At 36.4% G+C, this 112922-nt stretch overlaps 3 protein-coding genes across 21 annotated transcripts; 2 read left to right on the top strand and 1 right to left on the bottom strand.

Annotated features, from left to right (window-relative positions):
* Nucleotides 1-1197: 1197 nt before the first annotated feature.
* Nucleotides 1198-46783, bottom strand: PHF20L1 (PHD finger protein 20 like 1). 8 transcript variants are annotated; one of them, XM_085221712.1, is made up of 23 exons: nucleotides 46555-46783; nucleotides 45329-45432; nucleotides 40190-40361; nucleotides 39956-40040; nucleotides 39026-39114; nucleotides 36525-36587; nucleotides 33200-33407; nucleotides 32131-32259; nucleotides 28446-28528; nucleotides 24650-24902; nucleotides 22457-22642; nucleotides 22044-22250; nucleotides 16456-16674; nucleotides 16203-16259; nucleotides 14545-14649; nucleotides 13951-14115; nucleotides 12708-12889; nucleotides 10703-10802; nucleotides 9689-9775; nucleotides 8615-8810; nucleotides 7833-8202; nucleotides 4350-4515; nucleotides 1198-3328 (listed from the first exon to the last, which is right to left on the bottom strand). In XM_085221712.1, the coding sequence occupies exons 2-23, from the start codon at nucleotides 45409-45411 to the stop codon at nucleotides 3186-3188; spliced, it is 3348 nt and encodes a 1115-aa protein (XP_085077838.1). In that variant the 5' UTR covers nucleotides 45412-45432; nucleotides 46555-46783; the 3' UTR covers nucleotides 1198-3185. The 8 variants fall into 8 exon arrangements, with proteins under 8 accessions (XP_085077838.1, XP_085077839.1, XP_085077840.1 ...); XM_085221713.1 differs by having other exon boundaries at nucleotides 32131-32256; XM_085221714.1 differs by lacking the exon at nucleotides 36525-36587.
* Nucleotides 46784-53546: 6763 nt separating this feature from the next.
* On the top strand, nucleotides 53547-67647 carry TMEM71 (transmembrane protein 71). 10 transcript variants are annotated; one of them, XM_085221710.1, is made up of 11 exons: nucleotides 53547-54059; nucleotides 55578-55748; nucleotides 57085-57142; nucleotides 57881-57919; nucleotides 58009-58093; nucleotides 59375-59544; nucleotides 60048-60227; nucleotides 60760-60835; nucleotides 61299-61348; nucleotides 61529-61600; nucleotides 64277-67647. In XM_085221710.1, the coding sequence occupies exons 2-11, from the start codon at nucleotides 55608-55610 to the stop codon at nucleotides 64342-64344; spliced, it is 939 nt and encodes a 312-aa protein (XP_085077836.1). In that variant the 5' UTR covers nucleotides 53547-54059; nucleotides 55578-55607; the 3' UTR covers nucleotides 64345-67647. The 10 variants fall into 10 exon arrangements, with proteins under 10 accessions (XP_085077836.1, XP_085077834.1, XP_085077835.1 ...); XM_085221709.1 differs by adding an exon at nucleotides 62803-62828 and having other exon boundaries at nucleotides 53574-54059; nucleotides 55578-55667; nucleotides 57881-58093; nucleotides 60198-60227; nucleotides 63615-67647; XM_085221703.1 differs by adding an exon at nucleotides 62803-62828 and having other exon boundaries at nucleotides 53583-54059; nucleotides 55578-55667; nucleotides 57881-58093; nucleotides 64103-67647.
* A 3378-nt stretch (nucleotides 67648-71025) lies between these two features.
* Nucleotides 71026-101373, top strand: DNAAF11 (dynein axonemal assembly factor 11). Of its 3 annotated transcripts, XM_085221700.1 has the most exons (13): nucleotides 71026-71153; nucleotides 73045-73212; nucleotides 77384-77461; nucleotides 79669-79841; nucleotides 80768-80967; nucleotides 83326-83505; nucleotides 84079-84156; nucleotides 86689-86754; nucleotides 88294-88363; nucleotides 89206-89301; nucleotides 92971-93056; nucleotides 99814-99907; nucleotides 101052-101204. In XM_085221700.1, exons 1-13 carry the CDS (start codon nucleotides 71144-71146, stop codon nucleotides 101064-101066), a joined length of 1314 nt encoding a protein of 437 aa, XP_085077826.1. In that variant the 5' UTR covers nucleotides 71026-71143; the 3' UTR covers nucleotides 101067-101204. The 3 variants fall into 3 exon arrangements, with proteins under 3 accessions (XP_085077826.1, XP_010707705.2, XP_085077827.1); XM_010709403.4 differs by lacking the exon at nucleotides 99814-99907 and having other exon boundaries at nucleotides 101052-101373; XM_085221701.1 differs by lacking the exons at nucleotides 71026-71153; nucleotides 99814-99907 and adding an exon at nucleotides 71543-71660 and having other exon boundaries at nucleotides 73043-73212; nucleotides 101052-101373.
* Nucleotides 101374-112922: the final 11549 nt, after the last annotated feature.

Below are 112922 nucleotides of genomic sequence, written 5' to 3'. Positions count from 1 at the left end.
TTTGCCATTTAATATCGTACCTCACAAGAGGTAATGGGGCGTTTTTCTTTTTTTAATTACTTATGAAGGATGAAAATTTAAAAATTGTATTTTGCTTATCTGCACAGATGTATCACAGTCAGCACAACACTACAAGCTATTACTTTCTTCTCAGAGCAGTCTGCCTCCTTCATCAAGCATCATAAGAAACTGAAATTCATGTCCAGGTAACTGATACTGCAAATAGATTGTGTGTAGGTACTTGGATTAATTAGCGAGGCAGCAGGAAGACAGAGGGAAAATAATGCATAGAGAAAAATTATTCTCTTGGTAAGGCCTATTAGAAGACATGTTTATATGAACCAGACCGCATCAGGTTCGACTGGCAAATGAGTAAAGCAATCAGCTGTAGGTTACATACTGTGCATAACATTTTATGGCACCTGACTTGTGTTTAAAACAACATGGGATGTTTCAAAAGCATCCCACTTACTTCAGTAATGGAGAAACCTGAGCCAGAACTAATGTTCAGGTATCACGGACTAACAATGCAATTTGAAAGAGAAGTGAGACAAGCTTGTGAAGCACTCGAGCAATACACAATATATCATAGCACTGCTCATAAGCCATTATATGTTCTTACAAGATGTGAATGCTTGCAAGGAATGTATCTATTAATAATGACTGACTACACAAGAAATGAAGACAAACATAAACGTTAATCAGATTCGTTGTTTTGGTAAGCACAGTCCATCCTGAATCAGGCAGGATCTTCAGAGATAAAGTTGAGTATTCATGTAAATTGAGGCTGCTGCATACACAAACAGAAGACAAGTGAAAGCTGCACAAGCAACTTCAGCTCTGACCTTACGACTTCCTTTTCAGATACCATTTCTCCACCTCTGCACTAAGAAGGTAATCTCATTCCTCTCACCTGGAATTTCTTAGTTCACATCCACCTTCCATAGCATCTATAGTTTATTATATCACAGGCACTGCATAACATCACTACAGTGTATGCTGTATAAAAGTTTGTAAATACCCTCCATTTTCCTTCAAAGTAAGTCAACTGGATTTCCATTTCTCTTATACAGTTCGCACAGCAACACATTCAAGGATATGCAGCAAGTGAATAATATATTAAAGTCCCACATACCAAGAAGCAAGTAGGTCACTCAACTAATCATATTGTTTTAAGCCATTAAGCATCCAACTATATAACACATCAGAATACTTTATTAACAGTCATTATAAAAAACAACTCCTCCTGACGTATTGTGAAATTGCTAATTTTGATTCTACAGTCACCTTCCATGTTACCATGTAGCTCTTCAATACATCTTACAAGCTTGATGTGGCAAGTTTTGAATAGCAACCACTCTGTACACGGGCTTACGCTTTTTTTTTTGCATATTAAAAGTGGTAAATTCAAACGAGAGACAGACAAGAAATATCAGGGAAGGTTTTTTTTTTTTTTTTAAGCAGCCACGCTACTCAATAATGTTTTTATCATAAAAGTTCAGTGCACAGGTTGCAGTGTCTTTCCCAGTTAAACCATCTTTGGCACATTTTTCAATTTTATGAATCCTCAAAAGGCATTCCAAGAATTTCTGATGTCTGTACATTATTATAATAACAGTTGCATGTAGATCAGGAAGAAAAATTGAAAATGTAGAGTACGCAGAATAGTTTTAATAAACAGTTTTACATACAGTACCTTACATATAGAACAGTGTGTTTGCAAATTTAAATAATTTTTGAATGTACAGTGGCTTGTACTCTTATCAAAAGGTAAATTCAAGTGTACTGTCTATCGGTTCTAAAACGCATTTATACAGATAACTAGAACTGATAAACAGATGTGAGGCATAAAATGTTCAAGTATCTTTGTCATCAGTTAAATAGCCTCCTTTTAACAGTCATATTTTACAAATTTCAAAACCTGTACATACATTATTTTCAATTTTAGAAACTGTTTGTTAAAAGGTAACGTTTTATGTTAACCACCAGTTCTTATAATCTATGGAAAAAAATAGATGTGTAGATATAAATGTATATAGCATGTATAAATGTATTTGTGTATGTATACACATGTACATACACATAAAAGTATGTATGTAGCACTGGGTACAGCGGCAACTTATAAGCACAGGGAAAGTCCTGGGCTCAAAAAAATCAGCAAAAGCTAACAGAACAACTAGGTTGCCTTTGGTTTCATGATGTTGCATTTACTGAAGCTGGAAGTTTTCCTGTTTTTGTTTTTTTTTTTTTCTTTTTTTTTTTTTCCCAAAAATAAATCTTGTATCATGTATATTGCAATATTTATTCTAGTGGTTGAGTATATTGACAGCCACAGACAGTTTCACTGCTCTTGTCATTCCTCATCCCAGCTGAGGATGGCGAAGTAACACCAGAACAGAGCTATCCAGGACAAAAATTGTATTGTGAATCCTGAATACTCCCCACAGAACATAAATATAAACTAGATATAATTTTGGATGGATTGCTGGCACCAAGTAGGAATACGGAAAAAACCTTCATGTAAGCCATAATGAAAATCTCATTCCAGTGGTTGTAACGTTATTTGGCACATGTGACCACTGCTTGCCACTTACGTTTTAAAGGAGCCTAAGGGTGCTGTAATAAAATTTTCTATTTAAAAAAATACTTTGAAAAGGAGACTGTGACAAGTAGCTTCTTTCAAAATCAAAGCTAATATGCTCACTTTCCTGAACATTCATGAAAAAAGAAAATCTATAAATTTTTCTTGTAGAGAGGATGCAGATCTCTCTGTGTCTTTTACTGATGAGAAGAATTTTGTAAAAATGCAGTTCAAAAATTTTTAGTCAGCTGAATTCCACAAATTTAGAATTTTCCACTAGATGGTTCAAAATAGCAGAACCATTCTTTGCAGAGATTTTGTTCAGCTTTCCTGTATGCAGAAGTTTCCTTGTTTATCATACTGAGATACAAACACTTCTCAGTATGTAATACACCATATTTTGAAGTTTGGATGTGAATATTTAGATTTTCAATATAACAGATTGCTTACTCTAGGTTTCCTCTCCACTTCCTAAAACTTCAGGCTATTAATGTATTAAGAAGGATATAAATGCTCAGCTTTTTGCTGTCTTCCTATCAGTCTTGTGGCTAGTAAGAAAATTCACCGTAGAGAACCTATTTTTATTTCTTTATTCTTCCTTTTGTCATACAGAGCAAAGCGTTGCTATTTGCTGTACTTTCCCCATGTCAAGTAAAAGCTGTTTAATACGTCGCTTCAGCTGAGGCAATCTTGCTAAAGGATCTGGTGGCTCCAGTTCTCCAGTGAAATCAAGCCAGCTTTCTAAAACTACAAAGGAAAATGAAAAAGAAATTAATCAGAATGAGTCTCTGAGAAACAATTTTCAGAACAATTAAACCTTTCTTTAATATTTTATCTTTAATGAGGAGGGAAAAAATATTGAGGCTGTGATTTTTCCAACAATTCAAACATATCTTCTGATTTGATTGTTACTATAGATACCTAAAAGCAAAGTACATCCTTGGCTAACTATCTACTGTCTACACATAAAGAAGAAACGATGTGCAACAGAAAAAGCAGTCTGGGAATGTCATAATCAGTGAAATTCTAGGCTTGCTCCTGTCACTTAATCAAGCTCCTAGTTATAAGGATCAGACTATGGAACAGTTTTCCAATCTTCAATGTTTTTAAATCAACTTTTAAGCTTGCAGAGACAAAAAAAAGGAAATAGACAAACCTTGTATTTCTAGAAATAATGCCTCATATGAGGCAGTAATAAGACTGCAAATAAGAGTCAAATGACCACTTGTCAAAAAAATTATGAAGGATTCTCATGAATACTCTGCACTCAAGTTCCTCTCATTCTTAACTTTCTACAACTAGTGAGTAAATAAATTTATGTGCTGCAGTGTTTACTTCTACAATACAATCTCATGCATGTTTTCCCAGGAAACCTGGTTTATTTTCCTGAATCCATTTACACGCTAATGTAGCAAATCGAAGATGACAGCAGAATCAAACTTTTCCTAAATACTGTCAAGTAATAGAACAATCAAGCCAGCTGCAGAAAAAAGGCTGTCAACTTTATAATCCACAAATCATCTAAGGTTTCTAAAAATCTGACACTACAGACTTGAGCTCAAGTGTCCTGAGCAATTAAGCTACTTTAACAAACAGTAAAATCTTGTGGAAGAGTGTGAAACCTAAAGTGCAAGCTCAGAATATAATTTTGAGTACCCAATTTTGAATACAGTACTTTAAAAAAATCTTCAGTCTGATATTGCCTTTAACAAGTGGCTATGAAATAAGCTGTTTAGGTATATTAACAAGCATCTGTAAATGCAGTTACCATCAACTTCCTTTTCAATCAGGTCCATTCTGCTGGTGACTTCATTCTGTACATTCTCTATATGAGTAAGGAGATTTAGCTGCCATTGAAGATGTGTATCCATTTGTTCCTCTGAGCCTTTTCTTTCATTACAAACAAACACAGTGTTTCCTTCAGCAGAATTCTTCTTCATAGGGGCAACAGAAAGAAAAAATTGCCATTTAAGAGCATCTATTCAATTTCTAGTGTTCATTCTGACCCTTGAATATCATGATACAGTACACTGTTTTAGAACTGTACTTCTGCCTCCTTGACAAAAAGCATACTCAGCCACCATGTATCATAACACTTCAGTAGACTAAGACAAGCAAAATGCAAATTCCATAGAAATAAGCATGTTTTTTTTAACTGGGCAAGCAAGGAAGGAGTGAGGGCAGGTCAAGTTTTGTTTAATGCAGTACATAAATTGTATTTCTGTGCTCTGTTTATAAAAATCATGACTCAATTCATGAAGTGCTGAACTGCATCAGTATAACATCAATAAAAATATATAAAACCCAAAGGATTGCTCCAAGTATAGGCAAAGAATAAATGACAAGCGAACAAAATACAATAACATCAAGATGTCAGAAGTCATTATTTTGCAAAGTTGGCCATTCATCTGTTGTTTCCTACCCCTGTGATTCTCTGTAACTTGCCACCACAAGATTTAGCCGGAATTAAACAGGGACAGGTACACAGACAGTAACATTGAGAGCTGTGCAGCCATGTTATGCAAATGTGCTATACGTGGAAGATTAGCTTGCTTTGAAGAAACTAATTATTTCTAAGAAGACAGCAAATAAATTTCTCATCTTATCTATCTGATGTTTCAGCCACTGGCTGTGACCAAAGAAAATATACCAGATTGAAAAAGCACATTAATCAAAGTGTTCAGAATGTCCATTACTTTGGAGGATTTGAAGTTTCAATTTCATGCTCATTATGACTTCATTTCTGATGGAAGTTCTTTCACTATTAACAGTTCTGTTTTAGAGATTTAATTCAAGGAAAATTGAAGATTTGTGCTCACAAAGAATCAGTTCATGGCAAGGAATGACTTGCACGTCAGGGCAAGTAGTGAATTTAATCATTTTAATACACTTGTTCGATAAAGTGCTAAAGTTCTTTCCATGTCACATCAGTACAGACTTCGCATGTCTTCTCCCAGTCATCAACAGTAAGAGTATGAAAATCAGGAAATGGGGAACTGACAGATCTCTAGTCACTTCATAAGGCGAAATTAACTATTTCATGTAAGTCTTACTTAAAATAAATAAATAAATAATTCAACTTGGACCATCCTGTTGGCAGCTTTGTAAGCAAGTCCTAGAGGACAAGCTGTTAATATTCACAGTATTCACAAAATTATTTACCAACGATCATTTTTGAATGTCATAAATGCCTCTAAACTCTCAAACTAGATAAAATCTTCCATCTCTCAGATATCTCAGAATGCTTTCACTATTCATACTACATCCCTCATACTTACACTGGAAATATTATATATTAAAATTAAACGCCCCATTTCTGATAATTTTCAGACTTTTTGGTACACCTACAAGAGAAGTATGCTGTTTTTTCCTTGCTGAATGAGGCTTCGTTTACACAATTCTAACATCTAGATCCTCTGTTATGTGTATTTTTCAGATGCCTGTGGCAAGAGAAAAAATCTTGACACTGAGAGACAATTACAGATTAAGTAATAAAGTTGTTTTTTATTTTTTTCCTATCACATACTTCCTTTTTTATGACCTCTGTTTCACTGAACTGGTCAGTTCATAAAACATAACTTAAAACCAAACAGGCCCTCCTCTAAGCTACGAGACCAGGAAGCCAGACCAACACAGGCCATCAGGGAATGCTGAAAGAGATGGTAGGAAATAGAATACAACAATTTTTGAAGAAGAAATAAGTAGGAGAGTCAGGTGGGGCAAACTCATGCTTTCAGAAGGAAAAAGTAGATGTACGGTCCAAAAAGGGATCTGAATAATCTGGTCATAGCTTGTGAAAGAAAAGAAGATCTGCAACAGATCTGTAGATTCTAATTTAAGCCATTCTATAATATTAAGATTCCATCACAAGGAAAAGGCAGGAAGCTAGAAAGGAGAACGTAAAATCCAAAACAGAAGTTTGACAAGGGGAAGTGAAGAGAGCTCCTTAGTCTGAAGCCACTTCATGACAAAATGGCACTTGAGAACCAGTGTCAGCACACTCCTGAGTACAAAGTAGCTCATGGAGAAATCAAGAATGCTCTTCAACATATCTAAGACTAGACAGTAAGCCTTCTTTTAGTACCAGGGCTAACTGCTGACAGGAAGATGAACTAAGGCATCCCAAAAGGAGTATTCTGATACTGTCCCAAAGGATCTCTTCCCGGTTTGGGAGAGAGAGCACCCAGCTCTTCAGGTATATGACTTAGTCTCTACCAGAAACATTATTTTTTCACTGTTCACGTTTCCCTCTTAATCCTAAGAAAATTGTCACTGTAAATATATAACCTACTGTTGGAAAGAAAGCCTATTTGATACTGCTGCATGCCTATTTACTACACAAACCGAGTATAAACAAGCAATTTAGAATAGTCAATTCTAACTACAATGAGCCAAAATTTTCCCATTCAGATCATACAGCTTACATGCCACATTTAAAACTAGAATTAGACAAAAAAAGATGCATCTTACTCATTTCCTCCACATCAGAAACTGTACTTCGAAAAGTGGATGAGTTGGGCGATTTATTCTCACAGTTCATATTGTAGAAAACAGAAAGGTTTATTTTTTTTTTTGGTTGCTTTTTGTTATTGTTTTGCATTGTTGTTTTTTTTTTTCTTAAAGAGAATTTTTGGCTAAGACCAGACTATAAAGTATCAACTCTTTTCCATAATGTAATGGATTCAAACACCTAATGCAAAGCTGAGAAAGACATACTACATTACCAAATATAATCCTGACTAAAAGTGCGTGAAAATTTTAATTAGAAGAAATACGCAGTATTAAAAACCTCAAGAGAAGTTGCACACAACTTTTAAATTGGCATAATTACTTGTGGACTGCTCGGTAATATCACTATTGAAAGGAGAGTACGGTATGATAATAAACACTAATACAAATCTCAGTGAAACAAAAATACAAAAATAGAAAATAGAATTGAGAGAAAAAAGAAAGCCTGCTCTGTTCCCTCAGCTCCCAGAAAACAATTAAGTTCTGTTTTTTTTCTTTTGTAACATTGGAAAAGAACAAATATAAGCAGTTTTAGCATAAACAATACTTGAAACATTTTGCACTTCACCAATGTCTACTCTGCTGAAAGAATTTCAGCAATCTTCCTTTGATCCTACTGATTGGCGCTGATAGAGTACGCTGAGTTCTAACAAACATTTCTGAGTACTTATGTACTTGACCTTTATCAGATTAAATATATTTGCCTAATTAAGAAACTTCTCAGATGAAAGATGGTACTTACCTGCTCATTCATGCCATCATCTTTAAAAGAATATTGTAAACAGTTTTTGTTCTCTGAACAAAATTCCTGGTCTTCCTCAAAACTACTTGTATCTTCATCATCTGAGCTCATAGGGTCAGCGACTGCTTTGCAATCTTGACCAAAACTCGGTGGCTTTTGGTAACTGTGCTCACTCGTGATATATGTTTCTTCCATTTTCTGGGGTAAACTAGGTGGTTCTTTATGGTTTTGACTGTGATACGTCCTTTCAGTTGGATTAACAGCATGTGGAAAAGTCACTATCTTTTTCTCTACCCCAAGAGTTATTTGTTCTTGTTCTTTTCGCTTTCCGGAATAAGCCCAGAGATGAAGGTCTGGGTGATGTTTATTTCTACAATAAAGATGAGAAAAATGTTATACAGAAGTTTCTCTTACAGTGCTGTACTACTATAAATCCACTTCTGCTAGATAACAGCTAAGATAAGTGCCATTATCAAACATAAGAGAGCACTACTAGGTCACTTATCAATTCAGAATAAATCCACACTGCCCTATTAGCACCAAGTTGGCGATAAAAAAAAAGAATAAAAATCAAGCAACAGCAAAAAAGAAACATACCACAAATTATAAACCAACTCTGCTAAAGAAGATGAAGGTACATGTTGCACTGGAACTACTTAAACTATTTTGTAAGAAACAACTTTAACATGATAAAATAACACGTATGGAAATGGTAGCTTCTGCTACTTAAGTATATTTTAGAAGATGACAATGAATCCTGATAAACCTGGACTGATACTTACTTTAATATCCCAATCTTCAACTGTAGTCCATGCAATATTTCTGTTACACCATATACATCTGCCAGTAGGTGATGTGTTGACACAATCTTTTTGGCATTAAGATGAGAGTAGTTTTCCTTCAAAAATGATAACCCACACATGTGCCCATTGTTTAGCCAGTCTTTATCGTAAAGATATTTGGCACTCCATCTCTGACCTGGAGTAAGCAATTCACAAATTTAGGGACATCTAAAGCCACAGCAGAACTGCATTTAAAACTTAAGTGCTAAAATTATTTGTTTTATCTCCTAAATGTCTCTTAATATCCATGACAGAATGATTCAAGACCTTATTATTTTACTGATTATCTAAAACTTAATTTTCTAGAATTTAAAAGGGAACTCTTGTCACGTTACTTTCAAAGCAACACTGAAAACTCACTCTCTAAACGGCACTTGGAAATGAAAGATCTAATTACCTTTGTGATTAAAGTACAAAGTGTATGTCAATCTAACTGCAAAAAAAATCTTTTTAAATAATTGGCACTTCAAATTTCGTTTTACAAAAGCTGCAGAAGTTAAAAAGTAATTAAATTATTGATGGAAATGTTGGAGTGTGGATTTTATATGGTTATGTCCAAAACATCTAGGTTATTTGGGAAAAACTAACAAATATTTTGCTTCAACAATGTATTTAATATCTACTTATAAGAAGCCAGAAGGTGGCTTCATGAAAAAAGAAAACTCAAAAATGCGACAGCAGAATTCTTACACTCTTCTTTGAGAGGTCTTTAGCCAAACACTGCTAGACAGGATAACAATATAAGCAGCCTCTAGGTATCCCATGCTACAATATCATCTACAATTTTAACCCAACAGGCATTAATGAGTACTTGCTAACGCTTCTAAGGTAACTTAATTATTAAAAAAAAAAAAAAAAAAAAGGCAAGAGCAATATATAACACTAATTATTTTTGTTTACAGTGAGTAACCCAGATAAACAAACTGACTAAGATTGCAATATCTTACACTCAATTTCATATCACACTATCATCATATACATAACAAAGAACGGGTTGATGGAAGCCCTTCATACCTTTCAGGAGAATACCCTGTCTATCTCCTTTCTGCCCATTATCCCAATACACTTTAAAATACTGACATTGTGAATGACCTTTTTCTCCTGACATAGAAAGAAAAGAAGTAATGGTTAGGAAGGGAGAGAAGATAAAATTTAGGGACACAGTCTCCATATAGCAGGGGATAACGAAGTACCTAGTACAGTGCAGGGAAAGAACACAAGACAAATTAGTTGTTATAAATAAGAAAAGGCTTGACTGCTCAGAGTACACCACATAAGGAACTACGAGACATGACTTTATATTATCAACCAACACTCAGTTTTGGGCAAATGGAAAAAGTCACATCCATCCAGCTCTGATTTCTAAATATTCTTCTCAAGAAGAGCTAATGAAAACTGTTATTTAACACTTCTGCAAATGGGCTTCAGATACCCTGTTGGATAAATCACTAGAGGACATTTGTAACAATTGTTAGGAGAAATATTAAAAACTTTAAGATGTGTTTTGTGTGCTAATGTTTAACATGAGTGCCAGATTTCTGCATATATTTTACATATTCAACTTATTTACAGAATTCCAGGCAAACACAAACATTACAAAATCCTAGTATTAAACAACTGCCATAGCATATATAAGTGTACTATGGTAATGAGTCATTTCTCTAAAAATGATATTTAACCAAATAGATCCAATTCCAAGCATATGCAAAGCAAATTTTTAAACAAGAAAGTTTCATACATAAAGTCCTTTCAGAGTACAATGAAATTAAGAAGACCTGAAGGTTTGAAGGAATTCAGTTCAAAAAACAAAGCTACGGTAACTCAAGTCACAAGGAAGATTTAGCAAGTTTAACAAGACATTACTGAAAGAAAAGTAAGTCTCTGCTTACAGTAAGACTTAGAAGACCTAGCCTCAAAGAAGTGAAACAAACATAAAACGGACAAAGTTTTAACAATTCAAGCAATGTATAACACTTCTGCTTAGAAAACCCAAGCAGACAGTTGCAGATAAAGGTGGCTTACTCATACCTGGTGGATCTCTGCAGATATAACAGATGTACTGCTCTGGAATGCTGTCCTCCAACAATCCCATGCATACACTGTGCTGCCAACACAAGCATTCTTCGCACTGACATCAAAAAAACAAAAGCAAAAACTAAAACTAAGCAGATTTACAAATCAGAAACTATTATTGTATCATCAAAATTCAGTGAACAACAATTTAACTTAAATAGCATGTTTGAGAACAATAATTATATTTGGGTCATCTGTGTTTGGGTAGGCAAAGATATAAAGCTAAAAGGTAGCTTTAGTTTTCTCACCCACAAATTCCAAACTGGAGAAAAAAAATGAAGACGCAATATTTAATAGTATTTTATTACAACACTCAATATTTAGCACCTAGATATTAAGTAGTGTAACATAAGACATATATTACAGTAAAGTAGAAAGATAATGTAATACATTACAGCATAACAGTGAAAAGTAGAAAACTCTTCAGTTTAATTATTTATATTTACAAAGCATCTCTGCAGTGCGCTAGAAAGATGTGTTTTTAATATCGCGCCAATGGAAAATCTAAAAGAAAAAGAAAATGAAGAGAAAATGAAAGAGGAGAAATAAGAATAGGAGAGCAAAATAGAAGTGGTAAGACATGAAGGCTTAGAAACAGCAAACTGGTTGCTCTCAATGACACAAAGTATGGAAAGGAGACAAGTGGTCAACATTAGGCTGTCACTGGATATAAGAAAATGGGCAGGAAACTACCACTTTTAGGTCTATTTCCTTTTCTTAGGTCAGTGTTTTGCTTGATTTCTAAATATCTGCTGTTTTACTGTTGAAATTCACTCTTCTGCTGACATGTTTGTTGAGCATCAGCATGTTCAAAACACCTTTCCTCTTGTCATACCACTATGGTTACAAATTCCTCTCCTCTCTCCAAAAATTTCTACATCAGTCCATTTTTTCCTGTGTTACTATCACCATTGCTGAACTGCTGCTCAATTCCTCCATCATACCACTGCATTTCAGTATGCATTTCCAGGGATAGTCTGTGTACTTCTTTTTCAGAACTTCCTTTAATTTCCAAAGACTCACAAGTCCGTTAACAGGACAACTATTCTTGCTTCCTTCAGATCTCAATTAAAGGCTTAGTATTTTTCAATAGAAACAATACCACATTGATAGTGGAATACATACCTTTCCCTTAAGTGCAAAAAATACAAGAAATTCATGAACTTCTTAAAGCTATTGACAACCAAGTTCTTCCTTATTTTTCATTGTATCTGATCTAATCTATCAATTTTCAACAATCTGATCTAATATTACAAATTCCTTGAGACAAAGACTTTGAATTATTCATTACTTGATAGAAAAAGCAAGCCTTCATTACAATACAAACGCATAAAAAGCAGTAGTTGCAACCTGTCAATCTGCATGGCATCCAGCTATCACACACTCTTTAAATGATAGTTGTTCCATTTTTATACTAAGGCTTACAATCTTAGTAGTTTCTAAAATGAGCAAGTAGTTTCTTGTTTGAGAATTACTGTTTTGAAGATTAAGCATAAACTTCGCAACACAAAGATGCTGATATTAACATCTGTATGGCAGAGATCTTATACAGAGATTCATTCATCTTGCATACAGCTGCAGTGAATTTAGTGAGCAGAGTTAAGGTGTCTATAGCAGGTACTGTCAAATGTAAGGACTAAACCAGAAGTGCTGGTATAACTACAGCGGTCTGTAGACAGAAAGAATGATTTGTGTGTGGAAAAGCATTTTTTCCCAACTATAAGGAAAAAAGTTCACTCTTCCTTACAAACCTGTTCTGCATATTAAATGGTTAGAAGAAACCCATCCAAGAGAAAATGTTCTGCATATGCTGGAGAATCACATCAAGCATAAAATATTTTATTATTACTGTTCACTTCTATTTACAGCTCTCAATGTAAATTCAGTCTCCAACACCTTAGAAGGGAATCTTCAAAAGTACAAAATTTATGCGGAAAATAAACCCCCCTAATTCCTTTACCTGAATCATAAAGCCATTTTCTTCATCCAGTTCACAAATGCATCTAACAATTTCATTGAGAGCATCATCTTCATCCTGAGACTCTTCAAAGTTAGTTGAATCAAAATCCTGATTGTATTCATCACCACTAAGTAACAAACTCTCTGTAGAGGAATCATCCAGGAACTCCATATCTGAAAGGTCTAGTAAAAAGTCATAAATGAAAATGTGTGTAAAGAAACAATACTTTAAAAGAAACAATTTTTCTGTCATTTGGAAGTCTTATCTTGCACATGTCAAAAAAAAAATCACACTCAAATGCATTGCTGGTACATTAAGATTTCTTGATGATCCCCTTCAAATGCTTCTAATGTAATGTCATACACAAGTACAACGTAAAACAGCTTGAGGAGTCTGAATACTTATGCTTCATAGAATCATAGAGTGGCCTGGGTTGAAAAAGACCACAATGATCATCTAGTTTCAACCCCTCTGCTATGTACAGGGTGGCAAACCACTAGACTAGGCTGCCCAGAGCCACATCCAGTCTGGCCTTGAATGCCTCCAGGGATGAGGCATCCACAAACTCCTTGGGCAACCTGTTCCAGTGCCTCACCACCCTCTGTGTGAAATCTCTATTAGCTAATCTAATATCTAACCTAACCCCCTCCTGTCTCTGTTTAAAATCATTCCCCCTTGTCCTGTCACTATCCACCCTCGTAAACAACCGTTCCGTCTCCTGTTTATATCTCCCTTCAAGTACTGGAAGGCCACAACAATGTCTCCCCAGAGCCTTCTCTTCTCCAAGCTAAACAAGTCCAGTTCCCACAACTGTTCCTCATAGGAGAGGTGCTCCAGCCCTCTGATCATCTTCGTGGCCCTCCTCTGGACTCCCTCCAAGAGCTCCACGTCCTTCCTATACTGGGGTCCCCAAGCCTGGACGCAGTACTGCAGATGGGGCCTCACAAGAACTGACGAGTTCTTGAGGGGACGATCACCTCTCTCTCCCTGCTGGCCACCCCTTTTTTAAGGCAGTCCAGAACACAGTTGGCCTTCCAGGCTGCAAGTACACCGCTGGCTCATGTCCAGCTTCTTGTCCACCAGGACCGCCAAGGCCTTCTTTACAGGGCTGCTTCAACTACTTAAATCAAAGTCAGTCACAACTTATACCTACATTAAGAATTCATATGAAACATTTTCTTTAAAATTATACTTCCTAAGCAACTAAACCTAGAAATTGAAACTTCTGGCTCAGTCAACTTACTTTCTCCACTAAGGTCAACAGACAAGATAGCTCTCGGATACTGGTATGATGTATTCTTCTCTGAGAACATGCTGCGCAAAGTCAGAGAGCTTCCTGAGGACCGCGTCAGTGGAGAAGAGCACCTGTCCAAGAATTCAACGGAACTATCTTCATAATCTGAATAATCTGAAAAGTTAACAAGATTAAATTAATGTTACAAAAAGTAAGATTTGTGAGAAGTCAAAAAGAAAAACCTCTGAAATTTAGCAACAGATTAAACAATAGAATTATTGTAATGTCCAAACAAGATAAGTGGTAGAAACATTTAAAGAGCATAAAATGACAAGTCTAAGGAGACAAAAAGTAAAACCATTATTACCTGCTTATAATATTTTGACAGAAAAGGTTTATGAAATGCCTGTGTCTATCATGTAGAGACAAGCTTAAGAAATGAGGTCACAGACCTCAGCTTACTTATAAACATTAAGGCCAAAAGCTGTTCTCTGAAATTTCTAATTTTTATATTTACATTGTTGAGAAACAAATTTTAATACCTAATGTCAGAAAAGCACCAAATGGTTTGGCTCACCTTCAAAAATTGCATATTTATCTTACCATGCTGTTTAGATTTCTTCTTCTTTTTCTTCTTCTTTTTCTGTTTTGATTTATGATCTTTTTCTTTTTTATCTTTTTTCTCCTTTTCCTTTTCTTTCTTTTTACCTGAAAGAAAATTTTATCATTTTAAAACAACATCATTCTAAACTGCTTATTTTTTTTAGCTCATCCTTTTAATTTCAAACTATTCTGGTGGCATAAGCAATGTTAATTAAGTAGTTTTAACTACTATTAAACTATTAACTACTATAAAGCTATTTAACTTGTGGTTTACTAGAAAAAAGCCTTCAACAGCGTAAAATCCCAAACAAAAAAGATATGATAATAACGCATTTCACACTTACAGAAAGTTTAAAGGATTTAAGGGAAATTTCTTTATCACAAAACTGCTCATGTTGTCAGCACTTTCAAGCAACATCTTCATAAAAAATGATTCTGACTAAAATTTATGGTGCATCTTTTGCTTCGCAGTTCATTTAAAAGCAGCACTGTTGATATATGCATAAGAACAAGTACTTTAGCTTCAAGAAATTCTATTTATTAGTTCTCCAAGACAAAGTATATCTCACAGCACGGTCACTCCATGGTCATTTTCTAAGTAATCAACAGCAAACTAAGGAAACTGAATTGTTACAGGAAGGAAATCATTAATGCCAATGTTTAATGTTTTAATATTTCTTGTATATACATTGAATCTTAGCATCTTCTTGTGATGTTCAGAAGCATAACTCTTCCCTCATGGAAAAAAAACAAGCCAATTCATATATGAATTCTCACTCCATCTATAACTGTAATATTTACACTGGGGAAAACCACAGGCCTCTTACTTCACAAATTACCAAATGTTTCGTTACTAATAGTCAAACTTATCCTTTTTCTTTCCCTGTTCTCATTGGCCACCACATCAAAATAAATGCAGTACCACTGTAGTATCCTGGAAAGAGTATAGTGGAGGACCACTAAGATGATGAAGGGCCTGGAGAAACTCTCTTACAAGGAAAAGCTGAGTGACTGGGTCTGTTTAGCCTTGAGAAAAGACAACAGAAGGGATCTGACCCACAGGGAGGCAAAGGGACGAGGCCAGACATTTCAGCGGTGCGTGGCAACAGGGAAGGGAAAACGGCCATATACTGGAGCATAGGAAATTCCGCACAAATGCACATAAGAGCTTCTTCGCAGTGAGAGTGCCAGAGCTCCGGAACAGGCTGCCCAGGGAGGTTGTGGATTATCCTTCTCTGGTGATGCTCAAAACCCACCTGGACATCTACCTGTGAAGCCTGGTCTAGGGAGCCTGCTTTGCAGGGGGGTTGGACTCAATCTCTAGAGGTCTCTTCCAGCCCCTACAATTTTGTGATCACTAATTAAACTGGAAAAAACAACCAAAAAACCCACCACAACAATCCAACAATCGAAACCACCCACCTTTGGCTTCGGCCTCTCACAAGCACTACACAAATCCTTCTTCTGAGAACATTACTTTTCCTACACAGTTATTCCTTTACTATCAACTTGTCACATACATTAAAACCATTAAGATCCCAAACTAAGGAAACACAGCTGAACTCTGGAGATATTTTACAGTCATATCTGTACTTTAGAGGCATTAAATAAATGTTAGAGTTTTAACATTTTCCTAAAAATATCATTGCTCTACATACCATATGTTGTGGAGCTCTTCTCTTCCAGTTTTCCTTTTCTTTCCACCCTCACTGCTCCTGAAAATTTAAGAATGTGAGATTTAAGTGCAATGTCTGACTAATGACCCCACTTTCTTGTAAAAACCATTAGAATGCAAAAATGTCTATTGGTATATAACATAATACATACAAGCAATACAATGATGATTTTAATGTCAATTTACAGTTAATTTTATTCTCTAAAACACTGGAAACAAAAAGCATTGTAGTTTACCAACTTCTGAATGCTTGTCCTTCTCAATCACGTTCTTTAATATTTTCTCCTTCAGACTCTCAAAACATTTCTCCTTTATGGGCACAGAGTACTGTACCTCTGTCCCTTCAGAGCTCACTGATGTGGAAGACCTCTTTTTTTTACTACTCCCTTTTGGTAACTTTAGACTATTGGTTAAAGGCAATTCCAGATGTAAGGCATGTACATGAGGCGAGGGTGCTGAAAACAAGAAGACAGATTTACTAGGCATTCAGTAAGGATTGCAGCCAGATCACTGGCTGAGTAAGATCAGTGAAACATCAAATACTGGTAATAACATAATCACACTTCATATATAATTATTGCACATGAATGCCTAGATCTTAGTTTTACATACAAAACAATACATGCCGTAAGTTTCTTGTCTATTTTGGAATTTGCATTCATTTCTGAATTGTTTCTGCTTAAAGCCTATTTTTGCTTCTACTTTAAGTCTTTTTGTTTCCTTTTCATTCCACTGTAATGGAAATCAGTGCCAACAGCAAAAGTGCTGATACTGTTAACATCATTCAAGTTATCTCATTCCACTATGTGAACAGAGAACAGTTCTCATACATAGTTTTCAGTGCTATGTATTTATATTTCAGTTTATTGTATTTTCATTGATTCTATGTATTTGATCCATATTTGAATTACATGCAAGGTACTGTGATAATCTGTCACAGAACTCAAATATTTACCAACAATTATTTTGCACTATTCAGTAAAGCTTGCTACACTTAGAAATTTCTCTACCTTTAATTGATATAAATGAGGAAATAACTTAGCATTATTAATACCTAAAATTACAATTTTATTGCTCATATTTATACTCCAACAGGACAATGTAATTCTCAAATAAAAACAGAAAGTTACTGGTAAAGAAAGTTATTGATATTGTTATAAGCTCTATGTTCCTGTGTTCACTGCTATTGTGGAAGCTGTTCAACCACAATTACGAAAGCCTAATCTTCATCAACTCCCTTCACAATAAAAAATAAAAAGCCTGAAGGAGATTTGCAGAAGTCAAGATATGGAAAAAGCTGAATTGGAATAGGCAATATTAAAATAACTTAGTAAATTCATCAGTCGTAACTCTGGAGGAAAGGCACTAACAGCTTGTTGGTGGCTCTATTGGGCCGCTTTCCAGGCTTGGACAGATCAACCCAATTCTATTATGATGCAATACACATTTTACATGAAACTTACTCCAGCTCCTACGCAGCCTTCTCTGGAAAGCAGTCAAAAAGTTAGTGTGAGAAAGCTGCAGGAGCTGCTTCATTTATCATACCACGCAGCATTCTCAAATGCCAGATGTCCCCAGCTGTAAAATGCAAAACTTCACAATACTATGCAATCAAACAAGCAGTCAAATGCAACTGCTCAATTCTAATTCATGAGTGGTCCATTCTTGAGCCTTTCCAGTAGCTTGAGACAAACATCACACATAAGAACCTAATCCTATTGACTTTGCCTTCCTCTATTTCAAGGAGAATTAGCTTATTGGGATACTTATCAACATGAAACACTGTATCAAGTATGCCTTTCTTTGGTTTCCTTGTTAACATTTGTGTCTGTTATAGAACAAACTGTTTTGCCACCTGCCACCCAGTGAACATATTTTAGCACCTCAGTAAAACAGTGGCTCTTCTCCATATCTTGATGCTATGTCCTGTCTCGTTTCTAAAGAGAACATAAAAGAATCACCCAAATGCACCTAATTTGGTTTGCTATTTTGATGAAAAATTCTCTCTTTAAACAATGACTAGAATAATTCAGTTCTGGTCTGTACATTTCGAAGAATTTTTTCACTTCCATTATTCAAAAGAAATCCTGATCTGAAACAGTCAGATGCATTCCAAGTTTGCTAATCACAGCACAAATTTTAGTATCACAAATTTCAGGACAAGTATGTTTGATAAAAGTAGGCAACTAGTAATTAAATAACTGTTTGAGGGAACACTTATTGTGGGTAGAAAACTGCTATGGGCACACCAACACCTATCTCAACAACAGAGCTCTCTAAACTGCCTTTGTATAGCTACCCGAAAAGAGAAATTACTGTTATGCCAGCACATACTGCTATATTCTTGTCACTATTCATACAAACTAATACTCTTGTTTTTTTACTTATACTAACATAACTCGACCTATACCTACTGTAATACTGCAGAATCAAAACATTATAGATCAAAAATGCATAATTCTCAAATCTTAAATGAAAAGGTTTAGAAATCAGTTTTCAACTGTGTAATTATTATACCTTACAAATAACTATAAAATTAGATAAAAATGACAATCACAATCTGAAAGGCAAGTAACAAAAGCAAAAGGGCAAATATACATTTAAAAAATATGCCCATTATGCAAATGTTACAATATTAATGTTTTTTTTTTTTTAAATTTCCATTTTATTCCTACTCGGGAGTCTACCCAACCACCTCCCACATAGTGAAGTGTGAGAAGTCTACAATTAAAAGCAGAGAAAGATATTTCGATATTGGACTTGCCAAACCGATGATTATGTCATTGTTCCATTACCACAAAATCTATTTTGTGTTTCTAGCACAAAAGACTGACTTCACATTAAAAACAAATGCAAATCATGGCTATTTAGAGTTTCCCTTCCAACATGTCTCTAGTACTACTTTTCCAGAGATAGCATGGTTCAGGTGGCACAAACCTCACTAGCATGAGAACAGGCAGACAACAGAATGCTGTGCTACAAACACATTTATCACTTTGTGGCACTGCTTTTGTCAGTTCAGCAAATTAAATGTTATGATGTTCAAATTATTTATTTTGTTGCGCGATATTCTTTTCCAGAGCTTTTGATGTTTCAACTTTCCTAACAAAAATATAAACATAAGTATAACAACCTGTATAATTCAGGGTTCAATCAGCATAATTCAGAGTTTTTACTTCAACTACTAGTAATATTAGTTCACGTGCAAGCAATATTTTCCTTTGAAATTTAAATTCCAGACTGCTTGCTCAAATGTTATTTACTCAGTGTGTAACGTCATAATCAACATAGTACTCAATTCAACAATTAAGCAGAAGCATGCCAGTGTCTACTGAAGTACTACTGAAGTAGAATTTCCAAGTAGACTACAGAGCAAAGGAACTGATCACAGTGCTTTTGTGTTGCCTTTTTAGAACAAGAGGTTCATTTTCTGCAATGACTTAGTGAGCAAATCTGTGATAATACTAACAGTTTCCATTTATGCTTCAACAGCTCAGCACACCTCATTCCTCGTATTTGAAGGATACCGTTTAGTATTTTTTTTTAAATAGAGAAGTGATTAAAATGCAGGATTTTTAATGAGGTAAATTTATTTTTTTAATTTGCTCAACAGGTGGCCCCATCAGAATTCTAAACTTCTGAAGTCGCAACCTACATCTCTAGGTCTAATATAAAGTACCTCTTGACCTCAGAAGTACCTGAGAAGGGTGAGTGATTATAATAGGTTATTTCAGCCTAAATACTTACCTCCATAATTTCTAAAACTATTGTTAATTGCTTCATTGATTACAAAAGAAAGCATATTCAATTTAAACATACTTAGTTAACTCCACACTATCACTGAAGTCTAAATCACCAACTCAGTCCAGACTACTTCAGTAAAATCTAACAGCAGAAGCACCAATAAAAGGACATGGATACTTCAAATTTTAAGAAGTAAAAAAATCCAGAATAGTCTGAACATATCAAAAGTTTTTGAATCACAAATAAAATGTTATTTTTCTTCCTAGACACAGCTGCAGCCAGGACTAAGACCCAGCTGGATGAATCAAGATGTACAAGGATAGTTATGGATGCAGAACAAAGAGTTTACTCAGATGTCAAGCCAGTCCCATTATAGAAGCAGGCAACAAAGTAAATGCCCATCAGTATTACCAGTTACATTTTAAATGATCCACCAAACATACTAGAAAAAAAAAGTTAAATCTGTTAACCAAAATGAGTTCTAATAAATGAAAATAAATGCCAGCAACTAGACGTTGTTGATTTCTATTATGATACTGTTCTCTGAGTGGCCAATTATACACCTCCCCAAATCAATTCTACTGGCCAAAGACACGAAATAAAAGAGACATTTGCAGAACTAACTTTTCCAGTAATCCATGATTCTATTACTATACAATATATCAAAAGTAAACTGAGATTATCACATGGTTTGACTTGAGAAATTAAGTAGTATTTTTAAAAGCTTAAATATATTATTATAAACCTCCATAACCTTCATTTTGACAAATTATTTTAAGAGATTGATACGTATTTTTTTATTTTTTTTTTTTCTTTTGGGGGGAGAGAGAGAGAGAGAGAATGAAAGAGAGAGAGAAAGAGAAAGGGAAAAAGAGAAAGAGAGGGAGATAAGAGATGTTTAAAGTAATCTCATTTAACCTACACAATATTGATCCAAGAATCCTACTTAGTCTTTTCTGCACCACACTGGAGTAGCAATGCTGGAACTTAGTAAAGCAATCAATCACCTCTTACAGAGTCAATGGGAGCATGTGCGGGCAGACACCCAAGAAGACCACACACACACACTGAACAAATCATTTCACTGACCTAGAATACTGCAGCTACACAGGCAGCTCGGTGCAGACTCAATCATAATTTGTCTTCTGAATAGGTCTAAGTTCTATTTTCAGAATGGCAAAATTACATACTTTATAGTAACAGTACCTGTCCCTTGTTATCAAACACATTTATCAAAGAACTTCCCAGTAAGTGTATAATTAATAATTTTACTTTTCTTCTCCTACTTTATTGAATCATTTTCCTATTAAAGTCAATTAAAAAATTGTATGATATTCATACATTTATTTATGAAAATAAAAGGGCATATGGACATCTAGCATATACTAGATTGAAAAGAATTTTTTTTTTTAGGGTCCGAAAATCATAACGCGACCTGTTCTCTGAATCTAGTTGCTTCTATCCAAGTGATTCACTTAAATTACAGAAGCCAGTGAAGTATTAAGAAGCGAGATAGATATAGCCCCAAGTTCCCGTACTGGGCTCTATGCTTGCGTTATGAGGGTGAACCAAATCCATATAAACTCCAGAGGATTTCAGCAATATTTTCAAATAACATTTCCTAGTAGGAAAATGACAAAATTTGTACTGCAAACAGAAGTAAAAGGTGAAAGAATGCTGATTGCCTCTGAAAACTAAATTTAAAGCTAAAGCTACTAGATAAATGAGTATGTCTAGACTTAGTACATATTAGTATGTTAGTAAACAGCTATGATTTTTTTTTTTAAGCAAGTTTTAACAGTAGAAAATATTTTTGAAAGCAATACTGCATCTTACATTCCATACTCTCTCTTATATGATTAAATCCGTTCTGTCTTAAGGCATGCCAGAAAAAGCGCTAATAGAGCTTGAAGCTAGCGGAAGGCAAAGAATATCCAGATGGATGGACCACTTGAAGAGATGTAGGTTTGCAAGCCTGCAGAAAGCAAAAAGCTTATCTCCTCTTTTCATGTGACTGACTACATGCATGTTTTAATCCTACAACTGTAAGCCTAACTGGTTGTACGCTGGATCTCTTTACCTGCCGCTGTTGTAGCTACTCTTCCATCAGTTACTGCTTTGGAAGAAAGATATGTAACCATCTGAATATCTTCCTTGTCTTTACTGGGATATTCATTACGGAAAGTGGATTCTGTGGACAGTGGTGCTGTGACTTCCGAACTACGGCTTAAATCAAGAGGGAGACAGGGTCCACGCTTCTCAAGTGACATATGAGCAACATCGGGTACTACATAAAAGAAAGAATGTCATATTAAAAAAGATACAGAGGCCCAACAAATAACAGCTTGGGTTGCAGTGTTACACAACAAGGGAACAGCATTCAGCTTTAGCTACAGTAAATCAAAATGTCCCATTAGATGAAAACCACAAACGATCTCATTTTTATGATTCAATTTCTCTTGGGCAGTTCTTTATTAGATTAAGATACATTACCCTCCAATTTTGATGACTGTTGATTTTGAGCACTGATGGAGAACACTTTTCCATCAGTAACTGAAGAGGGAGAAGAAACTTTTTCTACAGAATCATCAGGCAACGAGCAAGTGGCTAAACGCTGTGATCTTCTTCTCCGTTGGCTATGTTTGTAGGATCTAGGGGAATTCAGTGGCTGTGATGGACCTAAAAAGAGATCTTTCAATGTTCATGAAGCAGAGAGATATATGATAATCTTACCGCAGTATTTTAGAGATCTAAAGATGGGAAGTGCTTTAAATAGCTCTTATCTGCAGAGCTGGTAATCACAGCATGACTGGTAAAGTAATTAGAAACTGTGACTACCAGAAAAGTTACGTTCAAGCCATAATTCTGCTTTCTGCTTATTATACATTAATAGGGCATCTAATTCTCCACTGATAAAAGACTATTGCTTTTAGAGCAAACTGTGTATTCATCAGAAGCAACCCTCCCCCCACCCCACAGAAAACATAAGAGTAGGTCATTTATAATGGAACTCAGCAACAGGACTGTATAGTTAACAGAACAAATGACCATAGTTAAAGATCTAAAAAGTCACTGATAGTAGTAACATACATATTAAATAAATAAGAAAAAGCAGTGGTTCATTTTAGATCTCATCTCCTGACCTGATATCAATACCCCAACTACACTTAAAATGTCTTCTACCAATGCATGGCATAGCAAAAAGCTCAAGAACATCTCACTTGAACAAAATCAAAAGTGGGGCGATTGATATAGGATAACACAGGCCTGATTCATTAAAAACAAAGCAAACACTCCCCTAAACCTTTCTAGTTTTGTACAGCTCCACATACATTTGCCTTGGAAAAATTCATTTAAGTCATTATACTGTAAATCACTGTTCTTTCTCTTTATGAACTTTTAGAGTAAAAGGTTCGCAAGTTTAAAAGCAGAGATTTAACAGACAAAGAGTAAAAATTTCCACCAGATGTGGTAAATACTTGGAACCCAACGATTAAAACATAATGTTAGCAAGATCTAAGCTATTAATTAACAAACTGCTACTGCTACAGAAAGTCTAACTAACAGTAAAATGAAAAATTCCTCAAAGAAAACTACTTACCATCTTGGGGTGGGGAGGGAAGACATGCTACGAACACTTTTAGGGGGCAATTAGGGCAACAATTTAAATCAACATTTCCCGATTAAATAAAGATAGCTGAATTTACACACCTCCCTCTCCCATTCCTTTAAAAATACCAGTGAGAAAAGATTAGAATAAACTTATCTTGGAAGGGAAAATATCAAGCGAAGGTTAAGGAGAACGTATGATGCAAGTGTATTCTTCCACCCTTAAATAACTATTCTAAAAGTGAAACAAACTTAGCTTTTGACTTAATGTAGCCAGTACTTGTTTAAACTCTTGGCCTAATCATCTAGTGTTCTCAAGCAACAAACAGCCTTTTTTAAACAAGGTCTGACCTTAAGAAGGAAAAAAAAAAAAAATCTAACGAACTTTCAAAACAAATCACAAAAATATTCTGTATCTACAAAAATAAACAGTATATTCAAGAAGGCATGGTAAAGCTTTCCCTGCTCTTGATGACCAGTATTTTGGTACTTTCCAAATCAGTTACACACATTAAGAGGCTGAACACCTACGGTACACTTTTTGGGACAGTGAAGACTGACTTATGCATTTCCCCACTACAGATCTTGAACGTAACTTCTCTTTCACATGATATTTATGGGAATACCACACTAAGGTGAAAAATGTCACAGCCAACAGGTGTACCATCACTCTGCTGAAGACAGAATTTCCCAGAGAAGGAAAGATCCACAACCCAAGTGTATGTTTTTTTTATTTTTAATGAATCAGGCCCCTTCAGAAGAGAGGTTTGACTTACTTTGTATCACTCCTGACACTAATGTAGAGATTTAAGCTAAAGAGGAAGTCAACCATTAAAAGCCATGACTCAAACAAATGTATTATTTATGGTAGAGTAGTTCATAGGTCTTACTATGTGACTTAACTTTTTAAAAGTACTAAGCTACCCCTAATTCTCCCACTTGGGCTTTATTTTTTGTTGTTACTGTTTTTAAAGCAGATTCATTTTTAAATGCAATATTCATTTACAACCAAAAAGTTATTTTCTGTATATCTCTCATAAGTAATTACGATATGTTCTTTAAAATGTCTGTGCTCACTAGTTTTATTTATCACAGAAGAAGGAAGCTGAGAGACCAGCGTCAAATCCTCGACTTGTATTAATTCTGGGCAAAGTGGTGATTTAGGGGGCTTTATACACCCAGAAGAATCTCCAGATTCTTGTTTGCATTTCTTGCTGCGAGCCTTTCCTGAAGACAAAGTTGAGGATAACAGTGCAGGTTTCTGAATGTTGGCAGAACTGCTAATATCAGCTTCATTTTTTTTCTGAATTTGTGGCTTAGGTGAAATCTCCTGAATAAATAATAAAAAATTGATACTTTTATTTCAGTTTCTTCACTGTAGTTCGCGTATTCTATTTTGAACTTTTTAAAGCAATGTTAGTATTCAAATACATTAAGCAACATTACCTTCAGTACAAATGAAAAAATATTTTAAATGCATCACATTAAATTCATTTTTTTTAAAGGAGCACTATCAATTATTTTCAGTATTCAGAACACTCTTATTTCTACTTGAGATAGCTGCAAAAAGCCTCAAAGCAAAACTATTTCCCTCTATTCCCAATTAAAAATCCAAAATCATTTTAGCTTGTCTTTTCCATTTTCAGTACACCAGGAGCATCAAATGTTGTATCGAAGTGTAACTTGGGGAATGCCTGTTACATGCACATACAGGCACTCATCTACGATGGTAGCAGCAAATTTTTAACAGTTACTTGAGAAAGCTTTGTTTAACTTAAATTTCATTTTTAGAAAAGAATCTGAAAAAGTCAATAATGCTCCTTTGCAGAATGTCTGAAAACAATAAAAAGTTTGCAAATACTGAACACACTCTCACACAACCCCTTCAAGTGCTGGGAGTCTGGATTTCACCACGTTATATGCTTGTGCAAACACATGAAGAAATCACAACTGCTAGCACCAGAGGGTTAAATAGATTGCTTACTGTGGGAGGAAAGAAATGCGCAGATAGAGTTAAAATAGTTTTTGGAGACAAAACAGTATATGATGCAGCTTTCTAATAACATCAATTTTCAACCTTAACACACACACCCAAAGGTATTATTTTTTGGCATTCACACGCGTTAGCAGATTTAGCATCTTAGATTTTTAGCAGGAAGAATGTTCTTTCTGCTTTACTGAATAATGTGCATGTGTTACAACTGGCCCAATACTAACAAATTACAGCATCTGAACATAGTTTCTTATATCTGTCCCATCTTGTTCCAGTTACAACAATCAGCATGGCATTATCTAGTAAAAGCATAATTATAGAAGTAGAAAGATACTTCTAGAACTTTTGCATCACTTTATCCAAGCTAAAAAAGAAATGTCACACCTGAATATTTAAGGACTTGGAGGTTGTTGTTTTTTTTTTTAAATAAGTAACAATTTTATTTTCCACTGGAACATGGAGAATTCCAGTGGAAATAAACATATGTGCACATTCTATGCATGTAAAAGAGCACCCCTGAATGCTACATGAATAACTTGCTGGAATGACCACATAAAGATCCAGTGCAAAGCATCCCACACAGAAGATAACAGATCTATCTTGAATAATACCATAATACACATGTATTAAGTGCAGTTTATTCATTTAAATAAAAAATTGCATGAGCTGAAAAGTATACCTATGCTGGTTATGAGAGGTATTACCAGAAATTAATTAGAGTCATAACTTGTAAATAAACAATTTTATTGTTCATCTTCACAGATGTGAAAGACATTACTACAGCATCCATTATTTTCAAATTACAAAGTTATTTAAACAAGATTAAAAAAATTAAATTAATATTTTGATAAGGTGCTTAACCTCTTAACAGGACAAATTAACATTAAAAACCTTAATGAATTAATGTTATTCATCTAAGCATGTCTTAGTCAAAAGGAAACATGTCACCCTAATACAGTTAAATAAACTACTGTATCTGCAACTAATTTTCTGAGGTTTTGGGCTTAAGACAACTGTAAACTAAAAATATATATATAAATATAAATAAAATATACTTCAACAAAGTAAGATTTTGGCTATCAGCCTGAATACTTCTACCATGTTCTGTGTTACAGTATTAAAAAAACCTACAAGATATTTGATCCATTCAGTTTTATAGCAGTAGCAGACAAAACAGCTCTAATTAAGGAGTGTCAGCTTTGCCATCCAAAAACCTTTTGGGGAGGTTTATAAATTGGCCATTTGAATTTGAATTTGGACAGGATCTTAGCAAAGAAAGCTTTAAGCTCCAATTTCCCTCCCTTCAATCATTTAAAAGCTTGTCAAGTTTCAGTTTTTGGTTAGAAGGGAAAGAATAGTGACAATTTGGGATTTTCGATGCCTATTTAAAAGAGCTTAAACAGTATTTCCCCAAAAAGAATTTTTTCAGACCATCAGCATGTAAACAATGATAGAGACATCTTTTTTCCCTTTTATCTAATCAATAAAACAAAAACAGTCGTGTTACCACGTCAAAGAAGAAATTTTTTTTTTTTTTTGTAAATATGCATTGTAGTTTATACTGTTGCATACAGTCTATGTAAACCACAAAGTCCCACTCATACTGTGGGATTTCTGCATGGTAAGATTTACATTGTAATGCTTCTTCTGAAAACCACATGCTGTAAGCCATTTCACAGTTTTTTGCACATTGAAAATATCACACACAGTAGCAAAAAAAAAAAGTCATAGCATCCTTAATATGCAAAAATTTGAGAAATGGAATGTCAGGTCAATATACTGTAAACCTTTATGCAAAATATCAATCAATGCATTGACACTGTAGTAGCTTATATAGCCATTACAGCGACAGCATTAAAAACAGAAAATCATGTGCCATTGACAAAACTCGCATCCAAAGCAGTATCAATGGAAAAAAAACAAAAACAAAAAACACAAAACATAGCATTGCAATTATGTGTCAGCTCTAAGGAACCAGTACAACCAAAATGTCAAGTCAAGGTTTGGGCAGGGACTATTCAGGATGTGCCAGAGCTTAAAGACAGAAGTGCTCTTTCAGGAAGTGCGGGCAGCAAAGCTGTTTTACTCAAATATTCCTTCTAAAGAATGAAAATGAATACAAAAAAGTTGTATTAAAACTACATTAAGGCTCTGATTTAAACGATTGAGAAGCAAAAATCTCCTGAATCAATACTACCATTCATCCTTAGCTTGTTTTACCATGTTTAGGCATTCAGCCCTTTTAATATGCAAGATAACACACAACTTAGAGTCAAGCAATGCCTGAACAGAATGGAAAAAGCCAAAGATAAAAAAGGCAGCTTTCAGGTCCTGCAACTATGCAGGCTTAAAAAAATCAGACCCTTAATATTATTTAAAAGTTTCTTTTTTGTATTTATTAAAATACACACCCTTGCAAAATGTATGGCTCATTGAGCAGTTCATAAAACACATACAAGCCTACAACATCAAATTCTTACAATACAAAATAAACTTCTCATATAAGAAGTTCAACTTGATGTCAAAAACCCTGCTTCAAACACAAACTAAATTTGTGTAAGGGCCTTCTCCTAAGCCAGTCATGGTTCCAGCTGAAAACTGGACCTTGGGGTGCTAGTCTCCTAGCATTTCCTGCATGGAGACTTCATTTATTTCTTTCATTTTTCTGCAACAAAAATCTCATTACTAGAATTCAAGGTAACGCTGCATTTTGAGTCAACTGAAATCCATACTTCTGGCTCTGCCAGACATGTAAACATAAGGTAAGTTTTCAGTTCCCTATTATATCTGAAGGGGCAAATTTTATGTTGTAGGTACCATATCTCCAGGGCACACTTCAGTGGGAACCTTGCAAAAGAATCAAACTCTACCATTTCATACCTGCTCCAGGACTGGAGCTGTTTCTTTGTTGCCTTCCTTTTTTTCAGCACCATCTGCAACAACAGCTTTGGATGCCAATAAACCTTAGGAGAAAGATTGCAGAGATTTTAGTTAGAACCTTGCAGTAACAGTTTGTGGAAAACAGAGCAAAATTATGAGTCAAGAATTATATTCTGCTTGTATCAACAACATAATTGTCTCTGAAACAGCTCAACACAAAGCTAACCACTTTCAATCAGAAGAAAGCAGCAAAGAGACACTCCCACAGTGTTGACCTTTCTAAGAGGTACTTCTCTGGCACTTCCATTAACAAGCTGAGAAGCAAGCAATCAATTGTAAAACAATGCCTCACCATCCATTTAAAGCCCAAGTGCTCAGACTTCAAAACTAAACCTATGTTACTTAGAGCATAAATTATGAAAACTATAAAAATTGAATAATAAAAATAATTTATGATTCTCCTATATCTCTCTCCTTATCAACACTTAAGAATTTCATAAAAATTTTATTACATCGTCTTAACTCTAATAAATTCATAAGAACCTTTTTTAGATAAAATAGAACAAGAGATTCAGTTTCAAAATGAATTCTCAGCTGCAGAGTTCTCAAATGACCATAATGGAAACAAATAAGTCAGACTATGATACGCCATTCACAGAACAAAAACTGTAAAAGTGAATGTAAATATGTGAGAAAAATTCTTAGAAATATGTCTGATTGTTGATTTAGAATATAGCAGTAGCTGCAGTCTTTCTTCACGAGGTAACTTCAATTATGTAAATATGAGAAGAACCTAGGTATGACATAAGACTGGATTTAAGACTTTGGACTGGATCTTGTGGGTCTTTTCCAACCCTAGTGATTCTGTGATAAAGTAGAAATGATAAAACCTAAAAAAAAAAAAAAAAAACCATAAACAAAAACCAACCCACAAATAGATAGAATTCGTTGTTATAATCCCTAGGATCATCATCAATATTGTGAACATCCTTGAGCTGAAAGATCCAGAGAAAATTCCTATTGCGTTCCATGGAAAAACAACAAATAGATACGCTCAAAAATAATTGACAATATACAATGGCCAAGAAGTGATATATTAGTGAAGCCAGGGCTCTCAGGAAACATCAGGGCACTGAAGCATGAAATGCTCAGTAGTTTCTCTGGTCATATGAGGTTTTTTTTTTTTTTTTTTTTTTTTCTCCTGTGTTCCATAAGAATACTAGGCACTTTTGGCATTTATATTTGATTAAGATATGCTTCTAATACCAGTAAATGAGAATTTTTTAGGAAGTCTAATACAGAATTAAATTTCGTGAACTTCAATAAACCTTATTAAACCAAATTACAGAATTAGAAATGTTCTTTATATTGATAACTATTAACCTAGAATACAAAGCATGAAACAATCTTCAAAAGTAAGTGGAATAGAATTTAAAACAATGAACAATGATCTGAATTTCAATGAAAGTTATTCGTAAAGAACAAAACAACAACAACAACAACAACAAAAAAACAGAAAACCCTAACATCTGAGTTCACTTTTTATTTCTAGCTAGATGCTCAGTACCCAGCAAGTAAAGCCACAGAACTAACTGTCAGACCTGTGCTATGAGTAAATATCCTTTCTTACTTCATTCTTTCCAACACCATTAGGCATCTTTCTAACCAATCCCATGCCTGTACGAAGACAACTCCACCAACTTCAGAGCAAGAAAACTACAGATTCAACACCTCTGATCAGTGACAATGCAGACAACAAAAGAAGTACAGGTTGGCATAGCAAAATTGAAGAGTTTTGCTTTACAGATTTACTATGTTCTTTTATGTATCAATTCAGTAGCAGGATACGTGGAAGCAAGCAATCCAACAGAAGCAAACATCAGAAAAAGAACACTAATACATGCTCAGCAAAAGATATTCTTCATTTCTGGGAAACTTCCCCCAGCAGTAGAAGAGAAAGTGTAGAAGGAACCTTTGTTTTGTTAGATGGTGAACAAAGAATACCAGATGCAGTCCTACTGGCAGACAAGAGAACTTTCTGCAACAAACACTGATTACAGAATTTCAGTTCAGAAGAGCTCCCTTCAAACAGCTGTCTACAACCAAATCACTCGCTCTATTTCGCCAATGCATTCATAAGCCCCTGCATAAATCAAAGTTTTCCTAACAGCTACACTGTTTTATGATTCTTTTGTAGCCATTTTTATGGATACACAAAAGTATAACCCTCAACCTTCCTTCAAATCAGAAACTAAAGGCAGACAAATGACAATATACAGGTAAAACAAATAAGCATGTAGGGAAAAGAACATTTGATCACCAGTTACATTTTCAAAATACTCTGTTGTATGCAGCAATATAAAAAACAATTGTGTGAGCTGCAGAAGTGCTAATTAAAGAACAGTTACAAAGAGTAACTACAAAGCATGATGAATTTCATCCTGTAATTAAATAATTAATTCACATTCACTGAACAGTAACATCCTCAACTAAAAGCGCATGATGTCATGAAGACAAACAGAAACTGGTTTTTAGAACGGTAATAAAGTCACTGTTAGCAACATCATATGTTTTAATTATTTAGTTCAGTCTGTATGAATCCATTCCACTCCCATTTTTCTCATAATGTTCCCTCAAAAAAAAAAAAAATCCACTGACACTGAAAAATATCATTTCTAGAGATACTGGTTTTTCAGCGTGCTCTGCTATCTCCTGCCAATAACATTCCAAAGGCTATCAAGAAGCAATTCATATTAATACATATCTACAAAGCCCTGATAGCCTAGCTTTTACTACTCAGGGCAGAAATTACACTGGGACTTCACTCAGTGTACACACAGTATAGTCAGGAGAGTAGAAATGAGGCTGATCAATCAAGCATCCATTAACTAAATTCAGCAGTAAATAGGAGGCCTTCCAAGAAAGATCACATTCTTCACATGACACATAATACTGAGCCACTTATTCACTGCTTTATACTGAAACAGAACCATACTCATCAGAAAACTGACTGTTCTCAGCAACTGACCTGTGAGAAGTGCATGAACCAAAAGAAATCTGAAAAACAACTCAGTTTAATAAATCAGGATATTTTTGCCTTATTTCTCCAAGTAGGACTCTTTTCATATAAATAATTTGCCATAACTATTAGAAAAAAAATACTACTGTAGCCTAGTACAGTTACCAGATTTCACACTGTTAGCTAGAACAAGGAGTAGACTGCATTTTTATTTTGCTATCTGTCCAAAGAATTCTCTATTAAAGAGAGCTTCACAATTTTTTTCACTTCGTTTGTGAATGTTCTACTTTCCCACAAAGATATTACTTTATCCTAAGTAGTAACAGGTCAAATGCTGAAAACACATTTTGCTCATCAGAAGGTTTAGAGAAAGAGGTACATAAATCGTAGTACTTTCTTCCAAGTTTAAGTTATTTTGAATTTCAGAACAAAATATAATTTTCAGCTTTTAATAAGAACTACTATTAATAATAATAATTTGACTCCAATCCGTGATCAAGGTAGACATATATATTTTTTAATATACATTCCTTTAAAACTCCAAACAAGTAAGAGACTGCAGTGAACACCTGCCAGATGAAAGTAGTTTTGTGCATTTTCTTTAGAACAATGTACATAAGCATAAGAACAATAGAACAACCAACAGCAACAACAAAGAAATTTTACCAGTGATCTTGTTAAGACGAGCTCTCTTTGCCTGAAATGAGTTGCCTAGATTACTTTTCCTCTTGTGTGACAATGTGCTCTCTGCCTGCACAAAGGCCATCTTTGGAACATCCACGATAGGAAATCCTACTTTAAACAGAAAGAAAAATCTCAAACTCACATTTCATAAACACATAACAAAATATTGTAATATTTCAAAACTGATATATGCATATCAGAGTTAAAAAAAATCTTTACAGATATTAAAAATGAAATTGAGACAATCTAAAGATTTAGTATTATATATTAACTTATTAGATGACTCAAAATTTGTAATTTTTACTCATTTTTATCGTAAAATGGTCTGGGCTGAAAGGGACCTTGAAAATCATCTAGTTCCAACCCCCTGCTATAGACAAGAACACCTCCCTCTAGATCAGGTTGCTCAAAGCCCCATCCAGTTTGGCCTTGAACACTTCTAGGTAGGGGACAATCCACAACCTCACTGGGCAACCTGTTCCAATGTCTCACCACTCTCACAATAAAGAATTTCCTCCTGATATCTATTCTGAATCTACCCTCTTCCAGGATAGATATGAGAAATGCAGTTGTCAAAAAATACTAGAACATATTCGTATCAACCCAGAAATTGTTTCAACTACTCCAAAATAAGAATATAGCTTTCACATTGGAAATATTTTTCTCCTTAATACAATACTGTGGATTATCTCACAAGTAACAGAAGATTCAGGACCAAGAACCAGAGTATACAGCAAAGCCATTTAAGAACTCACACTGTGTTCTTGTTATAGGTGCCTAGAACTTCTGCATAAGTACTAAGTTCTTATACAACTAAGTATTGACTGATAGAAGATGTTTCCCAACTGATAGATGTTAGCAAATGAAATCTATTTCACAGAATCACAGAATTGTAGGGGTTGGAAGGGACCTCTAGAAATCATCGAGACCAACCCCCCTGCCAAAGCAGGTTATTTCTCTGGAAACGCTAGTAATTAATTGCAAAATTAACTATGTGAATTCTAACTCAACCATACAAAAATAAATCAACTTTCAAATAATCTGTTTTTACCAAATGTGTCACTAGATGTAGGCTCCTCTTCCTTTTTTTGGACTTCCTGCATGATTGTAGAGGTTGATGTTTCTTCCTTTTTTGAAGGAACTTTCAGCCATTTTCTCTCCTCCTTATCTTTATTGCTGTTTGCGCTGGTTCTAGGTTTAGTTCCTGCTTTGTTCTTGGCTGCTGCTGCAGCAGCAGCTTTGACCAAAGCTATCCAATCCTCCAAAAAGGAAAATATGGTAAGTAAGTATTAAAAACCATGTGCTACTTAGATAGAAAGTACTTATAAACCCAATGAAGCTTCATTTTGAAGGATTCATCAATATATGAATGTATTTTTACGGCTAATATTCCAAGAGTGGTTAAGAGTTTCCCAACTTGCCTAAATAAATCTGAAGTATTTTCAGTACACCACGAATATAAAAAGCAAAACATCTTCAGAAAAACATTTCATATAGAATACTGGCTGTAGGCATTCTCTGCTACCTATTTTGTGTATCAGAGCTTCAGCAATGTAGAACACTGCCTTTCTCTTATCCCTCTGGGTATGAAATACACCAATTCTGCAGTTGCCCAAATGTACCCGTTACTCAAAACCATAATCAAGTCAAAGCACAGTCCAGCCAGCTGCACGACTGGACAGAGTTCCTCCCATGTTAAACTGGTAAAGCAAAAAAATCTTTTCTAATTGTACCTGAGTTTCTAGAGTAATACAGAGCACTGCCTACATAAGTTTCCTTCATAAGTTCATAAGTTTCACTCAATAATTTCAGTGAAGTGCTCTATACTATAGCTGAGCATTAGAACCCACGTTTAAAGGTAATGAAACATACTGTTTTAGATAATGTCATATTTGACCATGCAAAAATATCCAAGTGAGTGAGCAGAATCTACAGTTCAAATTCATATACTTTTCAGCATGCAGATGAAGTATAGTCACCCTGCAGTCCATGGAAAGAACTGTAAGGCAGAGCAAAGCACTTTCCATTAGTTCAAAGTGATTACACTCCTGCCTTATGTCTCCTGAGTGTCTGGGAACCAAATCTACAAAATTTGTGTTTATCCTTCTTAAAGTATTTTTTTTTTTCCAAATATTCCATTATCAAGGTAAAGAATTTTTTGAAGATAAATAGCAGGGGATACAAAACTCAGTAGCAGTGTTACCCCTCCACCATTAAGAATCACATACCTTAATGCATTTTGAACATTAATAATTCACTGTGTGGCTACAAAAGCATTTTCAGATTTACACTAGCTAATATTAAAAAAAAGATTATTTTTTTTCCCCAAGTGTTTTACAAATAGCAAAACTTTTTTTAACTGTAAACAAACTGTATTTTAGCCTAGAGTGTTTCCTTGTTAACATGAGGTACTTAAAATACCTTTAATTTTATAAATCGTAACTCATTCAAACACAACTTTTCTCCCACTCATCACAAATTAAATCCCACAATCTTTTTTTACTGAGATTCTTTTCTACTTTGATGTATGACAGCACAACACAAAAAGTATTAACTTCGTGCTATGTTCTTCCTTCTCCATAGCTAAGTATGTTTAAATCACTGCTTTGCAGTTACATACACTGCATCAAGCTATCCACTTAAACATCAGCAGTTTGATTCCACTAAAATAGTGTTTTACATCCCAACCATCAATACAAGCACTCAGTCTATCTCACAGCAGAAAAGTTTGGAAGTGCTTTGGCAATGCTTGCACAAGAAGCAGCTACCACAGCCATGTTGTGACATGGCAGCCAGAAAAACACACATACCTCTTTTTTTTTTTTTGGCCAATCAAAAAGAGCACACATTAGCTCAAGTCCACTCAGAGCCTTGTCAATCCAACAGAACAAAAAAAAAATTCAAAAATAAACGAGCTATGTGTCCTGGTGAGGAGTTACAAGACCTGAGAAAAGTCCTATATTCTGGCCAAGGGATGAAGAGGATCAGTAAAATGGCTGGAGCTTTGATCTTATGAAGCAAGTGGGAAGCAAAGAAAGCACAGCCTGCACTAAAACAGCTTCTAAACAGCCTTTTCATTTCCAGTCAAGCCGAAGCACCCTGAAATCAGAAACTTCCCAAAGAAGATTCCAAGCTTCGAGGATGACACTGTACTAAATAACATGTTTTAATAGTAGCTGTTCTAGTGCAACACAAAGGATTTTTGTTTATTTCATTTTTTGGTTACTTTCTTTAAAGCATAGAGCTTACAAAGAGTGGCAGACCACATAACTACAAAGCAAACAAAGGTTAAAATTTCAGAAGCCAAAGCAGAGAGATTAATCATGATGGGAGTCTATAGCAGGATGAATTCTGAAATCTGCCTCTGGGCTGCTGTAAAGTATCTACTCTACCAATCACAGAAGTAGAACATTACATATCACAGATATCCGATAAACTAGCCAGTAAATCTTAACAGCAGGATTTTTTACTGGTGCATTCAGTATACACAAATCAAGAATCCAGATATAAACACACTAAAAATGAAGAAAGAAAACACTCCTTTTAAGATAAGTTTCCTTATCCCTAGTGTTCTGACTTTGTCAGTTTAATGGCTAACTGCACCAATTTCAAATGCAGTCAATTTTCCATTTCCCCATAGGGTACCACTCACAGTAGTATTGCTCATTCATTTACTGTTTTAAGAAGCTACATTGCCTTCCATTTTGAGATTAATCTTTCAAATAAGCAGAGAGAAATTGGCAGGAGAGAAGTAATGGGACACTGTATTTAAAAGACAAAACAGTGTTTAATAACTACTGAGAAAAAACTCATGTTCCACCAATTAGATTCACTAAATCAAAGCACAGGAAATTGTACAATCAATATGTTAGTAGAAATTACCCAACAGCCTTGCACACCAATTAGTTAAAGTACATTTCAAAGTGTTCCCTTGCATAATCTTTAAGCCCACAGAAGCAGGAATATAAGAAAAGGATTATTCCTAAAACCCGACCCTTGTGCCAGTAACAATTCACACACAACATTCTTCCTTCACCTACCTACAACCAGAATCTCTATGCTTCTCTACAGCCCTACAGATTCAGCTGTTTTTTCTCTCCTGACACATCACAATTCTAAATTCCCACACATTCATACATACATATACATAAAACACCATCAACCTATTGGCTGGCTGATTCCAAGGCAAGACTGGACTCCTTACCCTCACCTTTCAAATACTAAACAGTCTGTCCCACCTACATCTCTGCTCACATTGTCTCCTGCCATCTTCTTTTTTCCTGTGTGCCAAGTGTAAATCCACGCTTTTTCCTCAGCTTCCTCTTCCTGCGTGCCAAGTCCCCTCCCTCTCCTTCAAAACCCTCCTCAAAACTCACTTCTTTTGGTTCGACTTCCGTCACTAATCTCAGCTCCGGCGCTATCTGCTCCCTCTCGCGCGCCTAATTACATCGAAGATAAAACAAAAAAAACATGAAACAGAAAAAGTAAGTTATCTGAATACTTCATATGTGCTCTCAAAAGGGTAGTCTAAATATCCCCATCTTTATTTTCTTTCTTTACTACTTTACCCGCATTTCTGGTTGATTTCAATAAATCTGAGTTTCTCTGCAGAGGAACCTCATTCATCATCCCATTGCATTGAGCTACACAACTCTTCTTAAAATCGTATTTCCACCCTCACAGCTAAGTCTTGTACAAACACATTGCTACTGTTTCTCAGAAATGGTAGTCGAGCATTAGCGTTTGAAATCTCTCACAGACATACTAAACTCAAATAAAGCTGTTTTACTTGCTTTTGAAAGTAGTATATTGCTGTTATTGCCAACAGCCTCAAGTAAGCATTTGCCTCTGGAGGGGATAATCACTGCTCCTGTTCTGCTCAGATACATTTTGTCACACACTTCTTTTAGTTGGATAATAAATCAAAATATTTAAGAGCAATAGTTACCAAAAAAAGGGTTTTTATTCCCATGCAAGGAATTAACTAGTCCCTAACTTTTTCTCTGTCCAATTTATATTCTGCATGGTCAATACATCCATTAAAAAAAAAAAAATAATCTTGTATGTGTCCAATTTGCTCATATGCTAGACCTCAAAGTAGTATTTTAAACATACGCTCATCTGTTGAAGCAAAATTTTTATTTGGAAAAAAAAAGCCATAGCATAAGTGCTGAATCTGCAAATCACATTATTTTATGTGATCTTTTAAAATATCTTTATTTTTTTAAACTTAGATTATTTCCAGTAAACGGCATCTCAGAGTATGCAATGGAAAAATCAGAAACATTCATGTGAGTTCTAGGCCTCGTTAGAACTCCATTTCAAATAACCCTGAAAGAAAATCTTAGATTGCATTTACCTTCTTAAAAACTATGAAAGTACTTTAAAAGGAACATTTTTGCCACAGCATAAAGATGCAGCGAACACAAAAACATTAATTTTGCCTTTGAAAGCTACAGCTTTGTACCAACCTATAGTGGTACGAAGAACAACACACTGAGACTAGGATCAATCAGCATTGTAGAAAGCTTGCTTGTGCTGTTCTTTCTGCAAGACAGCCTTAAAAATTTTAAATTCATCTCAAGTGTAAATTTAGCCCATTTATTTTTCTTAAGTCTTAATTGAACCTACCTGTATTCAGCCACTGAGATGAAACTGATACAACATCTCTTGGCTCAAAGTAGTTAATTCTGAGTGTAGGACAGAGTAAGGGACTCGATTGTCTCAGAAGGACTATTTTAGTTGACTTACAACCACATTATCCAAGTTTGCGTTTTTATGAAGGAAAACAAAATATTCCAGCTTCCTATCTTAACGTTACACTGAAAATATTGTTTTGATTATTATTCAGGGGGGTCAGAGTTACTGTAACACCACAGCAAGAAAACTCTAATAGTGTGACTATGATTTTAGTTTAATCCTTATGGAAAGGTAGTTTAAATACTGTGGGTGTTGCCTTCACAATGATTTGATGTTCTTTCTGCAGATGAGAAATCGAAATATACAACCAACTGCAACACAGAGGCCAGAAACACAAATGTTCTCAGGCCAGTCCATCTGCTTTATCACATGAACAAAAAACAGACAGACAACAGAAATTATGAAATAATGAATTTTGTTCATCAAGTTAAAACATTCTAAAGACATTGGGAACAAATAGGAATAGTTTTTTAAACTTCTTTTGCATCTTAGTCTCAAATAATTTCAGTGATTTCTTCACTAACTACAGTTAGCATGCAAGACAAACACAATAGCATTTCCACTGAAAGCATGCAACAGTGTTAAATGTTGCTTTTCTTTTGCAAATAAAGATATGCCTAGTGATTAAAAACATATCCTCTACTTCACAGCCTTCTTCCACTTCTACTCAGCATCTCTATTTCATCAGTGACAGAGAACTGTTCAGAGATAAATATTTACCTGTCTTAAACTCCGTAAGTTCTGACAGAGGGGAGAAAAGCCCCTGAACAATGATGTTAATAAGAACATACTGTGGCAAAAAATCTACCACTGCAGCAAACAAGAGAGTAAAAATAAATGGAAAATCACCAGCACGAACTACCAACAAGCTATAGGTTTTTCCTGAAAGGCCACAAGACAAAGGAAAAGGTCTCTGGATGTTTCTGCTTTTATGAACTCTATTAGACAAAACTCTGGAACAGATAAGCCAGCAATGGCATATACAGCAGCTAGACATTTCAAATAAAGGCAGGACAACACAATCTGAAGTATCATCCATAAAACTGGTGAAGCAAGGTAGTGCAAGTCCTAGAATAAAGACTGCAATCTAGAACTAGTTGTCCTAGATAACATTTCTACTAATTCAAGACAAAAAAAAAAATAGGAAACAAAAAAAAAAGATATCTAATATTATTACCTGCCCTTTTGCATCCTCAGGCATAGATTTGATATGCATCCTCTTAAGACATCGAATGACACCATCATAGAATTGTACTGTGAATGTTCCTAGAATAAGATTTATGTAATTACTATGAGGTAGTTAAGAAACAAACTCATTATAATAAGTTTTATCAAAACATTTTGTAGGCAATATGAACGATGTAAAAAGATGTTATCTACAAGCAGAATCAAGAACTTTTAAGAAAAGTAAAAGAATCCTAATAAGACCTTGCTTTTGTGTTTGTCAATCTTTGTCCACTTTGATAGTTTCAACCACATTTACACTGTCATGATTCTTTCATAACTCACTGAAAGTAATATGGGTATTTAGACTAACACAATAAGGAAGCAGTTCACAATCAAATCCTCATTTGCTTTAAATTACAGGAAGGTGTTGTGTTTCTTTTTTTTTTTTTTAATTCTACTTGAGCTCAGTAAAAATACTGCCCCATTAAGAAGTACTGCACCTAAATTACATTGCTCTTTTACTTTTGTGCTTTCATTATTTTTTCTTCAATTATTTGTATTTTTAAAAGATCAGTTCCTGAAACAACTAGGAGAACTTAAATCCAGAGATGGCAGCCCAGTCAACAATAAGTGCACTATATTTATAACTGTACAAGCAATATCCTTCCATTGCTGAGCAAATATTCAGTGTTTTCTCTTTGAGGATAAATTTCAATACTCTAATTTCAGACAGATAAAAGACTCTTACTAAATTTGACAGAACAGAAACATTTTCAACAGCACATCGAGGCAATAAGGAAAACTTTATGTGTATGTGTTTGTTTGTATGGGCTTTTGTTTTGTGGATGTTGGGGTTTTTTTTTGTTGTTTTCAGTTGACTACAGCAATAGCTTAGTATAAGCAAAAAGTCCTTACCGATGAACCATACATGAATACATACCCTCTTTATTAATTGCTTCAATCTTTGCAGGGTAATACCGACAATCTGTCCAACGAGCTAGGACTTCTTCTCCAGGCTTAAAATCCTATTAAAAAAAATAGTTATTAATATTTTAAGCACTTAAACTTTTTCCTACAAAGACTTAAACATTACGTACTAGAGAGATTTAATGCAGGAAACCAAGTAATACAGTTTTCCAAAAGAAGCGATAACCAAAATGGATGTTCCACTTACGACAAATTCTTCATCGTCTTTCAGTCCTTCTTTCCTTAATGCTGGTCGCTCCAAGGGTCGCAACCTGTTGCTGTCCCAGTATATCCACTCGTCATAGCGATGACTCCAACGTTCAAAATGGACCAGCATCTTCCCCTCTTCATAATCTATCTTCTCAATACGAGATGGATACCTTGAACAATAAAAGTAAACTGATATTCAAGAGTTTTGGTGCTTTGGGTTTGTTTTGCATATAACAGCACTTATATGACTACTGAAAAACTTATACTAACAAGTTACACTAACACTTTGTATTGAGAAATCTCCAAGTCTGAAAAAACAAAATCAAGATACTACGCTACATGTTATCCTACTATTAGTTTAAGAGTGATCTATACTCATTAGTGATGCCAGCTTTATCATAGGATGCAAGTCTGAAACTGTCAGACTAAAGCTGCCTGAAATGGGCATTAGAAGTTTATGTTCTAACAGTTTAAAACCTGTGTTTATTTGAACAAAAGCCTGTAACAGTTTTTGTCACATGAGGATAGGTAGAACATAGACTAGTTTTAAAAGGACATCCATTACTTTTAGTAAATGAAATATTTCATTAAGCCTTTTCACACAGTGCAGACAAATCTGAGTAACTACTCAAACCCAGAGGTCAACAGAACACATTTACTTAATCTAAGTCACTTTTTAATTTGTGGATGAGCTTCAATGATTTCACTGACATTAAATTTGATTCACAGAGACTTTTTTTTGACAATCATTATTTTGTAAGCACGCATGCATTGAAATATGTATGTCACTTAATCCATGGGTTTTCCTCACAGCAAACACAGTAGTATGCATTCTGCAGGACTAATCAGGACAACCATACTGAGTCCTAGGCATCTAGATTTGGCTGTCGCAGATGCAACAGATTCTGATAAATTTGTATTTCAGGAACCATAAAATTTTAACAAAAGAATGGCAAATTTCTTTAACTTCAGCAATAACTACTTAATCTCTCTGTTTTAACAAAGTGATGTATTGCACAAAATTGAAGCAGGGCAGCAAGTCACAAACACTTTCTCAATCAAAAGTCATTAGATCCCTTTCTACTATAAGAAATACAGAGAAAATTGGAAGGAAGCAGAAATCAGTTCCTCCTACATATAACAAGAGTACTGAAACAAATTCACAAGTGCAAAGAATTTCTGAATTTGAATATCATATTTTCTCCGGAGTTTATGATCTGGGTAACACAACTGAACTAGAAACAACTTCTCACGTCCAAACAGCTAACATAATAGAAGAACAGAGGAAAATAGGGATGGCCTAAAGGTAATAAAAAATGCATTAAAAGAAAGGTCACCACAAAAAGACAGCTGTCTTCCACTTTTGTTAAGAGATAACCTGTTCCTCAAACAAAGTGTCCCTGCTGAGGAATAATAAAAGTGCAGAGTCTGAGCAATTTATTTCCAGTCCTAATGCACACCTGAATAGCCAGAAATGCATTCAACATCTAAGAAGGAAAAACACAGTTATCGTACATTTTCTCTCTTAAAATACTGATGATGATGAAAAAGGAATCTTTAACACTAAGTTCCAATTGAATATATTAAATTTTCTGGCAACTATAAGGCAAAGGGCATTAAAATAAAAAACATCAAACCCAATTTGTTCCCTCCCCCTGATAATTTCTCCAATCTTACTTCCTCAGTTGCTTCCCTTGATACAGCTTCCCAATATCTAAACTTTTCAGAACTGGGGACAGAAAAATTCTCTTTGATTTTCTAGGTTATTACTGCATCAACTTCAGCCGCATCTCATTCTTGGACCAGAACACGTGAAGAATCAACTGTCTCTGAAAAATGGTTTCAAACTAAAAAAGGTGAGATTTTGATTGGACATAAGGAAAAACTTGTTAACACAAAGGGTGGTAAGGAACTGGTTGTCCTGAGAGGCGGTGGATGCCCCATCCTTGGAGACACTCAAGGTCCACCTGGACTGGGCTTGAAGCAACACAGTCCAGCTGTAGACATCCTTGTTCACTGAGAGGAGTTGGACCACATGACCTTTAATGGTCTTTTCCAACTCAATTTATGATTTTATGGTACTAGAAAAAAAAAAAAGTAAAACGAAACATGCCAACTCAAAGCGCTATTATTCTGACAATTAACTTATTTTAGCGACTTTTTACATTCCAGAACTTTAAGAGCCATATGCCTATATTTCCAATGGTATGTAATTCACAGCTTAGAGTTTTCACACACAATTAACAAACATTACGGTCTCAGAAAAATAACTATCTTGAAGGCAACACCTGCAACTTATGGGACATTCAATAGTGAGCTGAAGTCACAAGAAAACAGAAGAAAAAATATCTACTATTAAATGTATTAACTTTACACAGACTGTGTCCTACTTCATGGGAGCTATCAGCCTAAGAACCATTCTTACAAATGGGCACATAGTTACAATACACAGTTCTACCACTGTTTCATTCATTTTGTCAGTGAGAGGTACACGTAGCTGCCCACCTGTATCAGTTTTTATGAGATTGTAAGATATCAGGTACCAGTGTTTATGAAATTATAAGAAACCTCTGAAAGCTTCCACACACCCAAGGCAGGGTCACTGGTGGAATCACAGTAGGCTGCCTAAAGCTTTATCCAGTCCAGTCTTAAAAGCTCCAGCCTTGGAGACTCCATAAACCTCTTTGGGCAGCCTGCCTGTCCTCATGAGGAAAACCATTCTCCTTGTACCTGCCCAGCTTGAAACCCTTGTTTCAGATTCTACTGTCATCTCTATCCTCCCACTACACACTAGAGCCTAAGTCTTCATCATTGGCATAGGTATTGAACACCTGCTAGTTGGTTTCCTGAAGTCTTCTATCCTACAAGCTGAACAAACCTAGTTTACTCACCTTACCCTCGTGGGTCTTATGCTCCAGGTCCTTGAGTACCTAGTAATTTTCTATTATCAGTCAATCCCACCTCCTTTACTACTTGCTGACAGACGATCACGTGATTTGTTTAGAGCTGCATTTCATAATGAATTTACCTCTGCGAGTTAAAATTTAACAAGTGAAAGAAATTCATTGTCTCAGGTCATCTCCCCTGCAACTCAGTGTTTTTTAGTTCATAATGAAGCAACTGGGATCACCTCCAAAATAAACCAAAACAACATGAAAAACAAACAGTCTCACTGACAGCCTGCCTTTACTGATGAGTTTGTCCATGCTTTCTCCTGCTCAGTACTCACATACACCAAATAACATCATGACCCAAAACACTGTCTGCAAAAACTTCTTTTTTTAAAGCAATTAACAGTAAAGATACACAATATCTCCAAAACTTAAGAAATTCAAACAATGTATCAATTTTCATTAGGTAAATTTCAGCAACTGCTGAATATTTACATGCTGTAGAAACATCTCCAAAAGCAAAATTCATGCAGAACTTTAATAACTATGCTCCCCTTTAATCAAGAAAAGATTATCATTTAAAATGTATTATTTCATGAGCACTGGATCTCTACATAACAGGAAACTTTCTTAAAAAAAAAAAAAAAAAGAACAAACGCCTTTTTACATGTTATTTTTGAGCAAATGCTTTTCTTCACTTTGGTTCTTGTAGTAATACTACTGTTCTTCATTTTTTGCTTTATTAAAAAACCGAAGATTTTAAATATTCCAAGAAACTTTTTTTTTTTTTTGAGATATGTTCTATTTCTGCACGCAGATGAGGGGAATGCCTATAGTGTACATATATAGCAAGGACTTAAAAAGCATCCACCACCACCTTATGCAACAGTTACACAGCTAAGAGCCTGTTACCCTAAGAACAACACAACAGTAGGTCTTATCTAAAAAGCTTTTTGGTTATGTGCACAAATATTATTTTCTTTGAAAAAGGAGTCCTGTTTCCAGTATCCTACAAATACAAAACTTGAATATTAACTTTCTACTCCTCTATATGGCATCACTGTTCACACACGTAAAACTTGACCTATTCTATCCGATAGTCCAGATGGCGAATCAGTTTCTAGAAAATTTAGAATAAACCCTATTCTGCCTGAAAATACCAAGCATTCAGCTACAGTTACTGCTGGGCATTCAGTTAAAAAATGAGTAATTTGGAAATCTTTCTACAGCAACAAATAAGAATAAGAACTGTTTTTCAAAGCCTATTTTTCCTTCAGAGACTGTTTAGTAAGAAAAAATTGTTTGGCTGTATTTAAAGCCTTAAAGGAAAAAAAAAGTTAAGCTTTTTCACACATACACGGAGTAATCACGGAAATAATATAATCTTCTCATCTCATAATTTGGAGTTAGCAGGATCAGATATTTACATGAACATTAGGATGCTCCATTCTCCAAAAACCCATCAGAACAGTAGGTACAGGCCTTTACACTTCCCTAGTACTAACCAGTCAACCAGTCATGCTCGGCAGCTAAGAAAAAGCTTTTGGACAGATGCACCAACTACTAACAAGACCTCCTCCAAACTGAAACAGCATGGTCAGCATATGCCACGAAACTACTCTGCTTGCATTAATTAAATTTTGACTAAGAATTTATCTTTCAAGGAACTCTTTTCACAATATATATGCAGTGTAGCAGCATCCTTGTGCCCCAGGTTCCCATTTTATACTAAGGGTTATCACAAAACACCTGGTGGTAGTCACAGTTCTAAGCACTTTGCTCCTCCAGCTGTTTGCCGCAACCATACCTTACCTGCTCCGTGAACTCTGATTAAGGATGCTTTCCTTTCTTAAACTAGTTTTGCAATCCTATGAGGTACAATAGTGAAATAGAAAAATCTACTCGCATACTTTCAAACAAAACAAAATTAGTCTTCAGTCACAGAAGTCTACCACATTAACACATCTGGTTATCTTATGTGTCACACTGATACACTCTAGAAATGTTCTTTAATTACTATGGTTTCACAAGCAACTAAAATCACAGATCCCATAGAAAAGTGCTGTTTGATTTCTGAAGAGAGAGTATTTACCTACATCTTAAAAGTTTTTTTAAAAAAGCAACCATACAGTTATGAAGTTCTTACATAAAACAGACAATTAGTAGACTTCCAGTTGAGCATCAAAGCATATAATACACACAAAATAATTTTTTTGCTGGCAAACACTACACAGGCTCTTCCATACCATTTTTGTAAATAGTCCAGTGCCTCCAAACGAGCACCAATCTCAAATGTGATTCCAGGACGATTTGGAGGCTTTTTACTCATCTTGATATTCTTTTTCACTACCTTTGGAGGAAAAAAGAAAGTTCATATTAAAGCACATAATGGTGTCTAAAAGGTGCCACTGGCAGCAAACACATACCAGAAGTTGGAAACATTATGAAGTTTCTCTCCAAATTTTCTATTAAATGCTTTGCCTTTGGTAGTGTACTTAAGACCCAAACAAGGCATTCAAAAAAACCGTTTTTGATTTCTCCGTGCCTTCCTTTCAGAAAAACAAACAATCAGTAGTCATCAACCCGAAGCCTAATTCAGAAAGGCAAAACTTGTGTTCATGTCTGAAATGCTATGCTATAGATCCTTGACGTGTTTTTGGAACATACTTATTGGAGAGACTTAGAGTAAACCCTGAATAAGTCATAAAAAACAAGTCAGAAAACCAACCATTACAAATAACATGAATGAAAAGACAAACATAAAGGGCAAGTAAGATGAAACTACCAAAAAGCAAAGGAGAAAAAAGAAAAAAAAAAAACGACAAAAGGGAGTGGGGGAGGCATCTTCAGCCTTTCCATGCAGCGTTGAGTCTCATTCTTACCACTAAATATGCTCCATTCAAGATTGTCTTATTTTTTTCAGTAATTCAGTCACTGTCAGACAATGATTTTCCTGCCCTACTACCCCTCATGACCGTGAGCGGCCGCTTCCACCGCCGCAGAGCACACAGCAGCTGCCGAGGCCGCAGGCTCCCGCTGCACGCCCACTGAAGGGTGCCAGGCTGCAGGGCCAAAGCCCGGACCACCAGCGAAGCAGCACCAGTACCCCAGTTTTTCAGCCGGGCTCAAGTACCCGAACCGGCAGCGCGACCTCAGGCAGACGCCTCAGAGAGGGGAGCGGGCCGAGGGGACCGCAGCCGCTTGCCAAGGACGGCGGGCACAAAGGGGCGCCGAGCACGGGTGGGCCCCCACCGGCCAGGGCCCCGCTGGAAAACGCGTACAGGCGCAGCCCGCCGGATCCCGGCGACGCCCCGCCCGGGAAAGGCTGCGGGAAAGGCTGCGGGGGCGGCCCGGTCAGGCCCGGAGACCGTGAGGGGAACGCGGGAGCCCCGAGCCAGGCCGGGCCCTCCCGGAGGGGACCGGAGCCCGGGGCCACCCGCCCCGCTGCCCGCGCTCTCCCCGCGCTCCTTACCGCCTCCTCCGACTCTCAAGACGGCGGCGGGGCCCGTGACGGCCCGCAGCCCCGGCGCGGCACCCGCTTCTCCCGCTCGGCGCGGCGCGGGGTGTCCGGCGCGGTGGCCGCCCTCAGAGCCCCATCCTCCCCGCGCCCCGCCACCGCGTCACTGCTCTGCGACGGCTCCGCGAAGCGCGATAGGGCGCCGCCATGCCGCCGCCGCCCCCGGCACGTGACTGCGGAGCCGGTGCCGCGTGACGCGGGCGGAGACAGGAGAAGGGAGGGAGACAAAGAGAAGCTGCCGCGCGCGTGCCCGGCCGTGATTGACAGCTGCGGTGGAGGCGGGCTCGGAGCTTTGTGGAGGCAGTTGGCGGTGTTTGGTGTGGAGCTTATCGCCTCGCTTTGCTTTGACTGGGAGATAAGAGCTCTGGCCTGGCTTTTGGGTTCTGTTCTGCTGCTCTGGGAACCATCTCACGGACACAAATCAGCAATTCCACCTTCCTGTTCCTTTGCTTAATACAGCTGAGAATACTGTTAACCTTTGTAGTAAGTGCGCGCTGCTGGCTTGTGCTCAACTTAAGAGTCCACCAGGACACCCACGTCCTTTTCTGCAAATCTGCTTTCCAGTTGCATGGCCTCCTGTGCATCCTGGTGCCTGGAACTGGTCCTCCCTGGGTTCAGGATTTTCACAGAATCATGGAATGGCTCGGGTTGGAAGGGACCTCAAGGATCATGAAGCTCCAACCTCCCTGCCACATGCAGGGCAGCCAACCTCCACATTTAATACTAGATTTTGCAGGGATAGATGCTTCCAGCTTTGTTGCAATGGCAAGAACAGCATCATCGCACTCCTACTGGTGTGATGTTCACATAGCAGTCATGTTCTCACAAGCTCGCAAAGAAGAAACAGAAGCTTCCCACTGCATGCTGTGTTTCTGGATAATGCATAATCTGGGTTGCAGTTGGTTTCTGAGCAGACTTAATGGCAGAGAGCTATTAAGTAAACAAACAGACAAAAAAAAAAAAATTGAGTGGGGCTCAGTCTGCCCCACTGAGTTTTGAAGTTGGGATATAGAAGTGTTTGAGTTCCTTCAGAAGTAGTTGGTACAGAAGCGCAGCTCTTGGCACTGTCATTATCTGTGCTCCAGTAGGTTTTCATAGGACAGGTTCCTTCTGCACATCATGCAGTACGTAGAGAAAGTGGGTAGTGTTGATCATGAAATGCACTGACATGGAACCTCAGGTGCCTATGGACTGTGGAAGAGCTTACACTTCCTCCTGTTGTAAGAAGTGTAGTTTCAGTGTGCTTTTCCTCAGAAGACATATTACAGAACAGTGAGGTTTGTTGTGCTGGTGATGAGACCCCTCCAGCAGCAATGAACATGCAGCATCAGGATGCTGTTAGATGCTTCTGCCTGAGGAGAAGAATATGGGGGAAAGATAGAAGAGCTACAGGAGATGTGGCTGAGCACAGTATGTGATTGAGTCAAGCCAGGGGTTGAATGCCAGAGATTGTCTGGGTTAGGCTTTGGTGTGAGAAAGCCTCAGGGTGATGTGTGGCACCATCACATCACCTCACTGCGGGAGATGGAGGCCAGGCTGGTAGCAAGCTTCAGAGGCATCAGGACTAGGGTATTTAGTTAACTGATAAAAGCTCATCCACACACCCACAGAGGAGCCAGAGAGACAATGGCAGCAGGGAAACCCCCCAACAACACCCTCCTATAAGCCATCAGCCCATCAGAGCCCCATTTCCACTGAGTAGAGCTCAGCTGCTGGAAGGATCAACCCTATATACATGTATATATTCATACTCTCACTCATGGACCTCCATTCTGCTCAGCCAGAGAGAGGAAAAGTATCCAAGAGCTTTTTCTAATTTTTAGCAGAAAAATATCTCAGACATTTAATCTAATCTCTTGGGAAAACAGAGTATGTATGGCTGTGTTCCTATCTGCTTTGCCTTTTTCCTTTCTCCTTTTACTTATGAAACTTCTGTCTTGCTTCAAGTTTGGCAGAGGGATAGAGGCCTTACAGCATTACCCCAGCCTGTTTTGTTAACGTGCTCAGGTGGGCAGGGAAGGGCAACTGAGTTGACGGAGAAAGTCTGTGCCTCCACCCCTCCAGACACAAGCAGGCGGATGCACAAGAGTAGATCTCGTTATTTCTGCTCCTCGCAAAATTTGGTGCTGAACTTTTTTACAAAGCACATTGCCAGCATTGTGAATATTATACAGAGCATTAATTGGAAACCAAACTAGATTAGAAATTTTATCTTGCTAGTCAGTGACTCACAGACTTGGAGGGGAAAGAGGATTTCATTATCAGCTGAGCATGAGCTCACGGTATGTTGTTGATGTTAAAAAGACTACTGCAGTCTTTGCAAAGCACAAGCACATAGAAATACTGAGTGGGAGTGGGGAGGTGACATAATCTCTGTGCTTGTCACCAGTACATTGTTATTAAAATAACCAACTTCTCAGGAGAGCCATCCAAAAACTGGAAGGGTTCAGAAAAGATTGGGAAAATGACCAAACAATTGGAAAAAAAGGTGTTTTATTGTGACACCCAGCCATCAGTTTGCTTATTTTGCCATTTATTTTAATTGTGAGCAATTGGAATAGTCTATAAAAAAACTACTCTAAACGTCAGATATTATAATCACAAGGAGAAAGTCGTGGAATAAACCTCCATCTTTGTTTTTATCCTTGTTACAGTAGCAGGGCATTTAAAGTGACCGCTGAGGCTTCTATTTAAATAGTGACTGTGTGGCCTCCATCTAGCAAACAAGCATTAGAACCTCTGCCCTAATCAATTTGTTTGTGTACTGAGCTTAGGTGTAGCCTGGCTCTGCTCCATCATCTGTGCTTTTCCTGCCACTTCCTTTGTCCATTTTGATACCCTGCTTGGCATCAGTTACACCAGCCCTGGTCTTTTCCACATTTTAAAGACACCTTTAAGTTTTTTACTCAGTTTCTCCCTAGTTCCTTGCAGGATGCATGTAATTCAAGAAATGACTTCTCCCAGTGAGCTAGCCATTTGCTGTACAGGTATTGCAGCCACATCACTGTATTTTAATGCATGTTGGAGAGGTGACATGAAGCTATAAACCTGGAGTTATGTTCTCTTGTAGCGGTACTGTAAGTGAAGTATGATGAGGATGCTGAGATGTGAGGACTGTTAAGGCCAGGTTAGTAGCAAAGTGTGCTTTTATACAGGTAATGCTAACATCAGTGAAAGAGTCCCAATCCAAAGAAAGAAGAAAGATCCTGAGAGGCAGCTAAAGTTATAGGTTACCAGCCTGTTACCCCCGATGCAGCAGCTCTGGACAAAGGCAGCTTTGCTGGGCCATGCTGCATGTACTAAAGTACTGCCAGTGCAACCATTTGATATTTCTTGTGGGCACACTCAATATTCACTGTGCTATGAATATTGTTTTCCAATGAATGTTAGACCTCCTGAGATTTCGTTGTGTTTGTGTCTTGGAAGCAGTGCTGTGCAATGTGTTGCTTACTTCTGCCTTACATATTGCAGCTATATGTTTTGGGATGTGTTTTGGTTTTGGAGAGGTCTGAACATGTCAGTAAACATTTTACTGAACTTACTGAAGAGCCTTGTTAAGAACTCTACTGAATGGAAAAAAATTGCTTGTGCCTGCTCTGATTGTTCATTGGTTTCCTAGTTTATTTCCCTTTGAGACTGAAATTCAATTTATAACTTGTGGTGCATAAGCAGAGCACTTTACTCACAAGCATCCCATATCCCATTGGCAAGTCTTTCATAGTCTGCCATTTTTAAGGGCTGATCTCATGGTGGGTGAGGGAAAGGGATGGAAGGAAAGTCCTGCCAAGATGACAACTGTATTGGAGTCACTGTTTGGGTGCTCAGCAGCTGAACGTTTATCTCAAACATGGAGATACTGAGAGATAATTCTGTAAGAGGAAAGGTGAGTCTAATGGATAAATCACTACAAAACATGCACTCTAGCAAGGAAAGTTTTGCTGTGAAGTTACCAGTACAAATATGATGAGAGAATTTGCAACTTCAAGCGAAGGAGAGTGTAACTCCAAAACTCACATCTGTTCAACCTCTTGCAGTCCAGCACTGAGAATGAAAACAGATGTCACATCTGCCAGCAGGCAATGCCAATCATTTTGTATCATCCGTGTTACATTTTCCTATCTCCTTTGTAGTCCTGGTGTGTCTGTAGGGCTGAAGGATGGTTGTCAACACAGACGAGCTCTGAGTGTCCAACTCTGCTTGTAAATTCTTGCAAAACATTTGTTTATGGGATAAGTTTCTTGTTTATTGATATTTGTCCTTTAGGTCTGTGCTGACATCCCATTGACAGGTTTCTAGAAGTTTTGGTCTAAGTTCTCAATTCCCTGCTAGGTCACACTCAAATCCTTGATCATTATACAGTGCTGGATAGCTTCCATTCTGTAAACCCACTCTGCCTCCAGTATATCATAATCATCTATGTTATATGAAGGCTGCATATGCCTTTTCCTCTCCCTAGCAGTTGAGTTAGTCCAGGAAAGCACCTTCAGTTCAGCTGGAAATGTGACAAGTATGACATAGGAACAGCTGGAAAAACTGCAGACAGTTCCAGAAAAGCCTGCAAACTTTCTGTGCAAACTTCACAACTTTGGATTTTGTTTAAATACTGGCATATAGACAGAAAGGGATTCAGTCACTGTCAATCTGCAGTAGTTACTTACATAAAAATAGAGATGGCTCCTAAGGATGGTGCATAAAGCAGCATGCAAGGCAGATATTTTAAAAAACATTATCAGAGTATTACTTCCAATTGCTATCTATCTTCATTTACACACTCATCAGTATAATTTGTTATGGAAATGACCATGACATCAGTACTATCTGTAGTTTGCCAATATCCATGCCTCAGGTACCAGTAACCTTCCCAACTATACCTTTTCAGTATATATTGTGACTTTTAGCATTATATGATGTCTAGAAGCCTTCATTGCTCAGCAATACAAGACCTTCCACTATCGTTTCATGAAGATCACATCAAAACTGTCACAGAAATCAGCCATGGTCTCAGGTACACTGATAAGCAGTACATCACTTCCAGAGAAGCATTGATTTGAATTAGGGGATTTGTAAAGTAGCGAGGCATCACCCTAACAAAAGTTCAGATCTGTCTAGATAGAGCTGGTACACTAAAGATGTGTATCTAGGTAGCCTGCTCAGCTTTTGAATACTGCTGTGCGTGTAGGCTGCCCAGCTTTACCTGAGCTGATATGGAATATAGGCAACTGAGTCTTCACCACGTTTTGTGGTTTCTTCCTAGGTTGGCCACATTGTCCTTGGGTTTGTATGTGCTCTTTGTACTCTGCAGAGCTGACAGTGATCCATCTCCTCACAGCGTCCTTCTTGGCTTACTCACTGTCCTTCCATTTCTGTTTGCATGTCCTGAGATGCTGCATGTAAATGTGTTCTGGCAGCTTGATGATCTGCTAGTTGACATGCTTTAAGCACATGTAATTCATATAGTGCCTCTCCTGCCATCCCAAACCCCATTCCCACTCAATCCCAGTTCATACCAGCAGTCAGTGCATCAGTGTTGCTACTGCAATTCTTGATAGAAGATGCAGCTAGAGACTTTTGGCCAACAGCTGTGTCTGTTCTGACCACCTCTAGTCACTGCAGATATTCCTAAAGTCCCAGTTTGTGAACTTTCATAATCAATCTAAACAGTTAGATTGTCTAAACTAAATCCCAGTTCCTTCAGCCGCTCCTCATAAGACTTGCGCTCCAGATCCTTCACAGCTTTGTTGCCCTTCTCTGGACATGCTCCAGGATCTCAATGCCTTTTTTGTAGAGAAGGGCCCAAAATGGAACACAGATGTGGCCTCTCAGGTGGTGAGTACAGAAGTATACAGGGTGTGAGTACAGCAACTGGAGTCAGACCCTGAGTCAGAGGTCCCTTGCATTTGTGAAGCAGCAACTGGAGAGACGATAGACAGAAGAGAGAAAAACAAAGCAGCAGCCATTGGGATGGGACCGCAGAGTCACAGTAAGTAGCCACTGGTGAAGATCAAGCTGGACCAGCTGGTAGAGAAAGCCTGGGAGAAGAGCAGGAATATGTGTGGGGCTCACTGCTGTAATTTCTCATTTCCTTCCGTTGGTTGAACTTGCAATTTATGCAACTGACCTAAAACTACTGCACAGCAAAACTGCTAGTGTATTAGTTTCTTATCATTTAAACTCATCAGGCTGAGGTGGAGCCTGGGTTGGGCTAGGAAGTTTGAGGAACAACAGGGAAGGCTGTAGAAAACATGCATGGAAATAGTGTTGCACTACATTTTCTCATTGGCATTATCCTATAAATTAAAAGAAGTTATACAAAGAAGGAATATGTCCTATGATTAAAGTTCTGAACAAAAAGACCTTAAAATACTCATTTTAGATTGGCTATCATGCAGAAGTTTTTTTGTAACATTGTCTAGTTCCTATTTCATCTGCTTTTCTGTGAGGTGAGAATTTTCTGTTCATTTGTTATCAGTGGAATTGTTTTTCCTTCTCCAAGGAGAAAACTGTCATTAAACCACTTAAATCATACTAAAGGCCCATGTCTTATTTCTGTCAGTGATGCAAGAAGGCTACAAGAGAGATGCTAGCATATTTTACCTGTTTTTCTGGAGAAAGTTTTGCTCCCACAGCTGTATAATTCTTAGATGTTTTTTAAAAATTAAGTGAATTAGTTTAAATTATTTTTGTATATGTAGTAGTTCTGTAGAACTGCTCAATCATTTTGATTGACAGGACTCAGAAGGTTTCTCTGTTCAAATAAATTGATCTTAATATTGCATGATATATATTAGCAATAATGTTTTGACCACAGAACATAAACAACTGTGTACTCTTGACAAAGACTTCTTTTGAATAATATCTTGTTATCTTTAATATCTTTTGTAAAATATCTTGCTGCTCTGTGTGGATTTTGTGGTAGCTGTCTTGCATTCCTAAATCGAAGCCTGTCAGGCTCCCAAACCAGCTTGCTGGCTGTTTCGCCGAATACACGGGGTGACTTGCTTATAGCACTTCAGAGTTTTCTGAGTAAGGTAGAAAAGTGAAGGTGAAACAAAATTCTGCACCACTTTTCTTTATGAGAAAAGATTTTGTCTTTCTTCTCAGTATTGTATTTGAAACAAATGTTTATCCGTTATTTATAGTCAGTGTGCTAGTATATCACAACAGTCGGCAGGAACGTTCGTTCCCTGGGCTAATCTTAATCTTCAGTTTACTCTCCCAACTGAATGCTTCTGATGTGAGGCTTCTTGACAGGAAGCATGACCTCACTCTGCCTCTGTGCTTCTGATTGCATGGGCTGTTTTCAAAAGGAAACAAGGGACTTCACAGCCCTGCCCTTCCAAAAACTCAGTACAGTTCTGCTCCAGGAAGCTGCAGAAACCTACACACACGTCTCAAAGGCTCTGGTGGTGATGAGAAACTTTTTGGCATACATTTTTTCATTGTGAAATGGATTTTCCAGGTTTGAAAGATTTTACGTATATTTATCTCTTAGCTGAGAAATGATTAACCTTTGAATTATTGATATTCTGCTCTTCAGGAAGGTTTGCATTTTTTCTGGATGTTGTTATCATTATTACCTGCAGGGAGAAAAGATATGAAAATTGTTCAGTAATGACTGATACGTGTGAATAAATAAAAATATTTTTGTAGACACTTTTATTTGGTAGGTAGTATAGAATAAATCTGGTTGCCTAAGGTTCAACTATTGTAATAGTTAGACCTGTATTTTAATACTAATGTAAATGTTTACAATGTATACATGCACAAGTTAGCTATCAATTGAGGTTGTCATTGTGTTAAGGATTAACTTATTTTGGGGAGGGAAAGTTCTGCTTTGCACAATGACTTTTTCTTTATATTATGACACAAGTTTCCAGGTGTTCTGATATGAAGGAGAGGCTGCCTTAAGCTTTGAATTGAATTCTTGTCATAAAACATTGCCATGTTCATCTTAAATTCAATTTTATTCAGATTTCTTAGAGCGGTTGGACTTTTCTCGTGCCATAAAGTTCTGTATTGATGCTCATTTTGTAGTTTACATATACATCCGATTAAATGTACAGTGGTGGTTCAGAAGCTTTGTTTTGGCTTGCTTATTATTGTTACTATTTCTTCTCACACTATTAATAGCTCGCAAATGGAACTGAATATTAAATACAACAAGAACACTGTGCAGCATTGTCTGCAACATGATGTTTACAAGTCTTCTCCAGCACTGAATTAAGACTTTCAAGAACCCTCTTTATTAATGTATAAGCCACGAATTGTCGTTAGAGAGTTTGGAGGAGCAATCCATTGAATTGCCTGTTACATGCCTGTTTATAGAAGCCTGGCCTTGCCATTACTTAAAATAGCTTAAAAGCAAATCACAACTGCTGAGAAACTTCTTAGAAAGAGAGAAATTCATCATCTCTCCAGTAATATATATGTAGAGATCTCACTTCCCATTTTAACATATGTACATACTCTGTTTTATCTGAAGTATTACTTCTGTGATGACTGGCAGATAAACAAGAGCCCTGTGGACAGACCTCACGTACCTCACAACTTTATGAGGCACTTCTACTAGCAGCAGATGGGCTGTAGTTTGTTCTGTCACTTTGTTCAGTTTGTGTCAATACTTTTTAATGACAGCACTGTCCATATGTAAGTCACTATCCTGAAGAGTGGTTGCTGTAACATAACTAGGGGAGTAAAGTGCAATACAGTGATGACACAAGTTTCAATAGCTGGAAAGAAGTTTAACTCTCAGATTGTTTAAGAACTATAGTAGATATAATTGATGCAGAGGTATTCCTTCCTACTCCTTTTCAAACAAATTTGCCCTAGAGCCAATCACTTTTGTCAAAGCTATAACATTCAGTGGTGTATTGTAACTAATACTGTGTTATATGTTCATGTTAATACTTGATACTCCTTGATTTTAAAAGGTTGCAAAATCAATCATACCTCCCTTGTTTTTTTTAAACTCTTACAAGCAATCCACATTATTTGTTGTTCCCGAGTGTATGAACCAGTCCTTTTCAAGATGTACGAAATGTCACATGTTACATCAACACCACGAGGAAGTAAATTTGTGTACATTTGTCTGGGCTTTTGATAAAAACACTTTGGTGTGGAAGGATCGTGGGTGGCTGACAAAACTTGGGGTAGATCTGCTAACCACCTGTTGAGTTTTTCCTGCATTTTCATTTAGTGTTCAGATAAACCTCTTTTTTTGAGTGTAATATTTTTGCACAATTGAAAGTCATGATTGTATGCATGATTTTACCTACAGTAAGAAAAAATCTTTCAGGAGCTAATTGTGTATGAAACATAGGTCTACAACATGTCAGTCAGGGAAACACGCAATGCCTGTCTTTTGGGCAGTTTGTTGTGTGAGATTCTGGCTGATGCTGCTTGACATCTTGTACCTCCACTCCAGATTGTTTTTGCCTGGAGAAAAATATAGAGCGTGTTTGTTTTTTTCCCACTAGAAAGTGAAATATGTGTTTTTGGAATGTTGGAGAAACAGTATGTATGGGAATAGCATAATAGGGCTAGTTTGCAAAAAATAGCTCAGCAAGTTTTAATTATCTCTTTGGCAACTCTGCTGAGCCCCAAGGCTCAGTCTGCAGACAGCACCTGGCAAGTGAGCTCTGAATGAGGGTAAACAAGACTACCAAAGTGGGAATGCTGACCTTTATGCATTTTCTTTGCCTCAGCTTGTACTTCAACATTTAAAAAAAATCCTGTTATTCACATATCTTCTCTCACAGGGGAATGACAGGCATTTACTAATAGCATGATGCTCTAAAGATACCAGAGAGATAAGGAAAGATCATATCATCTGTAATTCTACGTAGCAAAAGATATAAATCTGTTATGAATATATCCCTCTGGTTAGCCATTGCTCATATTTTGTAAGATTGACTCTGACAGCTGCTGAACATCTGGCAGCATATTGCAAACTTGAGCCATGGTAATCCAGACAAATCCTATTTATTTCCTTAGTCTCCTGCCACAAAGTTAGTGTCAATTTCTGTCACTGTCTCTATCCCTATGCTTATTGTGGCATGTCAGCAAATTTTATCTGAAAAAAATGACAATGAAATACCTTAATGATAATGGTGGTCCTTCCGTTCCACTCTGTAGCTATAACAAGTATGTGTACTATTTTCAGCGTGAAACAGATTTCTGGGCAAACACCATTAAAATTACTATAGCTATTGCTTTTGTACCAATCATTATATATCCCAAGGTAATAACCTGCACAGATATTTGACTATGGCTGGCTCTGATTCTGTGCTGTCCTGACTGAGGTGATATTAAACAGTCCTGCCAGAGTCACTGTGTCTTTCCTCCATCCTTTTATTTTTCTCTTCCTATCTTTTTGTTTAGCTTATTTATGGTCTTTTGATTTCCACAAGGTGCCTATCAATGAAGACCTGTCAACTGTGCAAGTTGTCAGTGAATATGATAATAACTCTTATTTGGCCTCTGTAGGTTCAACAGCGCATGATGGAGAACACAGGCACAGTCTCTCAGAACATATTTATCAAAGGTATTGAAGAAAATTATACTTGTTTAATATTACTTTTATTTCAGTTCAGGTTTTATAGAGTTTCTAGAGATGAAGTGCTGAAGCTAGTTTATGAAATACTTCCATGGAAAGTTAAAAGCACTAGCTTTGCAATTATGAGGTTTTGGAATATCTTTCTTCCACGTTCCCTCCCCCCCACTGAAATCATGGTACCCCTTCATGACATGCTGTATGGGATTCTGAAACCTGTTACTGAAACCCAGTTTCAAACACTGAATCAATCCAGAGTCTTCCTAGTTTTTTGTGAATATCACTGAATGGTTGCTTGGACTCAAAGCTGTTGAGAAGAAAGTAGACATCATAAGTGATAACTTGATTGTAACAGTAGCTTCAGAGCAAAATATTGTAATACTTGTGAGGGCACCATGCTGGGGTAGGTGTGGCAGATCTCCTTGGTGAAAAGCACTGCCACAGAAATGCACCATGCACTTCTCAAGCCAGGCTGCCTTAAGTGCATTGATGAAAATGCTGCACCTGTTGTGAAACCCTCTTGTAGTCTGATGCTCTGGAAAGTGTGATGCAAACACACTGTGGTTGGCTGAAAACCTCCTACGCATTATCTGCATATTTTAAATCCATGTCACTGCCAGCTCCTGTTACCTGAGTCAGTGACATATGTACATTTATTATCATGAAATCATGGTCTTGTACTGTCTAGACATCCTCTGAATCAGAGGTTTTTCCTTCTCTCCTCCTTAGTTATGCTTGCACCTTTCTCAATGATGGCACTGCCTACAGGTGCTGTTCCACAAGCCCTTCGAGAGGCTCCCTCTTCACATGTCGCCGCAGCCCTCGGCTGCTTTCCAATGGTTATTACATTTTGACAGAAGACAGCTTTCTGTCTGATGAAGATGGCAACATAACACTGTCACCATCCCAGACAAGCGTTACCTATAAAGAAAACTTAGTTCGGTAAGCAAACTACATGCAGATTTTACCCCATACTGTTGATAGGCTCAATATCTCTGGACTTATCAGAACATACCTTCATGGCTGCCTGCATTTAGCTTGGCTTAAGATGATTTATTATTTTTTCTTTATTTATGTGTATCATAAAAACATATAATGGCATACGGTGGAAGAGACCTTAAAGATAATTTGTTTTTAATCCCTTGCCATGGGCTGGGATGCCACCCACCAGATCAGGCTGCCCAAGGCCCCATTCAACCTGGCATTGAAACACCTCCAATGGTGAGCTCTGGGACAATACAGAACTTCTTTGGGCAACCTGTTCCAGTGCCTCACCACTCTCTGAGTAAATAATTTCTTTCCACCATCTAGCCTAGATGTCCCCTCCTTTAGTTTAAAGCCATTTCCCCTTGTCCTATCACTATCAGATCATGTAAAAAATAGGTCTCCCTCCTGCTTGTAAGCTCCCTTCAAATACTGGAAGGTTGCAATGAGGTCTCCCCAGAGCCTTCTCTTCTCCAAGTTAAACAAGCTCATCTCCCTCAATCTTTCTTTATAGAAGGGGTGCTCCAGCCCTCTGATCATCTTTGTTGCTCTCTTCCTGGTCCCATTCCAACAGTTCCACATCCTTCTTGTGCTCAGGGAGTTGTCTCTTCATAAGAATATCTAAACTGATTTAATTTTTAATTAAAATCACTTGATTTGCAGTCATACTACCCCAAAACTGTACAGTACACAGTTGCTATAATTGGAGTTGAAAATGAGAGCTACAACTCATTTTGCCAATGGGATGTTATCAAGATAAGGAATAAAAAGATAAGTGTTAAAAGAAAAGTCTGGACCTGCCATTCTTTGTTGGTGAAAACTTTCTCCTGAATTCAGAAAAAGCATTGGTTTAGGATGAGATATAACATATTGTTCAAAAAAGTACAAGAACAGTGGATCCAGTCTATGTCACTTTAGTATATGGTAGGATGAAAATTGTGGGGAGCATAAGACCCTATACTCAGAGCAATACTAAAGTCTGTCAAATGAAGTATCATTTGGTACCACAATATGAAGCATCACAATATCCTGATGCATTACTGTGCTGTTACTACATCCCCTGACATTACTGCAGTGTGCAGTAGTGATCCCTGGTGGTCACAGCCAGGTCCACAGCAGAGCTGGGAACAGTACCAAGAACCTGGTTCTTCCATTTCAGTTCTACAAGCTTTTTAGCTCTGCTTCTGCTTGTTAAGAATAAGTAAGTCTATCCCTCAGCAATGAGCCTTTTCTTTCTAGGATATTCCGACAAAGGAAGAAAATGAGACGCTCTCTTGCCAGCTTGTTCAGTCTCAGTGCCTCCAGCCAGTGGCTTAGCAGCACCATTCTCAACACTATGGATTCCTCCCATGTAGACGATCCTTGGCCTGACAAATGCAGTGAACAACAGGCCAGTCAGACTGATACTGGTAAGCTCTGACCATGTACAAAGTAATCTAGCCACATTATAATCTGTATTTGGCAGGGAGTGATATCTCCTCTAGGTTTTGTTTGGATTGTCTGCCAAAATGTCCAGGTAAAGGATACATGAGCAATCAAATTATGGTGAACTGAGCTCCTGGCATTAAAATTCAGAGGCTGTGATTCCATAAGGACTTTTGTGGCAAAAGGGCATTTATAGACTGAGTTTGAACACAAAGACATCACCAGTGACATTTGCTCTGCAGTCATTCATATCTGGCTAAGGCTGCTTTCACCTGGTTATTTTAATATCATTGTGTTATGCTCTATATAGTTCTGTCTTTGCTCTGCTTATTTTCTCCTGCATACATTGAACTTGCCATTCCTGCCCCTAACAATTTGAAAACCTTCCTACAATTGTTGTTGTTTTGTTTGTTTCATAAAATCTATTACTGCAAATTCTCAAAGCTCATCCTTTGTGAAGTCACATTTATACATCCACTTTTTATAGACAATTCAGACTTTTCTTGTGAATATAACATCTTAGTGCCACAAGGGCAAATTCCAGCATCTAATGGAGCCTCTCTTACCAAAGATGAGGAGTTTATTGAGCCCGGGAAATCACTGTTTGCCTCACCATCCTGCTCTCCGTTTATGATAGATGGAAATGAAGATACACTGAACAAGTCAGGTATGTTAGATTCTTATCCTGAAAAACTTCATTTTTAGAGTGAAGCAGAAATATTCACATTAAAAATGCTGATGTACATAATAAAAATGAAAATGTACCTTAAAAAATAAATTAAATGACTCCTTAAAAATAATGAAATCTTAAGATTGGTATTTACTTGTTCATTTCTCCCTACTTCCTTTTTCTCTCCTATTTTCAGCCATAAACGTAAAAAGAAAAATGCAGAGAGAAGAGGAAAATGGAGGAAAGGGCATGGGAACAAAACATGAAAAAGGCAATTATTCAGAAGTGCTTGTTTTCTGCAAGCGTTGAAGGGCACAGAATCTCTATGGCTGTGGGGGAAAAAGACTCCTGGGAGACACCCAGAGCATGAAAATTAGATTTCTGCTTTGAGCCAGTGTAGGTGAATCCTCATAAAAACAGAGAGAAACTGCTAGTCTCATGGGCTGAGGGTAATCTTTAGTAACACCTTCTATCATGTGTTTACTTTCTTGAAAATTCATGAGAATTGTTTTCCTTATTTTTCTTTTAGAATCCAATTCAGTGCCAAATTTTCTAGCTCAGATCGCTGCACTGATGGTGTGCTTAATCATTTCAGTATGTACAAGGTAATCCTTTTTAACTTTGTTGCTTTTTATATTAATGCTTATTGTGTTTCACCTGGTGAATAAAACACAAATTAGTCAATTTTGCAAAGAGATATATCTTATGTTATCATATTTTCACAATTGTCAATGCAGGCAAATATCTCAGCTATATGAGTATGCATAAAAATATGTGTGCAGATGCCTACTTTGTCAAGCATGTTTTTGACAAGGGTTGTGGAAGCCTGAGGAGAATCAGAATAGATCTGTATCTTTCCAGGTGATTAATATGAGTGTTTCTCTCAGGCTGGCAATGTTGATATCCTTATTTCTAGGTGGTTTTCCTCAATAGCTCAAGTAACTTAAGGTTTCACGTTGCTGATCACCTAGAAGTGGTAGTTGGTTATCTGCAAAAGCCTCCTCCTTAACCCAGTCATCTGTTTATGCATCCCCTGCTTTTCTCTAAACTTTACTGTTACATTCGCAGGTATTTTCTGGGAGGATTGTCTGCCATTTTGTTCTTGATAATTTTAGTCTGTAAGTACAGACCTTCTTTATATTCAACACAATCTTTTGCTGAGTGATGTCTGCGGACAAAATCTTTCCTTATATAAAAATCCATGACTCTTATTGATCCTGATAAGATCAATATGTGGGCATATGGGGACAGAATGTAGCCTTCAATCAATTACAGGATTTTGCATTTAAACTTCACAGTTCTTGTGTCCCAAGATGCTGCTCTGTCATCTTTCTTCAGTTTTGTCACATCTTTCAAAACAACAAAGTTTGGTAAGTAGCACTAATGTGATGAATAATGTAATTTAGAAATTTTATACTGAGAGAAAGGAGAGCCTCCTTCTGTTGTTTTCATGGCAAAAGATAGAAGGCGTGATCTGAAATTATTGATGCAGATTTGGTTTTTTGTGTTACTGATTTGTATTCATAGAAACTTTCTATTTACTTTGAAAAACTGAGTTTTAATGATGTGCAGTAAGTGTTGTAACAGTTCACAGAAAATGAAGATGAATCTAGTATGCCATAATATGAGCATGCAGAGACATGAACATAACAAGACATGCCTCATTAACCCAGTGCACCATTAAGTTCAATACAGAGTTTTGCTTTTGGCTTGCACCATAGTCTGAGAAATGTTTTAGAAATGCTAAGTCTGATGAATAAAGGTGCTGATGTTTCTCTTTTTCAGTCTGATTTATATCAAAGTTTTGGACAGAGCTATAGCTTCTAGATCCTTCTGGAGAAAAAGACTTGCAGGTCTGAATTGCATCTTCAGAAAAGCTCACGAATCTCTTTATTGCAAAAGTGTATGCACATGCAGGATTGATGAATTACTATTATTCCACTTTCTATGCAGAGGAAAGTTCTTCTGAATATGTCAAAACTACTGCTAAGACTGAAACCTTTGGGCTTATCTGAATGCGTAGTGAAAGTCAAGCTCAAAAGGACATTGTTTCTAGTACAATGTCGGGGTTCAGGAGTTGAGTGTATGTCAAGGGCAGCAGGACAAATCTGGCATATCTTTTGCATTTAAATTGAATATGTGGGAAGTTTGAAGCAACAAGGCAAAACCTGGAGAACATTTTGATAGATTTTGATCAACCTTTCATTGATAAAAAACATATCTCAACTACTAAAATACAGTATGTTACCCTTTGTCACTATGTCATTATTCAAAATCAGGGCCACCCATGCTCCAGTGTATGGCTTTCTGACTTTCTGAATATTTCAGCCCAGACTCATAAACAAAGCTGTTCTTCACAAGAAGGAGAAAAATACAGTCAGAGCTTTTCAGTCTCTGGGGTACAGAGAATACCTCTTTTACATAATGTGAGAAAAGTTATCCTCTCAAACAAGCAATCCAAAAGCATGACGATATTTGGCAAATTAGAACCTACATGATATACTATAACGAACTGTTGTGTAGATCAGAATGTACAAAAATGTGTTGTTTTTTTTTTTTTTTCCCTCCACAGGAATAATTGAAAAGAAAGAATAGTTGGTGAGTACATGTTTAAGTTTAGAAATTCACACATTTTGGGAAGAGTCCTGTTATGAAACAGAGTTCAAACATGCCATGAAAGTTCCTCAACTTTTCATTAAAAACAGGTTTAGCTGTAGGGTCCTTGCCCGTTTTTACTGTGAATTATTCTACTTTGCTGTCTAAAACTCCTCTTTGATTTTATTTAGATGATTTTTTTTTTAATTGTCTGGCAACAGTTGTTAAGCTGTTAAAAACCACTGTCCTTTAGCCTAGAAAAACTGTCCTTTCAGTAATGGACAAAGTACTCCTTTTCCAAGTTGATTCTGACCAGGCCAGGGACTGTACTGCTCTAGTTTGGTACTAGTCCACTCAATGAGTGAACCAGCATAACCATGTATCAGTCCAAAATATCTAAGAAGCACTTCTTTTCTCATTCAAACCTTATCCTCAAATTTAAGTATAAGGATATCCTTGTCCTTAGATCCCAGGATAGTGCCTGATTGTGTGGTTGGCAACCCTGCACACAGCAGGAAAATTGGAACTAGATGATCTTTGAGGTGCCTTCCAACCCTTCCAATCCAAGCCATTCTGTGAATCAATCTAATAATTGGTCTCCAGCTGCTGTTTATCAAGCAGCTCTAAGTCTCTAAGTCTCTGTGTAGCTCAGAGCACTGTCTCCTGTCTTCTGGGATGTGGCTGTCCTAGTCCTGGTTCCCTTTTTTTCTTAGATCTCTTTGAGTTGATAAGACAAAAATGAAAAGAAGGAACTAAGTGGTGCTGTACCCATGTTTGTGTTCCTTACAGTGTGGATAAAACAGCCTTGTTCATCAGTTCCTGGATGAGTCCATTCAACTTCTGAGATCTAAAGGCGGCTGCACAGCTGCAGATGTAACATGGAAAACCTTTGAGAAAGTCATCAGAAGGAGGAGGCTCATCCTGAGAACAAAGGTTTTCAGAACTTCGTGCAGGCACTTGATCACTCTGCACAGTATAAAAGTCAGTGATGAAAAATACAACCTACTCATCCACAGACAAGCAGTGGACAGTAGATATGGCACTTCTCACAGTCAGTGGGATAGTTTATACAAGGGCTACAACACCATAGCTTCAAAGCTGATTTTTATTTGAATCAATATTATCCAAAGCAGGCACTGTAGGATGGAGTGGTGCTGCTTCCAGCATTTCAAAACAAGCTCTCCTCTTGCCTTGTACAGAAACTTAAAGGCAGAGCAGTTAGTTCTGTGGATTCTATTATCAGCTCACTGACTCTTTTCATTTTTCTGCCTCCTCAGCTCTTTAGTACTGGACTACTAGAAACCTCCTTATGGGCACCGTTACACAAGTTTCTATGGAAAAAAATAACAATTGTTTGTGTTTTTCCTTTAAAATACAAACTATTTAAGCTTTATTTTTATTTTATTTTATTCTGTGTGATGTCACATTTCTTGGTGATCATCTGCAAGCAGTCATGCAAAACCAGAGACCTCTAGTCTCTTATGTCAATGAGGTACTACATAAAGATGGAGTCCTGTAAGCACTCTGATGGTGGACTGATTGTAAAAGTGTTTAGCAATCCTCAATAATTTTGCATTTGGTAAGCAACTGATATCTTCAAATGCTTTGTTTATATTAATTTATTGTAATAATATGCTGCTAAAGACAGTTGGTTTGGATAGAGACTTAGTACCTGTAGTAACATATTCAGAAGCATTATTGTATTATACACATTTCCTTTTGGCTATCATACCATTATCCTGAGCACCATAAAAAGAGAGAAAAGGAAGAAGGAAATGTAAGAAAACATAAACATTAGTGAAATTAGTGCCTAATTATTAGAAGGAAAGGACTCTTCAGAAAACTAGCAATCAGAATGTGGAAAAGCAATGATGAAATTCATTAAATATTGAAATTCTACCTGGATTTAGATAGAAAAATATGTAATACAATACCTGCAGCTATTAACTGTGCTTTGGAAACATTGAGCCTGATTTTTCAAGTTGGATCTTTGTCACCACAGAGACTAAATCATACACAGATCTTGTGGGCAACCAAAAGCTGCTATCTTGTGACTCCAAGCATTTAATAACCTGCTTCTTCAAATATCTCCCTTTATGCCAGTTTAGCTAGGACGGCATGGGTTTCATGTTCCTATGCAACAGAATGATGATACGTGAGCATGCTGTTGCCCACCACAACTAGTGTTGCTTCTCATCTGCTTGTCCTCTGCTGTGCTGAAAGTGACGTTAGCATAGCCCAGCTGGCACATCAGATGTGAGATAGTGACTGTGGAAGGAGTATTGCCAATAGAGTACAATCAGGTTGGTAGGCACAATGACTGCGATTTCAAAACTGTAGCAGAAAAACATACAATAAGGGTGCTGGTAGAGGAATCAACAAAACTCCGCTGTCTTTCCAACTCTGCCTAAGTCAAGATCAAGCACACTATAGCTGTATTTCTAGCACCGAAAATCCAAAGAAGTGTGGCAATGAACAAAGTGTAAATCCAGTAATTTAATACGTACATTTATCTTTCAAATGGTAAATAAATATATGCTGGTTATATTTTGAAGTGAAGCATAAAGAGCTCAAGCGGGGAAATTTCATCCAAATTCAAATTTTTGGACAGTAATTTACATTTGCTGAGTGCATTACATTGATCTTTTGTGAGTGGAGATTGTCTAATGTAGCAAGACCTAGTTTTATAGTTGCAATAAAAGATGAACTTTTTTTTTTCTTAAGACTTATGCATTGTGTAGGTAGCTAGTACAGTATTAAAATACTTATTCTCATATTTATTTATACTTACTGCACTTAAGTACTTCAGTCCATTTTATTCTGCTTTATTTTCTTTAACTATAGAGACAACTGAGGGTATCACTGCATATTATTTATAAATATTTTTTGTTAGCAATTTTATTTTTAGTTCTATCAGGTCTTTTACTAAATACATTTAAAAAGAAAAGATTGAAAGATCTTTTATGTTTAAATAATTTCCTGAAAGAATAAACTGGAAAAATAACATCCTGTACTGGTAGAAAAGTCTAGGACTGCAACTACTCTCTGCAACTACTAGTTACAGAAGTGATATGCTGCAAAGCAGGAAAGCTTAAGCTCATTGTAAATTAGTGGAGATACAAGAGCAAGTGAAGAAAAAGTTGATGTAGCTTGCCAAAAATTTGGTGTAGCATGAACTGCTGTACTCTGTCTACGAAAAAATATAAGCTGTAAACTACAAGTGTTCTGATCAGGAGAGGGGGAAGTTCTGAAACAATTTTGCAATCGAAGTTCGAGGACTAAAAATAAGATGTGTGGGATCTGCTAAGAAATGCCCTCGACAATATTCATCAGGGTTGAATTAACAAAGTTCTGTTCAGTTATGAGACTGCTTATGTTTCGACTGTTCCCTTTCATATATTCCAATGGACAGAAAAGTAATTCAGGAAAGCAATTCCCTGAAAAGAAGTACAGCAGTATGGTATGTTCAATCCTATCAAAAGATAAACTGAATCCAAAATTTATCTGATGAAAAACTGAAGAAAACATTTTCAACATTTCTAGCCTAATGTTTAAACCCAGGCTGTCAGAGATAATTAGAATTTGCAACTTCTGCTAACTAGAGAATCAAGCCTGGGATAATTCTGAACTGTAATTCTAGTAAAATCGAACTGTTTTTAATTTAATTTAACAGATGCATCTACAACAGAGAGGACTACTACAATTTTATTTTTGTCCTCAGTGATTAAATCCTTATTCAGCTTTAGTATAGCACCTTATTTAAAAAAAAAAAAAAAATCAGAGAAGAAACTCAAGATTGAGATTTATAACACCTATGCCTTTTATTTCTTGCTGTGTTTAGCTGAATTCCAAGGGCATTCTTGAGAATATATCACATAGTGCTTAATAGTATGTTAGTGTTGAAGAGAACAGCAGCAAGCAGAATGATAATAGCTTATAATGTTGCTAGTCTGTGACCAAGTCTGCTTAGTATTTGTCCTGAAAGTAATGCATACGTAAGTACAGCCACATGGACTAAAATTAACATCTTGACTTAAGTGGTATTAAATGATGCAGATAATAGCGTGGTCATTCAGTCCATTTCTGCAGAATATGTTCCTTGATGTATTTTTTTTTTTTTTTTTTTTATGAATTAGCTGCAGCATTTTGTAAACACTGTTGTGTATTTTAATATATATGGTGCAAAACTGTTATTTCATTTTATGTTATTGCTTTTGTACATTTATCATGCTGCCTTTTGCTTGTCCTCCTATCATTTACAACCTGTAAAGTTGTTCTTTTTCACATATTTTTCCTGTATTTGTCATCAATAATACAGGTGATTATTGGGGATTGCGTATATTTCAATAAATTTGTTATTTGTCATTTTCTGACCTGTCCTGTAGGCTGTGTGCTGTTTGGACAGGATTTATTGGTACTCTGGGGTGAAGATGAAAACCTAATTTTGTTAGTTACTATGTAACAGTTAGCAACATAGCATGTAATGATAATTACAGTAATAATAACAACAACAACAACAGAAATCACAATAATTAAATAGGAAAGAAAGAAAAAGACATAGCTCCAGATTCTGAGTGGGTACCAATCAGCTGATTTCCATCTCAGCCTCTGATCTGCAGCATTTTAATTGTTAAGATTTGTTCATGGAAATCAATTCGCTAGGGTTACAGCACTTTACATGAGTATATTCTGCACGTATTCAAAATACTTCTGATGCACTGCAATGATAATGCTATAAAGCTAATTTTGTTCTGATGTGGAATGATTATTTTATATTGCATTGCTTTATGTGTGTAACAAATAAACTTGTAAATGTATTAAAGCAGTAAAGTGAATTTATTCAGGGAATAAATTCCAGATGGAACACTTTTTCTTCTTTCTCAACTCCATTCTCCTGTTTGCAATGTAGACATTGTCTCTATCATGGACATTGTCTCATGCTGTTACTTGAAGCTCTTAGTACACAACTAGTACAAATAACTGCATGAGAATAGTGAACACAGTAATATTCAGGTAGGTAAACATAAAGTTTAGACTTGTATTTGAAAATAAATGAATGCAGAAGTCTCTTCAGAATCTACATAGCATTTCACTTCCACATTATATTTTGACCAAGGCAGGAAGCACTGCCCAGGTTATGAGGTACATTATGGCACATAGCATCTTGGGATTGCACAAGACATTTTGTGGCATATTTAAGGGATAAAAGGAGGATTAACATGATTTGGGAAGGAGCAGGCATAGGAAAACAAGAACTAAGAAGATAAAGGGGCTTGTAAGGGTGGTTGTGGTTTGATACACTTGTCTGCCATATGTATCTTGTGCCTCATCAGAGCAGTCTGTCCTATCTCCTTCTTAAACCCCGTTTCTAACTCTTCCTATGTAAAAGCCTCTCTGGTATGCATGTGTGTGTATGAGGGTCTGAGTGCAGCAACTGGAGTGGGATCAGGACAACTGGAGTGAGTGAGGGTGCTTCAGCATCAGCAGGAGTCTCCACAAAGCAAGTAGCTCAGATGGCCCAGGAGCTGGGCACATGTTTTGCTCTGTGCCTGCTGGAAATACATGCTCAGGGTCACTGCTGGCTGGAACTCGGGGCATGGAGCTGCAGCATCCCTGCAGTATTGCTTCTGTAAAGCTGCCAGACCTGGCAGCTCTCAGTCAAATTCCAACAAGATAACTGCATGAATGAGATAATAAGAGAAAACTAAAGTGAAAAACAATGTTGTATGGATAAAGGAAAGTATCTACCATAACTTCCATAAGCCTTTCTGGACACGTCAGTATAGATTGCTGGTAATTTATTTACATTATGATATGAAATATCCTCAAGAAATCTGCTTCAGGCCTCCCACAAAGCTCTTGCAAGAACATCTCTTTGCAATCGCCCATTTCCGTTTCTTGCTGTGCCATGTTAGTCTTGCTAGCAGCCAGACTCCCACTCAGCCATCCTCACTCCTCCTCTGCAACAGAACACGAGAATATAGGATGAGAAATCACGTGGGTTAAAGAAGGGACAGGGGGATAACTTATCACTTGCTGTCACAGGCAAGAAAGACTCAAACTAGGAAAAATTCCATTACTATAAATTGAAATTTTCAGAGTCCTCAGTCTCTCAGAGAGACATGCACCTTTTAAAGCACGTCCGGGGGAGGGTCACAAAAATAATCCAAGGGATGGAGCACCTCTCCTAAAATGACAAAGTGAGAGAGCTGGGGCTGTTCAGCCTGGAAAAGACTCCAGGGAGACTTGAAAGCACCCTTTCAGTATCTAAAGAGGGGCTGTAAGAAAGAAGGCAACAGGCGTTTTAGCAGGGTTTGTTGTGACAGGACAAGGGAAAATGGTTTCAGACTAAAAGATAGGAGATTAAATTGGATATAAGGAAAAACTTCTTACAATAATGGTAGTGAGGCACTAAAACAGGATGTCCTGAGAGGAGGTGGACACCCTGCTCCTGGAGACAGTCTGGATGGGGCTCTGAGCAGCCTGATCTAGCTGTAGATATTCCTGTTCAATGTTGGGAAGTTGGATTAGATGACCTTTAAAGGTCCTTTCCAACTCAAACGATTCTATGATTTCACAAAATTCATTCAGGTAATGAGAAAAAAAAAAAAAAAGACAAAAACAAAATCTCCTCTGTTTTTTCCCAATCTCAGCATCATCCCTTCATACACCCAATTGGTCTTTATAGCTTATTGAGAGCATGAGAAAGTAATAGCATGCAAGTCTAGAGCTGTGAAAAAAAAACAAAACAGCAGGGTTTTAGAATAACAAAATAATTTGGGTATTTCTGTGCAATGCAGTGTAGACACAGCACTTAAAATACTGGATGTAGAAAGAATGAGATTTTTCTTCTTATTATCAATTACCTTGAATGTGAGTTGTAATCTCAAGTCAGAAATTAATAGTTCTAGTAAAAGTCACAGCTGTAAAAGCTATTATTTGAAGGAGCCTGCAGTGTGATATGAAATAAATGAGTAGACAGCAAAAGACCTTGTCCTCAGCCTTTGTTTCTGTGGCTTCGTAGCCACAAGATAGTGCAGTCCAACCAGCTCTGTCTGAATCTTTGTCCTCAGTGCTAGTGGGTTATGTCCTCTCAGACAGGGACAAATGCCAGGGACTTACAAACCAAAGTGCATAAACTTCAGTTCGCTCCTTTGTATCTCATTGCCTCCACAAAACTCGGTAGCTTTAACTACATGGCACCTTGCTCCTACTACCCCCTAAATAGCAACAAAATTAGAAAGTTACATTTTGATTTGTATTTTCATGGATTACATCCCAGCTAAGTGACCTAGTAAATGAAGATTAAAAAAAAAAAAAAACACAAATCCTTTCTTAAACATTTGTAATGTACGTGATTTTTCTGATATTAGATGAGCTTTAGGCTTGGTTGAACCTTTACGTTGTGGTTAACTAAGTGTTTTGTGGTGCATGCTGATGTTTACACCTTGATTTGGTTACAATTGTACCAGTTTATGTTCTGTACCTGAAGTTTTGGAGTCACCAATTGTGGCTTCTACAAGATTGTGACCGAGGAATGATGTGGCATGAACAGAATACATAAACTTGTAATTACTTCATTGCTGAATTGTAATGGTTATCATCATATCAGGATTAGTTGAAGGACTCTGTGAAGTGATGTTTTGAAGCATGTCATCCCCTCCATTTCGAGGTTTAGGTTGCTGTAACTTTGCCAGTTGGGAACCTGTTTAATCAAGCACATGAAGCAGCATTACATTATGTTGACTGCAAAGCTGGAAATCCCCTACATAAGAATTGATGTCACTGAGACCTCCAGCCACGACTGACTCACTAGGTTGGTTGCAAGGTACACATTGAATGTGAAGTTTAAGTATGGTAAGAACAAGTGAGAGTCCACAGAACACTGCAGGGGGCTGTAATAACTATGTACACAGCGTGGCATATTTCACACAGCTATTTGAGCAGATTCATGCCTAAAATAGTGTTGTAAGAGTTTTTCTGAGACTGCGACCTGCTGGGACGATGTTCCCTGCAAGCAATGTGGTGGGCAAATGAGGTGACAAGGACATCATGCAATGGATAGACAGAAGATACAGCTTGAGGAAAATATTTCATATCTGAATGCCGAAGTAAAGTGTCAGGACTGACAGACTCATTGACATCGTCATTTTGGAGTATAAATGGTGCAGGCATTTCCAGCTTTAGAAGACACACGGGCAGAGCTGAGGCCGTGCTGAGGGGAGCGGCACAAGGCCGGCGGCCCAGCAGCGCGCTGCACGTTGCCATGGCAGCGCGGCGCGTCCTGTAATGGCGGCGGCGGGGAGCTGCGGGCAGCCATGGTGCGGAGTGAGTGTCACACAGTCTTCCGTCTCACCTCCGGACCCCATCCCTCCTTTCCCAACTCCCCAGCTACCATATTCCCTCTCCTCGCACTTGCTCCCCATTCCTTATATCTTTACCTCAATATTTATTGTTTTCTTCTGCAAGTTTGTTTCCCTTTTTCCCCCTAAATATATAGGTAGCATACAGAATGTTAAATGTTCACTCTGTTCCCTACAGAAAGACCCCAAAATAGATAGTTCTGTTGGGAATGGTTGTCTCTGCCTTGCATACCATGTATTGAAAATGAGTGTTTCTGCGTACTCCCTGCCACAATCATCAGCAAATGGAAATCTGGCTGTAATAAAACTGTCCAGAATAGTTTGTGTCACTTCTTTTTTTTTTATAAAGGGTTTAGCACGTAAAGATGTCTCCAATGTGTGAGTGTGCAGATCGTGGGATATTGTTTTCTTGCTCAAAAGCAGCTGTTTGCACTGGAAATACTGTCACTACAAGATCTGACACTGGACACATTGGAAAGAAGGCCATTCTTTTCTGTAATTTCCAGCATGCTTGTAAAGTAAGTTATTAGAAATGCTGATGTTTTTAATATTTTCTGTAGATACTATTTAGTCATGATTACTGCCATGTTTCTATTTTCTCTAATAATTTAATCAGCTTTAATCAATTTGCTGTTGAACAGAAGATGGTTTTTCAGATGCAGCGAACCTACCGACAGTGATTCAAGGGGATGGGCTCACCTTTCCCAACATGCTTCCTATGCAGACAGGATCCATTCTTGCATCAATACCAGCATCACTGATAAATAACTCCATATATCTGTAAACGTGATATAAATCTAAATCAGATGAAATTTGGGTGAAAGAAGGGAAATTAAACTCTGCTTATTTGCAAAAAAATGTAACGTGCAAAACTTATGTTGCCACTTTCCTAAAAGCTATGGATAGAGGAGCTGTCTGACACACACAAATCTGGGCCACACAGGTGCACAGATCACCGGGCTTTTAGCAGCCCTGTTCATGTGAATGCGTGCAGCTGTTCCAGTAATAAAGACAGACCATTTATCAAAACCTCCCTGAGATAAAGAAGCAGTGAAAGAATATCTGTAATAAATGCATGCCAGGACCAATTTGGTTTTCATAGATCTCTGTATTTATATGTTTTTTTATTATTTTTCTTCAGAGTATTTTTGAAAGGCTTGCTAGGCTTCTGTAGGTTTTTAAAATATGAGTAAGTATCTATGCTTATTTGCTAAAAGTCCTGTTTTTTAATGAGTACTTCACTGTAGTTCACTGTTTATCAAAGAGATGAAAATGCTAGTGCTTTTTTTGGTGCAGTGGACTGGAAACAAAGTAATCACATCTACCTCAAGAGTGAGCACTAGTTCTCATATAATTTCTTTATCTTCATTATACAGATCCTTTTCACTGTTTGAAAGATTGCCTGGCACTAAACATTGCTATATGAAAATTCTGAAGCCAGATTTCTAGAGTCTTTCAGCCACTGAAAATCTTCTGCTTGCTGCTAATGCACTGCTGGTGCCTACAAAATACGCAGGATTACATATTATCCCAACACAAACGTTTATAAGCATGAATTAGTTATAGCTTTGCCTCAAGCAAGGTTTGCTCGACACTTTTATGGAAGATTCAGCAGTTTTTATATGGATTTTTTGAAATGTTAGACTTGGCTTAATTGCGTTTTACAAACTATTCTCACTATAGCAGGGTGAGCTGAAGTTGCTTGACAATTGTCTTTTATAGCAGAACTTCTTTTTGTTGATACTTGTCCCAAGTATCTATTTAGTATGATGGAACAAAAGATTTTAATTATCTAAAAAATTGTTCATAATTCAAGTGGTGGAGATATTTTCCAATGACCTCAACTATTTTTTCAGTCACTGAAGATCTTGTTAGAAGACGTGCAGAACATAATAACTGTGAAATTTTTTCACTGGAAGAAATCTCTTTACATCAGCAAGAAATAGAAAAATTAGAATACCTTGACAAATGGTGTCGGGATTTGAAAATTCTCTATCTTCAGAATAACCTAATTCCGAAAATTGGTAAGCATTTTCTAGATATGTTTTTTATTAAATGGAATTGCATGCATAATAAGAAATATATGTATATCTTTTGCATCATTCTTCATGGAATGTGGAGTGTGTAATTACAGAGAAGTTCCTTCCAATTCTGCTCCCATAAGCTTTTATTTCCCTTTCATGTTAGCAGACTTCTAAGAAGCTTAGAAATTTGCAGGAGTTTAAATAAAAAAGTATTGAAATACAAGTCTCTAGAATGTAAGTGTAGAACACCTTAATTGGTTAAAAACTTGTATGTGAAGGTATAACTCAAAGATCCTTTCCTTGTAACAGAGACAGTTCAATGCATTCCATGAACTGCAATACTTGAGAACTAGCTGTCCTCATGCTCATTTTTCAATTCAGTTTTTATGCATATAGTAGCTTTTGTTCAGATGGAAATAACCTTCATTCAGATATAGTAATTGCTTTTGTGCATAAAGAATTACAGACAACTTACGGAGAAGTCTGAATGACTTTCCTTTACCACGGGAAGGTGCAGTTCCTTATGATCTATGTTTTGTGCTCTTGTGATGCAGCTTTAAGTCTGCTAGACACATAGAATGATACGACATGGAGCCTTGGTCTGGAAAAGCATAGATTCTACAGATACTGTATAGATTAAATAGAGTGGTTCAGTTGGAAGGGACCTTCAAAGTACAACTGCCTGACCTCTTTGGAGCTAACCAAAAGTTAAAGCATATTATTAAGGACATTATGAAGAATGGAAAATCAGAAGTGTTCAGGAATGATATTAGCATATTTCTTTGAAGTTCCTTAAGAGGCAGAAAAAACAATCTAGAGTTTTAGGGTGAAATTCTATGCTTGTGATTTGGAAGCAAAGGCTTTAAATCTTCTCAACTCCAAGCTGCCCTGAAGGAGCTTATCAGGAAATTCCTAAGGAATATTTGTATTGATAACATCTGCATTTCTTAGAGTGGAGTAATCTTCTCCCAAAGAGAGAGATTTTTTTAAACTGCTTTATGCTGCTCTATCCCATCAAAATTGGAGTAAAAAAAGTTGTTTTTCTCTCTGTTATTTTGTGCTTAAGGCACAAGACCCTATCTTATTCCTTTGTCAGTGCTCATATCTCATAGAAACAGTACTGAATTCAAGAAGTAAACCACTGTGAAGTAGACAGCAATGTATCGATGCAGAACACACAGACATTAGTTTCAAGCACACTTCTGTATATCAAAATATCATAGCTGTACATTTTATACTGCCTCTGTTAGGATGTATCTCTTATTTTAAAGGAAACCCTTAACACCATTCTAGGATCAGACTAGCCTACTGGTCAGTTAGCAAGTTGCAAGGTATCCATATGCATAGAAGCAAAACCACCAAGCTATATGAATGAGTCCTGGCTCTTTTCTATAAAGGGGAAGAAAACACAAGATAACATTGTGTTCTACACTGCCTTACTCATATAATGCACACAGATATTGCAATTATAGAAATACCATAGAGAAAATATACAGCAAAATACGTGACATGAATCCTTGCTGAGAAATTAATTTCATCATCTATGAATGGAGAAAACACCTCTCCAAGGTCTTAGTTAACCAAGTGGTAGAATTCATGTCTTCAGATTTCTAGGCATCTATGTCTTAGCCAGTTACTGGAGCCTCCCTTAGGAAGAAGACATATTTTTGAGCCTGATTTAGTTCATTGGCTTAGACAGCCAATTTAAGTCAAGACAAATTGCACCCTGAATAACTTATTTCTCTGTATCGATTATAGAGGAGCCCAGAGAAGTAGCTCAACTGTAGACACGATCTGTATCAGTTAGATGAATCTTCCTCTGCTTGAATTTCCTTGTTTGCCTCTGCAGGGCCATTTTGTACAGCAGTTAGTCAGCACAGCTTGTGAATTAGAGTGTGAGGTAAACTTTCTGACTTCACTGGATAGGTTTTCCAGTCAGATCTTCAAAAAACCCGAGACTGGTGAAGTCTGTGAACTGCATCATGAGTTAAAGCATGTATCTTGTATCAGAGTTGTGTCTCAGACCTGTGTGTCACATTTCCAATGGCATTTGCATTTCCCAGTTACTTTGGCACTGGCAAAGTTTACTACTCCTCTACTCCCCTTATACAAAGGAGGAAATGCTAGGTATTCTGACAGAAATAAAAGAGCAAACATTGTGGTCCTGCTAATTTCAATAGTTTATGGTGAAAATAATACATTTTAGATCCTAGATTATAAAATGGTCCTGTTTTTGGCTGAGAGCTGCCTGCTATCTTATGTTTGGCCTGTAGAAAGAGAAGTCCTGCAGCTTTAAATGAGTCATTGTACATATTCCAGTTATATCACAGTGACACTATGGATAAATTTAAATCACCACATTTAATAAAGAACAGCTTCACTCATTTATTTCTGTCAAATTGTCTTAATCTATCAGGGAATGTTCCTGGATATATCATCTACTGTATTTATTCTTGGCTTGAAACAAAGTGATGTAGTACCTCCTCTTGTACCCTTATACTACCATACGTTTCCTATGATTAAAGCAACTTTCTAATCCTTTTCTCCTCTTAGAACAAACATCAAGCAGTACTGCACTCCTTCAGCGCTTTCCACTCTGAAGAATGATACATTAGATAATGCAGGTGGTGTTTAGGGTTTACATATTGCTTTTCTGTAAAGAAAGCCTATAGAATGCTGTGTAAATATTTATTTTGAATGCAGAAAAGGAATTCTCCCATATGCCACTGAAATCTTGTGCAGTGTCAAACACAGAATGCTTCTGACATAATGTGTGATTGTTTCAGGGACAACAAGGTGCTGTAATCCTAACTTCCTCTTGGTTTTCCAGTTCTGCTTAGTTGAGGGAGCTAAGCTTCTTTGAAGAAGCATGCAAGCATTTAGGATCTCAACCCTTCTGCATTGCTGAGCTTAGTTTGGTTCCTCTGCAAATGGCTTAGCCTCCAGATCCCAAACCACTTGCAATCTGAACAATTCTACAACTCTTTCATTATCCAGCCTTACCTCTGTGCCTCTTTGTAGTAAGTGCACTAATGCTGCATGCTAAGACAGTTTCACTCAGTACATGGCCATGTAGCACCATAAAGCTTTAGAAATCTGTTGTAGGCAGATGTGTGACAGTGAAGGACAGTGTAACAGAAAAACAAGACTGGCAAACTTACTAGCACAGGAGCATGAGCTCTGGCAAAGGGAATTATTAGATAAGGTTTTATTTCCCAAAATGCTAATACATGCCTCAAGGTTGTTTTTTAGGCTTGTGGCAGAAAGGCATCGTAGTTTGAAGTTGATTGTTACTGCACTTGCTGTTACTTCTGTCAGAATGACGTGTTTGTGTATTCATTATGACTAGAGTGAAAACAGAAAAGATAATGGCTAACCCACCATTGTGGGCCAGCCCACTGCTGCTTCCTCAATTGATCGTGCACATCTGAAAATCCTAGTTGAAAATGACATGACCTATTTTGTTAATCCCTCCATTATTTTCTAATGTCAGGAATTAAAACACATCTTTAGGTTTTCCTAAAAACTTAAGTTGCCTCAAGAATTCCAGCAAAAAAGGAAGCTTCTTAGACCACATTTTTACCAGAATTAACTCATACTATTTTATAGGCAACATAAATTGCAGGCTAAGTAACTTTGGGTTATATTAGATAGTAGGTCTAACCTTTATTTCAAAACAGAATAAATTCTTCCAACTGTTACATAACATGGATTTATTGATTAAGTTACTTGTATTAGCCCTGTAGATAAAAGACCTTTAGAAAATGAATATATACTAAATAAACCAATCTTTTCTATATAAATGAGTGTAAAACTCCAGTTTCATAAAGCTTGACAAAATATGGTCCAATCATTCCTGACTTTCATGATAAATGTTTCACCATGTCTTTTGGCCAGTCCTCTTGCATTATGTACTGGTATTATAGATGTTTTCATAAAAAATGTGTTTATAGCTTTCCCTCTTTTTTAATATTAACATATACTTCTCATAGAAATCCTGTTTTCATCTTTTTAAGTGTTAAAATATTAATGGCTGGCAGTCTAATACAAATTCAGTTTTGTCCTTCCCATTTTTCTGCTTTATTGTTTGTTTGAAGTTAAGCAAACAAGTAAAAAAATAATGCCTTTTCAGTGAAGGAAACTGAAGTAATGGATCTATGCTTTGTTACAGAAAATGTGGGCAAGTTAAAGAAGCTAGAATATTTAAATGTTGCTTTGAACAATATTGAAAGAATTGAAAATCTGGAAGGTAAGATATTTTAATAAACTACTTCGCTTTTTCTTATTGAAAAACTTGAGTAGAGACTTACTGTAAGGAAAAGTGGAAGCTATTAATTATGCCCATCAATAAACGTACTGTGTTTACAGTCAGAAGAAGCTGGTTTGTGTGCAGTGTTTCAGTATTTCTTTGTAGCCAGTGGTTCTTACAGCTGAAGTTTTGTCAGTGTTGTTTCTCAAATGCATTTTAACTTGCTCTCTGCATACTCTTTTACCAGTGCTGTTAGCTATGACAGCTCCATTCTTTAATACTTTACAAAATAGGAATCAAAACTTAATGAATCTTTACAGGATTGGTATTGTCCCAGTTGTGCAAGGGTAAGTTTAGGTTGGATATCAGGAAAAACTTTACAGAAAGCATTGTTAAGCACTGGAATAGGCTCCCCACGGAGGGTTGAGTCACCATCCCTGGATGTGTTTAAAAACCGTTTGGATGTGGTGCTCAGGGACATGATTTAGTGGAGGGTTGTTAGAGTTAGGGTAGTGTGGTTGGGTTGTGGTTGGATTCGATGATCTTTAAGGTCTTTTCCAACCTGAGCAATTCTGTGATTCTGTCATTTGTTATGCAGCTTATCTAGAACAAAGTTTTTTTGTTTTTGTTTTTTTTTTTTTTAATACCATGCTGGCTGTAAAAAGCATCTCTTTTTGTCATCCAGCAGTCATCTTTACTTCAGCAATCAAAAGTCTCACAGAAGGACATTCTACATTGTACAAAAGTTCCATTGTCTGGAGTATTTTCATAGAGGTTTTCAGATCAATTTTTTTTTTTTTTTACATAAAATTTTATCTATATTATCTCTGTTTAATCGTTTAGCCTGTCACTATAATTGCTTGTCCAAGGATTTACCGTTTTCCATGAGCAAGTCCTAAGACTTAGAGCCATCCATAAATACATTCCGTACTATTTAAACATTTTTGACTTTTGACTTATTTCCTTTTTCTTCCTCGATTCTGCTTAGTCAAGTTTGCTCAGTATATAAAATGTGGACCTTAGCAAGGGGACAAAAAAAAAAAGCTGTTTTGCTTTATTTTCTTTTGAATCATATGCATGCTGATTCAAGAGAATGGTTTAAATCAAATGGAAAAATAAACAAATAGTTGCAGAAATATGTACTGCATTACTTATTTGGCAATTTGTTGAGAAATTTACATCTGTTTTCATGCCAGCAAATTTTAAGTTCCTCTAGCAGGCTGCATTATTTACTACTGTGATTTGTCATTTACTTAGATGCCAGAAACATTGGGAGCGAGCCTTGCAAAAATTGAGGTTGTTTTAATCCTCTAATAAATCATTTTGCATTGTTTATGCTCTTTCAGTTCCATTATGCATAGAATACTTGCCAAGTAGACCTGCAAAGGAAAAGAGGTGATTAAAACGATGAGCACAGAAGTTGAATTTGCTCTTAGCTGAACTTTTTTACTCTTAGGCCAAGGTTATTACTCACGGACAGATTATGATAAAAGGAGTAGCTGATAAATTCTGGATCCAGATTTCCCAGATCAATTTGTTAGCAAATTTAGTGCTACTAATTATAATAAGTGTTTCTGGTTAACACACCACTTTCTCACCAGTTTTTGCAATTTAATCAGTGATAAAATATTCATAACAATAGCAGAGTCCATAAAGTGCAAAACTTGATCTCAACTTGGAGTGGATTTTTAGAAAACATTTTATCAACACTTTGGTAATGTTAGTTAAGATTAACATTACACAGAAAAGAAACCCATAAGTCATCCTGCTCTTCCGAAGCAATTAGGCACTCTTTAGCCATGTGGAGAAGACTTCAGCTGAGAACAGTACCAGCATGATCAGATTATTAAAGCTGAATTTTATCTTGTCGGAAAATGAAGCATTTAATAACTAGTATACAAGATCTGACCACACAGTTCTTATAGTCATGAAACCAAGAGTAATTTTTTTATATTTTCCATTTTATCAAGATTTTTTTTCTTTCTATAAATATTCTGATCTCTTGAAGCTTAGCTGTGAGTCAGTCTTCTACTTGTGGCCTGTAAAAGATGTATCTTGACAGGATGAAGTTATTATACAAAAGGCAAATGCAGGTATCAGTTTTAGTACCCAAGTACATATATGTGTTTGTATGTTTGTGTGTATGTGTCGTGAGCATTTATGTTATGAACAAATTGAATGATTTTTTTTTTTTTTAATTCAAATAGGCTGTGAAGAACTGAAGAAGCTTGACCTGACAGCAAATTTCATTGGTGAACTGTCCAGTGTCGAAACCCTAAAATATAACATACATTTGAAGGAACTGTTTCTAGTGGGTAATCCATGCACTGAATTTGAAGGTTATAGACAATTTGTGGTGGCAACACTTCATCAATTAAAAGTAAGATTTTTATTGTTATTTCTATGAACAAATCAATAACCAGCTTTGTTGACTAACCATACTAATCCAAAACAAAATAAATGCCTATGGTAGGAAAAAATAGGAATCTTTTTCGTACTGCCCTCAGGAAAGTGAAATCTGTTCTCAAGAATTCTGATTAAACCACAGTTTTTTCTTAAAGTTATAAATCATTTTCATTGGAGATGCTTTAACGAAGTTCCAAAAAGATAAATACACAGTACAGTTGTGGCTTTTTACTCATTTGTTTTTATACAGACAATATTTTTTTAAATATATTTTTTTAAATATTGTCACGATTTCAGAAAGTTAATAAGTTGTTGATAATGTACTGATGTTATATACCATACCAACAGTGTAAGGCAATAGAAGGGTAGAAGTTGACATGAAAATGCACTATACTGCATCTGCTGTAAATAGATATGTTGAGATTGAGGTTCTGTGCGGGGACTGATCTAATGATTTCCTGTCATTGAAAATGACCCCAAGTACACACTCACGCTTTACCTTGGAGAAGCACAGACACTTACTTTCCTTAATGTGAGTAGATTCAACTAACTTTGTCAGCAGTAAATGAACACATTTAAAGAAATATATTTGTAATAGTTCTATGAGCTGAATCAAAATCAGAAAAAAATAACAGAAATGGCTGAAGGGACCCTTCCTACTCCATAGTAATAAGACAAAGTAAAATTCTGAGAAGATGCAAAAGGCAACTGTTAGGCACAAACACTTTTTCAGATCTAAATAGAAATTTACTGTTAATTCTTTTAAATATACTGTTTCTTAAATAGTGCTTTGGAGGTTTGAAATGAATATTAAGTTAACCTGCAGTTTAATGGATTTATTTGATTGAATATGTTTAAAATTTCTCATGTATTTATATGGATTTTTCTTCCCTTTGGAAGTATTTGGATAGTAAAGAAATAGAACGTTCAGAGAGAATTCAAGCACTTCAATACTATCCAGAAGTGAAACAGAAAATCAGACAACAGGAACAAGCTTACCTTCTCAAAAGAGCCAAAGAAAAAGAAGAGGCTCAAAGAAGGATGCGTGAAAGAAAGGATAGGAAAGAAAAACAAATGGAAGCTGAGCTTGGACTTGACAGGTAACAGTAGGTAGCAACAGTTTTTAAGTAATCATCTAAACATCATTCTTCTCTTTCTTCATTAATAATTTTGCTTTTCCTCCTGCATATTGGTTATATAATTATACTTAAAGTCTCATGTTTGTCTTTATTACTGATTCTAGTGGGAGTCTAGCATTTATCCTCAAGCATTTTATGCCTACTAAAAAATATAATTAGCTATAAATGTCTTTAATTACTGACCTGCAGACAGTACAAAAGAATTTTTGTCCTGTATCTCCAGGCTAAATTGTCTGGGTGCCAAAATGGTGTAATTGATAGCTTCTTTCAGGAGGACAGCTGTAAATTGTTATTTAAGGTAATACAATTGTTTCAGAGAAAGCTGTTCTTCATCTATAATTTCTTTTGCTTCAGACTTAATAGATATTAAGAATGAAACAATTTGAAGATCTTTTGAGATGTGTAAAAGGCTATGGAATTGTTTACACCTACATTTCTTCTACCTTATGTTACTAAGATAGCAGAAGGATTTTTCTCTCGCTTTATCTTTCACTGTACTTGACCTTCATCTTTAGTCCATTTTTAGTCCAGTAGAGTCTAATTTCCGTGATTCATAGAATCAAAGAATGGTAGAATGGCTTGGGTTAGAAAGGGACCTTAAGAATCATCAAGTTCCAATTCACTTACCACAGGCAGAGTTGCCAACTGAGAGATTAATCACTAGATGAGGTTGCCTAGGGCCCCACCTAACCTAACCCCACCTTCAGAGATAGGGCATCCACATCCTCTCAGGGCAATATGTTCTAGCACCTCACCACTGTCTGTGTGGAAAACTTCCCCCAATCTGATCTAAATCTTCCCTCCTTTAGTTTAAAACCATTCTCCCTTGTCATATCACTGCCTACCCGTGTAAAAAGTTGATTTCCCTCATGTTTATAATCTCCCTTTAGATATTGGAAGGCCATAATGAGGTCTCCGTGAAGCCTTCACAGAATCACAGAATCACAGAATTGTAGGGGTTGGAAGGGACCTCTAGAGATCATCGAGACCAACCCCCCTGCCAAAGCAGGTTCCCTACACCAGGTCGCACAGGTAGGCGTCCAGGCGAGACTTGAATATCTCCAGAGAAGGAGACTCCACAACCTCCCTGGGCAGCCTGTTCCAGTGCTCCGTCACCCTCACCGTGAAGAAGTTCTTATGCACATTCGTGCGAAACTTCCTGTGCTGCAGCTTATGTCCGTTTCCCCTCGTCCTGTCTCCATGTACCACTGAAAAGAGACTGGCCTCACCGCTATGGCCGCCACACCTCAGATATTTATAAACCTGGATCAGGTCCCCTCTCAGTCGTCTTTTCTCAAGGCTAAACAGACCCAGTTCACTCAGCCTTTCTTCATAGGGGAGATGCTCCAGGCCCTTCACCATCTTTGTGGCCCTCCGCTGGACTCTTTCCAAGAGATCCCTGTCTTTTTTGTACTGGGGAGCCCAGAACTGGACACAGTACTCCAGATGAGACCTTACCAGGGCAGAGTAGAGGGGGAGGAAGGAAAGCCTTCTCTTTTCCAGGCTGAGCAAGACCGATTTCTTCAGCCTATCATCATAGGAAAGCCCTCTAGTCATCTTTGTGCCTCTCCTCTGGACCCTCTTCAAAAGCTAAACATCTCTCCAAATCTGTTGTAGCCAGTTCTCCTTTCTCATTTATCAGAGGAGGTACGCTCTTTTTCACCTATCCCTCTGACCAATGTACCTATAGAACCTCTTTTTTTCTATAACTTCCTTCTACAAGTTCAGTTCCATCTGTGCCTTGACTTTCCTAATCTCATCTCTACATGTCCAGACAGCATCTCTGTATTCTTCCCAGTGACACATCCTTGTCTCCACTGGTTGTGGAACTTTTTTCTCACAGATCACAGCTGTATCATAAATTTAGTTTCCACTCTACATAGATAGATAAGTATTAGGGGGAAAAGTGACTTAGGTTTTAAGATGACACTTGAAATGTGTATATAAAAAGTTGCTGTCTTATAAATTTCTTATCTACTACAGCCTGATATAGGAAATATTTAAGCATAACAAAGACCTAAGATTTTCTCTCACCTGAAGGTTATAAGGGCATCTGACAATTCTGCTGCTGAAATTAACTCTTTTGAACTGTCTTTCAGGATTTTCAGATGGCTTGGCAAAATCGTAGTATCATTTCTTAGTTAAGTCAGTGAAAAGTATTGTGTTGAAAATTTTTTTTTTTGATTGCTGCAAGGACTAGAGCAGAATAAGTTATCCAAATACTTAAAATATTGTTATTGGTAGGAATTAATATTCATATTGGAGTAATCAGTCTGTCACTCTTCTTTTTCAAACAATGTTCCATGTGGTTTCGTGTAGACCAGACTCCCTACAATACAAAGAAAATCAGAAAGAAGGAGAACAACAAATGTGGAGAACAGCTGAAGATGATGAAGAAGACAGAAGATTTTGGGAGGAGCCGACACCATATACTCCAGAATCTAGATTAGAAACTCACAGATATATTGAAGAAAAAAGGAAAGCTAGAGACAATATAAGGTATATATTTTTTTTTATAATATATTTTGGGAACTGAAGATGAACAACTTTTTGAAGGCACAGAGAGGAGGTTGGCATCTGCCTCACATTGAATATTGTTTTTACCTGTGCAAATATGCTTTAACAATGTGAATAAAATATACCGGCTGCTCATTATTTTTCATTTTCTATTTTTTATTTTATCCTTTATTTTGTTTTCTCTCAAACAGGGTTGTTAAATATAATAATTTATCTTTTCAGCTCCATTGTTTGGATTTCAGAATTTCTACTGTTCTGCCAGCTAACTCATGTTTGATATCATGTTTGACAATGAATTCTGAGTGACACATCTAAGAAGTTGTTATCTATGTAAATAAACGATACTACAAAGCATTTGCTCAGCTTTAGAGCATTCTTTTAATGTTCAGTTGGACATCTGACATAACCTGCTTAGTTTCTGAAATAAATTGTATCCTTAAAATCCAGAACCAGATAATCCCTGCTTTCCTGACATCTCCTCCTTTCAGTTTTGCTATTCAACCTAAAATATGAAAATGTGAAATTATAAGCTGTTTTTCTTTCTATTTTGTTTAGAGGATCAAAAACGAGAGAGAAGCCTCTTCCAAAACTGGTCACTGAAGAAGGAAAAATTCTGAATGTCAATATGCCTAAGTATGTAAGGAAGCAGTGCTGTGAAGAATTTAAACAGTTGATTTAAACCACTATTTTGTGATGTGTGACAACACAAAAAATAAGACAAAAGACAAATTCTGATATGGAGCATTCTATTTCAAGTGGGGAAAATTACTCCTAAAATTATACTCTGATGCTGGAAAAATAGTTTTCAGTGAGTAAAGTGTTAAAGGTTGTTAATTTATATCTTGATATTTGAAAACAAAAGAATTTATTTTTGTGTAAAAACTCCTTACTCTTTTTCCCTTCTATGGTAAATCTCTCCAACAGCATCTTGCTAATAGTGGAAAAAGTGTAACTAAAATTTGACTGTTGAAGATAGATGTGTATAAGTAGCCACTTTAAATGTGGAAAATTATGTGTAAGTACTATTTTTGAACAAAATCATCCTGTCCTTAAATGACAGATATAAACCTGGCAGAATTGTGCAGCGTATGCATGACATAGAAGGTCTGTAGCAATGGAGGCTCGTGTCTACAAAGGCACACAGATATTCAAGTCCCATTTTAAAATGAATTTCCTGGAATATCAGCCATGTGTTACCATTGATTTCACTGGAAACTGGAACCAAGCCTTCTTGTATTAATGGAAAACAGAAGACAGAATTGTTTCCTTATAAACGGCTTCCCAAACTGCCTATTACAGGAGCAGTAATTGGCCTTTAAAGGGAAACATACCTGTCTGCTGTTCTCCGAACAGTTTTTTCTTAAGACTGGTTTAACTACAAAAACAAACAAACAAGCAAGCAAAACCTCAAAGCTAAGAAAGTACTTATCACTGGCATGAAGAATGCTTTCTGAATTTTGGAAATTCATAAACCCATGCAAATTTAAGGGATTCGAAATCTTACATTGTAGGGTCAGTGCATAATTTTCTATGATCTAGGTAAAATTATAGGTAATAGCAGAAAAGCTTGTATTTATTTGATCTTCATTGGAATAATCTTTTCATTGTTTTGATATACCTTTCTGTAAAAATGTGTTGACAGAAAATGAAAAGAATGATTTCCTAGTTGAAAGATGATGAACCTTAAATAGTTTAAATCTTATGCTAATAGAAAGGATTTAGAATAAAGCTCAAGCTATCTTTAAGAAAAACAGTCAGCTAGAGCTAACTGTTAGTAGCAGTCCTATTCATATCACCTGAGTTTACTGGATTAAAATTTACTGTGTGGATGTGGCCAGATAATGTGCTCAATGACATTCTTTGCTGTTATGGCTTCAACAGGAATATTCCAGCTCTTCAGTGCAATCTGGCAGGTATTGGAAAGACATAAATAAAGAGTAGAGAGATGGTGCAAATAAAGAGTAGAGAGATGGTGCCCTCCAAAGTTTTTGTTTTATGGCTTAAGTCTAATGTCCAAAATATCCAGGGTTATCTGATGCTGAAAGGTTATCGAAAGGAATGGCTGTATGCTATTCAGAAAAGAAGACTACTTATCTTCCTCATTTCTACTTAAGTTTTCACCTAGAAAATTTTGCAATTCTCTTTTTTTTTTGCCCTTTGTATTTTAATGCATTCTCAAGATTTTGGGTGTAGTAAGAGAAGGAAGCATGAATGGGAGAAAAAGCTGTTTGTGCTTTTTGCAGTTTTCTGTTCAAAAATATGCATAAACTAAAAGCTCCATAAGCTTTCTTCCAACTAGTCTGTGTTACAGTAGGGGAGAGAAAAGAGTTTAAAAGTATATCTGTATTTTTATTACTGAGATATTACTGCTAACTGATAAACTGTTAACAGTTTAGCTTTTTTCTATTAGATGAACCCAAAGTATCTGAGGATTCTGATGTCAGTTTCAGTGTTTGATCAGAACTTGTAGCTGTAGAGAAAATCTCTTTATAGTAGAAGTACAAGAGTTGTTTTAAATTTATAACTGCTGAGATTTGTTCATAAATTTTAGAAGTTAGCCAGCAGATCAAAAGCACATTAGCTATTAGAATCTATGGCCTTATTTTTAACAAACAGGACAAAGCTTGTAGAATCAAGGATATTATGCATTTTTAATTTTTTTATTTTACAAACGCAGATGCAGATATTTATGCTACAGGTAACTTACATTAAAAAACCCATGCAAATTATGAAGTTAGAATTACTGGGTTTCAGGCTGTTCATGCTTTTCACGAACTGTTTTTCTACGAAGACATCTATAAAAAAGACATTTTGCCAGCAGATGTCTCTCTTTCCGCACTGACAGACTGAACTTAATCTAACTAACCTGCAGCACAATTTTTATTTGTTTCTTGGGGATCGGGTAGGGAGAACAGAAAGCAAATATAAGTGTGACTGACTCTAGCTCAAATGTCAGTATGTCAATATTTTTCACTACTTATGTCGAAAATTTGAAACCATTTCTCAAATAATCATGTCACATTATCACATGATCATTATCATGTGACATAATTATCTTATGGTGTTTTTATTTACCTGAAATTGCTAGTAGTTGAATTTGAAGAGGATCATGTTTGTTTATTCATCCCAATTGATTCTGATGGTGTGTCTTATCATTACTATTAGGCTTCATTTCTCTTTGAAAGATGATGAAGAAAACAATCAGTTAATCTTGGATCTTGCTGTTTACAGGTCAGACTTGTTATTTATTTTTACAGGTCAGACTTATTATTTATTTTTCCACTTCGTTTTTACTATTCATAAGTTCTAATACACAGAATTCCAAATATACTCCTTTTTGTAATGGGAATTTCAAGAGGAAAACAAATAATGCAGGGGGTTATAGAATCAATCTTGAAGCCTCTGTCAAAGAAGTGGAACTGTATAACTCAAAGACCCTTCAGATTGATTGAGTGAGCTCTGTGTTTTAGTAGTCTTTTTTTTAATTGATGTCTTTTGCAGTCTACAGACAAGTTTCCTCCACACTTGTCTGTTTATACTTATGTAAAATCCTTTCCATTCATTCACTGGCAGAATAGAATTGTAAGAAATGGGAGTTTTTGTCCATTGTCTGGGCCTAGAAGGGCTCCAGTACAGTTCAGGATCTTCTAATTAAATTCTTCTTGAAACAAGAAAAGGTAGCCTTGTCCATAGCACTTACTGGAAAGAGTCCATAGTTTATGCTATTCACTAAACTATGACAGAGCATTCTCTGGAAGAAATTTGTCTGAAACAGACCAAAATATGAGAAGGAAACCTTATAACTCTTTTATTGTATATACTACTAAGTATTTTAGCAGCTTTATTTGTGGCTTTACTTCTGGGTCAAAAAGGGATTTGAAAGCCACAAGACTATTTCCCTGTAATTGGAACTTGTTAGAGTTTATATTAGAATTCACATCAGGTGTTCTTCCCTTTAAGCCAATTGATTTCATTTAGAACAAGCCCACTCAATTTTTTCTGAATTATAAGAATTAGGTTTTTTGGAGCCTTAAAAATTCTGTTCTCATGTAATAAAATGTTGGATATTGTGTAATAGTCTGTGCTTAAGAAACAAAAACTAAAAAGTTTGAAAATTTCACCTTATAAGTAACATTATAAATGAAGGGAAATAGGAAATATGTTCTCATACTTTCACTAGCTGGCCACAGGAACAAGAGTATACTTCACACAATGAAGAGCAGATGTTAGATTGGAGCTTCTACAGGTCACATCTTTGTTTGCCAGTACTGAAATGTAAAAATACTGTTTTCTGGGAATATAAATATTTATTTTCAATTGATACAAAAAGGATCCCTTTATTAAAAAATTACCAGCTAACAATAGTAGCAGAATACTTTTACAGTTTTAAATAGCAAGTAAGCAAATTTTCATATTAATATAAAGCAGTGTACTAAAAAAAAAAACCACATGCACACAAAAAAAACTTCTCACTTTTTACAAAGATTTTGAAACACTGGAGTTATACAGTAGCTGAACTGAAATACTGTTGTGGACTTGGCAGAATTAGGCACTATTTTATTTGATGTTCTGTGAACACACATAGGAAGATCATATTTTTCTTCCAAAAACCATCCCACTAAATCTAAGTAATATTTCATTTAATTTAGTAACTAAAACTGAATTTTGTAGTTTACAAACTGTCAAGTTATTACTAAAGAGTTAAATAATCTGAAGAGCTTATGAATTGTATTGTAAAATTTATTAATTTATATAAATTTCATTTTGAAGACATCTGGACACTTCTCTGCTTGATATTGATGTCCAGCCAACTTACATACGAGTTCTGGTGAAAGGAAAGGTTAGTTTTTTTCTTATTAAATTCATGTCAGATCAATGCTTAGTTTTTACAATGGTTATTCAGTGTACTCTGTAGCTGACTTACAGTTATTATTAACTTTTGTGCACATATGCAGAAAAACCACTCTTTCATAATTGCATTATTTTGAGCCACGTATAAACTGTGGAAATTCTAACCAGAAGAGGTGCAAAGCCTGAAATGAAATTCCATTCTCTCTTTCTCTCCTTCTCACTTTTTATTCCCATTATAGGGTACCATAAATCACTTAAGAGAGCTTATTAGTTGCCCTAGGCTGCTATTTAGCAGTTTCACAATCTGGAATTTGTAGCTGACGGAAACAAATGGATGTGTATTCCTTTGAAAGAGTGTTTAAAACGTCATTTTGCTTTTCTCCCTTCTCAGTGGTTGTGTTTTTATCATCACTTTTTTGAAAAATTTGAAACATTTAAATAGTAAACTAAAGTCCATATATATGACTTTACCAACTGCATAAATAACATTTCAGAATTAATTTAAATCTAAAATAGACTATATAAGCTTTCTCATTTAATTGCTAATGTAAGTCAAGTATCGTTTTACAACATTTTTTAGAAATGTCACTTCAGAAATGACAGCAATTCAGGAATATACATACAGCTATTCTTGTTAGTAAAAGCTCTTTAGCATGTTAATCATGTATTAGGATTAGTAATACTATATTTAAAGTGAAAGGATTTAGACATAGACTGCTATAAAAATCAAAGAATGTGATAGTTATGCTTATGTATGTGTGTTCTATCCAGGTTAAAAATAAAAATAAAAAAAATAGCATGATATACTTCAACTCTGTTTTTTTTTCACAGACATTCCAATTAGTGCTCCCTGAGGAAGTGAAGCCAGATAGCAGCTCTGCTAAAAGATCTCAAACAACTGGTCATTTAGTTGTCAGCATGCCAAAGGTATGTAAAATAATCTGTGGAGGCATCACAAAAAGGTATTTAAAATGTTATGAGTACATTGGGAATGTTTCTGAGTTAAAGCTAATAACTAGCTAGCTAAAGTTATTCAGGATATATTTCCCAAACAAGGAACATTCCAGAATGATGATTTAATCATAGAGCCAAAAAGTCTGATTTAGAATTCCTTTAAAGAACTCTTAAGGAAATCAGTATTAACAGAACTTTTTCCTGTATTTTCAACAGATACAGCTTTTTATATGTGAAAATATCCTCTGCAAAATCTGTCATGATCTGAAGCCATGTATGAAGATGTATTTATAATAGAACTGAAAATAAGAAGCTTTTTTGTCTTTATGAGATAATAAGACCAAATGAATTTTTCAAAATTTGTGTGGCCCACCATATTTGTGAAAATTACATTTTTGGGATACAAATTCTTGTCAAATGCTTTCTATCCATACAAATCATATTAATATGAAAAGAATGTATTCTAGGAAAGTAATATAATGAATGAAGTTTGGGAGTAACTGTAAGGCTAACACAAGCTTTTCTTACAAAACTGTATGGTTGAAGATATCAACAGTATTTGATAGCACTAATTTTTTATCATAAACTTGATATTAATTTGTTATTTCAAGATGAGAGGAAGGGCAGTACATGCAGCTTCTTTTCATTTTGTATCAGTGATAAGAAAAACCTAATGACTATATCGCACTATATTTAACATTTCTGTTCCTGATAAATAATTATTCTCAAAATAAAATTATTTGTAACTAGATAAAAGAGATAGCACATTCCATAGGTAATTGACATTTTTAAAATACTATTAAACTAAAAAGTAGACTTACACAGAAGGGCTTTTGCAATACTATCCAGAAAAGATCTCTAACAGAATGCTAACTGAATTCAGTGTTTTTTTCTTGCTTTAGTGAGTTTCTGAGTAGGTTGCTAAACATTTCACTGTACATCTTCCAGCCTGTTCATCATATTTTCCCAGCCTTTAAAATGAAAAGTAAAATCTCTCTACTTGACTCTCCAATGGCCTTGCCATTCCATAGATATTATAGATAGTAAATTCCACATAAAGCAGAAGAAAGTAAATCATTTTCACCTCGTTTTCTGGAAACGCTTTTCTTAAATGTACTATTTATTGTACAGCAAACCAATGCAGAATGTGTGTCAGAAATTTCTAAGACGCTCCCTACAAAGTTTTCAGACGGTTGTCGAGACAAAGGCGAAGGACACAACATTCAATGAATTGTTATACTGACACTTTTCAAGTGTGATGTTTATTCTCTAATAATCTTAAGCGTCTGTACAGATTTTGTGTGAGCAAGGAATTGATACATGTACATTGTGCATACTTTGTTTTCTGGTAAAAATATTTGTGATGTGAAGGTTTTTAACTTTTGAACCTCTGTGCTTAGTGTCATCATTGCAAACGATGCAGGAAAGATGAAAAGTGAGAGTTTCTTGGTTAACTTTAACCAAAATTGACATATTAAATCATCAATTTTGTAAAATGCCATCAATAGATTATACGAGAGTCATGTTAATTACTGTTCGTGAACAATAACAGAAATCAGTATTATTAGCAAACTTTATTCAGGGTTCTGATTCATTCTGTATCATGTTTCATGTTTTAAAACTTAGGTTTCCTTGTGTTAGTAAAGCAAAGGGAAAACTTTGATTTTTTGTTTAACCCTTCATTGTATAAGCAATAACAAATGAATTCTGACAGCTTTTTATAGCGTAGGCATTCAAAAGCATTCAGAAATTTAAAGGCCATTGAGAATTAGTTACCTTAATGTGAAAATAGAAGGACATATATCACACATGTCAGTGTAAGAATTATCTAATGAAATTTCATAAAATTCTCACTCAGCTCGGTGTGGAAAATGTAGTAATATTTCACTGCCATCCAGTGCATATGGAGACATACAGCTGTGGAACCCTACAAATCATTTCTTCCTTCAGAATAAATGCGTTTCAGATGAGCTCTATTACTCAATGGAATTCACACTGCAGGAAAAGAAAGCCATTGTAGGAAAAAACTGTAGGCTGAAAAGATGACTCAGCTTAAAAATATTGTTTTCACAAATTCCTTCTCTTTTGTCAAATATATGCCAGATTCTGTTTAACACATCCATTTTTAGAGTTATCTGCTAACATTCTTAAAAGACCTCTCTTTTCTGGTTTCTGAACATCCTAACTATTAGCAACAGCTTCATAGAACTACTTCCAGAAAGCTTCACTATATTCACTTAGACTTTCTTCCTGTATATTGCAGATTTCAAATTCCAGTCATTTAACTTTCTCCTGAGCCCAAAGTCTTATATTTAGCCAAAGTTTAACCTCTGTCAGTTCTGTTTTCCATATTAGTTAAGCTCACTTTCTTGACTTCTCTGAGAGATCAACATGCGATCACTGTCCTGGTGAACCTCAGATACCAGAGTTGTATATTGTTTCAAAACAAACAAAAAGAAAATAGACAATATCACCTACTTTTTTTCTTGACATCTTTTGAGCAAGAGAGCTTTTGAGTAAAAAAATGATGATATAGTACACAAATTCTAACCCTCCTCTTATATGACAAACCCTTGAAAAAGTTTTATCCTGTTGAGGAATCCTTTCCTGTTGATTGCAGGACCAGTGATTTGCCTTTCTTTCCTTGACAGCGTGTTCAGTGGGTGAAGTAAGGAACATTAGTGTCAGGGTGATCAAAGGAATGCACATTAGGGCCCCCTTGTGAAGTGATGGAAGGTTCAAAGAAAAAGACTTTCCTTCACCAGAGTATATACAGAATCAGAAGGGATCAGCCTCTTGGCAATGCATTTCAGAAATGAATTATAGAAGCTACAGAATTATAAATCTGTCTTACTTCTTACACAGTTTGAAGCAAAGACTTTAAGAGATCTGGAACAGAATACTTTCAAGTCGATTTTACTACAAAATAATAGATAAAATGAACTATTTGTTTTAGTTCTTTTATAGTTCCATTATGTTCCTGTTCTCCCCCTTCCTTTCAAGTGCTTAAGGGATCCCTCTGCCATGATGTTGTTATGAAAGGAAAGAGAGATGTTTTCTCCATGAGAAATGAAATACGTTTCTTCAGAAAAATGGTGATGGACATGTTTTCTTTGACAAAGGGAATTCACTGAGGCCTCAGTCTTGAAATTTCATTTTAGTAAAGTTGCTGAAAGGCTTTGTAGGCGCTTCTCCTTTTCATAAATAATGAGAAGTCCAGAATGCAGCAGATGCTTTAGTAAAAATGTCTGAACTAACATAGACATTAAGACTCAAATACAAGCAGAAGACGCATCAAGAAGAAGCTCATTAGCTACAGAGAAAATCAATGTGCATTATTTACATGGTACTAAACAAGACAACATATACGTAATATGTATATGCATATATTTAAATGTTTTAAAATATACATATTCATATATGTACTTGAATATGATTCCATTTAAATCATTTGGTTAAATGGCCTTATACATGTTTCATCCTGAGTGAAGAGTTTTAAAACCTATCAGAAAGACAAAATATCACAAGAGAAAATTTATTCACATCCTCTTACTGCTTCAATTTTTAGACAGATAATTTAAGTGCTTTTGAGCATAAATATCAACTTTTGTGGGACTTATTTTTCTGTCTATTTTTATTTAGGTTAAAGAAATAATCCTGGCTAAGCAAAAATCATCAACTTCAGTCAAACCTTCTGACAGCAACACAATATACAAAAAAAGCACAAGGTAATTCCTTTTTTTTTTCCCATTAATTTTAATTTTTTTATATTAGTTATTCAATTGCCAGGTATTTGCTTCCTATTGAGTATCTTATTGTTAAAAGTACAAAAATATTGATTTGTATAGGTTACAACACTGTATAAAAACCTTAGACTAATGGGCTGTCTGGTGCTGTTTATAAAATGCAGAGCCAAAAAAGCACTTATTTCTGCAGATCAGTTTTGTTCTATCAACTCATTCAAATTATTGAAATAGTGCACACTAAAACTATACCACCTACTGGGAGTTGTTTCTGCAGAACTTCTTGCTGTGTAGCCTCTCAAAACCATTTAGAAAAAAAAAAGATTTTGAATCTTCCTTGTGAATGTATTTGCTCACTGATAGAGCATACATGTTGAGCTACTGCTTCAAAAAGCAACTCTGCAAGGTTTTTTTTTTCCTGGGTTGCATTAAAAAGAACATTTGCAGCAGCTCGAAAGAGATTCTCCTCCCCCTCTCCTCTGCCCTGGTGAAGCCACAACTGGAGCACCATGTCCAGTTCTGGGCTCCTCAGTTCAAAAAAGTCAGAAATTTCCTAGAGAGAGTCCAACTGATGCATCAGTCTGGTTCAGTGGCAGTAGCTGTAATTCTTAGTGAGATCTCAAAATGTTCATCAGAGATTTTTGATGAGATTTTCCTCCTCCTGTACTGCATCCTTGAAAACAGTTGTTAGCAAATGTGTATATTGCCGAAAAGGGATGATGTGAATGAGGCACAACTGTGAAGTGAGGAAATGTTTTTCTCTGGTAAAATAGGGCTTGTAAAAATAAAGGGACACGGTCAGATTTTTGAGTTGAATGTCTGGACTATGTTTGGCTAGTGAATGAAAATGCATACAATTATTTGCCATTACTTGTGCTGGCACTGCACTGTACCCTCCCTGTGCCCTGGCTGCAGCTCAGACAGTGTTAATAGCACACCTACAGTTGGCTGTTGCTGAGCAATGGGTTTCTGCCAGCGTTGGTCCAGGCGGTTTGGTGTGGCACAGCCACGCTGTCAGCCTCATGTGGCTCATGGGACACAGGTTGGATATGGCTGGACTACATGATCTCCAGAGATCCTTTCCAACCCCTGTGATTCTGTGGTTATGCAACATAGGTCCACTCCATTACATATGCCATAAAGTCCAGCTCTTAAACTCCTTCAGACAGTAGTTAATGACTGCTGGAAGCAAACAAGCATCAGGGATATGCTGTGATTTTTTCTCTTACCACATGTTAGTAACAATTGGAGTAAATAGACACAGGGGTTGATGGCCACATGGCCTTACTAAATACAGATGCTTTGAAATATATTAATATATTTTGCTTTTCCTCTTTTGGGGGCAACAATATTCGTACTGTTGTGAGATATGGTAACTGCAAAGTTTGTTAAGCAGCTTATTTGTACCAAAAGTGTTATATTTCCTTGTTTGGTTTTGTTGTGGTACATGTTGATAGAAAGACTAAGCAGACAGTAAAGGTTAGCATTATGGATCATGTCTGTTCTTGGTCTCAGTATTTAGGATGCTGGCCAAATGGCACTGCAAGTGTCTCTCATGTCGTTTTTTCCTGCTTTTTGTTTCTTAATTTTAATAAGGATTGTTTTTGTCTTTTCTTGACTGACCTGCCTAGTGAAAAGACAATAAGATGACTGCAAGAATTGTTGACATTCCAAATGAGACACAACCACTGTACCCTTTCCTTAGGCAGCAGTGATTACAACAGTTCACCTTCTTAATTACTGAGTATTTCAATTATTTTTAAAAGATCCAGGCCAAACAATGGGCATTTGGTACACAAAAGCAGTGGTTCTTTCCAGCAGAAGCAGAAGATACAACCTTTGAACATTAAAAGAAATCAGTTAAAAGAAATGTATTAACTTTTCTCTAGGAGAAAATCAGATCTTCCTACTTTAGATACATGATCTCTCTTCTAAATGGATTCTTCCAAACAGCAAAAGAGCTGGCAACTAGTGGCTGGTAATATGCATTTCCTTAGAACACTCCAAAAGGAAGTGACTGAAGCCTAATAATGAAGCAGGCCCCCTTTCCAGCCAAGTGGTGAACTAAAGGTACTACATGGCAAAGTGCAAGGAGTTGTTAGATTTCAGTAAACTTTTAAGTAATTATTAAAATATTTACTGAAGATTTTGAAGGAAAAAATGCAATTTTTATTGTTAAAATATTTCAGGAATACGAATTGCAAAAGGAGAATTAGGAAAGAGGCATTTTGAATTACAGCTCTTTCTAAAAATTCTAGGTTTTGACCTCTTAATTTGAAAAATTGCTGACTAGCCAGATGTTAAAAGCTTGCTGAATAGTTGTCTCCTAGATTACGGAAAAATATTCATTGCAGTGATTACACTTGACAGATACAGATGTCTAAACTAAATTCTGTCAGACATAATCTGCTAAACTATAATATAGTGCTTTAAATTTCTTAACTCATTAGCTGTATTATATGATGATGCTCACTACTTCTGCCACATTCTGTGACTGTATACAAAACTGTATTTCAAACCTTCAAAGAGATAAGTTATTTTAGCAGGAATTCGGTTTCTTGATTTATTATACTTATAAAACATCTACTAATAAAGCAGCTGCATCTGTCAGGCTTAACTGTTACTGGAGTCAGAATTTATGAGGAAGAGAAGCTGAATCTGCCATTGGTACATAGGTGAAATTTATATATACGTAGGAACTTACTTTTCTAAAGTTATACTGGAAATTTAAGAGTAACAGTTACATAAACTTAATGACTCTTTTCCCATACACTCAGCATTAGACTGTTCCTCCTATATCATATTGGAAAAGAAAAAAATAGAAAATGGAAAATATCTCTAAATGTTAATATACACCGTTGCTGTTTGATCTGGCAGGCAGCCCAGCACCACTCAGCTATTCAGTCACTCCCAAGAGGAGAGAATTGGAAACAAAATAGAACTCATGGGTTGAGATAAAAGCTATTTACTAAGACAGGGACAGAAAATGAAAACAAAAAATGCATTCTAATTTGAATGCTTGAAAGAATCTTTGCTAAGTGTAGGACTACTCTCTTGTCCACAAATTTATTAGCTGAGGATCTCTCCCAGTACACTTCTGCAGTTTGCAGAAAGAGGTGTGACAAGTTGGAAAGGAGAGAATTTAATGTTGCAGAGAGGAATACCATAGAACAAAATGACTAATTTCCAAACTGAAAAGGTGAAGTAAGATGAGGCTAGAAGTTTTGTGAAGCTGTAGACAAACTAACCTGAAGGAACTGCAAGCAGATTTATGCAGTTTTTCAAAACTCAAATTCACCTTCATTTCTGCTCCTAAACCAGAAATGAACATTTTAACTAAAAGACAGGTAAGTGCAACTGAAACATGGCCTACACCAAAGATGAATAAATGTGTGGCAAAATCACAATTGGCAAATCAGTTATCAGTTCTACTGAGATGTCATGAGTGCCTTCTATAAACACCTAGGAGTTGATCACAGATCTGGACAGTTGAATGGATTTGCAAAAATATTCTTTGCAGGCTACATAGTTTGATATCTTTTATGAAGATACTGAGAATTCCTGCTCTCAAAGCAAGTTACATTGTCTGAAATAGAAGAAAGCATAGAAGTAGTAGTTCAACTGACTTTTTAAACAGAAAGTAGATCAGCTCTGACTAAGAAACATTTTTAAAAGGCTTTTTTTCACTGCTAAGCGTAAAGTGTAGATTGAATTGCATTCTCATGGATGCCCAGAGCTAGCTAAAATATGGAGTATACACCTATATCACTTGACTAACAGAGGAAAAAAATATGGGGTTCCTAAGAAATGATTTGAAAATTAATTTGCTCACACATATGTCTAATAATCCATAATTGTATAAGGGTGAGGACAACTCAGAAAATTCTCAAAAATACTGTTCAGTTAGCTCTTGAGCTTTAAAATCTAAAATCATCTCAAAATGTACATATGTGATAAGGATAAGACACTCAGACTATAGACATACTTAACCGTGCTTTTCATAGAATCACAGAATGGTCTAGGTTGAAAAGGACCATAATAATCATCTAGTTTCAACCTCCCTGCTATGAGCATTATTTATATAACTTTTCAGTACTTTTTAAATGAGGTCTTAACAGTTCGTTAGAATAAAGTGTTTTCAATGTAAGCTTCCCTGATGTTTAAACAGGATTCAGCTTTGACTAACAAATTTAGCAGTGCTTTTTGTTTTTCTGGGATAATTAAGATGTAAAAATATGATTTAAATGGATTTGTATATTGAACATATTGGAGCGTGTTTCTGACTAACAGGCAAGGTCAGCTTGATATTGTGAAGTGACTGTGAAAAGAAAGGTAAGGGACAGAACTGTGAAGCTGAAATTTGGATGCTGATATTGGCTCTCCAGAGCTGTTGGTCATACTTTGTAAATATCATTGAAAATGCTGATGCAAGAAAGGAAACTTTTAATCAGATGCCAATGTATTTTCTGGATCACGAGTGTGAGAAATCTTTGGCAATCCAAACTTTTATTGAAATTCAGAAGTTGAAACAAGAAAACGTAACTGTCAAATCATTAAAATATCAAATGTTGTAATTAAGAACGGTGTGAACAAAGTGTAAATTATAAAAAACCCCATCGAATTATCAGAGTTGTGCTCTGTCACACACCAGATTGATCAGCAGGCTGCTATAGTTATGCAAAATTGAAGGACTGACTGTCATTACTTTATTGTGAAATCTTTTTCTTTTTTGAAGCATCTTTCAACTATATAGAGATAGAAATAACCTTTTTAAGGGAAAGAAATGCCAGGGGAAAAAAAAAAAAGCACTTAATATTATTTATTTTGCATGACGATCTAATCTGTAGATCATCATTCTCGCTTGGGTAGAGACCACTCGACAACAGATAGCAGTGCCTGAAATTGGAACCATTTGCAAACACTGAGGCTTCTAGATATATTGTAGTTGGTCCTGCAAGAAATGTTATTATCTTCATCACTATTTTACCACTGTTTATGAAAAAGCATTAGAACATTTTTTACTCTCCTAGACAGAAAATCTTTGCATTCCTTCTTCCAAAATTTTTCAGATAGTCATGACATCATCAGTAGTCATACCATTTTTTCTATATGATGAGAAGAGCGTATTTCCAGCAGGCGTGCAATGGCAGTTCTGAAATTAATGCTTCCTATTTTATTATGTTGGCCCACGATATCTGAGGCAGATGTTGGTGGTATGGCAGTAGAGATTCCATCATCCCAGCAATATTCTGTTATATTTTGTTGCTGTGCGACAGATGGCAGCAGAGAGGCAGTCTGACAAAATAGCAACTGACATGGAAGTGCGTATGAAGCAAAGGTTTGGAATTGAATTCTTTCATGCAGAAAAAATGGCACCAACTGAAATTCACTGACATTTGCTAAATATTTACGGAGACCAAACAGTGAATGTGAGCACTGTGAGGCAGTGGGTGGTGCATTTCAGCAGTGGCAGCAATTGCCACTTGAAACACAAATCATGTTCTAGATGACCACGGAGATATTTATGAATGCAACATGGAGGTTCTTGTTCAGAGCTGATGAAAATGTGCAGCTAATGGTGGCAACTATGTGGAAAAATAGTATTTTGAAGCTGAGAGATTGCTCTGTCAAGTAGTGTTATTGTGCTCTTTGTATCTGTTGTAGTTTCCATGGAAATAAATAGGAAATAATAATTTCAGAGTGACTTGTGTGTGCGTCATAAATGCACTGATTTCAGCATAATTAAGGCTAGTCATCGTCCAAACATTTCTTTTATGATGGCTGAGGGAGTAACATGAGCTGTACTAAAGAAGTACAGAATATCTGACCTGTGATGATTCTCATTCTTTCCTATTGTCCTTGCTAAAAGATAATCCTAGATAACATTTGCTGATTAAATTTTGAGAATCACTGGTGACTAGCTTGTGGATGTGGACTGTTACTTATGATACAGTTAATTATTTTTTGGTGTATTGAAGGTTATTGATTCACTAAGCAATGAATTATTCAAAATCCATAGTGTTGATTGTATTTTCATGACTAGAAATTTGTACAATTTTAGAACGAATGTAAATTACCAATAATAATTAAAATACATCAAATCAAGGTAAATCTTTTCTATCATGTGAGTGAAGTACATGCTGAGGCTGATTAAATTTAATATTTATGCTTTTTTACTTTTTTCTGAGATGCTTAAAATTAGTGACTCATCATTAGTGATTATATTAATTTTCCAGACAGGGTGTGTTCTTTTTAGAATCCCCTGGTGGCTACTTATAAAATCCTTCAAAGTGACAGCACTTGTCACAAATCACAGAGGAAAACAGAACTGTTTCTTAACTCTAAGGAATGAACATTTTCTGGAATGTTGCCACAAAATGAATCCACTTTTGTGTCATTAAACTGTTTAGTTTAATTAAAAATCTAACCTCATAAATGGAAGAACATTCAGAGTAAAGAGATAACAATTTTCTTGTATCTTTCTTCATAACACATTTTCTCAGTGGCTTTTGTTTTCATCGCTTGTGGGAAAAGGTTATTCTGATTATTAAGATGTAGGCTTCTCTGGACATTTCCTGATCAGCAAAATGAGCAAAAAAATTCCCTTAGAACAAGAAAATTCTAGTGGCATAATGCTGAAAGACGTGGCTAATCTGACTACTACCTCTTCTGTTAGTCATGTTTTCCTTGGCCTAGCATAAGTGAAGAAACTTGTCTCTTCATTTCTCCATAACTTGGGCAGAGATCTGACACGCATGATCTGGGAGACTACTGAAGAAGCACGGGCAGACTTTTGGAAGCTTCTTCACAAAACTCTCGCTTTTTTAAAACTAAAGGTGGTGTATTTCAAATGAAAAATCTTTTTATATACTGTATTTACATACTTTCATTACCTAATTTGTCATCAAAGCAATGCATTTTTTCAACCAGTAACTTTGCTACATTTTCCTTTGTTCCAGTCTTAATTCCTTTCTGATCTCCTGGGTAAACAAGGAGTTTTCTCACATTTTGTAGAGTAATGTACTGTCTTTTGTAATGTTTAGCTTGAAACTTTGACCCAAAGTGGTTCTTAGTATAATAGTAAAATTAGTACGAAGATAAACCATGCTGGAATTTTTAGAAATTACATCATCATACAATGAAATTCCCATTTTGCCTTTTTTTTTAAAGACAGACTAGAATTTTTCTAGTTTAACCATTTTAGTTCATCTATTAGAAAATAAACAAACAACAACAACAATGAATAGCTTTAAATGCTGCAAGACAAAGTATATTTCAAGTCCTTGACCATCATGTGGTGTTGTTTGGTTGCCTTAATGAGTGGACTGTCCACATCTGCAAGTGTAATCTAAAAGAATTTCCTTAATAGTGGTTGAATCTGGAGATTCTTTTGTACTTCTGGCCTTTCTTATACTTTTTTTTTTCATAATACAAACATTGTTAGTATTTCCACTAACAAAACCTATGAAGCTAATATAAGCACGCAAATTAGTACAATTACATTTTCTGTCTAAACAAAAGACTATTTCTGCTTTCCAAAGATAAATCTGTCATCCTATAATTAATAATCACCTTGTGTGATAACAATGAACAGAAGGATGAAGGAACAATTATGCTTGTAAAATCCTGTCTTACATCAGAAGCCAATCACTTAAAATATGACACAAACAATCTTCATGTCCTGATATTAGACAAATTATAGATGCTAAAAAATTATCTGTGTTTATTTTTGTAAGATAGAGATTCTGTTGTAAAAAATAATGAAGATTTAGTTGTACTTTTGTACTCATTGTTTACACTGAGTTTTTGTAACGAACAATTTTCGAGTAATAAGGACTTTTAATCCTCATTTAATTGGACTCAGTAACAACTCTCGCAATGAAGTCAATGAGTTTAATAACAGGTATCCAAAACAGTGCTGTTATATTTGACACGGAAATGAAGGTGGTTTTTTTTTCATTTGTTTCCCTCTTGTTTCAGAAGCAGACCAGTTGAGAAATTAGAAGTGGATCCTAATAAATATTCTTTCCCAGACGTGACGAAGATAATCCAAGAAAAGGAACGAATTGGACGAGGACCTATTAAGCTACAGCCAGAGAAGATTACGGAGACAATGAAAAGCAAAGTTGATTTTGAAAATAATGAAGAAGTACCTCCCTTAATTTGAAACATTTCTTATTAGTCTCTCTGTTTGTAGTCTGAATACCTGAGTTGTTTTCATGATCCTATGCGTAGAGTATTATCTGGCTGAAGTTGGAAATGTCATTACAGTTCTTACTATAAACTTTGTTATGCCTCTCTATTCTGGTGTATTTTCTGTAAGTGTGTTGCTTATATAATTTTTTTTCTTTTCTAGTTTGTTTACTCTGTAAAGCCCAAATGAGAATGGGAGTCAAAGGGTCACATATTGTCAGTTTTGTTTTTTTTCAAAGAATTACTGTTTAGCTTAAAAGGGCAACAAGGCTTGTGAAGGACTTGGAGAATATGCCCTATGAGGAGGGACGGAAGGAACTGAGGCTGCTTAGTCTGGGGAAAAGGAGGCTGAGGGGAGACGTTATTGCTCTCTTCCAGTATCTGAAAGGTGCTTACAGCGAGAGTGGGGTTGGTCTCTTCTCACTGGTGACAGCTGACAGGACGAGGAGAAATGGCTTCAAATTGCGCCAGGGAAGTTTAGGTTGGATATCAGTAAACACTTCTTTACAGAAAGGGTTGTTAAGCACTGGAATAGGCTCCCCAAGGAGGGTTGAGTCACCATCCCTGGATCTGTTTAAAAACCCTTTGGATGTGGTGCTCAGGGACATGATTTAGCAGAGGATTGTTAGAGTTAGGGTAGTCTGGTTAGATTGCGGTTGAACTCAGTGATCTTTAAGGTCTTTTCCAACCTGAGCAATTCTATGATTCTGTGGCTTATTACTGAAAAAGAAAAGAGAAGGAAAGAAAAACAAGACAAGAATTATGTTTATTCTGACTGAACTGAAGGTAGAAAAATCTGTATTCTTCCAGTGCTTTCATTTTCATGAAGGACAGAACTAAAAGAATGTAATGTATTCTGGGAGTGAGAGACATTGCTTTACTCTACCATACATGAATTTCCCAGAATAATACAGAGCTCCTACATTCTGGAGTTGGTACTAGTGCCACTCCTTGAAAATGTTGGAAGAGAAGGTATCTCAGACACATGGCACTGTGGGGGAGATGAGAGAAAACAGTAAGATTTCTTGTTCCTCTAAATGCTGCTCTGAACTGTTCCAGATTTTTCAGGCAGGCACCCTTTAAAATATCAAGGCTAATTTTTAGCTCTTGTTAGCATTGAGATAAAATAAGACTGTGAAGCAGGAATGAGATGAGCTTCTACTTTCCTAATTTTTATCCCATTTTTAGCAGCCACAGACTCTGCTATGGTATTTTTCCATCAGCTTCTGAATTGCCCTGAAAGTGAAACAAGTGGCATCAAAGAACAAATGTATTCTGAATTACCATTTCGTAACTGAAAATTATTGCAGTTAAGTAAGTCCAAATTTCCGTTTTCCCTTTCTGTTTTCCCAAGAAAACAAGGTTCATGTCATTCTTATCTCAGTTCTGCTTTCAAAAGTAATTTTGGTTATTTTTACCCTGTTTGACAGAAAAGAAGAATCCGAGAAATATTCAGCTCCTCTGAAGTTAGTGAAAATGGCCACTGGGAAGAGAGAACTTAGGTATTACTAACTCTGTTAGTAGTCACTCAGCTAATCACTATGTCAGTAGCTCTTTGGGCATGTTAACACTCTTGCTTGGGCGGTAGTTAGAGAAAGTAGGAGTCATGATGATGGGGCTTTGGAAACCTGAGGGGAAGCTGATGGGTGTAGGACGTATTTAAAAAATAAGCTTAGACCTTGAGTTACTATGGAAAGAGATGTTAGATACTGGGTAGACAAAGGAATTTTGCAGAAGGAGGGTCACAGCAAGTATTTCAAGGTTGGATTGTTGGTGAAATGTGAGAAATACATGGGAGACATGTGGTATCACATCAGAGGAAACAGAGCCTCATTAACTCTGTTGTCTATAAAACAATTGATTTCAGGGTGTATGTGCCTGAATGCCTCTTTTGACCTTTTAGTGGGGGAACTAGTATTTAGTCAACTTCTTTTTTTTTTTTTTAAGGTTTTAAGACCCAGTTTAAAACAAACAAACAAACAAAAGCAAAACAAAACAACACAACAAAAAAAATACACAAAGAGAAACTCCAACCAAAAAAACAAATTAAGTGATCTACATTACCTTACTAATTCATTTGAAACCATTTCTCTGTAAAGGAAGACTTCTTTGGCCCTGCAGAAAGAAAATGCTTCTGATTCAAAACATCTTTTACTTCTAGCCAAATGGGATGCAGCAAGCAAATTAAACTCAGGAAGTGTCAAAGGGTATTTTGTGGTTAGATTTTATTTTTGTCTTTAAGATAGAAAATTAATAAGATGTATTTGTAACCAAACCACTAAAATGCCACTTAAAGTATGTTGTTAAGTAGCAATCTAGGTTCATGTAGTACCCATAATAATGGTCAATGCATTTCATGATATATTCTTTGAAAGTGGCCTCTCTTTAACTTAGAAAAACATAATGCAAAAAAATGCAATGGTTAGAAAGAAAACATTACAATTGAATTCTGCCTTTTTTTAGCCTCTCTGAAATGCTTTATGGTTCTCCGTAGATGTTTAATGGAAGATAAAGATGAATAGTCTTTTTTTAAAGTGTACTGGAGAGAAATAGAATATATCCATCGACTCAGGCTGATGGGTTGAACTGATGCATTTTCTTCAGTTGCAACCTGAGAAGTTTAAAAAAAATTGAGTTTCATACTAACTCTGCATACACAGAGAGATGAAAAGAAAATGTATATATCACAAAGATATTCGCCAAAGTTGGATTTGGACAGACTTGATCTATTATAGTATCATCTTGGATTATCCTTTTCCCATCTTGTACACTGACTTGATTTTTCCAATTCCTGAGAAAATTCATTTATGATGTAAGCCTCTCAGCCCTGAAATCTACTTATTAGCTTTACCCTGGTAACTGGAGTACTAAATGCTGGTGCTATCTTATGCAAATGTGTACGTGTAGTAGGAGAACAGACAGGTATAACAGAGTTTTCAGCAGTCTGATAGGCAATTTATCATTTGATTTCTTTCAAATCTACTCTCTTTTTTGTGTGTAAAGATATGAATTTTGCTGACCTTGGGATGAGTGAGGAAGAAAAGCTCCACAACCACTTTGTGGACAGAAAACAGTTGATTTTGGCAGCAGATCCAAAAGATGTCTTCCTTGTAGCTTTGTTGATTGCTGTGGGGATTTTATGGTGTTCCCAGGAGATGCTTATCTCTGAAAATCTTGTAGGGACAATCCACAATGCAGACTTTCAGGCAATGATGAGCCTTCTGAGCTTTAGGAGTCATGGAAAGCAAACTTCCATACAGCTTGGTCATATAAGATCATTTCATTTTTCCTAAGGAAAATTTTACCTTTGCTGTCAAACCAAAGGATAACAGAATTACATTTTTTTCCCATTCAAACTTAGTTCTCTTTCATCCGGTTTCTAGTGCATAAATAATATTGTTTCAGGGAAAAAAAAAAAACCGAAAAACTTTCAACTTATATTCAACTTCACTTACGTCTGCTAGGAAAGGTAATAGCAGATACCAAACATAACTAGAAATAAAAAGAACGAGTTCTTACATATGGGTTGCCATAATCTTGGTATCCAGTCTGAAAATAAGATGTCTTCTGAGAATCAGCCTTGGTGAAAGTTTCAGTGTGTGTATGGGCCATGGAGAATGCAGGCAGCAGGTAACAGTAGAGGAAAGCATACAAGCACAAGATGAGGCCTGTCACACAGTACACAGTAAATATACATCACAAAGCCTCAGCTACTGATCACTAGGGTAATGCAACCTAGAGAAGAGAAAATACAAGAATCTTCTTCAAAACCACAGAATGGGATGCAAGTTTTGAATTTACTAAGTCAGAAGGGAGTTTTGTTGATGCACAGGACATTAGCCTACCTCCTTTAGAAGCCTTTAGAAGGAAACACAGAAAGCAGTGGCCATAGGAATACTTTTGCAATAGAGATCAGAAGTATTTGCAGGGCTAGCACAGAAATAATATCCATGTACTGCATGGAGCTTGTTGAAAAGCATCTTTTCACACAAAGATGTAGAATCACATTTGCTATCAAAACTAATCATAGCAACTGACATCAATCCATCAATCTACTTTTATGTACTACCTTTGGAGACTGTTGAGCTTTGGCATGAATTGGCACAACCAATTGGATTGAGAATTTTTTTCCAACAGTTTCTTTGTCAGTGTGCTAGAGAGAGGAGGCAAGAATGCCAAATCTTTGTTCCCAAAAATATAAGGTAGCTGGATAGCAGTTGTATGACCCATTCCCCAACCCTCCAGCAATTCCTGTTATTGTTTAGTCATAAATGATTTCACAATAATTAAATTTCTTCTGATACAGAATCATTAGCAACAAGCCAAAGCTTATTGTTCTCATTCACACCATGTTACTGATTTGGTATACAACTGTCTCCCTCCACTTCTGATACACTTGTGAAGCGTATAAGAAAAATCTTGACAAAGCTGAAAGCCAGGAAAGCACCTTATAAATTATTATGGATGAAAGGCAAGACATCATTTAGAGCCTACTCTGAGAGTGACAGTGTGTTTTGTGTTTGCAGAAGTAGAAATGACCAAACAGACACAATAGTGGTAGAGCTATTGGTTATTAGCTACTATTAGTTGCACAATCATGCATTGAAACCAGCCAGTATTTGGGATTATTGGGAACTGTTCGACTGGGATCTCTCTGATGTAGGCTGTACCAACAGCTCTTGCACCAAACATCTTACAGTCAAAGCATTATTAGAGGCACATAGTACATAAGGCCATAAAACTGTTTACTGTACTGTCTTCAGATTTTTATGAATTAGCTAAGCTGGTTTTAAGACTTACTAACATTAGAAAGAGCATAGAAGAAATGAAAATAATATCCCCTGCTGATGCAACTGTTGGACATGTTACTTCTTCCTTCTTTCTTTTAACATGAAGTCAGACAGATTGGACATAGCCACTTCTGCTTTTCTGCCTAACAGGCCCTTTCTCTGCTCAGGGAACCATCCATCCTGGCCTTAACACCTTCAGGAATGGGACATCCGCAACTTCTGAGGGCACCTCTATCACCCTCTAAGTGAAAACTTTCCACCTAACATCTAATATAAATCTTCTCTCATGTATTATTTTATTATTATCCCCATAAATCTCATCAGATGGTCTCAAACGTGTTCTTTCTTACAGTGGGAGGCCCCCACTTAGAGGTTCAAGGTTGTGAGAAGTGTAGGAAGCCTGACTGGCAGTGAAGGCTGAGGCAAATAACTTGTTGAGTACCTCAGCCTCCTTCATGTCTGAGGAAACCAGTAATGGTTTAGCTTTGGTTGGTCTGTCCAATACCTCGACTGGGGAGTTGGGATATCCTCAGCGGATTCCAGGAGTCTCCTGGATTGCTTGCAGCTTGCCGTATTGCTTTCCCAGCAGACATCCAGGTGGTTGAAATCCTCCATTAGGATGAGAGCTTGTGAGTATGATGCTTCTTCTAAAATTCTTATGATAGGAATATAATAACAAAATCCACACTGGGATTTTTACTGTTGTTACCAGGAGTACAGTTTTCAGAGTACAGTCTTAGCATCCGGGGAAGGAAAACTCGGATGTTATAGCATGTGTCACAAAGCAGAAACATAAAAAGCCCCATGGCTCTAAACCGTAAGCATTTTTTTCCCTCAGAAACTTCACACAAAATATGTGCATGAAAGAGGAGACTGGTGAACATTTGGTTAGAAAGATGTAAGCTGTGGCTGTGTGTTGACCCCTGCTTTTGTGCTCTCAGTGCTAACCATCTGCAACTCTACTGGCAGCATAATTACGCCTGTTTTACAGTGTATATAAATTTGTGTTGGCTCCTTTGGTGTTGCAACCAGGCAGGCAGCCATCTGATTTTTTTAATTAAAGATTTCACTGAGATTGGTAATAATATTACAATATGCTTCCAGATTTAAATGAAAGTGAATCAGCAGTACAAAAAATTTTAAGGAGAAAACATCCGCAAAGATTTTTTCATTCCTTGTGAAGCATTGCTGAAATGAAACATTCCATCATCTGTGAAAGAAATCCAGACTTACTGGTTCTCCTGCACTCAACTCCATTCTGGAGTGGAAATCTTCTAAGAGAATCCAGGTTGCTTTTCTTTTTTCTTTTTTCTTTTTTTTCCTTCTTTTTTTTCCCCCTTACATATATATATACATACATATAGATGATATATATATATATATATATATTTCTGCAATCATTTTATTTATTGAACCATAGACCCAAGACATTAATCTTTTGAACATTTAAAGATGCTGATATCCTACAGAATTCGGTGAACTTCCTATGTGCTTATCATCAGCATCCAGTTACATCTTCAGATGTCTATAGGAAAAGATGCACTGATCTCTAAAATTATTCCAAAGAGAAATATATATCTGTTTCAATATATGCTTACAGTTCAGCTTGATCTGGCAATTCACCTATGAAACATTATCACTTTCAAGCACTATTAAAACTTTTTCAAATCTGTCTCTAGTACAAGTTTATATTATTTTAGGATGATCAATTAAATTGCTTCAATGTCCTTCCCACAAATCTTGAGATTTCTTTTGAACATTCTCAGAGTGGTAGTAAAGTGTCAAAGGCCCCTGAGATGTATTAATCCATACCTTTTAGGTATGAATGTCTAGTCAGATTACTTTGTGCCAACTGTGTTGGGGTGATTTCTGTGGGGCTGAAGGTGATTTTTCACACTTTATCAGCTGTGATGAGACACATAATTACATTTCTGTGATCTGTAAAGCAATTTCTCCCTCCTTATCAGTGTTTGACAGTGGATGTTTAACAATGGGTGCTAATCAAAACCAGATTTCACTACTAGATTTAATGAGGCAGTGAAAGGGTTTAATGACTAATGAAAGGTTTTTAAAGCTTGTTCCAAAGGGATTGCTTAGTTTAATATTTTATTCTAAGTAGCAGAGAAACATTTGGCATGGAAGTTGAACTTAATCAGTGAAATGATTTTCCCTGGGTCTACTCAGCTCCGAGTTGAAATCTTAGATCTAGTTTCTGTTTTCTTTTTAGACAAAAATGCACTTCTTTCCCATTGTGTCAATTCAGGATTTGATGTATTGATAGGCTATATTCAAAGTCAACTGGCAAAAATGACTTTTTAAATCAGCTTTGGATTGTTGTGGAACAGACATCATTGTTGCGAATAAGCGAGCTGTGATATCTGATTTGCAATATTAAAGCAAATCACTACATACCATCATAGGTGGAGAAGTCTAGCTTTTATATAACGCACCAAATTAGTTTCAGCACTGCTAACTCCTGAGATATCAGAACTTCAGTTTATCACATGAACCTTGAATCAAGAAATAAATGGATCCTTATGGTCAGACTGAAATTCCAGGTTTCCCTCCTTGGCTGTAAAAACTTTGTGTAGCACTTTTTGATATGGAGTCTCTTTCAGGCTGGAAGAGAGGATCCAAAAATTCATTGTCTGTCCAATGCGTGAGTACCCGTGTATAAATGTTGCAAGTATAAATGTTTTCCCTGCTGCTTGTGCTCTCACCATCTCTGTTCTTTCTATTGCATACAGGGACAAAACAATGGCCTTTTCATGTGGTTCTAGAAATCTGTTTCATTCATATACAGAAAAAAAAAATTGCTTATACTTTACTATATAAGATAGAGAGACAGAAATTCCCAATGATGCCTCTAACTTCACTTGAAAGAAAGTGGTTCATGCTGAGCTAAATGCAGCTTAAGCTTTGAGCATATTTAAAATACAAATACGATGTCTAGATGACCCAGAATAACTGCTAGCATACTGCTCTACGGACTGTAGCTATTTTCACCATATTCCTCAAGATTGAGCTGGACTCAGTTACACCTGCAGTCACCCCTAGCTGCTTTTCTTTCATCATTTGTTTTCTCTCATGCAGAGCCATTAGTGACCTGCATCTCATTTCAGCCTGTGTTCAGTATGAGATGATGTTATAGCCTGGTTACTTATTCAATTCCTTGTATAACGACTACAGTAAATGGCATTAGATCCACTCCACACTCCTTCACCACATCTGCCGGTTTGTTTTTATACAAAAGGAGTCAGTTTGCACACACCAGGATTGTTGGCAATGCAAAAAGAGACAAGCAGGAGACTCACTTCACAAGTACCATCTTTTGGACTAAAACTCTGTTGTGAACAGACTTCGCCAGTCCATTTCCACTACTGCTTGTCTCTGTGGTGATATTTTGCATCTTTCGTGCTGATTTTAGAATTCTTGTTTTATATTCATGGGAACTTGCCATTTGCTTTTGTAAAAGGAATTTGAGTAAACATTTGATGAGCAAAGTAACTCTTTCATTCGGCAAGGCATTATGGCTTAAAGTCAAGATCAGAGTCACTTAAGGTAAAATTCCTTTGGAATAAAAAATCCACAGTGCTCAGAACCACAGATCCTTTGCTCCAGGTCCCTGTAATTCAGACCTGACAGATTCCCAGAAATATCTGAGCTTGACTGTTTTATTTAGTCTCTACAATATTCCTGAGGAGCTTCATTGGCACTGAAGTTGTTGGCAAATCGAGAATAAAAGACGGTAAAAGATCTTTATCCTCATCTTACAGGATGCCTCAACCCTGGCGGTGTTCAAAGCCAGATTGGATGGGGCCCTGAGCAGCTTGATCTGGTGGTTGGCAACTCTATCCTTGGCCAGGGAGGTTGGAGCTCAGTGATCATTAAGGTCTCTTCCAAACCAAGCCATTTTATGATTCCACGATATTATATAAAGTGACATACCTCAGTGTATTGAAAGATCAAGCTGTTTTAAGCAAAATTATTTTCCCCTTTCATTTAGAGGCACTAAACTGCTTATTCATTAAACCCACTCACTTGTGATTTTCTGATTTCCTTACTTTTCTTAGACAGTTTGAGTTGTGACTCTCATTTCATAGCCTCAAATTTATCTCAGCAAATGCTATCATTTCAGTATTCATATCTTTTTCTGTACTGTTTGGGAAGATGTTGAACCACCCTACTTTGAACAAAAGTCTCTCTGGGGGTCCACAGATAATCCTCTTCCATTGTGAGAAACTGACCATTTATCCTATGCTGTTTTCTGTCTCTGAGCAATTTCTAAACCTTGAGATGATCTTTCTTCTTATCCCATGACAGCTTAGTTCCCTTCATAATCTTTCAATCTTGTCAAAGGATTTTTGAAAAAGCTGAGTACAATATATCAACTAGAACATACTTTTCCACATGCTCACTAAAAATATTTCTTTTTGAATTGAAATATTAACACTAAGATTTTCAAGTGAATGGTGATGTCAGTTGGTTCCATTTTTAGTGTCTAAACAGAGCTGCCTTATGAGGGCAGTATTTTTCCACTTTTTTGAAGAAGTACTGAGACTCTGCCTTTTGTCATCTCCTTGGAGGAGTCTATAATATACAGGATGATTTGTTCCTGCTTAAAAATTGTGTTTGGCAATGTGGGAATACGTAAACTAAGCAGAATATAGCAACATTTCTTATTATGCTCAGGACAGAAGCTGGTTGGTCACAATTTTAAAAAGCTTCCTCAAAAATTGAAACTTTTTCTTTGCATCTGACTTCTGTCAGTTTAGCAAAATTTATTAAGCAAGAGGTTTTGGTTTTTTTTTTCCTCATGCTGGTAGATTGGATGAACAAAGATGCTTCCAGTTCCAGAGAAAGCAGAGGTAAGAGCTCTTCTGGAGAGGAGATGAGGCAAAACATGCTGAGATTCCCAAAGGCACCAAAGTGCAAACAACCTTCTAGAAGTTTTATCAATGTCAGTGCCTGACAGTAAATATCCAATCTTTGCTCAAGTTGAATATTAGGAAAAATTTCTTCTCCGGTAGAGTGGTGAGACATTGGAAAAAGCTGCCCAGAGAGGTGGTGAAGTCACTGTCCCCAGTTGTGTTCAAGAAATATGGAGATGTGTCACTGAGGGACATGGCTTAGTGGTATGGTGCTGATGGATTGATGGTTGAACTAGATGACCTTAGTGGTCTTTTCAACCTTAATGATTCAATTATTCTGTTCTACAGTTCTAAATTCCTAGGAGATTTACTGATAGGTGCCAGACAACTGTCATCTTCATTTCCAGCAAGAACAAGCAGAAATATATTTCTCAAAAATATTCTTTTTAACTGGCAAGTCATTCCAGAAGAAAAGTTCTCCATCAGCTGGTAGTGCAAATTTTTAATTTTACCTTTAGGAACCTATTATCAGATCTGTTTTTATTTATTTTTTACCAAAGTCAACAAAATCTTATTCTGCACTGAGCTGGAAATAACCAAATGTTCTCTTGATCCTTTTCAAATTGATAGGACACATCATTTGTATGTCAGTATTCTCTAGTAGATCCACATTGTGCATCATTTGCACACACTTAACTGAATGACAATTAACAAACAAATACCCACATATGATGTAGTTTTCTTGGAAATGGCAAGGTGTTAGTGAGGAGTTTTACCACAGTCATCATTTTCATTGGCATTCTGGGGAGAAGCAATTACAGTAGCTACACTAAATTTATCACTGCACTCTGTTGAGTGTGCAGAATTTGACCTTTTACCCTTGGATACACTGATAGTCTGATATAGAAATATAGCAGTCCATAAAAATGCAAGAGTTTTTTAAACTTTAATCAAGAAACTCATTGTGAATTTCGTTGTAAATAATTTTGGAGTTAAATAGATCTCTAGAGTCTAAAAATAATCTTTGAAGTGACAGTAGCAAAGTATCAATGAACCTGAGAACATCAGTCAGGAGAAAAAGCTGTGGTCTGGATTTACAAACATATGCTAGTCCTTTCTCCACTATGAATTTGTTCAGTTTTCATTTCTTTCCTCCTCCATTACTTTCAGGATAAGAAAGGCTATGCAGTCAAAAATTCATCTGCATTGTAATGCAGATGTTCTGCATCCGTGGAAGGAAGATATAAATTGTTGCAACATCTGTGCATGTAAATCCACTTGTGCACTGCTAAACTAGTGTTAAGTGTGTATGTATCAAACTCATCATAAACAGGCCATTGGTCTTTAATCTTGTCCCATGTTACAAAGCAGAATTTCTCAATTGGTGGTATAGAATGATGCAAATAGTATTGAGAAGATTAGGACTTGTAGCAATGGGAAAACTAAATCTCTTCTCTCTGCCTTCTCACAACTAAGGTAGGAAATTCTCCTGTCCATATTTCAAGGCCACATATTCCATTTACATTGCTGCAGCTAGCCCTGGGATCTTGAGATAAAATCCTGGTTGAGAGCTCACCCATCCAAGCCAGTAAAAGGAAAACAAGAGGCCCAGTTGCAATGGGAGGTGAAACTATAGCAGCAGTGGATGAGGAAAAAACAAAGCAATCTTGCTTATCTGAAAAGGACTTTCATTTCTTTTCACAGATTTACTTAGAGTTTAACTGAGGACAGCAGTTATTCTGTGCCAGATTGGAAAAATAGAATCCAGCCTGTGGAATTTAATTCAATCTGCTGTAAGATATATGTGGCATGCTGTCTTGACCTGTGTTTGCTGTTATATCTCAAAAATTGCGTAAGCCAAAGTCAGCTTGTGTCTCTTCTCCAGTCTGCAGTCTTTACTCCAGTCTGCACCAAGTCTATCCATGACTTGGTGACAAATGCATTTTTCTCCATCATACTTGAGACAGGCAACACCCTAATGACAAATATTTCCATCA

The sequence above is a fragment of the Meleagris gallopavo genome, chromosome 3, assembly GCF_905368555.1.
Source record: "Meleagris gallopavo chromosome 3, MGAL_WU_HG_1.1, whole genome shotgun sequence".
NCBI lineage: Eukaryota > Metazoa > Chordata > Aves > Galliformes > Phasianidae > Meleagris > Meleagris gallopavo.
The sequence above is the reverse complement of the archived record's forward strand: the minus strand, read 5'-3'. Positions and strand labels throughout refer to the sequence as shown.

Bases quoted from the DNA above. Each gene is read 5' to 3' on its own strand.
- PHF20L1 (XM_085221712.1), bottom strand. From the start codon at position 45,411: ATGAGTAAAAAGCCTCCAAATCGTCCTGGAATCACATTTGAGATTGGT. The intron at 22,643-24,649 runs GTGAGCACAGAC...ATCTCTTTTTAG, and splicing joins TTCTGTGATAAATAAAACTA to GTCCATCACAGCCACTGAAT. The intron at 22,251-22,456 runs GTAATGTATCTT...TCTTTTATGTAG, and splicing joins ACAGTCATCAAAATTGGAGG to TACCCGATGTTGCTCATATG.
- TMEM71 (XM_085221710.1), top strand. From the start codon at position 55,608: ATGAACCAGTCCTTTTCAAGATGTACGAAATGTCACATGTTACATCAA. The intron at 57,143-57,880 runs GTATTGAAGAAA...TCTCCTCCTTAG, and splicing joins TCAGAACATATTTATCAAAG to TTATGCTTGCACCTTTCTCA. The intron at 57,920-58,008 runs GTGCTGTTCCAC...ACATTTTGACAG, and splicing joins AATGATGGCACTGCCTACAG to AAGACAGCTTTCTGTCTGAT.
- DNAAF11 (XM_085221701.1), top strand. From the start codon at position 71,554: ATGTCTCCAATGTGTGAGTGTGCAGATCGTGGGATATTGTTTTCTTGC. The intron at 83,506-84,078 runs GTATATATTTTT...TATTTTGTTTAG, and splicing joins AAAGCTAGAGACAATATAAG to AGGATCAAAAACGAGAGAGA. The intron at 84,157-86,688 runs GTATGTAAGGAA...CATTACTATTAG, and splicing joins CTGAATGTCAATATGCCTAA to GCTTCATTTCTCTTTGAAAG.